The sequence below is a fragment of the Fringilla coelebs genome (genome assembly GCF_963513975.1).
Source record: "Fringilla coelebs genome assembly, chromosome: Z".
Taxonomy (NCBI): domain Eukaryota; kingdom Metazoa; phylum Chordata; class Aves; order Passeriformes; family Fringillidae; genus Fringilla; species Fringilla coelebs.
Window position 1 is genome coordinate 67,067,044 of NC_140031.1, and position 144,179 is coordinate 67,211,222.

Genomic DNA, 144,179 nt, shown 5'->3' on the forward strand with positions numbered 1-144,179 from the left:
CAGAACCCTGCCCTGGCCACTGCAATCCTCAGTGCTCTGTTATTGCTCCTTTTCCCCTCTATTATTGCTTCCTTCAGCCATGACACATCCTAAAACAGCTGCTCAAGAGAAAATTACTTTCAGAAAAAAGGACTGAATTCCTCAATTCTGGCATGTTTCCTCGGATTAGCTCTCGGGTCACACACACTGTGCCACACATAATGAAGTGGAGGCATGGCATTGTTCCAGGCACTTGCCAGGGAGATCCTGCCCGCAGCAACCAAGGTGTAACGAGTGCTGAAACGTGCTTGGAAGGTGTACGGCTGTACTGAAAGTTTACCACAGCTGGCAGATGTGGTATGAAACCACCTAGAGCACAAGTAGAGCATTTTTGTACTCTGGCTCACAGGACAGGTCAGTCACGCAGCCTTCGCACAATGCGGGTCATATTGCTCTCAGAAATGCATTCATGCTCCCGTGATTATCGACAGTTCGATGTGAAAATTACCGAAAATTCTGCTGCGAACGTTGTTTTGGAAAGAAGTCTGGGAAGGGCAGGGCGGGCAGCGGTTCCTGCGGGCCCTGGGCTCCCCGTGGATCCAGGCTGCCACCGTGCGACCGGCGCTCCGACAGAACTCCGGAACGACTCCCGCTGGAGACGAGCGCAGCAAAGCGAAGACCCTAAAAAAATTGTTTGCCGGTGTGACAGCGTAACTGTGCGCTCTGCTTTCCTTCTTCTTGGTCTTTATTCTATGGGAGTCCTGGAGGGGATGATGTTTCTGACTAGGTAAAGACTCAGAATCAATCTAGTGGGGAAGCACAGGTATTATTTACTGCATAGCACTGAAACGCTGCACTAAACAGAGCTCATTTTCTTAAGGGCTTTTCTACTGGGGCTTTTATCACTATGTCTGCCAGCTTTGTGAAGAGTAATGTGTATTTTTTGCAGTTTGTCTGGAACCTGATACGGTGTTACTCACTCTGTACAGAAGGGGGAAGTGAGGCATAAGGAAATTAAAGGCATCAATTACCAAGAATAATCAACTAATTTTAGGTACTGAATTTGTGAAATCTGATTTATTCCCTTTTTACCCACTTACTTGGATATCACTTTACATATTCAAGGTAACAATTCTTGCCACCAGCTGCAGCTCTGAATGCTCCAGTTCTGCTGATGAGTTTTGAAATGCTTCTCAAGCACCCAAAAAAGGGCTCACCCATGTGAGTAATGAGTAGTACGAGGTAAAACAGAATTACAGAAACTTGTATCCAAGTGATCTGCTCATTACTGCACTAGTAGTCTGTAACAGGGCAGCCCTGCCTGGCAGTGGGGACATGCTGTATTTCCTACAAGTTATTGTTTCCTGGCACATCTGCTTCTGCTACCAGTGCAGCCAGGTTGCTGCAGATCCCTTCGTCTACATACAAGCTGTAAGGAGAACTGACATGGGAATGCATCTCTCAGGATTAACTGCTCCAGAATCAAATCCTTTAAAATTCAGTTTACTGTCAAGTTACTTCTCTCTGGAAGAGCCTTTCTCTTCAAACTAAAGCTTTTGGTGTGCTGCTTTTCATTCAAAATTTCTACATAGTTTTGTTACCGAGATATAAACAGCAAGCCAGCAGGTCTTTTAACAGGTGCAGAAGAGTATAGTATCCATTTCTTGAAGACACTGCTGAATTCTTGCTTCCTTGTGTCAGTTTTGGCCAAACAGTGTTTCTTTTCCATTTTCCAGTGATGTTCTTCATGTCAATAGTTTGAAAACCCTGTATTTTATTTCAGTGAATCTCCCCAATCCACAGGAGGCCACGTTTCAGTGCACTGGTTATGTCACTAATGCCTGCTTGTTAATACAGTAGATCAAAATTTCCAGGAAGCCTGAGCAATCAGCAATATTTTAAATGTACACAGCATGTTAAATGTTTCTGTGTTTTCCCTATTACTCTCTCACTGCAGCATTTTCTTTCTTTTCAGTGCAGCTGTAACAACTCTACAGCACTTGGGCTACCCCAGGGCTACTGCAGAAAACAGCTCTGCTGTAATGTGCACAATTCAGGAACTTGGAGTAAGAAAAAAATAAGAGAGGCTCTTTTGCAGCTACCAAAGCAGAAATGAGTCTTACAAATAATGCCTTACTCTCCAGTTTTATCCCTGACAGTAATATTTTCTTCAAAAGGATGATATATAAAAATAAATATTTATTCCATGTGTGCATACACACAATGTACTCAGAAAGACTCTTTCTGAAGTCTTGGTGGAGAAAAACTGTATCTGTAGGACTGCATTTCAGAAGACACAAAATAGCTTGAGTATTAATTATTTTTCATTTGAAGTTTAGGATAGGATTCTGTCATGGAGCTCTTTTCTCACACAGAAGCATCCCATGATATTAAAGACATACTGTACTGTACATGTAGATACCTAATCAGCCTTGATGACCACATCTAATTGCCTAAAATTAACTGAAAACTCCTAATAAATTGTACTTTCCTCCACTTGTGTTAAGTCACATGACATTCAGGAGCAGAAATGAGAGGGATCACAAAAATTCAGACAGCAAGATAAGCAAATCTTCCACAGCATCATCCATAAGTTGCTGAATTCCTCAATTCAGTTTGCTGCTAGTTTTCTTCATGTCAATTCCCTACAAAAAACCCCAAACACAAACAAACAAAAAAACCTCACCAAAAACCAAATCAAAAACCAACCCCCCCCAAAAAAAACCCCAAAAGAAACCAACAAAACAAAAACAACGACAAAAATTTACTTCCACTCATCAGTTTTCCGTGTGAAAAAATTCTGGTGCTGCTGACTTTGATAAACAGTCTTCTCAGCAGGAACTCCAGACCAGTAACAACTTACTCAAGGAAATCAGAGAAAAAGTTAATACCACTGCTTCACCTTTCATAGCCCACTGTCCATGGAAAATCTCCCAACATGCCCACAGGCTCAGTGGAGAGATAACTGTAATGGAGAAACCAGATGTTTGTGGAAAAAACACATTAATATTAAATATTAAATGCTCTTAAGATTTTTTCACGTGCCTGAAATATTAAACTGCCTACACTAGTAGACTTTTGATGAGCAGGGAACAGCTGAAGCCCTCATTGTTTCATGCATAGAACACTACACGTGTTTGATTTTGGCAGTTTTATTGTTTAGTGAGATTTTAAATGGATTAGATTAGAAATTAAAAGTTGTACAAGTCAGATGATGCAGCTTCTGAAAATGAATAGAAAACTGTTATATAACAGGAAAAGGAAGACATGAGCTTCTCTGTAGTGGAGGAAAGATTTACACCAACTTGCTTAGATTTAATTCATCTCACAGTGCACATTAGGAATACATCATCTAAGGATTAAATGGAAAAGGTCGTTTCAGTGAAATTATGCATTGTGTCCTGAGAGGATAACAGTAAGGCATGGCCACATTGCCATTCTACCAACAAAATCTGGAATTTAAACACATGATCAGAATATGTGCTTTTACTAGTGCTTTTTCTTAACACCCAGACAAACTAGATACCTGAAGCACTCTTGGATTCATAAAGGAGTAAAGTGAATTGAGCTAGGGATTTTGAAGCTATTAAATTTTTTTTTTTCAGTTTGCTGCAGTAGATCCAAACTGCTTGGCAATGAAAAGTGAAAGAAGACTATGCTTAAGTATCCTCTGTCTTTGTCTGAAGGGTCCAACAAGGTGATGGCCATTGCTCAGGCTTTGCAGTGTCTGGTTCAATGCAAGGATCTTCTCTCAGCTCAGATTCATGTTTACCATCTGCTGATTCTTGGTCTTTGCAGGCTGCAGGTGGAATCTGTACAGCAGACATGACATCTCTTTTGTAGGCATTTATTTCTTTTTCAGCAACAGAGTCTGCTTGTCTTGAATTATTAGATCTTTCAGATAAGCCAATATAGTCATGGTCAAAAACTACTGCACCTTGTAGAATGTAATGGTTGCCTGTAAAAGGAAAGTAGCCATTAGTTCAGATCTCTGAAGCTGTACTTGAAATATTAGTGAGGTGCTAACTTACTTTTCAAAGCAATTTCCAAAAGAGGACAAGAATATTTGAGCGGCAGTAAACTGATTATGTGAATTTCCCAATTTCATTGAGGATCAATTATTTGTCATCTTGTTAGATCCACAAAATATTCCCTGGGATGATCCACATTTAGAGCTTTTCTTAGCTAAGTCAATGATTAGCTTGCTGTCTGTCTTAGTCACCTATGAACTAATGCTTTAATACAACTACTAGCTTGAATAAATGGCCATGTAGATTCTTTCATTTTGTGCATGCACATGAATAAATGTGGTTTCTTCACACTCTCACTGCGAAATCTTAGTTCAACACACAACAGGCTTCCTTAAACCATAAAAAGTTTAAAAAGTAAGTAAAGTAGGTAAGTAAAACAAACAAACAAACAAAAAACCCCCAAAATCTATCCCTGCCAAGACAACCACTTCCTGAAAAAGGGAATTCTATGTTTACACACTGCTTCTGCAGTACTCAGCAGTTAACATATTAGGCTCCTATACTACAAAGACCACTACTTTCAGCTTTTTTACAGTGACACAATTTACCAAAAGGTTTTGTAATAGCTGTTCATTATCTATATAATTTATATGCATGTGACTTCCTCCTTATGATCAGCAATTTAACAAGGAACAAGAAGGCACAGAGTGATCATCCAAAAAAAGTAGAGGCCTCGGTACATGACATGAAATCAGTATCCTATGACTGACATGTTACATGAATTTCCAGAATTAGTTTCAGCTTTGCAAATCTCTCAGCTTTAAGAGATGATGGAAGAAATTACCATCTCAATGTAGTTTATCTATTTACAAGAACCAAAGTTTGACCACATGTGCCAATAGTGCCAATTGTTCTTCAAGAACTCTGAAGTACAAAGCAGCTTGTTCTGTGACAGAAGTCTTCTGTATACCAAGTATTCAATTTTTTTGAAAATGCCTCTGATGACTCAAAGACAGCATGAGCAGAAAAGAAACAGCTGCCACTGTTTGATTTGCAAAAGGGCATGCTGAATATGTAAGACCAAGAGCAGAAGTTGGTTATGCAAATCTTTGGAAATTTCTAGCCATCCTACCACAGAGCATGACAATTCTATTTACTCTTGTAAGAGAAATGCTGACTTCTTTAATACAGAAAAATTTAAAATAAACTATTTCAAAATCAGTTCCCTGATGTAGTCTTTCTATTTTAAGGCTTTAGAAGACACTCCAATGTTGTTAAAAAAAAAAAGTTTCCATTGCATAAGTAAAATTAATGTGACTCCTGCCTACACCAAAACAGAGTGAGAAAATGCTCCTTGAATACAGGTCAGCCTCCTTACACTTTTAGCATGTTCTTATACTTCTGTCAGTCAGCACAAATAGATCCAAGAGAGCCAGTGATGAGAAGCAACTTTAATAGAGGCTATTTTTAAAAAGACTTTGAACATTATTCATGAGCTCTGTTCCATGCTCTGCACAGTTTGACGTCACTCACACTCACTATTTTCCTTACTTAGCTATTACACTATTGTGTGTGCTAATAAAACTCCCACTGGTTACTGAATGATACTTTTTCATTCTAATAACCCAACACCACAACAGAGAAGTTAAAAAACAAAACAAAAACCCTAACTCTTTTTACATACATAAAAATACAAACTTAAAAACAATTATATACACCTTTTTCACCGGATCCTCTTATATATGGCTTGAGGTGAGACATCTTGATGGGTCTTTTCAGCCTGGATCCTGTGGAATCTCTTAATATTGCACAGCCATTTTCTGTGATGTAATCTATGATGCAAGGACCAATCCATTCTGACTGGAAACGACCGTCTTTCCACCAGTTTTTCCTTTGCCTGAGGACTTCATGACCAACTTTAAGTTGAAGGGTATTTAAGTGTTTTGACTTCCTTTTAACTGTGATTTTGGTTCTGACTTTTTGTTCATCTGAAGTTTTTTTATCTGCCTACAGAAAGATAAATGTGAATTACTCTTTTTTTTTCATAAGTAATCATGCAATTCTGTAGCATTGGTTAACAGTGGTTAAGCATGACATTGAGTGGTTTTAGATGTGTGTAGTTTGTAATTATGTGGGACTGACAAGTGATGAAGAAATTGCTTTTATCTTCATAAATCACTACTCCATAGGCAGTAATTTTCTATTTCTCTGTTCTGCCCTCTAAGTCAGACATAGTAAACTTCTGACAATAGGTCTCTTATAAGGTTACTCCTTCCAAATACATATGTGTTACACCGAAATTAAGGGATCACAAGGTTAGGAAAACAAACTAAAAACCACCACTACACCCCCCACATTATTTTAAAAGGTTAGTTATACTTTATACCTCAGACCTTTTCATCTTTATTGTCAATCTTCTTACTAGTAAAATTCAAATACATAACATTTACCTGGCAATCTGAGGTTTTGTCTTCCTCCAGTGCTTGACATAGTTTTTTAGTTGCTTCAAATATTTTGGCAAAACTACTGTATTCTCCTTCCACACATATATTCATGGGCTCAACAACACGTGGATTACGGTTGAACATTTGGAAATATGGGGTGTTTTGATCTGGCTCCTATTTATATGGGGACCAAAAGCAAGGAAATTTAGCATACAGGTTTGCCAACATTTTGGAGGACTTCAGTCAAAAGAAGAAGAATCTTCACATACCAAATTTGTCAAATTGAAAGCATAGGCTATAGCAGATAAATGTTCATCCCAATCATTTGGATGATCTATGCAATACTTGTTAAGGAAAGTTTTGATTGTCTTGGACATTCTTTCATTTACATCATGTGTCTGAGGATAAGACAATACAATTTGCTTCATTCCAAACAGTGCAAACAATTCTTCATTTATCTTCAAAATAAGAAGAAAACAATTAGTGAACATTGCTCCTGTTTTGTATCCCATTTCAAGTTAAAAAACTCAGATTTCCACCCCTTTGATTGATATGATGGTGACTGGGAAAAATCTTGCATACATATTGGGACAGAACACACCAGGACTGTGAATGAGAGCTAAAGCATTAAGTAGGGCTTGGGAGCCAGTGATTGATGGTTCCTAACCACATTTTTGCCACTTAAATCAATCTGTCATTACCTCCATGTCACAATCTGATGACTTCATAATCTCTTAGAGGAACAAAGTGTGGTAAGTCCTTCATAATCACTATAACCCAACTTCAAAAATACCCTTAGCTATGGCTGTACTGGGCAAAATGGATGAAAGACATACACCAGAAAGCAGTGTACAAATTTATGCCAATTCAAGTGAGTGACAAAAACCGCACTGTGACTGGCAGGAAATAATTTTAGTGTGCTCTTTTTACAAAGAATAAAGTCCTAGGAAACATTGTGTAGCATTACAATTGCAAATAATTGGTTTGACATTTTTTGTATGGTGCAGACATCTTTACTTTTTCAATTAAAGAAAAAAAATACTGAAGTCTTTCTGAAAAAAAAAAAATCTAAAATTCTAATCTAATATAAGGGATTTTTTTTTTGAGGGAAAAAACAACAACAAAAATGTGATTAACTAGCCATGTAAATAATTACCTGATAAACAAGTTCCTTCCCCTGATCAATAGGCATCTTTTCAGGTGGCCCATATAAGAAAAACACATTTATGATTGCCTTAGCAATTTCAGCTGCCGAAGTGTCATGCAGTGGTAAGATAACAGTCCATCTTGTAAACAAATCTGTCATAATTATGATGTATTTGTGACTTCTGTCGGTATCACTGAAAGGTCCCATTAGTTCTATAGTGACTGCTGTCCATGGGTCCTCTGCTTTGATAGGGTGTATTTTGGGTACTCTGGTGGCTATGTTCTTTGCCACCTGGCAATGCTGGCAAGCATGCACCTAGAGAAGACATCAGGGAGGTGTTATCAAGGAAAAGTGACGGTGAGGTGATGACAACCATCAGAATCATAGATCTCCACTATTTCTCTGTAAATCAGGTCAGACCAGGCAACACAAATCAAACTGATCACTTTTCTTTCCATTTTTTACCCTCAGATTTTTCAGAAACAGCCTAAAACCAAAATAAACCCAAACAATACTGAAAGACAGGAAAAGGACATGTTAAAGAACTCATGGCTGAATTCTCTCCATTCTGTGAAATTGAGAGAATTTCACTTGAAAGCACTGCGCTCTTTGAAGTCCACGCTACAAATTTTAAAATCCATTACTGTCTGTAAATAATAAAGGAAGTAGGAAGCAACTGGGAGTGAAAGGAAGTCCTAACCATTCCCCTTTTGCCTCATCTATGTATGCTGTGGCTGAAAAACATTGGAAGTATACATTATCTTCCATGCACACCAACTCAGTCTATGGGACAGACAACCTTTGTCCAATCTAAATTGAAAGGAAAGACTCATTTTCATGCCATGTAACAATTGCACGACCTCAAAGTATTCACATGGCGCAGCAAGCTGATAGCAACAGTAATTTAGCCTGAACTATTTACATAGTTTCCTGAACAATCAAATTCTGCTAGGGGTTCCTGCTCCTGTATCTTTTGGTGGAGGAGAAAAAACTTTCCCAAGCTTTGACGCCTTTAACTACTTCCTGAACACAACTTATCGTAAAGCAGAGACACCATTTTCATATTCTTATCTGCTAGCAGCTACTCTGGTCACACATCCTTGTGATGGCACATTGCATCCTAACAGAGATATGTGAGAGTCCTTGCACAAGAAATCTCTCTCAGGGACTGGATGTACCCTGCCTATCAAAAGAGATTATGGCTCCCCACCATACCGTAGTGGTGTGCAAGCCAGTAGTAAAAGAATAAAAAGTAGTAAAAGAGTAAAAAGAAGCACCATGCATGCCAAGATGACCAGTTGCAGTGTGATTGCAAGTTTACATTTCCTCCTTGTGAAAGAGGCTGGGCACTTATTGTACCAAAGTTCACAGGATTACCAAACATTTGTAACAGACTGCATAAAGTATCTTGTAGCTATGAAGCCATACCCACTGCTTGACATCATTTGTTACAGAGGTCCAGTAGTAATTAGACTCCACTAAAGTCAGTGTCCTTGATATACCATGATGAGTGCCAGCAGCATTTTTGTGGCATTTCTCGAGGACTTTTTTCTTCTCTTCATCTGAAACAATTACCAGGCGCATTTGTTTTCTGTCTTTCCCAACATAGAACAACTTGTTTTCTGAAAGAAGTATCAGCAAATTATAAGCAAGTGCTTTGTCTTCTGTTTGGTTTACTAAACTACTGAGCATGACTCAGAAAAGAATTTATTACAATAAGTTCAGTTTTGTAAACGTAGCTTTTTGTTTATAAACATTTCAATTGTGTCCTCCAAAGTGCCATTAGTTCAGCCGTGTTTTTTATCTGGACGCAAGGAGTTACAAGTGCAAGTCAGAATGCAAACAGCATTCCCACAGAAAATCTGACTGAAACACAAACCAACACTGGGGTTGGAAAGGGGAGCTGGGAGTGTTGAAACTGTTGTTTGTGAAGCTGTTGAGTGACTGCCAGCAACCTGACACTGATAGAGATTTAACTCCTCCCTGCCATCTCTCTATACAGCACTGGCAGTTTTGATGGGATTGAGACAGTACAGCAGACTGCAATGGCTGACAGAGGCTCATCTATCTCCCAGGGCTGCAATAAAGCTGGGAAGGGCCTGCAGGCTCTCAGGTGACTGATGGCAAAATTGTCCTTGTACTTCTGCCAGCCATCCCCCACACTGGATGGAGCATTCCTTGTCTCTAGCTGCAGATCTATTTCCCTTTCTATAATCCTTTCAATTATGGATTGCAGTGGCTACATATTTCTACAGTATAAAAAAGATATAAAATGATGTTTGGCTTTTATACAGATAAATAAAGCTGTCCTGGAATGGACTAAAGCAGATTGAGCTTCCATTTCTACAAACATCCTGTTATATATTAACCAGGAATTTGCAGAGCATTTGTCTCATAGAGAATGCTTATTAAAATCACAGAAAGCTGCAGAGCAAGATCTCACTTTTTTTTTTCACATCAGCAAGTCTTCACCTAAATGTCTATTTTTAGCAGAATTTGAGAGAAAAGTTTTACCATTGAAAACAAATTTTTTGGCAGCTCTCCTGATTCCACTTCTTTCACTTGACAACGTTGTGGGATGATATTCCCCTGTTCTCTTGTAGTATGCAATCTGCTTCAAGTGAAGCCCACCACTTTTTCCACTACGAACCATCGCCAATCTGAACAAAATGGACAGAATCTATTAGATAAATTGTCAGAGAAGCACACTGTCAAGTCTTTACTGATTTCTTTGTAGCTCAGAGGCATCCTGGTTATGTAGCCTCTTAAGAAGAGGTTACACCATCCACTATGCACATCCACCATCAACTTTAACAACAAGGACCACTGCCTGAAACACTAATTTTGTTCTAAGCAGAGCTGGTTTTGTCAAACTATATTAAAATTTCCATACAATGGAGGCTTCTACTATGCTCATTGGACAGGGAAAGGAAATAGTATCAGAGAGAAAGAAATTGTTCTTCTCATTCTTGGATACCTCTCAAATTCTGTCATGCTTGAGATAGTGCAAAGATCCATCTTAGCTGAGAAAAATCTACATAGGTAAATAGGAAAAAAAACAACTTCCCAGAGAGAAACAAATGGAAATTCATTTTTTCACTAATTAATCAGACAATTAGACTTTGAAACTCCAAACTATGTTACCAATGTTACCTCTGCATGTGAGCTAACAATTCATTCCTTGACACAAGCTGACTTCCCTGATAACATTAATAAGCAATAATGTCATTAGTAAAATGGGCCACTGATATAGAACCTGTTTGGGTTGAGCAAGAATAGCATTAAAATAACTATGTGATAATGAAAATTGAAGCATTCACAGATAAGATTATTGATGCAGCCTCTACATCATTTGAGTGGTTTGCTTCTTTCCCAAATCTTTTCCAGCAGCACAGATGAGGCAGCAGTTTAATCCTGCTCACATCAATGTCTCCAGGAGCACTATCAAGCTTGGGGTGAGGCAGGTCAGAATTTCATAGTGAATACTGGTTACCCACAGCATTAAGTAAATTTATTTCTTATCCTGCCGCTGTTCCAATGCCAGACGCTGACATTATGTAGCCTGCTAAAAAGAGAAACTAGTTTGCCTGCCATATGTGCTAAGTGGCTTCCAATTATGGGGAAGTGACAGTGTCCAGCCACTCTGGAATGCACATCATCTCATCATGTGGTGATGCTATTTGAAAACAAAACGTGTAGGACAAGATGCCTATTTTTAAATTTATAGATTCTGACCTACCTTTACTATGCTGGTGGTGGGAAGGTGTAGGGGGATGCAGTATGGGCAAATGAAGGTGGTATAGAAGGTGAGCTTATCCCCCAGTGAGTTGCAGCTGGAGCAATTACTAAAGATTAGAAGAAGCAGGCCTGATTTTAGCAGGCCACACCTGTAGCCCATAAGAACAAGTGGTATAAAAGAGTGGATTGGTGGGGTCTGGAGGAAGAGGAGTTGGATGATTGCTGTAAGGACCAGGCAGTGCACAGAGGAGCTGCTTGTGAGAAACACTGAGGAGGTGTGAAGCTCTGGTGATACGAAATCCTTGTGCTATAATGATGTTAGAACTCGTGCTATCTAAGATGTCGGGAAGGAGGTAAAGACCTCTTAAGCGTGATTATGCCTTTCATTTCATCCTTTCCTCCCAAAAAATAAAATGCTGTATGTAATTTTTGGAACCTGCACCTGGAGATAAGCACTGCTGTTAGCAATGGCAAATGCATTACAGGAACTTCCCATTCAAAATGGGACAAGGCTTTTGCCTCACTGAATATTTCATTTCATACAACCAAGAGCTAGTTTTCAAAACAAGCCAAGTCTCTTGTCATACAGCATTAGTGTTTAAAGTAAGATGTTCATACCTGCCAGAACTAACACAGATGTATGTCTCAACACCACGATCCCACCTGTGAACAAAGATGGTGTTTCAGAACAGGGAAGGAGAGGAGCCAGAACACAGGACTTCCTGACACTGCAGTAAATTTATATCTGACAGCACATGCTAAATGAGCCCACCAAGCTGGTAAATTGGATAACTAACAGCAGAAAAGGAGCTGAGGCTGCCATGAAGCAAATTAATGTTTCTGTTGTTTTAAAAAAGTCAATTAACTAGTATTTCTGACAGCAAGAGAACATTGGTGAAGGGCAGTTAAAACATCCCATCTCGAGGGATGCACACATTGGAGTTTTACTCAGGGGCTTCCTCAAGGCCAGTCCTGCACGTAAGTACCTGAAGTCAGAACTAGCCCAGTATGAACTGCCACTTAACCAAAGGGATGATGGATTCTTCTGGCTTGACTTTCACCCATGGGAAGAAAAGATCTGACAGAACAATCTTTATGCTTCCAGTACTTTTGAAACTTGCCTGAAGCAGCGAATACCCTCCATGGATTCCAAAACTGCCCATTTTAATAAAATGAAGTTGCACAGCAACCAAACACTTCTCAGCAGGACCACAGCGTGCACGTCTGATAAGCAGACGTGCTGTCCACATTTCTGCAAGGGCAGTTTCTGTCACAAGCATTTTGAAGAGCTTAGGTAAGCCAATGAAGAAAGAATGCACTATGCAGCACCCACATACGTTAATTTAGTATTTGCTGGATCCTGATTAAGTACGTAATTCTGCTGGATTGCTGCCTAATATGAGCTTCCTTCCTGAATATTTAATTTCCTATCCCCCTACTAATCTTTTCCCCCACTACCTAATTTACTTTGTTTGGCATACTCCTAAATAGTACCAAATAAAACAGCCCTGAAAAGAACAATTTATAAAATCTTCTGGTTTTCTTACTTATTGAGATAATTCATATGCTATTTCTCAGTAATCATAACGCATCTGGTAGTCTAAGAATCAAAGACATAAAATCAGCTATCCATTTTTTAGTACCTTAGAAGCTCAAAAAGTATACACTAGAAAGTATTTTAGCGAAGAGAATGAAACTTCCATATAAGCAGTGGTCTCTCAGCTTTAGTGGCTTAGCCAAAATAGTCACCCCTGCTAAAACTAAGCTATTTCATCCTTTAATGCTCATTTTCTCCTACAGACAAACACAATCCCGACTGAAAAACTATTCTTTTACTCCAGCTTTTGACCAATTCCCCTAATTCTGAAACAGGAATTGCCCTGAATCACAGTCACAGAAGGGTTTGGGTTGGCGTGGACTTTAAAGATCATCAACTTCCAAACTGCTGCCAGGTTCAGGGACACCCCCGCTGGATGAGATTCCTTAGCGCCCCAAACCCACTTACAGGAATGGGACAGACAGAGCTTTTCTGGGCCACCTGTTCTAGTGCCTCACCATCCTCTCGGTAAAGACTGTTTTCCTAATATCTGGTCTAAACACGTTCTCTTTCTTTGAGTGCGCTCCCCCTTGTCGTATCAGTACATGTTCGTGTAAGAAGTCCCGCTCCTGTTCCCTTACAGGCTGTCACAGTACACAGCTTCAAAACACCTCTTTTCTAGCCCAGGTGCTTCCAAAAATGTGTAAATCAAACTGGCAGACTCGCCTACGCTCCTCCCTGGTTTTGCAAGGTGCGACAGAGGGCTGGGGAGTGCGCCTATGAGGCTGAGTGGATAGACTGCCATCCAGAATTCCACGGCTTCCTCCCGGGAAGACGCCTCCGCATCCCTCGGGCCCACAGCACTACACATCCCAGCGTGCATCGCGCCCGCGCAGGGCGTGCCGGGAACAGCGGGCGCGAGTGATCGTCCCCTGGGCCTCGCACCCCGCGCATGCACCAAGCGACGCCAACGCGAACTTTTTGCTTCCCGCCACCGCCCCCCGCCGCCCTCTCGGCCCGGCGGGCACACCCGTGAACATCCGCCTCGCCGCGGGCACACACCTGCTCCGGCAGAGGTACCGGCAAGGCCCGTCGCGGGGGCCACAGTTTCCTGGCCAGACCAACCACAGCCACGGCCCCGGCGGCGCCCCGAGACTTTTGTGGCGCTCCCGGAAGTGGCGGGAAGGAGCGGAGGGGGCGGGGCAGCGGCGGTGCCGCCTCCTGGGGGGACTGCGGGGCCGCCGCGGGCAGGTGAGGCAGCCGTTCCCTTCTTTCCTTCCTGCCTTTCCCGCCTTTCCTTCCTTCCCATTCCTGGCCCGGCCGAGGCGCAGGTAGGCAGCGCGGTGGCTGAGGCGGGCGGGAGTTGCCGTGAGCAGCGGTGTCGCAGTGGGCGGGCAGCGCGGGCGGTGCGGCGGGCGGCGGCCCCGCACCGGAGCGTGCGGTGGGCAGAGCCCCGCGGGCTCCCCCGCCTGCTCCTCGGGCACGCCCGAGGCTGCTGCGGCGGGCACGGCCCGCGTGTGCGGTCAGCGCTGTGCCTCTGGGTCGTTCAGCCCTCGGACAGGGCTTGGCTGGAGCAGCGGCGGCGCCGCACACCGGATGTGTGAGGTTGCAGTGTGCGGCGCTGTCAGTGTCAGGTGAAGCGTTTTGGTGCAGATGAACGCGGGGTGGAAGGCGGTGTGTGCCTAAATGGGGATGGGGAGGGAGGTGGTAGAGCACCTCTTGGAGTTACCATCCCAGAAACTGATGATAAATTCAGTATAAAATAAGTTGGAGCAAGGGAGATGGCTGTCTGTAATCAAAATGGGAAGTGGGGGGTAGGGTGGGAAGCAGCGGCAGAAGCCTCCAAGGTGAGAATTGATTACATGTCAGGAGCGGGGAAGAAAGACTGTACGTCCTGTGCTACGTTTATCTTTGTTTTCGTGGTGTTTTCCAGAATGTGGGAACTTTATAGAGTATGGCTTAAGTTTGAAGATGCTGGGGGTTTGGCACTTCGATTGTTTCCCTGTAGTTAGTCACAAGCAGGAAGATTGGGGGATATCTGTATCATAACCACGAGGAATTAAGTACTTTTCGTTCTCATACAAACTACTTCTGCTACCTTTACGTCTTTTTGTAACAGTGTTTCTGTATTGTTATATCGGTCTTTTTAAGCGCTGTTTCCCTCTGATCTGTTCAGCTTGTATCTTTCCAACTTTTCTGCACCCCTTCTGTATCATCTTTGTACTCAAAGTAACAAGCCAAGGTTGTTGTTTTTTTTCCTTGGAGTATCAAAATTCTTATTGAATACGTCTTTGTCTTGGTGAACAAGGTTTGATTCAATCAGTAACAAAACTATTCTTGCTATGTAAAACTTTTTTGTGGTATATGGGGATGTAATATGCCTCTTATGGTTCAATATGTGAGAAATTAGAATTTCCATACTTATTGGCTTGTCTTGATTGTTTTATTCTTTCTATGGAAGAAAGTTTCACCCTTCTGGCAGTTGTGATTAGAGATCAAGCCTCCAGAGGCTGAGCCAAATGAACTTGGGTACAGATTTTTTTTTTTGCAAAACCTTTCATTTCTACAAAGTTGAATTAAAGTTCTTTATGAGAATCTGGAGAAGCTGTTTTGACATCTGTGAATAGGATTTTTAAAATTTTGGAAGCCAGCCTTCCTGAAATATTCAAACTTGTCTCAAATATAAATTACTTTATGTGATATGTTTGACAGAGCATGATTTAGAAAGGAACTTGGAGCTTAATGAATGTGAAGGTTATCTATTCTGTGGCTGTGCAGGAGACACTTAAAACAAATGGCAGATACCAGTTTGTGTAGTTTGCCAGTTTAAAATAACACTGCCTTTCTGTGTGGAAGATAAGAGAATGATATTTACTAGATGGGTTTTTCTAGACTTCTAAGGCTGTTTTAACACTTCGGTTAAGGGATAGTAATTATTTTGCATTTTCAACCAGAGAGTTGAAATATGCATGTGATACTGCAATATTTGAAGATAAAACTCAGAGTTTTACTTGTGCTGAAAAGTTACTCTTCTGCTCATGAACTGCTAGGGAAAAATAAGTTCTACGAGCAAAAAACTTGGTCAGGAAAAGACCCATTGAAAAGTTATTTCACTTTAGGTTTGGTAATTCGTAATTGCTGAAAATACTTTGCCTGACTAACTATATAATTACTGGAAGAAGAGGTAGATGTGGGGAAATCAGCCAAGTAGTTTGAAAACTGGAACAGTTATGCTTTGAAATTAGAAATCTTATTTTTGAACATCCTAGAAGGCATGTATTTTCTTGCTGCAAAGCTTGCCTCTCAACAGACTCCTGGCTTACGTGGCTCTTCTCAGTTTTCTGCTGCTAAGATACTGTAATACAGAGGATCAGGCTGAATATTACTTTTGGTGCAACTATTTTTTTGGTACAAACATCCATTACTCTTGGAAAATAATAAGGGTCCCTAGAAAAAGACTTATGCAACTGAGGCTTATTAGCTAGCCTAGCTGTACAGAGTTTTGAGAAATGTTAGGTACTCCTGAGCAGAGTTGCTTCCAGTAGGAAATGCCAGTAAGGTGGGTATTTCTAGATTGCTGATGCTTGAGAGTGGTGTTTGAAAGTGTCTCATTGGTAAGATTTGGCAGACTAAGGACCTGTCTTCTGCTTGAAATGCTGAATCAGCAATACTGACTCCCTCTCCTGTAAAAAGCAATCCAGAGGCCGCCTTAAAAAAACAAACAAACAAAAAACCCAACAGCACAACAAGCAAACAAAACACAAAAATCCACTTAGCGGTGAAAAGAGAGATAGTGGAAGGATTATAATAGCCTAATGGTTAGAACAGTTGAATGGAACAGGACAAATGCTATCTCTGGTCTCTCCTGTATCAGAGGTTTTCTGTGTTTTCTGTTAATCAGAAGTGTATCCTAACCACCAAGCTGAAAAGTGTGTAGATAAAAACATCTGCGTGTATACATTACTGCTGAAGATGTAGTATGAGTAATAGTGTACAGTTTTTTTTTCCTCAGAAAACACATTCATTGGCCACCAGGTGCTTGCTAAGCAGAATCATGGAACAGATCCTCCTAGAGCATTTGGAAGATAAGAAGGTGATGGATGACAGCCAATGTGACTTCAGTAAGGCAAATTTGACAAATTTAGTGGCCTTCCAGCAAGTAAAAGGAGACTGACTACAAGAAAACTGGAGAATGACTTGTTTAGAAAGGTGTGTAGTGATAGGACCAGGGGAAATGACTTTCAGGATGAGGAATGAGAGATTTAGATTAAATATTTAGAAATTTTTTGCTGAGGGTACTGGCACAGTACCCTCAGCAAAAAGGTACTGGCACAGTTTTTCCAGAGAAATGGATGCCCCATCCCTAGATATCTTCAAGGCCGGGTTGGATCAAGCTTGGAGCAATTTGGTCTAGTGGAATTTTCCTTGCCCATGGGTAGGGGTTTGAAACAAGTGATCTTTGGGGACCCTTTGAACCAAAACCATTCAATGATGCTTTAATATACAATGACACTTTTTTTACATTACTTTTCTAATATATTAATTTATTCGTCTATAAAGAACCACTTGAGCACTTAATATGATCCCTGAAGTAAAAGAGGGCTCCATCCTGGAATAGCATTCCTGTCTGTTCCATGGGCCACACCTCCTGCAGGTTGCACAGACTCTCTGTGGGCTACATCTTCTTTCAGGGTACATCCGCTACCTCCAGTGTGGTTTTCCCCATGGGCTGCATGCAGGTGGATCTCTGCTCCACTGTGGGCCTCCATGGGCCTACAGGGGCACAGACTGCTTTACAGTGGGCTGTCGAGGGGTCTCTAAGTGCCTGGAGCACTTCCTGCATGTCGTTTCTGAATGACTTTGGGGTCTGCAGAGTCCTTTCTCTCAGTTATTGTCACCCCTCTCAGCTGTTGTGCAGTGCTCTTTACCCTTTCCTAAATGCCTTATAGCAGAGGCATCTCAGCATGGCCAAGAGGCTCAGCTTTGGGCAGCAGCAGGTCCATCTTGGAGCTGACTGGGACTGGCTCTGTCTGACATGGGGGCAGCTTCTGGTGTCTTTCACCCCTGCAGCCCACTCACCACCAGAACCTTACCAGGGAATCCCAATGCAGGCACTTACCTGGCAAGGAAGACTCCTTTTATTCTTGAGAAGATTTTTTCAGGTTTCAGTACAGTGAAACTGGAAGGTGGATAGTCTCTTTTGGAATGGGAACTGCTGTAATTTTTCTGGTGGAGTAATGCATAAACTGCTATATAGTAATGCTTCTGGAATATTGTAAAAAATACCTGCAGCGCTCCCACAGACAGAAAGAATTTAACATGTTTACAGTTTTCATTTGCATAGATCTATCTTTTTATCTTGTCATTTGCATAGATCTTTTCATGTGGCAGTCTGAGAGCTGTGCTTGGCTTGTAAGCAGTATCAGCATCTGGCTAAAAGCAACAAATAAAGGCTACTTTTAATCTTTTCTTGGGATTCTTGTCATGATTAGGGAATATGTTAGCATATTGTGAAATCTAGAGCTCAATGTTTCTTTGATGCAAGATTGGAGCAGGTGACTTAGTTCTTGTAAAGCTGTGTGATGTAGTCTTTATAATACTCTTTTTTTCTTTGTTACCTTTTTTAGCCTATTTCTTGTCTGTTATTTTGCACATCAATGGAGTTTCTTGCCTAATGTTACTGAGTTACTGGAGGTGATAAACTTTGTAAGGCTATTGAAGTTAGTGTTTGCTGAAGGGAGATGGAGCTTCATATACTCAGCGTCATATACTATACTTGGACTTTATAAATTCCAGTACTTATTTAAAGCCCTTATATCCCCTTGAATTTTCATTATTATTGTTTGATTATTTATTGTTTGATTTGTTTTTTTATGGGTTTTCTTTGTTGGGGTTTGGTTGTTTGGTTTGTTTAGATTGTTTGGGTTTGTGATTTTGTTATTGTGTAAAAATTATCAGGCAGTAACTATAACAATCTTTGTGTTTAAGAGATACTGGGATACAGCTGCTCAATAAATCTTTTTCAGATTTAGTCCATCACAGTAATGTGCTGACAGTTACTGCTCCGCACCTTACAGGATGCATGTGGGGAACAGAACAAGATCTGTATGTAAATGTTAGTTTTTTTATTATTGATTACATGACACAGGAGAATTTTTGTGTTTGAATTCTTTCCAGTTTTAAATTGGAGAGAATATGTATCTCTTGCTGTGTAAGGTACAGCAATAAACAAGTCACATATTTACTGGCAACATTGTCTTCAGCAGCTTCTGTGTTTGGCATCCTTTCCCTCTTTTTCTGCTTTTTGACTGTCCTGTCTCTTTTCTCTTCTTGGTTGTTTGTCAGACCTGAAAAAATGCTGTTGTTGAGTATGGGTTCTTGTTAGTAGTTCTAAAGTCTCACATTTAAGTTTGAAGTATTATCAACTTCTTTTGAATCATCTGTAGAAAGGTGTCACACATGTATGAAGAACTCTTACGATTGCAGTCTCGATGCTCTCAGCTATCAGACTCCACTGGTCCTGTCTTCTTCCTGTCTGTCCTCTGCTTTCATCTTATTTCCTCTTCATGCTTTTTTTCTTGCGTCACCAGCAACCCAACAAACTGTCTTTGGTGGTTTCTTGCACCATAAATCATATTGCAGAATTTGAGTTTTGAAACAGGTAAAATGCCTCAGCAGGAGTCAGGCAAACATTTTTGCTGTTAAATGTACTGTTAATGAAAATATTAGCTATAGTGGTTCTAGCAGGAAGATATTGAAAACCTTTTGTAAACTTGAGACTATCTGAAAAATTGCTATTAACATTATTTGTGTTTTAATGATGTATTTAAATTGCTGGAAGCTGATAAGGGATGCAGTTGGAATATGCCTACAACACGAAAAAGTGAAACTTATTTAAAAATGTCCTGGGATGACTTTATGATGCTCATATCCCCTTTAGTCTGTTCAGCCAGGAATAAGTTTTGCACCTTTAACATTGGTTCTGAGAGCAAAGTGGCGGAGAGAAGTGCGCAGTTTTTTTTCACTCCTCCACATTCCTGCTCCTGGACTGTGTTGTCTGTGAATGTACAGACAGCAGGACTGAGCTCTCCTTTGCTTTTTAGTTATTTTTAGCTAGCTGAGGCAGAGAGGTTCCCTGGACTGTGGGTTTTTTTTTTTCTTGGAGCTGTTTAAACCTGTTCTGGACTGAGCACCCAGCAGAGCACCAGGAACTCCCACCTGTGGCCCACCAGGCTGGGACTGGGCTGTGGCATTTCCAGTGTCAGAGGGTCTGATAAGAGACTGAGTGAGCTGAGCTACAGCCCACCAAGGGGACTTTCTGAGTTTGTCATCTCTTCAGGGCAGCGAGAGGTTTTACTGTTTAATATTGTTCTTTTTTTTTTGTGTGCTGGTGAATGCTTTGCCTGGTAAATAAACAGTTTTTTCTACTTTTCTCCAAAGAAATCTTTTCCCGAAACAGTTTGGGGAAGGCCCACTCGAGTTTGCTTTCTAGAAGAACCCCTTTGGAGGTTTTTCTCCCAAATTTGCCCTAAATCGGACAAAAAGGAGCAGTATGGAGGTAGAGGACAGGGCAGTGGTCTGTTTTGTTACTATTAGGAATATATATGTGCAGAATGCATGTAACAGAGGAGCACTACATATGATTCTTTGTTACTTGTTTGTAAATTCCACAATGTAAACTGTTTTGGTATAATGGCATTTTAAAAAGTTGTCTTCCTGAGTGGCTGGTAATTTAAAAATATTTTGTAACTATTTAATGCATGATGTGTTTTGTTTTTTTCTTTAGATAACAGATAAGAAGCACTTTTACTATAGTTTCGTTCAATTAGTGTGCAGTATAGTAAGTGTATATGTGTTCTTCTGATGGCTGCAGAGACACAGAAGACAATCTAGTGAAATGCTTCTGTTTGTACAGGAGTTGTATATGTTCTTATTAGTATTCAAAATATGAGTGTTAAAACTTTGAGCCCCTTTTTCATGACTGCTCAGACCACTGCTGCTGCATTGAGCTGATTTGTTGCTGAAGGTTACTGGAATAATAATATTCATCATGGCCAAAGTAAATATGAGAAACACCAGGGCTGGATTCCTGAGCTCCTGAAACAGTGTGGGATGGGGTCAGGAAAACTGTGGATGTATCTTTTAACTCAGTGAGAACTAGATTCTGGCTTATTCTTTCAGAATATTCTGTGGACTTCCTTTGACAAGAATATTCATATAGACATTGAGAGATGTTCCATTTGAAGAAAAATTTGTAGAGCACCACTGGAGTAAACACAGAACTTGGAATGCAGGGCACAGGCTATCAAATTCTCTGATTTTTTTTTCCTTTTTGGGATTTAATTTTCTGGGGGTTTTTTTGTGCTTTTGGCCAAGACATATCATGTTGCAGACAGGCCACACATTTGGTTGAAAGTCTTTTTAAGAACTCCAGTACATTTCTCCAAAAATGAACATTTTTTAATCTATAAGCTGTGAAAGAGAAGCCTTGTGTAACAGGTGAGATTTAAACAGAACATAGTGTAGTTAATTTTACCTGCAGATGTCATAGCACAGTGGTAGATGGTTGTCTGGATGTTATTGATGCTATCTCTTTGGAAATAGGTCAATGTATGTTCCAACACAAAGTTTTGGGTTTTGTCTTGTTTACAGTGCAGTTGTTCATGGCTGAGATAATTACATAATGGTCTAGCATTCACTGTCTAATGCGGCTAATGAAGATCTAACATAAAGTATCTCTGCCCCTTATATTACAGCTGCTGCTCACTTCTTAATATAGGAAAATGTTGCTGGGAAGACTCTTACATGCTCAAGGGGCAGCAAGATGGAATTCTGCATAGGGCACCATGTACTTGAAGCTTCTTCAGTCAGCACTAATAGGATTTCTGAAGCAGGAAGACAGCTCCATCTTCTTGCTTTGCTATTTATTATTTTTTCTTGTCATACAGCTAGAGAACCATGTGTTAAGTAAAGTGTTATCTTACTGCATTTTTGATGTCAGATAACTGTAGATGGTGTTTGGGAGACTTGTGTGAGTTGTTCACTATAGTTGCAGTCACTTAGTAGTTCTCTTTGCTTGTCTCTTTTCTTGATTTATTTTTATTTCAAATACCACAAGAAAGAAGGGGATATCTCAATTTTTATTGTAGGATATGGGGGGAAAGAATTTTAATTTCAATCTCTGGAAGCATTAGTTTTTTAAAAATAGATAATTTATTAAATATATCCTGACACAAGTTTATGGTAATGACAGTAGATTACAGTATCTGCTCTCAGGGAGCTAAACTGGCAACCATCAGTTTGCCCGTTTATATGCAATTCAGTGAGTTCATGCAATAGTTTATAAGCCTGAAAAATGTCAGTATCCTTTTCTGATCTGTAGTCTTCAGTGTTACTTTTACAAACAGCATGAAAAGTCTGGGGCCTAGTGACCACAGCATGGAGTGGCAATCGAGTTATTCATTTGCATTCAAATGGGTGAACAATGTTAATCTTGGAGAAAATAATCTGTTCATTCCAAGAGAACTAAGTGGCTGTTCAAAGTCTGTTTTCTGCTCATGAAGCCCTACTGCAATGTACTTTCCACTCGTAAAACCAACAGTCTCCAGATTTTTGAATGAGGAAGGTAGCAGAACAAAGAGTTTCCAGATAGAACTGTTGGGGAAGTCAGTGTTTCAGGTGTTATCTTTGTAGACAAATATGTTGCTTTTTCCCTTCAGTCTGTTTGTATCAGTTTTACTTGCTTTGAAAAGTAATCCTTTTGGGCTAGAAAGACTTGATTAGTGTCAGATATCCCCATGAAATAACCAGTCACCAATTGTACACAAACTTTGTAACTTCTGTGGCTCTCACAAAGTGTACTACAGGAATAGGTAGGGGAAAGAAGGCCTAAAAATCTTAAGACCTTCAACTTACTTGTTTCAAGTCATTGTTCTTTCCTCTTTTTCCTAAGTTTTAGAAAGCTGTTAAGAAACTGGTAACCAATCTAGAGATTTTGGGTAGTCGGATGGAAGGTGATACAAGAGGAACTTCATTTTTTGGCTTCATCAGTGGTTTTTGAGGAGTGTCTTTTTTGGTTTAATACCTTTATAAAATTCTGTGTTAGCTGCCAGTTGTCACCACATGTTGGCAATAACCTCTGCCTTCCTGAAGCTTGCTAGAAATAGGATTTGGAAATAGGATTTGAAAAGCTCTCTTTCTTTACCATGTCATAAAAAGGATTAATTTACCTGAACACCCAATTTCTAACTCTTGTGACAGTCAGATGAATTAGGGGTTTGAAATTCTTCTTGTTCTTATTGTCTGAAAGGCAAACAGCTACAGTTCCACATTCTAAGGGAAAGTAATTTTTTGTTAGCAGAATTGAAGAATAACAGATACATAGCAAATGCATTTAAGAAATAAATCTTTTTAATCCTCTTCTTTGAGGCCAGCTTCCTTATGCTCAGAGCTCAGTTTCAACTTCTGGGTCTGAAGTTTTTGTATTTGTCTTGGGGTGATTTTATGATGACGCTATTCCCTGGTCATCTTCTTTATGGCCAGAAATGTCTGCAGTATCTTTAAGATGAACCAGGGGGCAGGACCAGAACCTGGGAACACTGGGCGTGGGCTGTGTTCAGTTTCTCTCTGTGTTTGCTCTCCAGTGTGTTCTGGACAGTGTGGACTGGGGACATTGCTTTTCTGATTGTTCTTTTGTTGGATTAGGTTTTTAGGGTTTTTTGCTCATTTGAAACAAGAAGCTCCCCTTCCCCTTGCCCATCCCCTTTCCAGAACTTCTCTTCCCGGAACTTCCCTTCCCGTAGCTGGGAAGCTGTACCGGGAATCCTCTTAGCGGCTTTTTGGTTTTTTTTCCCTTGGGCTGTTTTTTGGCTTGGCTGATTTTTCCTTTTGGCCTGTCTGGGGATCCAGCTGGACCATCCTGAACCTGAGAGCTCCGAGGAGCTGAACCAAAAGGAGAAAGGGCATTAAAATCCACCAACTTTGGCTACTGCAAGGAGGAGACCCATGCCAGAAATTCAACAGCTTTCCCAACAGTTCTGCTTTGGGCTGCTGTGTGATCTCCTCTTCCCCTTCCACAGACAAAAGAGACCAACTGCCATTTTATTCTGGGGCACACGATCAGCCTCTGTGTTTTTTCCCCTGGGCATTTTTCTGAGCGTTTTTGGTTAAGCTGTTGGTGGGTGTCTGGGTCTGTGGAGGGTAGGTTTCTGGGAATTTGTATCTAGCATTTATTCAATCTTTTTCTATGCCTTAGGGCACCCCATGCCTTTTTGTTTGTTTGTTTTTATTTTGGTTCTTTTTTTGTTGCTGTTGTTATTAATAAGCAGGTCTTTTGAGGTTTTTTCCACTTTCACTCGCTGGTATCAATTTCTCTCATTGGCAGAAGAAAAAGGAGTTATTGAAGGGCTTTTTCTCTTTAGAGGAAATGCTCGTTCCAGGGCATAACTTGTCTCCAAAACCAAGACAGCATTGTTCACCCACACCTAGCCTCTGAATTAGGAGAGATTCTTTCTGGGTAACTTTTGCTTTTCTTGCCATCCCCCTTCATGGTTGACCACTAGTAGGAATTTAGTATTGCTTCACTTAGTTCATAGGACAGCCAAAGTAATTTTCACTGATATTTAAAAACAAATTCAGTTCTGCTGAGGCATCACTGTTGAATGGCACTTGCGTAATGCTGCACAAGTGAACAACCTAACCCGTTGGATCAGATAAACTTCTAAACTGCTTGCAAAGTAACTGCTTACTAATTTTGTAAGTAGTAGTGATGCATTATAAATAACCTTATAAAGCCATATACGTCTCACAGCATCAGTTACCTTGTTAAAATAACAGATGCCTAATCTGTGGGTCTTTTTCTGTGTACAAATTATTTTGCCAATATTTTCTTTTCACATGACAAGTTAAAAGGTGTAATATGTGTTCACTTCACTGCTACATTAGTGATTAGAAGTCCTTTTGAAAGCAGGCAGTGCTAGTGTCCATCTCTGTAATTTTTAATTTTTTACCGTGAAAATAAGGCAACACTTTGTTGCAAGCTGTCACATTCTGTTTTCATAGAAAAGATTTGCTTGAGCTTTAAGACTAGGGGTTTATTTAATACTCCTAATGGTGGCTTTGTGTTTTTCACTAGCACAGACAGCAGCAAACAGACAGTAGTCTGTTTGCAACTGTCATTTGATCATAAAATTTCTGTGGAAAAAGAGCCAATGCCATGGATAGTGAGTTAAATGTTGTAAATATTGGAGAATATTTTTGTTGTGTATTTTGTGTAAAATACATATACTCTCCATTTAAGCCTTCTGAATTTAGGAAAAAAATGCATTTACTAGCTTCTACTTCTATGAGTTATATTTTCTGTTTCTAAAATTTATACATCAGTAGTTTGATAGTAATTTTAAAACTGTGCCCCATTCCCTAAACATACATCTAAAAGTGTAGACTGTGTGTAGTGCAGACTGTTTTATTTCTGATGCTTTGCTCAGAAGTACATAATTTTCCAAACACTTTTTCTAAGTAAAAAGAGTTTATTTTAGAGCTCTTTATCAAGTGTGTCTTTTTTTTTTTTGTCTAGCACTGTGGGTTTCTTGGAGCAGCAACTCTGATCAGTAATGATCCGATGATAACGAGTTAAACAGTGCCTGGTAAACAACGCAATCACAGAGGCAGCAGTGCACAAGCAACCTCAAAGAGCAGGGGACTTTGGTGTTCCCGTGTCAGTAGGAAACATGCCCAGGATCTCAGCTGCCAGAGCGCCTGCAATTTTTAAATAGAGATCTTTAGATCTTGTAATCATGTCTGTTAATGCGACAGAGAATGATCCTCCCAGGTTCTTTGTGGGTGGAGAAGATGGAGAAGGATTATTGGATTCAGCCAGATCTACAGATTATGAACACTTCTATGACCACGGGGAAGAAGAGGAGGAAGAGTATGATTCTGTAAGTACTGTAGGAGCACTTGTTTACTATTCTTTGTTCTCAAGCACTATTTTTGATTTCCAAATTTTTTTCAAAAATGGTTTATAAAATATCTTTTTTCAAAATATTTTTCAGTATTTAATTATTTTTCAAAAATGGGATTAGCGCACATAAATCTAGTATTGAAATGGTGTTCTAAATTGAGAAATTGTTCATATTCAGATAATGATGTGTCAGTAATGTCTGGAAAAGAATAATACCGGAAAATTAAGTATATCTTGAACAGTGAAGTAGACGTGCTTAATTTTAGAGAGTTTCAGGGCAACTGAGGTTGATGTGCTTGATTTGGAGACTTAGTTTGGATTCTGGGAATGAAGTTAATGATGGTATAAGCTTCTGTTTTATTTATTTGGATAGTTGGAAGTAAAAAAATTACTGGGAATTTTTCTTTTGTGTGCTGTCAACTGCTTCAGAGTTAACTTTCGATTTTTTTTTTCTTTCCTTGTCTTGGTATATTGAAAGTGCATGTTAAGTTCATCTTAATTATAACTTAGTTTATTATATCTATAAAGTGTTCTGAATTGTATTTTGTGCACTGTGCTCACCAATTTTTAGCTTGCTTAAGACAAACTCTTAATGGTATTATGCATGAGTCATCATATCATTTTTTTAACTCTTTGTTGTTTGTTCTTTTTGCAACGTTGCATTTTATGGAATAGATTAAATTTTCACTAATTGGGAATTTGTCTAAAAGATTTAATGCAAGACACCATTACTAAAGCACTTCCCATGATTAAAAGTAACTTGGAAACGCAGAGTAGCAGTGCAAAATTAGCAGCTCAGGTAGCTCAATTCAGTGAGCCTGTTTTGGCAAGGGAGCTGGCTAGGTTTTTAAAAAGCAATTAGTTGAATTAAAGGATTGCTCTGTGGGTTTTTTGTTTGTTTCCTTTGTAGAGCAGAGTACGTTGGTTGTTGCCTTTAGAAATATCACTGACAGAAAAAATTATTGAAAGTTTAACGTGAAAGTAAATATAGAGTATGCAAAAAAAGTGAAACTGTTTATGCACTAAAGAGTTCAGAAATCTAAAAAAGTAGTTTCTTGTTTTCTAATTTTCCTTTTCATAATTCACTTGTAATATCAGGTGATGAGAGGCCTTGTGACTGTTAATTAAACATTAAAAATGACATAATTGAAAAATCAATTACTAGTTAATTTCAGAGTAAGCCATAGGTATGATTTTGTTCAGATCCGACACTCTTGACTGAGCCTTTGATCATGTCTGTTTGTTCCTGGTAACAATATTAAAAAAAAGTAATATAGAGCTGTTAAACAGTTTCACTCTTGAGTCGTTTTTTGTGAGGATTTAGTATTATATGCTGTTAAGCTTCATTTTGTTGTCTGATAGCAATTTACCTGATTAAAAACTAAATTAATGGTAGCATATGAATTTTAAAAGAAAATACCTGCTCTAGTATTGTTCTGCTAAAACCCTGTTGTGTTTTGAGAACACATAAAAATTTCTTTTCCCTTCCCTCTGCCTCCTTTCCAGCCACCAGAAAGACAAATTGCAGTTGGTATTTGTTCAATGGCTAAGAAATCAAAGTCCAAACCAATGAAAGAAATACTTGAACGCCTCTCCATGTTTAAGTATATAACTGTGGTGATATTTGAAGAGGATGTTATTTTGAACGAGCCAGTAGAAAATTGGCCTTTATGTGACTGTCTCATTTCTTTTCACTCTAAAGGTAAATCTTGTAATAATACCATAAACACCTGTGACATCTAAATTATTTAAGCTCTTTGAAAGTCCTTTTAGGTTTTTTGTCTCGCAGTTTTATTGAATTTTCCTAGGAAGTGTTCTTTTCTTTTCTTTACTATAATACAACTGACTTCTGAAGTGCAAGTTTTTTAAACGATACTGTTTACATTGCTTGAGAAATTCTTGTCTGACACAATATAAGAATAGATGTCCCACTGGTAAATAAGTTTGAAGCCATTGGAAATAGCGATGTAATGTAAAGGTTCAAACTATTTACTGGTAATGTTCTTGTAATTTTAATTTGTTTTTCTTAATAAACATTTTAGGGTTTCCACTGGACAAAGCAGTAGCTTATGCAAAACTCAGGAATCCATTCATAATCAATGACTTGAATATGCAGTATCACATACAAGACAGGTAAATAACACTAATCACCTTTTAAAGCAAGCCATTTTTGTCACAGACTATAAAAATTGTTGTTATTGCATAGCAATAATTCCAGTGTATTGTCCCTGCCTATGGTGGAGGGTTTGGAATTAGATGATTTTAAACATCTCTTCTAATTCAAACCATGATTCCATGATTGTACATTAGTTTAAATAAAATTACAGTGACTGTTACACTATATTCTTGTATGCATAGTTTTCTAGAATGTCTCTTCAGGTGTGTTTTTTTCTTTTGCTGTTTTTACATTGATGTATCTGAAGATTTACCAAGTTAGAAAAATGTACCAGCAAATTTCTAAAACTTAGCAAATAAAAAAAGTTTAAACTCTTAAAATATACGTGGGAGGTATGTATAGCAGCTGTACAAGCTCAGATAATTGTAGAATTCATGTGATTTATAGTATTTTTTTCTGTAAAGATGATACTTAACAGAAGTTGTTTGTACTCAAAGGTCATGTGGTTATTGAAAGCAAATTTTCTTTTGGAGCTGAGGTCATGCATAGCAAACATTAATAAAACAACAGTAAGCAAAATACATGAACACCGAAACCTTCTGAACAGTGAGCAGACTTGCTGTTTTGGATGCCTTCAGTTACTGTTCTGTATCAAGTTGAACAGTTGAAAATCTCCTTTAACAAGACAATTGTTTTGTGCAAATGTCTCTTGCACTGCCAGATAGGAAAGGACAGGCATTGCAAAGTGCATTTTTATTGATGTTGAAGAGATCACTGCAAAATCAAAGAAGTCATTGCAAAGTGCATTTCTGTTGATGTTGAAGAGATCACTGTCCAGCTGCGTCAGTGACCTTTAAAGCATTATATTAGTAAGTAGAGTATTCTATATGTAACTTTACCCAATGTGATTTGAAAAAAAAATTGTGTTTATTTTTCTCCTCCTTTACTCATAGATTGTAAAATGCAAATATTTGCAGGATTTGCTGGCTCATTTCTTTATGTTCTTTTCTTCTAGAAGAGAAGTTTATGGTATTCTTAAAGCTGAAGGAATTTTACTTCCTCGCTATGCAGTTCTGAACCGTGATCCAAACAATCCCCAAGGTAAAAAGAACAGAGAAAAAATATCAACCATTAGCATCTCACTATTTCCACTCGAAAACAGTATGGACATAGTGGAAAGCTAAATTTCACTGCCTAGACAATTCAATTTTGCGGTTTGATTTCTATGCCAACATTTAAAGTGTTGTGGATTGACCTTTACTGGCTGTGGGGTGCAGTATGTGAAAAAAAAAAGAGGTTGAGGTTGTGTAAGCGCTGTTCAGCATTAACAAAAACATCAAGACTTTTTTGTCACGAGTTCAAAACATAGCACCATACCAGTTGCTGTCAAGAAAATGAACTCCATCCCAGCCAAAGGCAGTACAAGTATGCAGCTGAGAAGTATGATTCTGACGCCACACATCTTACAGACATCATAGAATAACTAGAATATAAAGTCCTCCTTACTCAAACTGAGCTTCTAATATGTCACTAAGCAGAGCAGCATTCAGGATATTATATTAACCTAATTTTCCTTTGGAAAGTAATATTGACAGAAGTAAGTCAGGCTGTTGAATTCTTCTTCCTCTTCTGAGTATAAGCAGCCATATATTTGAAATCTGTTCTAGATATATCTGCAGATGCTGTGCTATGAATATAAATTGGAATTAATCTTTTGTGCACCTGCAAAAAATATCTGAACTTTTTCTACTAAAATGAAGACTTTGAGCAACAGTAAGACTTTGCAATGACAGGTCAAGAGAATTTTGCATTAAAGTGTCTGTGTGATTATGGAAAAAAAGACACATTTATGCTTCAAAAGTGAAATTAAAGCTGCTGCTTGCAGTTAACCAGTATTGAATACTAGATTTCTGATTGCTGATACCAGAGGACCTAATTTTACGTTCAGGCTGCATCTATCACACAGTATGAGATAGTTCTAACCCTATGGAAGGTGGCTGTGGCATCTGACACCACACTGTGTGTACAGTTCACCTGCCAACTCCCTGATATTTCAGAGAAAGCACTGAAAAAAAAAAGACAAATAGCACTTCCCTCTCTGCAAAACACTTGAAATATACCATCTTATGCACCTTATGCAGCTGCAGGAGACAGTTCCCTATCTGACACTGAGGAAATCAATAGTAATTCCAGAACATAGTATTTAAATAACATAATATAGACATGGTACAGCAAAAATACACTGCATGTGATCATCAGTCATTGTGCAGTCAGTAAAAATGAGAGAAACAAAGATGTAATAGAATATTATTATTTTGAACTGCAAATTAATGTAGATCTCCTAATAATTGTATGCCATTAGTATACTGTTACAGCTCTGTTCTTTACACTGTTCTTCAGAATGCAACTTGATTGAAGGAGAAGATCATGTGGAAGTGAATGGAGAAATTTTCCAGAAGCCCTTTGTAGAAAAGCCAGTTAGTGCTGAGGACCACAATGTTTACATTTATTATCCAACATCTGCTGGGGGTGGAAGCCAGAGGCTCTTTCGAAAGGTGAGGTTATGGTACTAAAGCTATTGAAAAGCTTTAGGTGTCTAACAGAATTGCAGAGTAATTCTGTCCTACTTGCTTAGGAATAGTGGCAGATCAGATAAATTTCAGGAGAACATATAGATTGAATGAAGGCCTATGTTTCTTGCAGTAGATGGTTAGCTACTGCAGATTCTTAGCACACATCATGAATGTACTTCTAGAATCTTATAAAAATCTTTTGGCAATGGTTGAAAGTTTGCTTCATTTGGTACATGAAGTGTTTTCTTAGTACAAGTGTGTTATTTTAGGTCATTTCAAAGCTTCTCAAGCAGTATTCTTTGAGTTTTTAAATGAAAAAATACATCTTTCAGATTGGCAGCAGAAGCAGTGTTTATTCTCCTGAAAGCAGTGTGAGGAAAACAGGCTCCTATATTTATGAGGAATTCATGCCTACGGATGGAACCGATGTGAAGGTATGACAACTGCGCATTCTTATATATATTTAGAACAATCAAGTGCTCAAAGCGCTTGTCAGTTTTAAATCTTGGTCAAGGATTAATTTTAGTTGAGTTTTACTACAGTTCATAAGTAAAAAAGGCAATCCTGATTCTAGCTAAACATAGTACTTGTAAATGTAGAGCAGCTGTGCTTTTATTGTTAGAGTCAAGTGCTGGAGGCTTGCTACCTAATATATTGTCTTTCTTTTTTTGTATTGTATGAACAGCATCTTCTTTCCCATGCTAACTGGTGCTGCCTAGATATTTTATCTGAAGGTTAGAGATTACAAAGTAATCTAACTGAAGTAGATCTTAGTATGCTAATTAATAAGCAAAAAAAAAAAAAGTTACTTGCTGTATTTTATGGAGTCAAAGAAAATACCCTTTGTGGACTTTATCTGTATTAATTTTCACTCTTTCATTTAGGTTCTTAACAGAGGCATTAGGTACCATAAGAGAATGCAATAAAACAGAGCAATAACAAAGTAGGTGTTAAACCAGCCTTGTGTGAAGATTACTTCTTTTCCCTTTGTGTTCATTTTGGCTATTTTAAGCCCATTTCAAAACATGTGGAACCAATGTTTTACAATATACTAAAGTGATCACCATACTTAGACAAAAAAGTGTGACTGTAGAGAGTGTGAGGTCTAATCCAAAAAGCCATTTTATTAACTGCAGTCAGTTTCTTGGTATCACTTGGTGGTGCATGAGGGGAATACTCTTTCCATGTTCTCAGAAGAAAGCCCTGGTGTATCTTCTGAAGGTTATTCTGTGCAACACTTTGCACAGAAGTTAATATGTGTTTACAGATGTTTGTGTAAGAGCTTTACAAACTTTCTGCAAAGATTCTTGCAACAAGAAGAGATGCAAATGGCTTGAGGATTAGGGACTATTTTGGCTAGTTGCAGTGTAGCCATCAAGCAGCAACGGGCTTTTAATACTCCAAATAAGTAATGGATTTTTTAACAAGACTATCAATGTTATAGTAGGCAGTTTCACTAAACTTACCCTCTAGCCTGAATTCACTGAATTGGCAGTATTGGCACTCATCTGCTTTAGCTGAATACTTTTTAAATCAATGCTTGGAGTTTGTTTTTTAATTAAAGAAACTGTAGCCTATTTTTGCGAGTTGCTGACAAATCTCTTCCAGCATATGCCCCAAACCCTTCAGTGAGCATCAAAACTGCAGTAGAGAGATAACACAATTTTTCTGTCAAGCTCTTGCCGGGAGTTATTATCTTAATTTAAAAAGTATGTTTACATTTTAGACAGGAGGAGACAAAGCAAGGGTCTGCTCAGCTTTAAGATTGCCATCTTAAGATTGTCATCTTAAAGCTGGGAAGATCCTTACTTTGTTTTGTCCTGTCTCAAATGTAAACATACTTTTAAAATTAATAGAATAACTTAATCCTGCAGCCAGATTTCCATAAGTAAACTGAAATAACTTTCAAATTAACCGGTTCTCCAGGTTCTGCAGACGTTTTGGAGAAGAAAACATTTACATGTCTGTGCCATCATAACTGAGAAATTAATTTTTATTAATTGAGTTTTTATAATTACTCTTTTCTTTTTTTATCCCAGGCTGTCAGTAAATGATGTGTGTTCTCTGAAGGCAGAGAATGCCACTGAGGAAGATACTTTAGAGTGACCTTTTCAATGACAGAAACAGCTAGTATCTTTTGATGCTATTGTCACATTTGAGTTATATGCATACATTTTGCAAATTTATGCAACATCATTTAAATACACTGGATCAAGAGCTCCTGTTTTTCAATACAGGTGTACACAGTAGGTCCAGACTATGCTCATGCTGAGGCCCGGAAGTCTCCAGCTCTGGATGGCAAAGTAGAACGAGACAGTGAAGGAAAAGAAGTGAGATACCCAGTCATCCTGAATGCAAGAGAGAAGTTAATTGCTTGGAAAGTATGCCTTGCCTTTAAGGTAAGCTGATTGCTTTCCTATCTGATCAAACATTTAGTGTTAATTAATTGTTTGTTACGTGAAACTTCTGTAGGGTTTTAGTGCATGAGCTGGCAGTGATAATCAGTGGAGAACTCCTAGGAAGGTGGAAAGTTGACATCTTTTTTTAATCAAGAAGGATTTTTCCTTAAATGTATTGAAAATCTATTGAAAAGTTCTGGATAAGTTTCTTGTGTTGCAGTAGTTCCCTGAATTTACATGTTGCTATTGTGCTTTGCTACCCCACAGTGTATCTATTTCGTGTATCATATTTTCACATGTATTGATAATAGTTTCTAAATTAGCAAAACACACTTTCAATAAAGTTTTTGTAACTTCTGTAACTCATCAGGTACGGATTCATTGTTAATTTGGTACTTAGATGATTAAGTAAGTACTTATTTGGATAAATTGATATTAATTTGATAGTTTCGATTTTTGTATAATTTTAAGATTGCTGTGTAGTTACAAGGTTTCTTTTGTTCAAAACATCATTTAGTCTCTTACCCTCCTTTCACCTGTTTTATAAGAAAGTTTTCAGTCTATCTCCTTTACCTGTGATGGCATTCTGTAGGGTGTGGGCCCCTATCAGTGAAGTGGGCTTTGAGATCTTAAAAAGTAATCTGTTGAAATAGCTTCTAGTATTCTCTACGAATGATGTCAATAGTATGTTAATGTCAAAACTATCTTGTAAAATTTTAACAAAAATGGTTTTTCAATTTTTTTTTGTAATATCTTGCCTGCCATCCTTAAAAACCATATGTAGTGAGAAACCACTATCAGAAAGGGGGACTTGTAGGCCCATGTCTGCTGTGAGTCTTGAAGTTTTTGCTCTTGTGAACTTGACCTTCAATACTAATACTGCTAGGAATATGCAGGAAGCATAAAATCAAGTTGGGGATAAAAAGTTAAAAACAGGAAGAAGTTTGCATGATGTGGGTGAACCTAACATGGAACTCACATAAGGTAGTAAGTATAAAGTGTGACATGTTTTGGTCATGTTTTCAGATGAATACCTGGTTAAAATATAAAATTTGTTTAGAATAAGCAATCCTAAATCACTTGAACTTTTATTCTTTAAAACAGCAAACAGTTTGTGGCTTTGATTTGCTACGTGCTAATGGACAGTCTTATGTATGTGATGTGAATGGCTTCAGTTTTGTGAAAAACTCCATGAAATACTATGATGATTGTGCTAAAATACTGGGGTAAGAGTTTTCTGATTATTTCAGATTTGCTTATTAACTCCCTTTCATATTATTGTAGTTTATGTACTGCCAAATTTCTTCTTCTTCTTACTTATTACTATGAATTATTTCTTATTACTATTAATATTGTTTCCTATTACTATTAATTATGAACTATTTATTAAAAAATAAATCTCACATTACAAGTCATTAGCTTAAACAATTAAAAAAATCCTTGAAGAGAATCCTAAGTCAATAAAAAAATACTGACTAAATTCCTTATTCCTAAAATTATCCCAAACGTCAGTTTTTTAAAGTGCTTGTAGATAACTGAATAAGTATTTTGAAATCAAGTTTAAGTTCTTAAAGGTAGCTGAGATCTTTTCAAGTAGTGAAGTGCCATTGGATGGTTGTAACTGCTGCTGTTTCATGTGTCCAAATTGCTGTACGTTGTCCTTGATCTGAAGCTGGTATATACTTGTATATTTGTGGATTTCATACTTGTAAAATCAAACTGAAATAGAATCATGGCGTCTTCTGTCATACCATCTTGTCTCTGCCACTGGAGGCAAAAAAAAGTATAATGTTCTATACCCAGAATTGGGTATAGAACACTATGCCAAGGAAATTTTGCCCTCAAAGCAGGCTATGAACACTGTGACTAGCTTTACAGTAAGATTGCACTGATGAGATACAGCATGAATTTTGCATGATCTAATCGTCTGGAATCTTATTATATGAAGGATTTTGCAAGTTTTTAAAAGATTTTTAGCAATTATATTTTGGCTTATTCTAATTTAAGATGGACCTTTTTTTCTGTCTGTTACTGCTTCTCATGTAGCTATTAGTATGAAGTTGAGTGTATTTTGACAAAATATCTGTGAAACAGAACATTATATGTACCATCCTTCTAGAGGTAGAGACTGCATTGTCATTTTATAGATGCAACGAGAGACTGTACCTATTTTTCCAGTTTTATCACAGAAACATTTGAGAAACTACTGGTAAAAGATAGCAGTTAACTCTTTGATGAATGGCTTGGTGATTATTAGGCACTTTTAGTTAGGCAGCAAAGCCAATTGTCTGCATATATAAATGAACAAGAATAATTCCTATCTGAGGAACTCTCTTAGGAACTGGAGTTGAAAAGCTAAAGTTCATTACAAATACAGGGCCAGTAGTCTAATGCCCCTGTAGCAGTTGTAATAGCTCTAAATTATTAAGTGGTCTTTATTATGCAATTAAAAGAAAAATATGTGATATACATTCATGGTTGCTAGTACTCTAAAACTACATTAATAAAAATGCATATATATAATCTGTTTGGAGTTTGCATGTGTTGTATAAGCTTTGCTTTAAACTTACTTGATTTGTTCTTTTATTTTTAACTCCTGTTTTAGAAATATCATAATGAGAGAACTTGCTCCCCAGTTTCAAATACCATGGTCAATTCCTTTGGAAGCTGAAGACATTCCTATTGTGCCAACCACCTCTGGAACAATGTAAGAAAATAGTAGCTACACCTAAATTGTGCAAACTTCCAATGTAACTTTTGTGTGAATCTTTTTTTCTCTTTGCAAGGTGTGCCCGCATTGGTCTGTGAATGCTTGTTTTGTGTGCTGAAAACAAGGAAGGAAACACAATTGCTATATCAGCAGTCAGAGTTTCTCACCCTTAGTCAAGCTGAGTACAGAACAGCAGATTTTATAGTTTATAGTGTCTTTTATACATAACTTCCACTGCTAATCACTGTTCCAGCACCAACTTAATATGTGCTTCTAATAAACATGCTCTCTCATTTAATGTTCCTCAAAATTGTTGCTTTAAACACTACTTGAAATAGATATTCTATAGTTACTTAAGTCTTAAAATCAGTATTTATACTTTATACCTTACATCATTTTCAGTTAACCTTATATTCTTGCATATACTTCCATCACTTTTGTAGTTATATCAGATGACTACAACTTTGTCAGTTGTCTTGATTGCAGTTGGTTTAATATTAAATAAGAGACCCTTGTGTACAGACTTCTGAAATACAACCCTTGAAATTTCAGGATGGAGCTTAGATGTGTTATAGCTGTAATACGCCATGGGGATCGAACACCAAAGCAAAAAATGAAAATGGAAGTAAAACATCAGAGGTAAGTAGAATCTTGGTAAAAGTTATTTCCCATATTTTAGAGTATAGGATTTTAGGGCTAAGCAAGCAGTGAATTAACCAGGAATTGCACAATTGCAAGTTGCTTTTTGTTTTGTTTTCCTCTAAATCTAAGTGTTTCAGACACTGCAAATAATTGTGAGTATGCACCACTCTTTCTGACAGGACTGTCAACTTACTTGCACAGATTTCCTTCAACACATGCTGTGCCTTGTGAACTGTCCTGTTTGATTTTATGGAAAATGCATTTGTGTCTCTAAATATGTTTATTAAAAATAATGCAGCAGAGAATATTTCTGGTTCTCCATTAGACCATGGCTTCTGCCTTCTCCTTTTTATCATAACTATTCTTGTATGCAATGTCATATTACTTTTTCTAGTCGTTTTTGTCAAAGTTTAATGACTCTGAATTTCTAGTAGATACTACCTTTATGTGGAATTCATAAGACAACATAATTGACCTGGAACTAGGTGCAGTTTCCGTAAAACGGAATTATTTATTTTGGGACTAGATTCTTGCATTCAGAACATGCTGAAGAAGAGTAGGACTGCTCACTTGCTGTTTTTGGTTTCTACTTCTGTTCAGGATCATTCTTGAAGATCAGGAATTGATATAGCTGCATATTCAAATAAGATATCATTCAAATATATAGAATATATTTTTTTTTTTTAGTACTTAGCAAGTCAGTAAGAGACTGACTAAGTCACTTTCGGTGCTCTTATTTCCCAATGCATTGAAAACTTTCTGGGGAGATGGGATTTGAATAAAACTTGCTTTGACCTCTGTACTGCAGGTTTTAACATGACTTTCAAATACAGTAAAGGTACTAATTTTAGATCACTGTAAGATCCTCCCATTCAAGTAGTAGTAATTTAATTTATTAACAGTATTTTAAAATTATTTTTCTTTATCTTAAAGATTTTTTGATCTCTTTGAAAAATGTGATGGATATAAATCTGGAAAACTGAAACTGAAAAAACCAAAACAGTTGCAGGCAAGTTTCTTTATTTTTTTACTGTAATATTTTGTAAGAAATCTATTTATTTAATTAAATCCTATGTTTCCTTCCTTTAGGAAGTACTTGATATAGCAAGGCAGCTCCTTGTAGAACTTGGGCAAAACAATGATTCTGAAATTGAAGAAAGTAAAGCAAAACTTGAGCAGCTAAAGACTGTGTTAGAAATGTAAGTGTCTAATTTTCAGGCTTAATAAGAATGAAGTTATATCTGCTGTATTGACTTGTTCTACCAGTTACTGTGTGGATTACAATGTTATCAAATACATAATAATTTAAAGATTCAAGCACAATGTTTTTGAAGAGAAGGGATATCATGTTTAAAATGGGCCATCACTCTGGTTTTTTCTTCTGGATTTTTTCATTTAACTTATTGCTGTATCTAGTGTCTCAGTATGCATTCAGAAAGAGAAGGTTACTTTTGTTGATGTCAGATTTTGTCTTCTTGCATGTTTTTAAAATGAAAATACTTGTAAGCAGGGTCTGCTTCTTGTAGTGTGACACAATGACATCTGATAAAACCAGTAAGAACTATCGCCATGCTTACTTGTTTACTTACAGCAAACTTTGAGGATTGAAGATAAATAAGTCTTTGTATTCTAAGTCTGAAATATTTAGTAACAAAAAAAAAAAAAAAACTTTAAAAGCCCAACAAAACAAAAAAAACAACAGAAAAAAAAGGCTTCAAGATTTATTAAAGATCTGGGATCTTAGACTGTGAAATGCTAATAGGAATTTTTAATTAAAAAAATATCAGGGAACAGACAATTATTATTGAATTTTGTAATAATTTTTTTAAATATAGAGTTTTGCTTGAGAACTTAATGGGCTATAAAACCAGTAGACATCTATGCAGGGAGATCAGCTTCTGGATACTGATAGCCACTGTAGTTTTGGATCTGAATAGATAAATTACTTGTGCCATGTCCAATACTGCTTGTTGTTGGCAGGGGGGAAGGGGGGACAGGTGGTTCCAGTTTTATGCTCAAGTTTGTAAAAGGTAGAATTAGATAGTATTTTAAGATGTTTCATTATAGCATAGTTGTTATTTCTGCTAATTCTGTGCTTGTTGAGTTAATGTTTATTCTGAGGATTGCTTCAATAATGTTGGTCAAATACACAAATCATTGACCAACAGAGATTTATTATATCCTGTTACAGGATTTGAGCAGTTTTGGAGGAAAATATTTAAAATGTTTCTCTGCCTCTTCCCTTCTCATTTTTCCCTGTTCCTGCTTAAGGTATGGGCATTTTTCAGGCATAAATCGCAAAGTTCAGTTAACATATCTTCCTCATGGCTGCCCTAAGACTTCGAGTGAAGAGGAAGGTACTGTATTACTTTTGTACCTAACCACTTAATATTATGTGTATATAAATAGTCATGGACTACTGGTATAACATGTCTTGATGTTAAAAAGAGGGAATATTCTGTTTTGAAAGAATGTATAGTTAGCAGATATTCATAGTATTTTAATCTGCTGAATCTGTAGTAAACTTGTCTTCTAACCCTGCTCTTGTGCAACAGAAGAGTAACATGAAAAGAAACTTCTGTGGTTCACCAAAGTGGTGTTTTGAGCCAGTATAAGAAAATCTCACTCAACAATTACTGTCTTTAAAATATTTACAAATTGTAGGGTGTTTAGCATCCAATTTGTTTTAATTTTTCTGTCTTGATTTACTTTTTGCTAAATTCATGCTAAATATTTTTAACGTATATGCTCTTTATAGTTTTATTATTTCAGTTTTCTCTGCCCAAAGTGCCCATTTAGTTCACCAGGTCAATATGTCCTTAATGTTAGAATACTATTAAAGATTCATAATGTTGAAGAGGTCCTTTGATGAAGCTTCTCATAGACCAAATACTTTTTGTTCAGGAAAAAAAATATTAATAATATACTTAAGTACTAAGCTTTTCTCCCTGTGTAAAATTAGATAATAGAAGAAATGAGCCATCCCTGCTTCTGGTTCTAAAATGGGGAGGAGAGTTGACCCCTGCTGGCAGGGTTCAAGCAGAGGAGCTTGGAAGAGCTTTCAGGTGTATGTATCCAGGCGGACAAGGTAAAAACAAAATTATCCTAATAATCTTGAAAAAAATCAATTGAGTGTCATAAATCACTTTTGAAGATAATCAAGTGCAAGATGAGAGTTTGAGCAAAATATTTATTTGGTAGGAGATTATGCTGGATTTCCTGGATGTGGATTACTTAGATTACATAGCACTTACCGACATGATCTCAAAATCTATGCTTCTGATGAGGGACGAGTTCAGATGACTGCAGCAGCTTTTGCAAAGGTACAATGTGAAACGGTATTTTCATTTCTAAAATTCTGATATTCTCCGGTTTGTGTTTTCTTCTGAAGTCTGGGAGGGATTTACAGTTTATAAGAAAAAGGTATTTTCAAGGAGTAGTTCAGTGTGAAAAAGTATCCAAATAATGTGCCAAACATTTGAGTTCTTTGAGCAGATGAAGACAGTTTTTAATTAAACAGCCCTGTCTGAGGCACTTTTGTCCTCTTCTCGATAAGATTCTGAGAACAAGCTGCTCACAAACAGATGAACTGTCTGCTCACTTGAAATCCTGGGCTCTAATGCAAATATTTGTCTTTACTTCTCCGTGGATCTGTTATAACATCAGATTTCAATTACCAAGACTGCCATCTACCTTTACTTTCCTGACACTTGTGAATAACAAGTCCAGGGCAATGCCTGTGCTCAGTAGGTCATTAGTGACCTCTGTGAAAGAATTGTTCTAGGAGTTTTTCCAGAAATCTTGGTACCTTGTCCCCTGCAATATTGCCCTAGAGGTATCCAGGGCCAAGAGTACTCAGGTAGCAAGGCCTGCAATTAGGTGGCTTTCTCCACTTGTGTTAAGAAGGTTTCATCCATTTCCCATTTTAAATTTAGGGATCTGTAATAGAGGCCTACCATGATACTGTGATGTCTACCTGGCCTCCAAGAGGTCCTATATCTAGTTACAGCAAAAGTCCATTCATGCAAACTATTCTACAATATCTCTCTAATGTGAATTAACTTAAAGCTCTTCAAGTCTTCAGACTTCCTGTTTCTCCTATTTGTTTCTATGCTGCATGTGTTTGTACAGAAATATTTCAGCCATCTGACCTACTTTCCCTTGGTCAGCTGGCTTGAAGAGACACCACACCATTTCCTTCTTATTCCAGAGCCCTTCCATTGCCAGAAAAGTCACAAAAGTTTCCAGCCTTCTTCATTTTGGAATTCTCCATTCACCTCTTGTTCAAGGCCTTTGATTGTCCTGTGACTCACATGACTTGGGATTTTGCCTCTTTAGAGTCTCTCTAAGACCCTACCTATCTGCTGTTTATCCTGCCAGATGCTATTTGGTTTGCAAACCCTTCCCATAGCTCCTCTCTGGTAACACAAGTCCTTGAGCAAAGCATGTCACCAACAAGTCAGGCAGTTGTTGCTTCCAGCCTCAGGGAGAGGGAACCTGCACTCCCCACAGTCCAAGACCTGAACAGCTGGTGTTGGGGAACATTCTCTGTGGCACGTCACCATCACTGTTGCACCATCTGTATCAATCCTGCAGACTAGCAATGTATAGGGACCCATTTCTCTGTAAGTATAGGCATTGTGCCCCTGTTTATCTAACCTATAGCCAAGTGATAGCATCTTGAATTTAAATTTGTGTTTGGGGCATTTTTTTTTTTTAAGATACTCATTTTTTCATCTTCATCTGTTTGCCTGAATAATGGTATTGTTTGCTTCAGGGACTACTGGCCTTAGAAGGAGAGCTGACTCCTATTCTTGTCCAGATGGTAAAAAGTGCTAATATGAATGGTCTGTTGGACAGTGACAGTGATTCTTTAAGCAGCTGTCAACATCGTGTCAAAGCAAGGCTCCATGAAATTCTCCAGAGAGACAGAGAATTTACTGCTGATGACTATGATAAGGTTAGCATATTATTAGTTTCCCATTAAATAAAATAACTAACTATGAAATTCATGTGCAAAAGTACTGAGCAGTGATTTTATGTATCTGTTTTGCAAAATTATTTGTGTACTTGCAAATAGTTTGAACTGCAAAGGTGGCTGTACCAGTTGTGGCTGTAGATATTTCATTCTGCAATTGTGGTAATCAGAATAGCTACAAATTTTGAAGTAGGAGTGGACAGGGATCTCATTTGTAAACCTTTTTCACTGTTCCATTAAAATATTTTTATTATTCAAGAAATTACATTATATTGTTTGAATTTTTTGAAATATTTACTTTGACAGTGTGTGGTGTAACAAAATGCTTTCCTACCTACTGCAATTGTTTCAATCATTAAGCTGCTGCGAGGTCTTTTTTCTTGACTTAGAATACTAAGATACTGAAAACCAGTAGAATACTTTCAATGAAATGAAATATCTCATTAACATGCTAAATTAGCATGTAGTAATATAGTTTACGTTGACTCAGTACAGACCATGTCATTGTTTGTGGTTTTAAATGTATTGTTTGTTATAGTTAAGAAACTTCTTTATCTTTTAATTGCTCGTCTCTATAGTCTTGTCTCATATAACAACTAAATACAAGTCCTCAAATCAGGTTTAAGCTTAAGCTGCTATTTTTGAAAAAGTATCGAGAGCAAATTAATTAAGAACAATATACCCTGCATGTATGTACCCTGTGTGGATTCATTTAAATATATAAAGGTATCGTGCAAACCACTCCTAGCAGTGGATTCAACAGTAATTGGAAAATGCAAGGATTTTATTTCTGTTTTTTATATAGACATAATAAGGTTTGCAATTGGCTAGAACTAATAGAGTGCTTTTTGATCACCGAGTTACTAACCTTTGGGATTATAAGGCAATAAAAACTTTGGGGGTTCATTTATTTTTAATTTACTTGTGATTTGGGAAAATTGTATGGGGTTTATTCCTGTGCCTTCCTCCCTGTTATGTATAAGTAATCAATTTCTTGATTTTCATCATAATAGGGAGATAGGAACTGCTTAGTGTTAGGTAGAGAGCAGAAGTTTTCCACATCCAAATTACTCTATCCATTTCAGGAAACTGAGGAAAGGGCAAGTAAGTGTGTGTATTGTGTATAAATTACTGTTTCATATCATTTGTCACTTGAATTCTTCAGACTTTTCTAAAAAAAATGAGGCTAAGTCTCACATATTCATTGACTGTGTTGTTTAAATGGCACCTCGATGGTGATTTTACCATTTCTATAATTTATTCAGTTCTGAGGAACATTTCATATGTGGTTGCTATATGTGCATTTAAAGGCTTTCTTTTTGTGTTTGTGTCCTGCAGTCCTGTAGAAACAAAAACCTATGACAGGAACAGGCAAACTTTTTTTAAGGTACCAGTTACTATTTCAAATCTGGTTCCTATAGAACAAAAATATTTTGTGAGGCATGTAGCTTAATAACAACATTTCTGACAGAATTTAATTTTGTAAGCTTTTGAATACAGAAGTTACCTGAAAGGAAGATATGGAAGCTTGCTAAGTATATACGAAGTTTTAAATATCTTCCCAATTTTTCTGTCTTGGAATAAAAGAAATGATTTATGAATTCTTGTAGTTACTCACATTTACTGTAGAAAATTAGTTGCTTTATTAATTTCTTACCTTTGAATCTCTAGTAAATGGTATATTTATATGTATTTTCTTAATGCCTCAAAGATAATAGATAGTTGATAAATTATTAAAAATGTTCATAGCAACCTGCTTGAGTTCTTTTTCTCCAGTACTTTGACATGTTCTTTGACAGTATCTTTGCCATGTTCCTTCTTATCTCACCAGGTCTTTCAGATCTAGTCTGTTCAGTAATTTTGTGTTTATCTCAAATTGCAGCTCACTCCATCTGGAAGTATCTCACTGATAAAATCAATGCAGGTTATTAAAAATCCTGTAAAGACATGTGACAAGGTCTATTACTTGATACAGAGTTTGACTTCTCAGATCAGGCAGAGAATGGAAGACCCAAAGTCTGCAGGTACTGAAACGTTTTTGTACTTTTATTTAGTTTTGCTAGTTAACATACAAGAAAGAGAATTTTAATGTAACTTCTTCGCTAAACTCACTTTTAGCAGAACATCAGTCAACCAATGATTAAGTATTTTCCCTGTCTGATTTCATATGCATAGTTTTGAAGTAAAAAGCATGAGGAACATGTGGTTGTATTGCAGGTAAGGGTTCTTTGGTGATCAGAAATTCCAATGTTTGCAGAAATTCTTGTCTTAGTTATTTGAAACTCAGCATTCCACAAAAGTAATAGGAAATATTGATGGTACTGAAGCTAATTTATATAGGTACTACTTATATGTAAGGGCCAGTAGTGCATTTCTGCAGCAATTTGTTTTACTATCATAGTGAAGCTATGTAATTTTGATGCTTTCAGCACTAAAATTAATTTTATGCCCTGCTGTCCCTTCTTCTTAATAGTAACTGTTTTTGATCCCTCTATGATTCAGTTATGTAATTAAAATGTCCTTTTGTTACTTGAATGGCCTTAATTACTTATAAGAAATACATGTCTATCCAGATATTCAGCTGTACCACAGTGAAACTCTAGAACTGATGTTGCGCAGATGGGCCAAGCTGGAAAAAGACTTCAAAACAAAAAATGGAAGATATGATATTAGCAAAATTCCTGATATTTATGACTGTATAAAATATGATGTACAACACAATGGATCCTTAAAATTAGAAAACACAATGGAATTATATAGGCTTTCAAAGGCTTTAGCTGACATTGTGATTCCTCAGGTAAGCATTTTCATTTATTAAATAGAAGAAAGTGTAGAATAAATGCTTTTTAAAATTTTTGTGAAAATGTCTACATTGCATTTTTTTTTGAAGCTCCAACATTTTGCAACAATAGAAACCTTTAACATTATCTCTTATTTTTCAGTAACAAGCTGAGTGGGATTTTTTTTGGAAAAATTTGATTCATAATTAATTAAGCTGTGTTCAGGGTGAATTTTTCTAGAAATTTAGGGTGTGGACATGCCTCCTTCCTTATGGCAGTGTATTAAAAGAAAATGGTTCATCTTCACCATTCATTCTAGATTTAACAGTTGTCTTTCTGAATAACTGTGTTTTCTTAAATTGCTTTTAATTTTATTTCTCCAGCTTATAGAAATTTCATTTTTAAGCTCTTTCCAAATGACAATGTTAATCCAATCTATGCAATTTAACTAATTTTAAACAATTTTAATTTAAAAAGGTCTTTCTGCTTTTTCAAAATTATGAAAATTTCAGGCCAGAAATGGACAAGTTAAACTTACGTGCTCTGTAGGCTGTTAAACTTTGTTTAGCTCTAAAATCTTGGAGGTGGCAGGTCATGAAATTGATTTGTGATAACAGGAAGAACAGACTAAAGCTTTCCCCAACGTCCCTGCAGTTACAGAACAGTGTTGTAACAGAGGTGTTTACCCATATTGTATGCAGCATTTGAAGGAAGTTCTCTCCCCATCTCTCAAACTCCTTGACATGAAGGACAGAAATAGTAGTGATGCTTAGAATGCATTGTTGTGTGTGGGTCTGTTAAGCCGAAATTTTGAACAGAAAGTTAGAGAAGAGCAGGTAAAAATGAGGACACATACTGAAGGAAGAAGAAGAAAGCAAACTTGATAGCCTGCATAATGCAAAGGACGACTGCTTGTGTTGCTCTAGGGTAACAATTTCATACCATGTGTAGCACAGAGTATGAAGCTCCTGGAAGAACATACTTTTAAATATTGATGATATTACAACATTTAATATCACCAGTAATTTCCCAGTTGCACATAAATACCATTTGTGTTATTATTTGACATAAATGGAAGTGTCTGGGGTGGCTTACTCCAAACTAAGGCAGACATACCAAATACATCTCTTTAGTGACTGTTAGAAGAAAGGAAAAAAAAAAAAGAAACAAAAACCTACAACATTTTGGGGGCAGGCTACGAGATGGAGATGGTGACAAGAAGGCAGAATGACTCCGTAGATATTATGATTAAGAGCTGTATCATACCACAAGGTAAGTCCACTTCTTTGGTTTAACTAATGAAGGAAAAACTTTTTGTCTGTATTAAGTCAAACAGCAAAAAGGCAAACTGCTTGTTAGTTGAAGCCACATCACTAATCATATGTAGTAAAAATGTTTAAAAAATGGTTTGTAGTAAGAGCAAACTAATAGATGACTAATTTGCTTTAAAATAGAAGCTTTGAATTAGAAGGCATATTAATCTTTAACTGAATTTTAAAAGTCAATTTGTTTTTACACAGGAATATGGTATTTCTAAAGCTGAGAAACTGGAGATTGCCAAAGGTTACTGCACTCCTCTAGTCAGAAAAATTCGTTCTGATCTTCAGAGAACTCAAGATGATGACACTGTAAATAAGCTTCACCCTCTGTAAGCCAGTTACTTTTTTACATGACTATTCTGTAGGTTTCAAATTTGAAGTATCTTCTTAGCTCATAGAAATTAGAAAATATAATTTATTTATTTATTAACAGCTATTTTAAAAATAAGGGCACATCTTATCATGGTCTAATAACATTTTGGTTTTTTTTTAAGCTACTCCAGAGGTGTTATGTCCCCAGAACGCCATGTTCGTACCCGGCTGTATTTCACCAGTGAGAGTCACGTCCACTCCCTGTTATCCACCCTTCGTTACGGTGCCTTATGTGACGTAAGTTTCTTTGTTGAAGCCCTGATATTTTGAGAGGAACCTGAATCTTCCTCTCACTGTATCAATTGAAACGTTAAGTGTCTTTGAAATTTATCACATTTTTTCAAACACTTTATTTTCTATTACTTATGCAGAAACATATTGCAAATTGCACGTTAATCAGCATGTTAATTTCCATTAAAGTAATGCTGTGTTTTGTTGGCTGTATGTGTTAGAATCACAAATAGATGTGGAAAGGCCAGATATATTTGTCTTCTGTTGTAACCAATAATTCTTTCAACTTTTATTCTCAAGTTATGATTCAGGGTTCTCTTGAATTTACTTTTGCACTGGCTTACTATTTTTGAACCATTGTCATATTGTCAAGACATCCCTACCTAATTTCAAGACTGCTTATAGAGTACAAAGTTCCTCCTGTACAGTGAATTTTCTTACTTTCCTATACTGTTATAGAATACTACAAAGGTGGTGCATTATTTGCATCTGATAGTCTTTGACACTGAAAAAGACAAGGTCTCCAGATTCAGAAATTACGTAAACTTGAATTCTTCAAGTAAATATATGCAGCACCATGAAAATATCAGGTTGTAAGATACCATTTGACTTATACACTACTTTTCAAATTGTCATATTGACATGCTTGCTTCTGGTAATGGATGACTAAACTCAGTGATGGCAAAAGCATTTATAAATCTCTGTGACATGCTAAAACAGGTACCCTTCACGTTTAAGTCTGATAAACTCTTAATTTTTCTTTAAGGTGGATTAATAAATGGTTTCTTTGCTACAGCATGAAAAAGGTGACTATTCATTTAAGTAGTTTGGGATGTAACAGTTGTAACTCCTCTATATACCGGAAAGCTTCGTTTGCTCTGTTTGGCTAATATTTCCCTTAGTGTGATGTCTAAAAACATTTTTCACAATATACTAGCTGAAATGAATTTACTGCAATATTAGCAATTCTCATCAGGAGAATTGAAAATAGTGCCTCTGTCTACATGTCATCATTGGCGAAAAAACATGAAAGACACACTGAAATAACAGGAAAAGTTTGCTCTTCGCTTTTCAGTCATTTGATAAGCAATTTTAAGTCACTTATGGAGGTTCATAATTAGTTTTTTTAATTGTACCTCTGCATTTTCCTTAACTGTGATGAGCTTTGCACTTCTACTATGAAAATCTGTGTAAATGTGGGAAAAGTGAAATCATCAGTCTTTTTAAAGAAAATAGCTGAGTTTTGCTTGTTGATTTTTTTTTTTCTCCATAAGGAATCAAAAGATGAACAATGGAAACGAGCTATGGATTACTTAAATGTGGTCAATGAACTCAATTACATGACACAGATTGTTATCATGCTTTATGAGGATCCAAACAAGGTATTTAAAAATGGATAAATATCTTCAGAAATTAGTAGTGCTGAGGTATTTATTAAAGTATAAACCTATTATTTTACTTCAGGAACTTTCTTCAGAAGAACGTTTTCATGTAGAGCTGCATTTCAGTCCAGGAGCTAAAGGCTGTGAGGAAGATAAAAATTTACCATCTGGATATGGATACAGACCTGCCTCCAGAGAGGTAATAATTATGCCTTTCTATGAAGCAAAACTTAGGTTTTTGATATTGACGCACCTAAAATAAGCACTTTAAATTTGTTAGGTAAAAAATACAAGTGTGGTTTTTCTTTTGGTAGAAAAACATGCAGTAAAAGCAGTCCCAATATTTTCTATTTTGAATGGGCACTGAGGTGAAGGACACAGACAATTTGGATGCTTTAAAGCTTTGTCAGAATTTTTACTATACATGCAAAATACTCTAAGTGATATCAACATCAGAGTGTCACATCAATAATATTCTGGGAACTGGAAGACATATTGTATACCTAACTACTTTCTTAATATGTATTGTTGAGGAAGAATTGATATTTTCCAAGATACATGGTCAGGTAAGCAGAGTTATGACTGCTTTTTGAGAAAGGAATGCGAGCAAAGCTAGGAATTCTTCTAAATAGAAGAAAAAAGAAGAAACAGAGTATTATGTAGATTATTAAAGTTTAGAACTGTTTTTTCAGTAATATGTGATTTACATCTTGTATTTTTAAAATCAGCTTGCTTTATCTTCATGCAGAATATTTATTTAAGAGCCACTTCTGTCTACATGTTTGAATGTGTGCAGAGAAATTGAGAATGAATTATGTTTTTTCTGTAGAATGAAGGCTCAAAGAAAGCCTCTCATAGAAATGATAGTGATGAGGAGGTACACACTCCTAAACGAGATGAAACGGATCGATCAGTCGTGATGTTCAAGCCAATGGTATCAGACCCAATTCACATACACAGAAAGTCACCCCTTCCAAGATCCAGGAAGATTGGTTCTGTTGAAGTAAGTGTTTGTGTTCCAGATAATTTCTGTCGAAGATGTTAACTTTTGCTTGCTTTTAAGAAAACAAAACCAAATGTAATTCTGCTTTTCATTATACAGAACCAGCATGATACATCTCACAGGTTTGCCCTTACTCAGTGGGAAATCCTCCCACTGGCAATAATTTATGTGAAGGGATACTTTTTTTCATTATTACTATTCTGTGATAAGACTTACTTCCTTTTTTTAAGCTATTTTAGAAAATTTGATATTTGAAAATGAAGACTCTTTCAGTCTAAACATCTACATCTACAAGCTAACGTACATTGCTTTTCTATTCATCCTTACAAGAGAGCTACTACTGGGAATTAAGCAAACTTTCAGGGTGATTGTGCTGAAAGGGAACAGAGGGATTAGGGTGGATGGGGAGGTGCAGGATGTGAGACATCTTCTGCTGTATTTGCTTTCATGTGGAGTGAAAGTGACTCCACTTGTCAAGCTTGTGAAGGTAAGAAAGATAAAGCGGAAGCTTTCTTTTTAAGTGGCTGGTGTTTGTTCATGAATTCTGTAGGTAACATCTTGAACAATCTAGTTTGCTGTCTTGAAAGCCATGACATCTAGGTGTGCTTCACAGATATGGCTTAATGTCACAGAGGTGGGGGGGATGCACAGCTGTATCATTGATACCATTGGGATGGCTGAGTGGAAATTCAGATGGTGCATAGAAGCACTTCTGTGATATTAATGCTAGAAGCAGACTAACAGCATCTTATTGCCTCATTTTCAGTTGCTTAAAACCATCAGTAATGAAGATTCACACCAAAAGCTTTTTCTTTCATGTTTGTGTTGGGAATGAGTTGTCTGTATGCAGTAGAAGTATTACAGATTTGGAAATCACTTGGTTATTGGCAATATGGAGAGAAAAAGATGCATGATTCCCTTCTGTAAGGATATTTGTATAACTTCACATGACTTCCATAAATTAACGGACATAATAAATGTTAATGTCTTACATTTTCTATTTCCAAGTTTTTTTCATAAACAAATGCTCACAACATCAATATTTTTGATTTTTAAAAGCTGTTTTTGCGATGATCATGCAAACTCCCCTCCTAGCTATGAGTTCACTTATGCACAGCTTAAAAGTCTATTACTTCAGACTTTCAACCATTTTCATAAACTATATGGAAGTTAACTTTCACAAGATATCAGAAGCACAAATTGCTAAATTTTGACTGTGCAGATAAAATATGTTAAAATGGGTTGTGTTTCAGCATTCAGAGCTTGCTTATTTGCTGGAAGGAAATACCCAATTTAGAGAAAACATACACTGTAGAACATATTTTTGTTATAAGTAAAAGAGGAAGTTCCATCTGGCCTACTGAAATCTGCAAAACTAGTATTTGGAATATTTAAACTAAACAATATTTTGCAGCAATTTTAAAAAGTCACTGCAACTTAAACTGCAACTGCCTTGAACTTTTTTCTTTTTTTTTTCTTTTTTTTTTTCTTTTTTTTTTTCTTTTTTTCTTTTCCCCTGCTCCCTCCCCACCCCTCCCCTGCCCTTTTTTTTACCTCCTGTAAGGTAATTCTGTTTTCACCTATGTCCATTAATTTGAAAGGACACTGTCAGGTGTGAGATTATATGTAAATTTTAATCTGGGTTATAGTCAGCAATATTTACAGAAGGAACGCAACTGTGACTGAGTCATGAAAAGAAAAAAAAAACTTGAGTTGTAGTGGTAAAACAAGAATATAAAGCTCGTTGACATTGGGAAGCAAACTGTATTACAAAGAATGTTATTGTTAATGATATGTAATGATGAAGATATGGGGGGGTGCTTAGCCTGACACTCCCTTGCAGTCCTGATACGGTGTCCAGCATCAGATAACTTTTAGGACATTTTTAAGTTTGGAAAACTACTACCAATCAATTTGGTGCTACTATCAGTGAGTCAGCTGTAAAGTCTCAAAGGAAATTTTAAAATTTAAAAATGAGCATTCAGATAAGCTTATAGACTAGAAATGGAAACTATAAGTAATAAATAGGAAAGTTTAATGTACTTAGGAGGGGAAAAACTATTAAACAGTATGTTAAGGGTAACAGAAGTTCTGTTTCCAACATTTGAAAAATTCTTAAAGTTATGAATCAATTATTGTAACAATGATAACGAATGTTTTCTCTCATATCTAATATTAGTCTACTAGAAATTTGATTGAAGTGTTGTAATAAAAGGTGTAGTTGGATCAAGATATAAAACTTGAACTGTTAACTTTCTAATATAGGATTATTACTCTTCTCTCTTTGCTGTTTAATAGTTTTAAAGGTAGTATGTAAAAGGGTGCAAGCAGATTGGGTTTTTTTCTTTTCTGTTCATTTGGCTCTGTTGAATCTAACTTTGCATGCTTTGCTGTTTTTTGCCCCCTTTCTCACTTCCAGGAAGAGAGCCCCCTGAGTGTGTCTAGCCCAGAGTGTATTGGTACCTGGCTGCATTACACCAGTGGTGTGGGTACTGGGCGTCGAAGACGCAGATCAGGGGAACAAATCACTTCTTCCCCTGTCTCCCCTAAATCACTGGCTTTCACATCCAGTATTTTTGGCTCATGGCAACAGGTTTTTAAACTTTACTTCATTAAACATTTTATGCATTCCAAGCAACAACTGTCTTTAAGGACATCTAATCCCTTGTTACGGATTATGTTTCAAGCAATACCTTCCACTTTTTAAAATTATGTGCCAAGAATGTTTGGGGGAAAAAGACCAAGTGCATGTTTTTCCACTGAATGTGTTACACTCTTTCATCAACATTTGGTTTCTTTATAGGAATTGCAAATGTTACCACAGTAAAAAAGACTTAGTGTACTTCCTAATGAAAGAGAATTTTGCTTTGGTTTAGTTGTCCTTTAAGACTTTGAAACCAGCATTGCTTAATTTGGTGGTAGGTAAATTAAAAAAAAATAATAATTGCAACCAATTCAAGTTAAAATAATTTATTTGGTACTTCATGTTGCTATTCAAAACTTGTTTTGCATATATCATATTTTCAGTGGCCTGGTATTAACTATTGCAGGGAAAAAACTCTAGCACTAATAATTCTTGCCATCTATATCCGGAGGTATCTGAAACTCCCACACAGTACATCATCCATTGACTCATACAATATTTTGAAGATTGCTCCTTGTAATGGGGGGTGAGGGAAAAGCAGGGAATAAAAGAAACAGTAAATGTTTTGGAAGTACCAGTGAAGATCTGAAGATATTCGGAATGTCAAGATATTGTTTACATGTAAGACAATGGATGGTGTTCTGTAACCATATCCTTTTAATTTGAAAATTTTCATAATTTATTGTAGAAAATTCTGAAATGATATACATTGGAAAAGTTTATATCAGCAAAGGCTGTGAGCATATGAAGATTATAATGATTGAGCCTGTGCATGGTCAGTGATTGTATGGTGTCCTCAATAGCTTGTCTGTCTTTCCTTCCCTCCCCTCCTTTTTTCAATACAGGCGCAGTTTAGGAAAGTGCATTTGGTAAAATGAAATAAAATGTCTCAAACGTTTGTTCGCATATCAGTCTTGGTCTGTGTCCTTTCTCATTCTGAATGCTTGCTTTGCACCACTTCATTGCAAGGAACTCATATGTGAAATGGACTCCCTTCAGAAGGGGATATTGCATGATCTCTCATGTTTCCTTTACATATTTTTACTAACACTTATCATACAGCTTATTAACACCTGTCTGTCTGAAACAGGCTGCTGTATCAAGTTAAATGGATGTTTCATGCTGCTGTTCTACTTTCCCTTATTTTTCTGTCTCTTACATCCAGGTTCTATCAGAAAGCAATAGTAACTTACGAACACCAAGAACTATTCTGGAACAAAAGCAGAGTGGTTTAGGTATGTGCCTACAGTTGAAATTTTGTTTGATGTTATCAGCTTTTCCTCTGCCTGCTGTTCTCTATAGTTGTATATTCTTTGAATAGCTTTTTTGTTAACAGGATCCAATAGTACTTGTTATTAATAACATATGCTGAGTGTCTGCCTATAGACTGGACAATTTTTTTTGCAAAGAAATTTTAAAATAATTTATAACTGAAAAGAGCAAATTGTTTGGGACCCTTCATACTACTGATTTTGTACTGCTGACAACAGGTACACAGGATTGTTTTTAACATAAAGCAGATTTTTAATATAATGTAGTTTCTGATTGAGCTTTTGGATTTTGCAACAATATTATGGATTAAAACGGCCTACTCTGGAAACAGTTAAAACACTTTTTTTTAAAATTTCTGTTTCCTATTGTGGACACTTGATGAAAATAAAGATGTTTTTCTGGAGGGAGGGCCATGGGGAACAAACATAAAGTTTCTTGATAGTATTGGGGGTTTTGCACATACTCCTCTCCTAAAATCAAGTTCTTCTTTTCAGCATTAGCATGAATCATGCTATAATTCAAAGGCTTCTTTAAAATTCTCTTAATTCAAGTGGTGCTTTTCTATTGCTTTATTAAAACAGGCATAGATAGGATTCACATGTAAAAAAAAAAATGCACTCCTGTAAATCAATATTGCTTTTTTTTCTGTGTGTCTTTTCATGGGAAATAAGTATAAATAACTGCATCACCTAGATGCATAATCTTAGAAGTAGCTTTTCCTTTATTTGCAAAGATACATGGTTTTTGTATGTCTAATCTTTCTGTGATACTTTTCTTCCCGTTATATTTTTCCCATAGCAAAATGCATACAATCAGGTGCTCTTGTTTACTGAAGTCCTGGATTTTATTATGTGCTTGCTAAAGTTAAATGAATATTCTTTTGTGTGACACAATATGCCTTGTGGAAATTGATGTATTTCCATGTAGATTAAGGTATTATATTTGTTGTGAAAGGCTTTTCCCACAGACCAGGCACCAATTTATTTTGGCTGATTGGTCACATGTGCTAGTAATGTTTCCCCTCATTGGACTGTTATAAGTAATGAAAGGAAGTATTGCTGGTTTTCAAAAAAGAATCTGCCATTACTTATCTAAAATGTAAAAGATAAGTTCTGAGTGAAAAATCGCTTCTCCTTTCAACTAGTAGTAAAATGTAAAGGAAAAAACTTGCAACATTTTTTCCCATTTTGTTCATTGTTGTATGTAAGTTTCATTAATGGTTGATGATTACAAACGTTACTTTTATATTTTTATCTGTGGCTGTCAGTGATTTGTTTAAATTCCCACTCTAGTGGCAGGAATGCATGATTTGTAACAAAGTACTGTCACTTGCATGGAGCTGTGCAAAAGTCTTCTCAGGAAAGGGAGTTAAACTAGATGAAACTTTCAGGTTTTTTCAGTTTGTAACATTGTTAGTAATGGTAGCTGAAATCTGAATAGAGTATTTCCAATTTGTTTAAGATTTTGTTGGGATTAGAATTACTTCCACATACTAAATCTGTGGAACTGCATGAGTACTTCATAGCAGCCTGTCATCTCAAGGGTTGATTTGGATGAAAGCAATGAGCAGCATTTTTCCAGTTTATATTTATTTCAGGAATACAGGTATTCAAAGACACAACTTTCACATCATCAATCATCATCATCATCATCAATCATTATCATCATCATCTTCATTTTGTTTTGTTGTTTTGTTTATGTTTGCATTGATGCTAACTGGTAACTTTTTTTTACCAAAAGTGAAAACAGGACAAGAACTCACTTTGTTAAAGCCAGTCCTCTCTTTGCACATATAACAGAGTGTGCTGTTTCATGAGTAGAAGCACAATAAATTATGATAGTTTCAGCCTACAAGTCCCACTGACATTACAAGCATATTGTGAACCTGTCCAAGGCACTGCCAAAAGCTGCCTTTTGTGTGGTAAGAGCCATGTGCTTGCATGCTGCATGCATCCCCAATGTGAATGGACGAACACCTGGTTGTTGTATGTATTTTCTCTAACTCCCATCAGGGTCTCACTGTGCGGGCCTGTTTAGCACCTCAGTGCTCGGGGGTTCTTCAAGTGCACCTAACCTACAGGATTATGCTCGTACGCATCGTAAAAAGCTGACTTCTTCTGGCTTCATAGATGGTATGTGCACACTCTAGCACATGCACGCACAATCCATGTGCCACATTGAACTTCTAAAGATTTTAATGGAATCCTAGAATCTTTGGCCTTAGTATTAATTTTATGAGTTTCTATTGCTTCTTTATTGCCCACAGGTTACTTATGTTTAAGTTAATAGCATAGTTAATTCTTGTTTGTCTTGAATTGAACATCAGATCACAGACTTGTAATATGCACAAGGAGATTCCAGCAAGTGCATTTTTTAAGTAAACTGAAAGTTTTGTTTTTAAATTCTTTAATCATTTTAAACTCTGGTTTTTATCGCTGCTAATTGATCTTGAAATTAAATTATTTGGATCATATACAAAGAATGAAATTATAAAGTAATAAGTTAAATACTGATGGTGAAAATTTTAGGATTCCTGACCTTTTTTTTTCGTGGGGTTTGGATTACAAAGGAGCAGGAGATTCTCAGTTTTGGATAATCTGGCATAGAGAAGAAACTCACTCACTAGATTACAGAATGTAAAGATACCAAAGCACACCTTCATAACTCTGAGGTGAAACAGTATTCATGCTGTTTTCCCCCCCACTTCACTTCTCAGTATTCAACTCTAACCTGAATAACCTTGTATGCCGGAATCACCAGCTCATTCTGCTTGTTTTCATACACGTCATTACACATCTTGTAGTTACCAACAATCCAAATTTTCTTCTTTTTAACATCTACTTAGATTTTAGCCCTTTTCCTTGGTCCCTTCTGCATGCCACTCACTTCTAATACCTTCTCATCTTTTCTTTTTTCCTTTCTTCTTCCTTTTCTATTTTAAAATCTTCCACTTTTGGTAGCTGTTACAAATTTCAGGTACCTGTTTTTCTCTTTCTCAGACACCACACGCGGTTCTGCTGTTAAAAGGTTTTCTATCTCATTTGCTCGACACCCAACCAATGGTACGTTTTGCTTTTATTTTAAAAACAAAATCAAAAACAAAAGGTTTCTTGCTTCATCCCTTTTATTTTTATTTCAAATACGGGGTGTACAGTATTATCCAGCCGTCTGTCATTCCTAACTTCAAGCACAATTCCAAATATATTTGTAATCATTAGATATCCTAAATACTTTCTTTACCATTCATTAGTATAAATACAACATCAAAATTCATTACTTAGAAAAATCTGTGAAAAAAAATTAAGTACTATTGTTAATCATGATCTCTCTAATAAATTATTCTCCTGAAGTTCTTGTGTGATCAGACTGTACGGTACAAGATACAGACAATGAAATCTGATCTTATTAGACATACACTTCTTGATAGCTGCTGTTTCTTCTTTGTCTTTCTCTTGCTGAGCTGAATCTCTGAGCCTGCCCATTCTGAAATAAATCACTGAATTGACAGCTGGAGTTTATAACTATCTTCTTGAAGTGATGCTAAATTACAAAAACTAAAGCAGAAGCTTTGGTTCTATTCCTGCTAAATTGCTATATTTTTTATGGGACAAAAATTTATTTTACCTTGTCATACTTCTCTGTTCATCAGATGTGCAAATTACTTAAATATTGCACTAAAAATCACAGCAAGAGAGCTGTGACTTCTTGAGCATCATTGACCTCTTGAGCTTCAAGAGTGAGAGTTAACTGTCTTCAGTTTGCAAAATTTCTCGTTTAACACACAGGACAGAGGTATGTCTTTTTCTTCCTCAGCAAAATATTTTGCACCTCCCTTTCTACATTATTGAATAGGCCCCAGATATATTCAGGACCAACTGGACCTGAATGTAGATTTTCCAGATTTCTTCACTGCAGTTTTAAAATGTGCATGACTGCTGGCTGAGTTCAGTGATAGTGATATTGAAATTGCAGTGGAAATCATCAGTATTTTCATGTTAGATTCAAAATATATTTGCTTAGGAAAAAAGTTTAAAAAAAAAGACTTGAGTTTCTGTTTAGCCTTGCTTAGAAGCAGAGTAGTATTTTAGTAATAGTTACATTCATTTTAAATCGATAATGGCTTTTTTGCACTGCAGTGCTTTATGAAGGAAAACTGTAGTAAGGCTAAATTTATTTTTAAGACTGTGTTTAATCTAAAATGCCAAATCAAATGTTTTATCTCAAACAGAAAAGTCAGGAGCCCATTTTTTCTACGACTCAAACCAAACAATATTCCCAAAACATACAAGGTCAGAAAGTAAGAACTGCATTTGAGAATCTGTGGCTAATAATAGAATTACTTTTTGTTCCATTTAGTCACTTTTTGTGATTCCATTCTTTTAAAAAAAGGATCTAAATAGCTTTTATCAATCACACTTATTGTTCTGATTCATTTAATGCAGCAGTTTTGCCATACATCTTTGACAAGATTAATGCATGCCGTATGAGCTCCTATGAACCCTAAGTATATTGCAGTTTCCAGGGGTTCTCTACTAACATAACGCCCTATTGATGTTGTTTTGTCTGTCCTCTGGACTATCATTTTAATTATCTTTGTCCCTTTCACTCTTTTCTTTCTTACTTTTGTGTTGTTATCACTGTTATCACACCCTCTTAACTCATTTCAGACTACACCCCCCACCCCCCCCCCACCCCCCTCCCCCCAATCTTTAGTTCAAGGAACATGGTGAAACAAGTATCTTCTGAAAGTGCTATACCTTATTTTCTGGGCCTCTGCAGAACATCCACACCTCTTTAGGTGCTGGTCCATTTCCTCTGTGGAATTTCTAGGCTCCAGTGGTATGTCTCTATAGCTTTTGAATCTTAAGACAGCAGGGTGGCTTTTTGAGATTCTGCGTTAACCCTTTCATTGGCTTCCCTTTTGATACTTTAAGAATAAATACAGGCAAAAATCAAAGGCTGTTAGTGTACAGGGAATTGCTTTCTTAAAGGGATACTGTTGGGCTTCTTCACCATAAAATTGAAAATTTATTTCTTATACCATCAGATAATATTTCTCAGAAAACATTCAAATAAAACACTACACTTAGATTTCTTGATTATGTTTTAAGCCATATTCCTTACAAATAAAGATACTACAATGACATTCTGGGATATGACTAGCTGACAGCAGAACTGTCAAAACTCAACAAAAAAATTTAGAGGGGAAATTCCTAAAACAAGAAATTTTATTTCTTCTCTTTTTTTTTTTTCAAGTGCATTTTGGAATTCCTCTCTGGTTCTCTGTAACATGCACTATAACAATATTAGTTACTAAAAAGTTAATCTGACATTGTCCCACTTCATTAATTGCAAAATTAGAAAAAATAATTTTTATTCAAGAGATAGGAACTTTTCTGTCAGGGAAAACTGTAAGGCAACGAAAGGGTTTGCGCTTTACATGCATGCATATAGTTATTTAGGATATTAATATGTATGGTAAGCATCTTAGTGCTTACACTGAAGGCTAGCTACTGGCTTTATAGAAGAATAGAAATTAATAGTATGGTGGTGTTTCTTTGTACACAAAACTCGCGTTTTCATGAAATTCAACATTTTGTTTATAATTTAAGTGAAGCTGACATAAGTCTACCTCAGTTGGTTTTGATATTTATAGCAATGGTCCTCAAAATTTGAATATGGCCAAGGTGGGTCTAAGTATAAGTATAGACATTTGGTGGTTGAAATCTTGCTGAATTTCTTCTTTATGCAAAGTCCTGATGGGGAGTGAATGGACAACACTGGATATCACAGGAACATTGTTGCTTATTATTTCATGGGAAAGAACAGCTCCCAGTCATAATGCTATCTTTAATAAATGTACCTTGAACTGAAATTCTAAACATTATTTCATTCACTATTGCTTCTTCATGTAATTGTCTTAGAAGAAATTTATAGTATTAAATTGCAAAGTTGTAATGTTACAGCTGTATGTTGAAAACACTAATGGACATGTTTTCCTCTACTGAAATGCAACTGGATGAAACGCTGTTTATTGAGTTACCGACTTAAATCACTTTAGAGGACTGCAAATTTTTTTTTAGCCAAGATGTTTAAATGCTTTTTAATCTGTTAGTAATATGGATATGCATGGTTAGTGTATGATCAATACTAACATAGAAAAGCAAAGTCCAATAAATTTTTAAATTTTTGCTTTACTTACCTGTTCCAATATATGAAACTTCTAGTCTTTCAATACTGTTTTAAAATGCATTAAGGTAGGTGTATATCTGTCTCAGAAAGTAAAAGCATGTAACCTCAAGATATAAAAATGCTAACAGTGGTTTTCCTTTGATATTGAAGGCAACAGTTTGTTTTCACAGAATACTGAAGATGATAGAACATGAATTCTGCAAATTAATTTCTTGGAAGATACAGCATTTTTAGCTCTTGTCTGCTAACAAAATAGCTATCCTACTTTCATGCATGAATGAGTTATCTGTTTAGTCTTGTGCCAGGTATTGGAATGAGTAGGAGAAATACTACCTTTTCCTTAATTTTTTATTTTTTTTTTTAGTGATCTGCTAAGTTTGCCTTAAAGGGAAATTATCTTTCATTAACTGATTTGGGAGTAGGGCACAGTTCTCATGTTGGAATAATTTATGTGTACACAGGTACTTCATGTGTACACGGGACTTGTATCCCATGTATTGTATCTTTAACTGGAAACTGGCTCATCTTGTTCCAACTCCTGTAATATTTAATTTCCAAGACTTCAAGAGACTTATGCCTGCACGTGCTCATGCAAACTAAGCATTTTTTATCATACATTAATACAGTACCTTAAATCCTGTCTTATGTTTGGAAATCTCTTTTTTTATTATTTTTTTCTTTTAGGTTTTGAACTGTATTCTATGGTGCCTTCTATTTGCCCTTTGGAAACTCTACACAATTCCTTGTCTCTGAAGCAGGTGGATGAATTTCTTGCTTCTGTTGCTGCTCCATCAAGGGAAAATCTACAGGAGACATGTACTGTTACAGTTTGTAATTATGTTAATTTTAAATTCTTAACTGTTGTTTAGTTAATCTTTGCAGTGTTGCAGCTAACAAGTAAACTTGTTAAAAAAAAAAGGATACTGCTTTTGAAGAAAATGAAAATGTACATAAACCATCACTTTACATTTTGCACTATCCTTTTGTGGGTATGGATATATATAATTCATTGAAGTAGCATCTCTGTTGGCTTAAGTAGTAAATTAAGGATTTAATGAAATCATAGTTAGTTAATCTCCTTTATTATTATACTGACTTCTCTGTACTGTCCACACTCAACTGAATTACAGGTAATGCTTTTCAAGGAGCATGCAGAATTCCCAGCTTCATACTGTAATGTACTGTCAGTAACCTCAGCAGAATAGTGTTGCATTTACATTTAAAACTTCATTATTTTCTGTTTCTATCAATATTACTTGGGGTTTCACCTGTAGAGTGCTTTGCAGTTACTTAGCTTTTTAGCAGATTGTGCTGCGTGTTTAAAGTTTAGGTGATCTTGAAAGGAAATACAGCTGAATTCTATCCATGTGCATGTGTCTGGGGAAGTTATTTCCCGTTGTGATTCTAGTTCTGTGTCTTTGGAAATGGTTTAAGTTACATCAGATTTACCACATAATAGGATGTGTCAGGTGATTGAAAATCATTCTTCCTAAGGAAGTGTCTAAAGAGTTATGCTTTGATCAAGAAACTTGAACTGTTTCCTGTCAAAGTACTGATACAACAGTATTCTACCTGTTTGGACTTATCCCTTTTTTCTACTACAGGATTTTTCATTTTTCCCCCCCTTATTTTATAGAGTTTAGATTTTAATCAGCAGCTTATTTGATAGGGTAGGCCTCCTGTATTTGAGAAGGAGTATAAGCAATTTAAGAAAATTGATGTTACTGAAAAAGAGCTCAGAGAGGTTTGTAAGGATATGAAAATTTTCAGCTACTTAAAATGTCTTTTTATACTTATTAGGAAGTTTGCATGTCTTCAAAATCAGTTCAGAATTGAGAGTATACAAGATGAAGAAATATTGAAAAACAAAATATGTCATACTCCTAGGATTTGGTTGTCACCTTTCTACCAAGGAGTGATTGGAAAATAGACCTGATACAATTAAAGTCATAGATGTTTAGTTCTCCTGCTTTCCTGTACTATTTGGAGGTTGTCTAGAGATTAATGAATTGTGTGCACTTTTTGTACACATATTGGACTTGAAGCCTATTCAGGTGCAATCTTCATAACCTATGAGAAATAGCACGAATGATTTTGCCAGTCTTCTGGCAAGGCACCTATTACTGAAATTCTGCCTTAACAGCATGAACTTACTGTGTTGCTTTCTGTTGTAAAAAGAGATTTTAAGACTTGTCTTTTATATTCTAATGGTTTGACACTAGAGTCAAAAATTGGTAGCTGACAGCTGGTTGTATAAATGTGGTCTCTATTTTGCTGGATGGATACACAGTCCTGTGGCCACAGTTTTTGACATCTGGTTTAGGTCAGAATATTTTTATTATTAAAGATTTTTTTTCCCTCATCATTTCAGCTACTCCAACTTACATGATGCCCCTTTCAGGAAGAAAAATTTCTTTAAATACATTTACCCCTGCAAAAATTCAACCAACTCCACTTGAAACTTTGCCTGAAAGTCTAGTGGTGGAGAAACTAACCTTATGTAAGTAAATTCTGTCAAAGGCAGAATGACTAACTTGATTATTTCCAGCAGTATAATTCTTCCTTACATATTACATTATTTCATTGGACAGCTTTTTCTTAACATTCCCTACATAAATAGAATCATTTTGTGGGTCAGTGAGAACTCAATAGCATTGCACAAATAACTTGTGCAATTTTTAGTTACTTTTATTTTAGTTACTTTTCTCTTTGAACTGTTTCATTTTCTCTGGCCTGAAGTTCATGAGCTTTTCTTTTGAAGTATGACAGCTATCTCCAAGTAAGACAAAGTAAATTTATTTCTTCAAATGCCTAAATTTCTAAGAAGCTTTCTGAAGACATAATGTAGAGCTCTGTGACCCTGTTCTGACTAAAGCTGCCAACGACATGATGATGCATTCAATCATTAATATGTTCAGTCTGAACTGTTGGCCTGCTACACTGGCTGCCCTTGGATGGTTGTGCTGCTTAGAGACAAAATTTCACTTGGATTTCTGATTTCATTAGATAGTGTAGCTTATTTATTTCTGTGCTAGATAAAATGCATTTTTCTTGCCTTTGTGCTTTTTAGCACGGATATTAATGTAAAACCTAATACACCTTTTCTCTCTATCTGTACAGCTACCCTTGGATGTCCTGTTAATGTATCTAATATTAAACCATCTCTTGAAGAGACCTCAGTAGATGCAGAACTTTGTGGTGAAACTCTTTCAGAGAAGAAATGATCAGACAAAACTGGAAACAACTTCTCAAATGGTTCTTTAGTGTGCATTCAAGCAAGTTACAGAGCTGTCAAAAGCCATTCATGTCTGCATCTGCAATTCATAGTGCACTTATAAATCTTCGTACATGGTTAACTAGTGTTCACAGTATTTAGGTCAAGTGTCTTTTCTCATTTTCTAAAACACAGTATACTTATAAATTTGATGAACACCACAGCTTTTAATGGAAAAGCTGCACATGAACCTTTTCTGTGTCTTCAAATATCCACCGTAAACATGTACAAAAACAAGATGGTATGTATTACAGTGGCTCTGTTGTTGTCACTGTAATGAAAGCATTGTCTGTTGTCATCATAAACTTCTATTTTCAGGAGTTTATAATCTCCCTGTAAATTTTTTCTGTGTGCTGAAACAGAACATGCATCTTGACTTTTTTTTCATTTAACTACATTTCCAAAGAGATGTCTTTTCCCTGGTTTGGAGATGAGCAGATATTTTCTGCATTTTAATTATATTATATATGCTGCAATAATTAGGCATGATGGAGTGAGTTCATGTATCAGCACTTTTGACTCTCTTTTTCTTTTTCCTATGTTTACATCAGACCTGTAACATTCAAATCTACCTTCTCATTTATTGTTTAGTACACATGCTTGTATACAGATACCTGTATATCATCCAGCACATAAAACTGTCTTTTATATGTTTTTATCAAAACCTTCTTTTGCTTACTAAAAAAGACAGTTTTATTTTCCTTGCCATGTGTTTCTAGAAAAAGGGGATATTAAAAAGCAGATTTTATAGAATGAGAAATGGTTACAGCTGGTCTGCTACTAGGTTTATTCCAAAAATTGTAAATATTCCACCTATGCTTTATTGTCATTCTTTCAGCACAGAGAGAGACTGTGGACTGTCAGAACTCAGTGCATACTGTTGCAGAATACTCAGGATTTGTCATGGCCTGGGAATTTTCATACCTCCCTCCTTCCAATCTACTGGTTGACAGCAATTCTCAAAAAAAACCCCCACAAAACAAAAAAATCCCCCACAAACCAAACAAAAAACCACCACCAAACAAACAAAAAATCAACCAAAAAAAAAACTAATAAAAAAAAACCCACCCAAAAAAAAAAACCCATAAAAAACCCCACAAAACAAACAAAAAAAAATAATAAAAAAAAAAGAAAAATAATAAAAAAAAACATTTTATGAGATGTGTAAGAAGCATTTCTCAATTGGTGGAACATGGAGTTATGGTGTTATTTAGAATAATTATCCAATCTAAGCAATTTTTGTAATTTTTTTCTGAGGCATGAAAAATTACTGGGTTATGAGTACCCCAAATTAACTTCTTTAAGTTCAAGTGGCTGAGTAGTAAGAATGGATTTCATAACTACAAGTTAGGTAATTCCTTTCATGTTTAAGCTGCAGAAGACAGCTTATGAGTAAAATGTGTAAGTAGGGCTCTTACTTGTCTCCAGAGCCAGTGCAAGTTGCACTAGTTACATTCACTTGTTACCATTTACATTCACAGGGGTCTTTGCATACATGTCACAGGGTCTTTTTTCATGTTTACCATATATGAAATGGCTTCAGCCGATGATTTCTAACAATGCTAAACAATGATTCAATACCAAAAATATTAAGTGTTTCACAGCTATATACTTCAAGCATTTCATTTTATGTATTGTAATTGTGTTATTTACAATGTTGGTCTTGCATACAACTGAAGGTACCCTTGTTTACCATTTAAAAATAAAACCTAAAAATTTAAGTATATGTATCATTCCAGTCAACCAAAGCTGTGGCATAAATTTTTTTATGTGCTTCTAAATAAAATCAAGGTCACTGCCAACCTCTCTCTATTGTATTTTCTTTTAAAAACACTGTGAAGTATAGTGAGTAGCTAACAAAGTCATCTCATTGGAAAATAATCTACATATATGCCAATAATTTACAAATAAGCCAAAATTACTCTTGGTGGTAAGGATGTGGCCTAAAAGAAATGACAGTATCATTTTATACTGAAATCACTTCTCCAAAAGATAAGTGCCACATTCTGCAGTGCTTTGTCATGCTCCAGAATGATAACATCAAATACAGGACCACTGTGAGTGCTCTTCTATTTGCTGTTGAGACTGACAATAGGACACAATGAGGACTATACAGGTTTGAACCTATTTTTAATTCCATTTTTTAATGCAATAGCCCTCTCTCTCACATTAACTTTTTTGAACTATACATTCTATTCCAACCAGATTTGGCAGAGCTCAAAAAATATGTTTACAAAAAATCAGTGGTCAAAATATGACAGTGACTCCCAAAATATTATCACCCTGCAATGTAGTTTAAGTAAATATTTAGCTTAGCATTTCTTCAAAAATGAAGGATCTTTACAAGACAGACCAAACCACAAAAATGTGTGTGAAAACTCCTAAAATTAATTTAAATCCTGTTTTATGATTCTTTACTGTAAATTTCAGGTATTAATTATCCAAGCATGCAGAGGCTGTTAAGGGAAAGCAGATGTGCTTCCAAAGTTCAGTTTTGTAGAAATCTATACAAACAAGCCTAGGGAGGTACGCATACAAGAAATAATTATACATATTATCATATTTCAAAAATAATGATCATATATGGAACAACAGCATCAAAAACAGTTTAAAGGATAACAGCAGAAGACATGTAACAAAGATTTTTAAAAGCCATTTCAGTGCAATAGGCAAGTGGCAGAGTGTAGGGATTTAAGACTACTTTCTGTCATCTAACACAGAAAGAAGCATAATGTTCCTTTATTTTTCCTGCAATTTTTTCCTAATCAATTTACAGCAACTGTATTTTTGACAATCTCATATGTAACTTGCTGAAGAAAAAATAGCAAAAACTTTTCCAGAAAACCAATTCTGCAAGAAGCAGTATAAGAAAAGAAGTAGTAGTTCTAGTAGTAGTTCATATTTCTTTTATTTTTCTTTCTAAATAATGGTTTTCATTTTGCTTGCTTTTGTAAGGACAAATTTCATTGAGTATTTTTAAATGCTAATTTTTTTATTCCCTTACTTAGCCTTCAAAACAACCACCTTGTGCTCTGAAATACAGAAACTGGTGTAACACCAAAGCAGTACAGAGTGTATTACTGTGAAAAAAAGATGTTGAATAAAAAAATAGGCCAAATATTTTATCTATAAAAAAGAGAATGTGTGAGTGTGTGAATGGCATCAAATGTGGGCCTAGGAGGAGGAGAATGCACTAAATACAGAGAACATCCGCATCATAAAAGGTAGAAGCTAGTGTAGAAAAGATCTTACAGGAAGCTTAAATTCTGCATTGATACAAAACCAGTTCTAAAGTGGACTTGCTTTATAAAAAATAAAACCAGACTGGATTGAAAAGTTGTCAGTGTGCCACACAATGTATGAATATAGTATATAGAAATAGACTTCTAATCCAGAGTTCTGAAAAGTCGAATTTCAGAAAATATCTCCATCCTCTTCAGTCAAAGAGATAAGTCACTTCAAATAGAAAACAAGGTAATTGGGTGACATGCATTTTGCAACAGATCCAGAACACTTCTAATATAATGGCAGTATCTTTTCTTCTTACAAAGCTTGTTTGGTCTGAGTGCACCTGTCTTACCAGATCTCCTATTTCATCTCTCCAGAAGAAGGAATAACTGCTCCTTTATTAAATAAGATTATTATTTGTTGTGTACTAATATAAATACTAAAAATTTGTGAACCTTTTAAAATCTGAGTGTAAGTCCATTCAGACTTCCTGTCTTATTTGTTTTCAGACTCCTGGCTTTTTAATTTTTCTTTTGGGTGATGGCTGGGATTACATTTAGACTTAAATTATTATATGTAAAACTTCCATAAATTATTTCAAAAGGCTACTCTGGAAAGCATTTTGAACTCTATGAATTTAAACTAAGTCTGTAGACATTTTTATAGAGCACTCACACAGAACATTTAAAGTTACAAATACTGAAAAGTAGAAATGAAAATAAAGCACAAAATCCAACCGAGAGAATTCAAAAGATTGAAATGACATTGGATTTGAAATAGAATAGAATTTAAAAAGAAAAAAACCTGGAGGTTCCTGCCTTTTCTAGCTTCAATATTAGTTATGAGTAAGTAAACATGGACTAAAACTATGTGCAGTTCTAGGCCACAAAAATTAAGAACAATGCTAAGGCACCTAAATACATCCAGAAGAAGACAACCAAGCAGGCAGAAGGGCTGGAAGTTCTGTCCTGCAAGGAGTGGTGGGGTTTGGAGAGAAGCAGGCTGAGGGGCAACGTCACTGCCGTGTTCAGCTGCCAGAGGAGGGGAAGTGGGGAAGTACGTGCTGAGCTCTTCTCCTTGCAATTCAACAAAAGGGTGAGTGGGAATGGTTCAAAGCTGCATCAGGGGAGGTTCTGACTGGACAGTAGGAAGGACATTTTTTTTCTGAGAGGATGGTCAAACCCTGGCACAGGCTTTCTAGAGAGGTGGGTGATACCCTGAGCCTATTGGTGCCTCAAAAATAGGTATCTGGATAATGTCCTTTGTTGCAGTGTGGCAGGGTGGTAGAAATGCTGGAGCCTTCTTTGAAATGTCTCCTCCAGAAGCCGCTCAGAGTAAGACCACAGGAACAGCCATTTCAAGTCCATGCACACACACACACCCCCCACAGATAGCTCAGCAGAGGAAAGACAGGAAGGGTCTTTGTATGATATATTCCAGCGAGTGTTTATTGCATCCACCATGCCAAAGGAACCAGAGACAAAAGACAAAACTATGTGGTCTGCACAACTCAAGAATGGGGTCAGTGACCAATGACCTGAGGGTACAGGGGCGGACAAAGGGCAGGGCAAAGGGCAGCACCTGTAGGGGGAATGAGGGATGAATAATTGGGGTGGGCAGTGCCAACTGGCCAATGAGGGAGTAAGCAATCTAAGGTAGATTGGCAGAACATCATGGGTTAAGTCTTCTCTATATCAGCCTAGGTGGGGAAAACTCTATGCTATAGTCTTCCAAGGCAAGGCTTTGAGGATTTCCCTGAGGGAGAGGAGTCAAGAGGATTCCACAGTCTTTCATAATGGGCTTTAAATTTAGTCAGCCCTGAAGTGGTCAGGCAGTTAAACCAGATGATCACTGTAGGTCCCGTCCAAATGTTCTGTTCTGTTCTATTCTATTCTATTCTATTCTATTCTATTCTATTCTATTCTATTCTATTCTATTCTATTCTATTCTATTCTATTCTATTCTACTCTACTCTACTCTACTCTACTCTACTCTACTCTATTCTATTCTATTCTTTCTGTTATTAATTGCCATACATTTTAAACTCAACATAGGCTATGCATTCAATCCAAAAGCAATAAGGTTAAACAGGGATCATGGGAACACACAGTAACTCAGGATGGAAATGGCTTCAGGAAGAGTGTGGTCAAATGTCTTCTTCAAATCAGGGTCATCTGTGGGACCAAACAATGTCACTAAATACAGCTTGACTTGAGAGCCTTGAAGGATGGAGAATGCACCAACTCTGTGCAGAACTAGATCCACTTGTAGACATGTCTTCATCACTTCTCATGCTCCTTAACAATGCACAGTTTGATTTTGATAAACTTACTTATGTTCAATTAACAGCCTACAGCAACATTGGCAAGTATATTCTGTTGCCTCTCGCTATATATGTGCACAGTAAGTGCAAATTTTTCTAAAGATTGGTCCAAAATTTTGCTTCCCTTTCCCATTAACTTTTAGATCTCAAGGTGTAGGACAGAGTGTGTTTTTTCATGTTGAATAGTTTTATTTATAGCTTTGAGATTCTCTGAATCAGAGCTGGTATTAACTGAAGGTCTGAAAAATGCACAAAGCTCTAAACCCACTACTTTTTTCATATTCTTTCCTGCGTTTGTGTCCATTGGATAAAATTCACATTGCTTAAGTAGCTGTTATTCCAGCAGAAATCAGCTTAATTAGGCAAAAAGTCAATTTGGCCAATAAATAAACCAAGGGATGCTGTACACATGTATTAAACTTATTTTTTTAAATGTTATATAAAAATTAAGATTGTATTTTAATAAATGATGTGCTTTAAAAATTTTGTTTAGGTTTTAAGTTGATTTTCACTGTATTCACTGGTCTGCTAAATTTTTAACTTAGCCAAATAATCCTTTAAGAAATTACTAAACTTTTGAATTTGGATGGCAAAAGTTGCAAGTTATATGGCAATATGTATATGTAATATTTCTTTCTTTGTGTTTTAATATAAAAATACTCCTTCCATGCCACCACCCCCGCCCCCTCCTGCACCCCCCAGTATAATGCTCTTCTGCCACACCCTCCTCAGAGGTGCTTTTCTCTTCCCTGCCCCCTCTCAAATTAGTGGCTTGGTTTTTATCCTAAATGTGGTTCTGGACTTCCAGCAAAAAATGTGTTTTCAAAATAATGACTACAATCCTTCAAAAGCAAAAGGAAAGTGAGTATTTAGTAAAAAATGTTTGTCTCATTAGGCTTGGTGATTAAATCCATGTACAGAGATCCAAAGAAACACAATGAGTAAATATTCTATAAATTGCTCAGCTTTCAGCTGTTGTATTTTTTAACTTCACCAAGGCTCAAAACACTACAGCAGTTTCCAATGTACAAACATGGAATACAGGAATAGCAAGAAAAATAAGCCTTTTGACAAAAGGACTCTAGGGATAATAAATAAAGAAGAGCTTGAAGAGGACAATAGAAATTGAGCAGTTTTCAGTGTTATTTTACCTTTAGTATTGTGTTTACTTACAAATTGTCATTCTAATTGACAGTCATTGATGTGGGAAGCTACTGATGAGCACAGAGAGTGTAAGATGTTGGTATTTCACGTTCTGGCCGGAATGATGCAGAGAAAATGGCTTCTAATGGTCTCTTCCTGTCTGTGTTGCAGTAGAATGACAGAGTGTTTGTCAGTGATAGAGGGGATGGGGAGACTGACTGGGTGCTCAGAATCCGATTTTATTGCGGGACACAAGCACTTATATACTATTTCAGGGAGACTAGTAATGTGTACTACAATGATTAGGTTAAAATCACAGGTGTTGTTATATGCATAAAGGTTATGCATACAACAACATCTCTTGCTTGCAGAGTTTAATGGGATTTTCTTTTTCCAGTAAACCCGTTACATTTAATCTTCTTGCTATCAAGGTCTAATTTTCAAAGTTCCATTTGCTTTTGCCAAGGCATCCTGTTATCAAATCTCCTATGTTAACCAGGTCCAAAGTCCATCATCTGTCTTGTATCCCCCAACATTCCAACAAGTGTTAATCAGATCTTATGTGGGAAAACAAAGCCCAGGTTTTCTAAAGTATCTTTATTTTTCATGTAAAATCTTAGATCCCTTCATAAACATTGCAAAAAAGCAATGAAATACAGTAGCTTATCTTAAGAAAATCTTAACAGCATGATTGCACTGAAAACACAAAATTTTGAAAATTATGGGGATTAAGGAAACTAGGTTCATTTTTAAATATTTGGTTTGGAATTTGAATACTAGCTTTAAGAGATGTCTTCAGGATCTGCCTTTCTTTTGGTGCCTAGTGTGGTAAATAGGTATGATTCGTGCTGATAAAATTGAAACAGTAATCAATATTTGGAAATAACAAAACAGTTAAAGGAGTAATGCTGAGAAAGAAAGAGAGAGGAGGGGTTCCACCCCCTCTTTCTTCCGGCAGATGTTCAAGGCAGGAAGAAGCAAGAGATAACGCTACTAAAAATTATCAGAAGAGAAGGAAAAACTGGTTAGGTTTCAAGGATATTTTAATTATATGAGATTTATTGCTTTGATGCTTGGAACATGGTATTATGTTAGTTTTGGCTTACGTTATACTAGCTTGGCTCACATTACACTGGCTTGGTGCGCATGTGTAACCCAAAGGTGAAATAAAGGGCAGTGATGAAGAGGAGAGGCCTTCGTCACTGGCGACCCCCAAAGCAGCTGTGACCGCCCAAATGAGTGGCGGGGCAGGCGCGCTAAAAGGTGGTGACAGGGCGGAGACAGACGTGGGGTGAAGCGAAAATGGGAGGAGATGGAAAATGGGAGGAGATGGAAAATGGGAGGAGATGGAAAATGGGAGGAGATGGAAAACGGGAGGAGATGGAAAATGGGAGGAGATGGAAAATGGGAGGAGATGGAAAACGGGAGGAGATGGCTTCGACAGATAAATCAAAGGAGGAGTTTTGGTTTGGCACGCTGTGCGTCCAGCGCTGAAGGTCCCGGACCTTCGGCCTGCGTACCCTGCGGTGAGATATTTGCTTGTGCGCTGCTATTGGAACCAAATTATCTCTCATTTTAAAGTACCTCATATTTTAACCCAATTATATTGTTAATGTATCAAGTTGAATATATTTTTGTATCAATTGAATATATTTTTTAAGCTATCCAATTAAAATTGCTGCTACTTTAAATCCTGTTTGGCTTCTGCTTGATGGGATAATTGGGCGAATATAACACTAGAAATGTTAAAGTTTTGCACCATGTTAATTCTGTCAGTGTGATATATGTTAATAAATTTTACAGCTAATTAAATACTAAAATATCCTACTGCTGCCTGCCCTCTCCTTCTTGGAACTCCATTTCAGAGTCTGACACTGAAAACTCAGTTGACAGAGAGCAGGATGCTGTTGGGAGGAAGTTTGTTGGAAAAAGTTGTGATATACTAACTCACAAGATCTTACAGCCTCATTTATACTCGGGACAACACAGGAAGATGGGATTTCCCAGTCAGGTCAGTATTGCAGGTGTTGACATGAGCCAAAGGAGTTTATGTACTGTGATCAACATGGAGCATCATAATGCCCTGAACTACACTCCAGGTTCCTTCTCTTAGACTGCTGCTTGCCAAATACATTCCCCATGTTCTGTGCAAAATTTACTAATTTAGTTTTTAGAGCGCTTCTGTGATCTTGCAAACCCTATGACTCTCAAGGACTTGCAGAGCTTGTAATTAAAATTCCTTATAAAAACATTGGTGTTTATTTCTCTGTTGTTTGTTCTAGCTGAGAATTCCAAGGAACACAAATTCCAGGAGCATTTGGGTGCACAGTGGTTAGGCTGGATGCGTATGGAATGCCAACACCCTTCAGTGCAATTCAAGAGCAGAGCATGTGCAACTTTTTTGGCAGGACCGTTTGGACCAGAGGGAGAACAGAACGCAGCCTTGGTACGGGGGTCATCTATGCCTTCCCAATCAGACTAATAAACTTTAGCTGTGTGTTTAAGAATGAGTCTTTAAAGAATCATTTTCAGAAACAAAACCTAGCTTAAGTCCACCCCCAGGGGTTTAAGAGCTGTGTGGTAGAGTTCATAACTATTATTAAATGAGAAAAACAGGACTACGGCATCAAACTTTTTCTTCCCCATCCCTTTTATTTTACTTGCAAAACCAAGTTAAGAAATTGTTTACTAGGTTTGCTGCACCAATAGTATCTTTGCTCGCACAGCAAAATGCAATAGGGATGTGATCTAATTGGTTGCTGGCAAAACCCTTTACTAAAGGTTTGTTATCTAGTCGGCGTTCAAACTTTGTAGGCTGCTTGGAAATACTACAGAAGTGGGCGGTATTCTCGTGATGAGAAAGTCACCAAGAGATGGTTGCTGGATCCTTTCTTACAGCTATATACAACGGGAAATGGTACGGAGGACTTACGCTTGTTGAACCACACCGAGGGCAGCTGAACGGCACGCAGGGGAGGAGGCGGAGCTCGGACCGGCCTGGATGCGCTGCACAGAGCCGCCGCCGCCGCCGCGCTCCGCCCTCAGCCCGGCCGGGCGGGCCCGGCGAACCGGAGCCCCCCACACACCGCCCCTGGCAGCCGCTGCTGCGCGGGCCCCGCCGCGCTGGGCCGCAGGTAAGAGTCAGCGGGGTCTGAGCCCAGGCTCCGCAGCCTCTGGCCCTGCCCTCGGTTCCCGGAGCTGGGTGGGCCCAGGGAAGGGCCGTAAGGCGGGAGCCTTTCGGGGTGGGCGGTAGTGGCGCCGGCGGGGAGGCCTAGGGAGCCGCGCCGTGCGGACCGCGCCTCCCGAGGGCGCCGGCTCCTCTGCCCGCTCCCGGCGGCGGTGGGGCACGCGGGCTGGAAGCCGGGTGAGCCGTGCCCGGGCAGCGCCAGACCGCGAGGTGCGGGCGGCGGCCCTGCGCCCTTGCAGGCCCCGGAGCCCGCCCTGCGGCCCCGACTGTGGCAGGGCTGAGCCGGTAGTGGGGAGCAAGGCAGGAGCTGCCCGGCAGCCCGAGGAGAGCAGGACGCTTGGTGGTGGTTCCCGTGTGTACAGGGAAGCCGGGGAGCTGCCATGCGGGGCCTGCAGCCTGCGCTGAGGCTGCTCCTGTGCCTTCTCCGTGCCACCCCGATGGGTGACGGTGTAAGTGGTGGAAAAGCCCAGAACATAATTGTTAGCAGCTATATGTAGTATTAGTGTAGTATGCATTTAGTACACATAACCGTCTCCTCAGTTGCATTTAAAGCACACTGGCAGCCCCATACTCAGACAAGTGATAAACTTGAATATGACCTTACTATTGAATATGACAATGACAACGTGCACTAGTGCACAGCCTTCTGTGGGTAACTTTTGTATTGCTTTGTAATAAATTTTGCTTAGTGAAGAGTAGACAGACTCAGAGTTTTGTCTTTAATATTTACTGTATGGCCTGTGGAGCTCATGGACTGCCCTTGCACACTCAAAGATGTATTAAAGTGTTACTTCAGTGTATTAAACTTGCTAAGCTGCAGGCATTAGCAGGCATGTTTTTCCAGTTCTGTCTCTGCACATTACTGGAAAAGTGTCATTGAACAGCTGCAGTGCTGTTTTGAGTGCAGAATGTAGGAAATCAATCTTAATTCTCTGTATATATTACTTATATGCTGGTTTATATTTATTTTTCCTAGCATAAATGTATTCTTTATTACAAAGCAAAACAGAAACACTAACAAATGCTTCTTATGAACATGTCTTTGTTACTGTATTCTCTAGAGTGGGCCAGGATGTCATACAGGTGTGCTTGCATAGCTGCATGCAGAAATGAATTGATGTCAGAAAGCTGCTCCTCCCACCACCCTCCTGCAGTTGGTATATCTTGAACCATATTCCAGCTAATGAGATGTGCTTGCTTCAGTTGTCTCTTTTCTCCCTGGAGGGAGAACATTTGTTAGGATGATGAAGATTGAGGAGCGTGGTTCTTACAGTGGCTTTGAAGGGGAGGGAAACGAGGCAGTGGCAATGCAACTGCTGAAATTAAGCTCTTGCGTAAGAGTACTGACATTATAGTGTAGTTTTCTGTGCTGTCTCTTTTTTGATCGGCCTTATGCTGCTGGCTTGGCCACCAGCAGAGTATAATCATATGCAAATGTGGTATGGTATTGCAAAGTCAGATGAGTCAGAACTGGCTGTTCTGGGAGGAAGATTTCTGTTCACACTAGTTGTCACTTTAATAGAAATTTACTGTGACTGCATGTACTGTTGGGCTTTTATTAATTATAACTCTATACTTGCATTATACTTGTTTTAAAGCAGCATTTAAGTTAGGGAAGGAGCATTTGAGAAGCAGGCAAACAACGAAACTTTGAAGCCTTTATGTACATTACTCTAGTGAGCTTGAGAAAGTGACCTTTATCAATGTGGATGGTATAAGTGAACATGAAACTGATACCTTAAGTTTTAAGTTTCATATTTTCCAGATTTTGTACTGCATTAGTATATAACTCTGAACTTCGTGTAAAGTGTTTGCAAATTCTCTTCACAGTTTAGTTAGACAAAACAATCCTTTTCCGGCCTGAGAATCATGGACACAGTTGCAGCTTCAGGCCCAAAAAGTATAAAAAACAGCAAATTGAGGAAAGCAAACTGGGAGGATGGTACTTAATTACTGAGGCTGTAATGGGACAATTAACCCCAATATGTTAATTGAACAAAACTTATAAAAGTGTGAAACCTCGTGACCAGGTGCTCATCTTGGGTGTAGTCACACCCAGGCTCTTGTACTGTCCAAGGTGTATCTTTTGATGGCTTTTTTAAGAAATACCTACTTTATTCCTTTAACACTGTCTAGCCTCTTCAAGGCATCAAAACCTTTCCAAATATCCAAATACCTCCTGCAGATTGTAGCAAGGTAAGATGAAGTACAAGTGACTTAGAGCACTTCCATTAAAAAAACTGAAAAAACTAAACTGCATTGGTTGAATATATTTTTCTTAGTATTTATGAGTAGGTCTGTTATTAAAGTTTCCTTCCTGGGATAGCTGTTCCTAGTCAAAGGCTGAATATTATATGGTTTAGGCTGATCATTTCAAAATAATGTCACCAGAGCTGCAGTAACTTTTAAGTATAGAATACTACCTGAATTTCTTTTCTAACACAGAAACATTGGAGAACCATAGTCCCTTTGGTTTTTAAAGAAAAGAAATCAGTATTTATTTGGTGAAAACTGGAATACTTTAAGTGCTCTCCTTTTGTTTGTTTGTTTCTGTCTCTTATTTTTAAAAGGTGATTTCGTTTTTTGTTGACAGCTCAGGTTGTTTGGTGTCTTCCCAAGTGGGCTAACCTGAAAATAAGAACTTTGAAAATTAAACTTAGATTTTAGTTGATGAAAAGATGGAAGATCAAAAATACAGAGAAGTAAAAATTAAATTATAAGGGAAACATTATTTTACTTGCTATTCCAATAAAGAAAAAAAATTGTGTTGCAACATGCATTAGCTAATTTGCATGTATCCCGCTGTTTCATTCTTTTGATGAGTCAGCATAGTGAACAACCACCTTTATGCTGACCAAGAGCATAAAGGTGGTTGTTTTACAGACCAGTTGAAGGGGAAGTGTTTGTCTGTGATTCAATCCAACATGGGAGTCTTATTGTCTGTGTGGAAGGCTCTAAATATTTTGGAGAAGTTATTGTCTGTTAAACACTTCTGTCTAGTATTGCTTGGCAGAGAGATGTTAAATGGCCTTCTTTTCCACCGTTTTATTTCACTTCCTCTGCTTGCTAAGTGCTCATACAAAATTCATTAGTCTGGTCAAACTCTTTACATTCCATGTGTCTCCTTGTAAATAGTATGCTCTGTCATGCTGATCTGGTCTGAGGTAGTCAGTTTTGTTGCTAGCTGTAGTTTCTCAGTAGTGCACTTATGATGGTCTTCAATTTTAAAAGGTAGTTTTCTGGTTAAAACTGTTAATAACAAGAATTTTAAAAACTGGTTCCTGCTACTTGGAGTAGGAGCATATTAGTAGAAATTGATGTAATCATCTTTTCAAAAAGAACACTTCATAAATCCTAGTTTTTTGTAAGCCTTATGGTAATTATTGCCTGGTATACTGGGTAGCTGAATGGCCTGATTTTTTACCTGTTGACAAGAGCAACCACCCCCCCCCCCCCCAATACACACACACTTGGCTAGCTGTTTTGTAGGCTGTTGTTTTACATTACATTCTGAAGTTACTGCATTGGCTTTATTAATTCAGTAATATCAATTCATGCTTTCTTAAGATCTGTAGGATTATAGTCTATGTCTTATGCATAATTTCGTTTTCTTGCACGTAATTTTGAGGAAATAAATCTGTGCTACACTTAGTTGTTACTCCATCTGATTGTTATGTGGTGCAACAATTTCATGTTGCCCCCATTCTCTTTAGCTTAGAGAATGGAATTTCTTGTAAGGAACAGCAAACATTTTTTTTCCCCTTCAGACTGCAAGGGGAATGATGTAGACCTTATCTTTCACTCTTCACAAAGAGACAATTGAAATAATTAAAGGTGTCCTGGCTTCACACATGCTGGGCTATTTCACTTAGGCCTGATGTCCAACAGATAAACATTTTGTCTTCTAAGTGCATTGTATATATCAAGTAATGGCAGCACAGAGAAGGCAAAGTGTCAAAACTGGCTTGATATCTCTACTCAGTGTGTTTGACTCTTTTACAGTTAGTATCACCACTGCCATCTCCATTCTGCTTTTTCTTGTTGCAATTACTATCATTTTATCAATGTGACATATCTTAGTCATTCTTAACTAAAAGTATTGCCTACAGGCTTGTAGGAGGAAGAATCAGTTCTGAAGAAGAAAACATTTACTGAATAGAAATTTAATGCTTATCTAAAAGGAAAAAAAAGGCATGTTGTAAAATCACTTCACATTCTAGCTGAAGAGATAAGTAACAATAGAAATGCCAAATTACAGAGAACCAGTTGTTTTGTTAAGAGTAACTTAACAGAAGTTCAAAAATAATGTGGATTTTCTACAAAGTGTAAGAGTTATCAAGAAAAAATGCTCTTCATCTTTCTTTTTTTTTCCAAATACTCAGTAATTAAAGTTTGTATTTTGTAAGTCACAGTTCTGTCCTCAGAAAGAAGTAAGTAATGCATGTAACAGAAGAAATAACACTTTGTTGGAGAAAAAAAACAAACACAAGATTTTGAGTGCAGTGAAGCAGATGGCAAGAAGTAATTTCAACAGTAAATGATTTACAGTGCATATATTGTGATATCAGGCCCTAGTGTGTCATGCATGTCTGTTTTTCATTTGTCCTATGTTATGAAAAGGATATGAATGGTATCTGACAACTTGTGGAAGATTCAATAACCAGAAAATACCTATATTTGCAAAATGTGGAAATGTTGATGGTTTTACATTGAAAAAACTATCTCAAGAATATTAATGTATTCTTTGAGGTCATACAGTGATTTTTAATAGTTAATCTAGTATTTATCTTCATTATTTCTCTGCTCTGTGTTTTAGACAATTTTCTCAGTATTTATCTGGATTGGGTCTGGTCACTTTATATGCAGAGCTTGCTTTAAATATAGAGAGAATTGATAAAATCTTGTAAAATCTCATGAATTCTATTCTGAAGGCCATTCTGGTAGGTATTGGTCAAATTAATTCTCTTGGTAACTGCTACTTTCAGTTACTTAGCATATGTTTTTAAAATGTAGACCAGCGGCAAAGGATATGCCATCTTGTTATTAGTCTCCTTGCTTAGATTCAATAATATCTTCAATTATGAATTGTCTTGAATTGGCATCACTCTGCTATCATTCTGCTTGAGAGGCAAGAAGACAAGCCAGCAGTGATCTGAAGAAGTAATCTTTTTAAACTGAAGTACTGTTTTTTCCAGTGTTTTTACTGATGAGCTTATTCTTGTAAACAGCAGTGAACATAACAGAAGTTATCAAATGCTTTATAACCATAGAAATGTCCTAAAAATACTGTCAAAAAGTTTTAAATATCTGTTTATAGGTGATGGTACGGACACTCACTGTGAATCTCAAATTATTTTCTGGTTTTTTAATAGGAGTTTTCTAAGTAATGTCCTTATGTCTTTTTTTGCTTTTTTTCCCAGATAAGGATACAAATAATTTTGAAGCCATATGGCAGCTTGAATAACTGGCATTAAAAGTCTTGGGAAAGAAGAGCTGAACACATACATGCTGAGTTTTGGTCCTTTGTTTATGGAGCTGACTAGTCATTCCTGTCACTGGCTAGCAGTCTCTAGCTCAGTCCCTTTAGTTGATGTTTGTGGCACCAGCTTCTGATGCTGCTGTTCCTTTCAAATGTTTGACAGAATTCTTGGCTTTGATACTGTTCTTCACTCTGCAGGACAGAATGGGAGTTCTGCAGTTTCAGAACCTTAAGGACTCAGGCTGGACCTTGCTGTCTTGAAGACTTTCTGCTCTGAGCTTCCTTTTTACTAATTTACAGTGAGGGTAATTGTTGTGCAGTGAACTGCTGACCCCTTCTGCATGGTTACTTTTCCAAGTCGATTGCTCTTGGTTACCAGAGCACATGCCCATGTTTCAAACAAAATAAATTAATTTTAAAAGTTGTGTTCTGAGAAGAGCAGCCTTTGTGTTACTTTCAGATTTTAAACATCAAAAGTGCATGAAGATATCTTCCTCCCTCCTCTTCTTTAAGGCACATACTGCTGTGGCAAGTGATTTGTTTGTTCTGGGCTTGTTTGTTTATTTGTTTGTTTTGTTGGTTTTGCTCTTTAAACGTGACTAGGTAACATTATTCATTTCCAACTTTGCAGTGTGTCCATTTTATTTATACATTTTCTAGCATCATTTCAGTTTCTTTTAACAGAACAAATTGAGTTTTTCTGAAAGGTTCCAGGAGAGATTTCCAAACTGCAGGATAAAACTTGGGAATTAAGAGCAAGAACAGATACTTGGGTTTCTTGCCTAAGATCACAGAGTAGCTGAAAGTTGTAATGGAGAATTTCTGTGTGCTGTGCCTCCAGTAATCGTGTTCCTGGTGGTACATAATTTCAACTTCAGACATTGTCATTGATACCTTTGTCTCAGCAGCTGAAGCCTCATCAGATTTACTGTTTCACTGCTTGATTATGGTGTTAAAGTAGGAAACAACTGCTTCTGCTACTCCAAAACTGGTAATTGGTGGCTTAAATGTATATTGAATTCAATTAAATATCATGGGAAACATTATTTAGTTGTGTGGACTTTCTGCAGTGAAAAATTTTGGTGTCTGCTTTGCTTCAGTATTTTATTTCTTTATTTAACTCTTTTACCTGTTTTGATTGATTCACAGAATTGTTAGGGTTGGAAGGGATTTCTGGAGATCATTTAGTCCAACCCCAGACCATCTAGTCCAACCCCAGAATGTTTAAAAGCTCATTGAATGAAGTATATCTGCAAAAGTTTTTGTACACAAAACTGGTAATGAAGAATCCTAAGTATACCACAGCTGAGAATGAAAAGAGACCATTTAAGACTAAAGGAACATTAAAAATAGTCTCTCTATAATATAAGTGTTTTAATGGCAAATAAAATCCTCTTTAGCAGAACTGTGGGCATTTTGTTTACTCCTGATTTATTAGCATAGGGAGCAGCAGGTTGACTGAGGACTAAGCAGGGAAGGAGAGGTAGGAACGTCAGACCAGTCACTTATATCCAGGGTTAAAACAAGATTCTTTTGGTCTGGGTAGGTGCAGAGGAGAAATACCAATCAGATATCTTAAAGAGGTTAGAAATCACAAAGTTTACTAGCGAATTATAGAAGATGAGGAACTTTGTCAAATGATTTAGTACATCATGAAATACCACAGCACAGACAGAGCCCACTGAACATAGAAAACCTTTAAACCCATTTGACGTTATCTTCTGTGAAAGGAAAGTCAGAAGGAGAAAGGGAGAAAGACAAGAAAGATGTAGAAAATCAGACAGCTACTTCCTCCAGGGTTCCATTGATGCAAAGCTGCAAGATGAAAGTAGAGTTAAAGAGCAGCATGCTTGCATCAAGGTCAGTCGTCTTAAAAACCCTTCCTACCAGGTGGGTCCTTCTGTTGGTCAGCCATTTAGGGGGCTGGGTTTGGCAACGCTGGGGGCCTGCCTCCCTAGTGCTGTGAGTGACAGACACTGTGGGGCTGGGGTGGGGCACCACCTCACCAGAGCAAGGCCTCACCCACCCCCTACCACATATTCCAAGTCCTCAGGGTGTCTTAAAACAGATTTCCACTCTCTGACAGAACATTATTTGAACTACTCCTTCCCAATCCCTTCACAGAAGCAAGGTAATCTTACATTTTGCATAAGGCTAGTATTTTCTTTTGCCAAGTGATAATTGCACACAGCTCCCTCTCTTATTTAAAACAAATTAATGGAGATAGGGGATTTTGGGGGGTGTCTAATTGCAGAAGATGGAATAAAGTACTTCCTTGTTTGTTGTGTTGTTGCTGTTAGGCCTGTGATGTTCCAAGCCTCAAAAGGGCAGCAAGCTTCAAAAGTTTGTAAACTCCTGGAAGTGTGTTTTAAGTTAGCCTTATTTGTGAAATATTATTGAGATTTTCAAAGTAGTTTATGATCACATATAATGAATTTTAGTATTCTTTCAGCTTAACACTTGGATGCTAACTTTCCTTCCTTTGTTGCCTTTAAATGTGACATAGTTATGCTTATTTTTTTTGGTGAAGTATATTGACTACACTAGCTGACCTTTAAAGCAAAGGTGAGTCTGACAATGAAGAAAACGTGGATTTGCAGGAAATGTGACCTCTTTTGTGAAGTAGTCACATGACTGAAATGGTTCAGATGATGCTGAAAATAGAAATGAAAAGGAGGCTTTCTGGTGTTCCAGCATCTACTGGTGTATACTTGCTGCAATGGTGACCATATCTTTCCATGTTAGAGGTGATAATACCTTGCAGTGAGCACTTTTGTTTGTAAAGGCACCAAATAATGCATTTGGAATAGTTGTGAGGGAAGGGTAAAATGTTTCCAAGAGCTATAGGAAAAAAACAAATAAATATTGCTTATTCTTAATATGCTTATAAGAATCTAATGCTATGTTCATTAAACACACTATACAGAATACGGACAGATACCAATAGAATCCTATTAGAATAAAAGAGTGTGTGTTTGATTAATTGTGAATAAGATGATAGGTGAATTTTCTAATCAGACCGGTGTGCAACAGCTAGGATGCCATTCCATGAATTTAAAGCAAGCTGTCTGCACATCTGGAAGATGGAAGCATTGCAGTACACTCAGATCAGATCTGATCCATGATCATATCTGAGTGAGCTTGTACTTTTTAGGCATGTTTTTTGAAAGCTTTGTTCAATAATATTGTCAGTAGATAAATTACTAAGTAAAGATGGGGGAAGGTGCTGTGGATCTGCTAATGGATGTAGATGCTCCAAGAGGTGAGGGCCTACAAACTATCAAATGAACCAAAAGGCTGAAAAAAACTATCCAGAAAGATGCTCCATTTTTGTGTATGATAGTACTCATATGTTTTTAGCTATTTAGACTTATCAGTATCTTTTACCAAAAAAACCCACTGAAGATAATTTTGAAAGACAGATGTTGGTGATAGGTCTGTTATGTGACACCATGCAGAGCTAAGACCATTCCGAATAGACTGGTTATGACTTCTGGGTGATACAAAATTCCTTTTCTTTGGTCCTTTCTCAGCACTTGTGTTGCATTTTCTGGTCAAGTTGTGTTTTGTTTTTAGGAGAAAAACTTTGTGTTTAAAATGGAAGTTGATGTGACTGGAGAGTCCAGGACTCCCCTCTCCACCCTCTCTGTGCCTCTTGCAGAGGTGAGTTCTGCAACCAGGATGGAAGCAGAAAAGCCACGCTGTTCCAGCACCCCCTGCTCACCATTGAGGCGTACAGTTGCAGGATATCAGATCCTTCACATGGATTCTAACTACCTGGTTGGCTTCACAACTGGAAAGGAACTGCTAAAATTAGCCCATAAGTATATTGGAAGTGAAGAGAATAAAGGAGAATCTGGTCCTAACTTGGGCTCCAAACATCTTGATTCAGGACTTTCACATTCCTCACGTTTGTACAAAACTAGAAGTCGGTACTACCAGCCCTATGAGGTCCCAGGAGTAAAAGGAAGGAGGAGGAGACGGATGCCCTGCTCAGGGGATAAATACAATAAAGCTTTACCATGTGAACCTTACAAAGCACTTCATGGTCCCCTGCCTCTCTGCCTTTTGAAAGGTAAAAGGGCTCATTCAAAATCCCTAGACTACCTCAATTTAGACAAAATGAGCATTAAGGAACCTGCTGACACAGAAGTGCTACAGTACCAGCTCCAACACCTTACTCTTAGAGGGGATCGTATGTTTGCAAGGAGTAGCACGTGAGCTATCATCTCCAATTTAGAAATAGTTTCTGATCTTTTGTCTGTTGCTGCAGAAATCCACTGTTGTACTGTGTACATGACTGTCCAATTGTAGGTGGTTTTATAACTCAGTCTTACGAGGTCGTAATTTATTTGAATTATCTTGGCAATGGAGTGTTCTACTAATATTTGGAGAGCGAAATCTTTCCTGATCCAGCAGCTTCTGATGCAGATTTGACTGCAACTAGTGGACATTTCTTTGATGAAGATGCAACTAGTGGGTATTTCTTTGGACACATTTTAACAAAAAAAAAAAGCTTTTGATTTTTGGTATTTTTTTTTCTGTACTGCTACATCTAGTGTTTACAGTAATTCAACACTGAAAAATCTGTGATGTCTGCTTGGTTGTTTCTAACTTTGGCTTGATATTAGAAACTGCTCTTGGATAAGTACCCAAGGAGTTTTTTGGGGTTTACTTTTTACTTCTGTAGTAAAATGTATGTGTTTTTCTGACAGCATGGACAGGAAAGTGAGCTTGACTGGATAAATCACTTGCGATTTAAACAATCCAATTCATACATTTTGAGAGTGTGCTTATACTGGTGATGTGGGTAAGATTTATTAATGAAAGAAATGTTTGCTACTTGAATCCTATTAAAACTATTTTTTTAGTTTTTGCATGGAAGTAATTGCTTTGTCCTTTTTATTTTATAAAACATGTTCAGAATAAATATTTTAAGTTATTTAAAGCAAATCTTTCAGGAAATAAAGTGGGGTTTTTGTTTTTTTGGTTTTTTTTTTTGTAGATTTTATTTTTACATTGTCTAGAGACAGAAAATGGAATGTCTGTACTGGTATGTTGGTAATGTTTTTGATTTTAATTTGTGATTTTCATTTCATCTGTAGTAGCAGAAGGTATCAGCTTCAGCATAGCTTTGGAAATTTTGTTGAAGCACTAAACATGAACTCTGGAGGGAAGATTTTTTTCTTGACAAGAGTGCAAGTGAAATATTTCTTGTCAGGGTTGAAGAGATGATCTTGAATTTTGCAGCAGAATAATGCACTGGTTTACTTTTGTTAATAAATTTTTATCCAAATACGACATCAAATGCAGTTTTGACAGCTGTATTTTTAGATGTGTTTAAAACATTTTGTTTAATTAGTTTTAATTTTACTTTAGTTTAAAAATGAAAAATAGTTTTCATACTGTTTTTTTCTTAGGTGCAGTCTTGTACTGAAGCAGTACACAACTTGATTTTGCCTGATAACCTCTGCAGAAATTGAAAATAATTTCATATTGCTTCGAAGCATAAATTATTTGGTCACTTATTTCTGATAGAATTAAGATTTGGGTTTTTTTTTTGTTTATCACACAGAATTACTAGAAAGCACTAGTTAGTGCACATGCTCTGAGAAATAAAGAGTTCTTGCACTGTAACTCCACAGTTTAAATGAAGGTAGTCCACTACTGAGCATTTTGTTGTTTGTTTATCTTTTTTAGGTTTATTAGAAAATACAAAAAAAAACCCCACTGTGTGCTTTGCAAAGTTAACTGCACTGGTGTAAATTTAATGTATTTAACATTGATCTTCAAAGTAAAGTCTTCCTATTAGTCTTCAGTTTTAAAAACAGAATACGGTCAGATGCCAAAGAGACAGTGGGTTTATTTAAGGAATAAACACTACTGTTTATTGAAATATCAAATTGATTTGTATTTCTGGCTGAAAAATAAAAAGAGTATTATAAACAACTTTTGTTGTGAATTCATTTGCTGTGTAGGAGAAAGAGAGGACATTTAAAAAAATACAACTGTAGACCAGGGAACATTTAAAAACCACTTGAAAGTCAGGGTCCTAGATTTCTGTGAAATAGACGCTTAGCTCTGTTCCTTTCTTTTGGGAAAAGGGCGACACTTAACTTATGTGCGTCTTTCTGATGTTGTCCAGTGCTATAATTGTATGGCTACACTGGTTGATGGCTATATAGCTGAGACTGGTTGATGGCTATATAGCTGAGTTCAGACTTAATAAATGTGTTGGTATTTTATCTTTGGTGATTTGTTTGTCAATGTGCTCAGACACAGTCATGGTGTTTGCTTAACTCACACACACTTGCAGCCCTCATAACATAGGAAGTACTATTTATACTACATGTAATACAGGCTGAGCAAGGAATTGTTAATAGATAATTTATGGGTTTTTTAAAGTTTTAATGGTACCAAGGAATCAGAAACAAATTCTCCAACATTAAGATTTTAAAAGTTCCTGTAGTGTGGTCTGGTTCAAGCTAGTTATTTTCACCTTTAAAGCACTACATGCTAAATGGACACAGTTGGAAGAGAACATCCTTAGTGAGAATATGGTCAGCAAAAACTAGAAAAAATGCTTTGAATAAGACTAATTTTATAGTGGAGCTGCAGTAGAGTAGAGAAGTATGAATAAATTATTAAGCTGTTATAGGAAAAATGTAGATTTATTGCAATGCTAATAGCTTTAAAGACAATGTCAAGCTTGGCAACCAACAGTAAAATCCCAGGTACCTTTGCATGTTGTTGGAGCTGGCAAGTGCAGGTTTTTTGATGAATCTGAGGATGACTTGTTGCATGAATGGTTTGCTATAATCTTGACTGGGACATCAGTTTCCGTAGTGGGTGATTACACTGAACACTGTAAGAGTGGCACAAACTCATGCCAGATACACAGATCCTTAGAAGAACACAATAATGTTTGATTTACTGATCTTTTTTCCTGTGTCTCACAGTACATTATTTTAGCCAGAAGGTAATGCCAACTTTCCAAGTCTTTGAAAACCTTCTGACGGATTATATGGGGTTTTTTCCAGTGATTTTGCTAGGGTAATTTTTTTTTTTTTATTTCCATCACAGAAGTACTTGGGAAAGATTGAACTACCTTCATGTCAACAGAATGTGGAAGGCTTCCTTTCCACATTGAAAAGGAATGTAGACCAAGGGAACATTGCCCTAATATTTGAAAGGAGCAAGGGAACATTACCCTAATATTTCAATACCCAGTCTGTCTCACACTGTTCTTAACTTATTCTTACGGATTTTGGCAGTAGAGAATGACATTGATGTAAACCTACAGCGACTACATTAGAAGAACTGGGGAAAGAAGACTATCACTTTTGGGGGAAAAAACCCAGAATCAGCTGTCTTGTGTTGAAAACAGAAGAGAAGGTAAGGAAATTAACTAACCACATTGCATCCATTTTTAGGAGACAAGTTGTTTCACGGTGCATATGCTTGGTATCACTTATCAAGAAATTGTCCTGGAGTAAAAAGAGTAGTTTCACTTTAAGAGGAGGAGGAGAGCCTTGCACAGTGCTTTAATTTCTGTGGAGAGTGGAAGGACAGAAAGAATTCACCATAATATTCAGGGAAAGGCTGGAGAAATATATCAAAAACCTCAGAGGAACAGCACAAATGTAGTTCCAGTATCAGAAAAAGAAAAGGCAGGAAAGAAGATGGTGTTCTGGCTCTCAAATAGAGATTTGGCTACGTAGCAATGGAGTGTGTTTCTGCTCGGCTAAGGAGGCTGGTGAGATGTCTTAGGAAAATGCTGTAATCAGTCTGGGCTGCAGTGAAGGTAGAAGCAGGAACTTGAGGCTCTGTGTCTAACACTTTCATACTCATAAGCTTAGATGAAATTCAGATGAGAGTGCTGAAAGAACAAGGTAGTAATCTTTATTCCAATTGAGCGTGGCCTGAATTCCAGTTCTGTGGTGTTTTATGATACTGAACAGCCCTACACAGCGTGAATAAGTAGATGGTGCAATTTTATAGTCTGAGAAGCTCTCTGAAAAAGCAAAACTTTTGTCTGTTAAGTTCCTTTATTATTTCAGTTTAAAAAAAATTAAAAATCTTTCAAGCTTTGTTATATATTATGGTGTAAATACCAACTAAAATGTCTGGTGGGATAATTGTTGCATTCCATTTTGGCATTTTGCTAGACTCTCCCTTGCTGAAGCTCCTCATGGGCTGTTCTTTCTGTGGTGAGGCAGAAGTGCTAAAATATGCAAGAACATTGAGAACAGCACTGACAGCCTGAACCCTATGAGAAAATGGAGCAAACCACAATTTGCTGTAGTGTTTTACATTAGCTGATTTTTCAGGAAGTCGAAAAATATTCAAAAAAAGCATGAGATGCTGGGATGCCTTTAGAAGTCTATTTCAGGTCAGGTATGTTGCAGGATAGAGTTTCACGGTGTGAACCATAGTCTGCAAATGGATAAAACGAGAAGGGGAGAGAGAATGTCATTGTGCACTGGAATATAGAGTAGTGGGACACCAACTTTTTAAGCTAAGTGGATGACAGTAGAAAAAAAGGATGTATTAAATGCAAATTAATTTGTTTCTGCCTTATCTCAGTGATTTTAAGTTTTAATGTTAATTGTGGTGAACATCTTCCAATTTTTATGAATAAAAATAGGAGGATATCCAGAATAGCTACAGCTCCAAGCGACTGACTGTGCAAGATTTTTACCTATCCATCTATAACAATGCTTTCTATAGAATTTAACTACTTTTATTTTTATGAGACTTTCAAAATTTAGCTGATTTTTTTTCAGAATTAGTCATGTGAAAGTGATAGTTGGGAAAAAATATTGAAGCAAGAAATACTGATGAGGGTCTCAGTAAAAATTGTAGATATATCTTCATGTAAATAATGGCCATCCTATCAGTTTAATAACTTTGAAGCAGAACTGCAAACCTAGAGAAAAAAGAGGATCATTCACCAATCCTAGGAGCAGAGGTGGGATACAATGATCTCTAAAGACTGCTCCAATCTGTATCCAAATTTGCTCCAATTAATCAAATTTTGAGACACGGTCATGTTTCAGAGATGATTAAATGCTTCACAGATAGTAGTTTTAACATTTCAGAGGGGCTTTTAGAAGGCTGGAGTACCCAGTTCTAGAAACACAGAGTCATTTAGGTCAAGATCATTGAGTCCAACCATTAAACCCCCCCCCCCGCCAAGTCCACACTTAACCATGTCCCTGAGTGCCACATATACAGGTCCTTAAATAGCTCCAGGGATAAGGTGGATGCCACCATAGCCCTAGGCAGCCTGTTCCAGTGCTTGACAGCCCTTAACAGGAAGAAATTTCCCCTAATATCCAAACTAAACCTCCCCTGGTGCAACTTGAGATTATTTCCTGTTGTCCTGTTGCTCGTTTTTTAGGAGAAGAGCCTGACCCCCCTCTGGCGGCGCCCTCCTCTCTGGTCATTGTAGAGAGCAACAAGGTTTTCCGTAAGCATTCTTTTCTCCAGGCTGAGCCCCCCCCAGCCCCTCAGATGCTCCTCATCAACTCCATTCACTTCTCTGGACTCACTCCAACACCTCAATGTCTTTCTTCTTGTGGGAGGCCTAGAATTGAACACTGGATTTGAGGTGCAGCTGTCTTTGAATATTTGAATGTTTTTATCTGCCTTCCATTTTCAGTAGGCTGGTGATGCATTTGAAATAACTTCTTCTGTCTCCTTGGATCTAGGTTCTAAGAAATGTGGAAGGAGAAAAATCTTTTTTACTCTTAAATTTTCTTGTCATATAATACATGCTTTAAATTATTAACTGCAGAGTCATCCAAGATTTTAATCAGTATTGAAATTGCTACTGCAGTAATTGATAACTTTTCTGTCTGGCCTCAAAAAGAGGTATATTTTTAAATTAATATAAATGTTGGCATTTTCTCCACTTACATGATTTAGGCATCCAGTTAATGGGAAGATTGCCCCTTTTAACATTAGAGGATCTAAACTTCAGTAAAATAAAGCTGTGACACTTTTTTGCTGTAAAACCTCAAATCAACTGCCTGCATTCCTATCTCCTGTGGAGTTCTTGTTGATTAATTTAGAACTTCAACCGGAAGGTAAGACCTTTTTGGAATGAAAAGATTGCCTCAGGTGGCAAATTTTCCAGGGAAAGAATCTTGAATTGTTTTGTCTGTTTGAAAAACATTATCAGTTGGGACTTGCTTATGTCACGAGAAATAATTTTGGGGGCACTATTTTTTGTACTTATTTAACATTGAGCTGGAGGAAGAAGGCAGAAACCTTATTACAGCGCCTAATGCTTAATACTAATTCATATAAATGTTGCCAGAAAAAAAAAGACAAAGTGTATGTGTCAATCAGAGGAGACATGACCATGGCTTCATTCAGTAATTGGAATCATCCAAGGTATCCTTTAAAGAGAACTTAAAAAACCAAACTCATAAGAGTAGATAGTAGGCAGTATTCTACTCACACATGAGAGGTTTTCTCATACCTTCGATCCAGAAGTTCATTTAGTACTCAAGTGGTGTGAAAACGTAGTAATCCTGACTGGTAAACTGGCAGAAATTTACATTTCTTGCAGAGGGAGGGTTAGTAATGCTGATTGCTGCGGCAATTTCTATACAGCAATAATCATTCTGATTAAGGCTCCCTTTTAGACTGAACATTTTCTCTGATTGGAAGACTAAATCTGTCTTTAATCATCCAGGTAAGATGACATCATTAGGATGCTATAAACTGGTTGAAGGATTAAATGCCCACTATCAAAATGCAAACCTAATTCTAAAGTTGGAAAAGGCTGCCATTTTTAATTCTTTGATCAGCATTAGTTAATATGAACCCTAACTACACACTATAGCTGAATAAAAAGATCTTTATTAGAATGTGTTATATATAGGGAGAATTTTTTTATTTATTTACCAGACAGCTGCTTTCTCAAAGAATTTCTCTTGGCCAATTTGAAGAAGTTTTCTGTGCTTTGTTCCAGCTGAACACTTACCTATGGATGAATTACTGGTATACCTCTGTAGTAACATTTACATTATAGTTAGATTTATAATTGCTATAGGAATGAGGAAGTCAGGTTACTCACAGAATTTATCCACAGAAATCCTACATGTTTGAATGATGTAGAAATGAGGCAGTCCAAAAAGCAAGACACCTCCAAGCAAAGCATTTCATTAAACCATATCTGACTCATAAGAACATTTTTGGTAGCTATTACAGGGTTGATGTTAAGAAAGACTGATGTTAATAATTTAAAAGCCTGCTTAAATGCACAGGACGAGGCAGACAGTGTATGATGGACTACATATCTGGGAAGAGGACTATAAGATGGTTGGAAAATTCATTTTTCTGTGGAAACAAAAGATGGTAGTGAAAAGTTCTCTAAATGCATCAAAAGCAGGAAATAATTTAGGGAACAAGTAAGGAGATGACGGAGGAAAGAATGTCAAAGAGATGCCCGAGTGATGAGACTGACAGACTTGGCAAATTCCTTGTTTCATTTTTGCTGAAAATTTGGGGGAAAGTCTCGTACACACAATAAATTATTTGTACCAGAAAAACTGCATGAAATCTCAGCTCAAGGATATTGGATTGATTTTTTTTCTTTTTTTTTCCCTTTTAACATTGAATTAACCAATTGGTGTAGAAAACAGATTATTAAGAGAGTTGTCATATTTTCAGACAAGGGCAAAGTCCCTTCTGAAAAAATGTGTCCCAACCAGGCAGGAATTACTGTGCTTGGAGCAGGGATACATCAGGCTGCCCTTTAAAACTGAGGTGATGCTAGGCTTGGTTAGCATGCGGTGTCCCTTTGACCTCTTGATTAGGAATGTCTTTAAGAATTCTACAGATGGAGTAACAACTGGTAAAGCACATCTGGACAGTGCAGAAATACCCATCTGCGGCCATCCCTGTTGTAGGAAATGTCTGTGCTGTGCTCTGTATCCTGACTCTCTTGACTAAGTCATCCAGCATCTTCTTGCTAACAGAGGGAACAAGGGTCAAGAGGAGCCAGCTTGATTTCAAGGAAACAGATAAAAGTGTTGAACCCCATGGAAGTACAAAGCAAATAAGCTACCTGGGCTGTGGCATCACTCAAGGAACCTGAGCACACATGAGAAGTGTGAGGTGTTGGGATAGCATGGCTTCTCTCTAAAGGGAAATCCCAGTGGACTAAACTTGGTATGTGTTCCCTGAGTGAGTCAGAAAGGGTACAGGTAAAACTGTCTAGAGACTGTTCAGAAAGCCTTTGATGAGGGTGTGCAGCTGAGATTATTAAAACATGAAAGTTACCACAGGGTTGGAGGCCAGTGCACAACAGGGAGAAGTGGACCTTGGAAAGGGAAGAAAGTTTTGGAAGCTGGTTGGGGTTTTGGTGGGTACTCTCAGGACAAAATGCAGAACAGAAACATTCTTCCTTTGTGTAGTGGACCATAAAAGGAAGTCCCATTTTTTCATAAGTGTTTCTTAAAACTAAAAAGAGACTTGTTATAAGATACCTGTAAGTAATCAGTAGCCTAGAGAAGCTATAGTTTGGCATTTCTCACATACTGAGACTTGTTACACTTTTGGATGTCTTGGTTTTAAATTTTTTTTTTTTTAACTTAAAAATTAATTTTTCTCATAAAATGCTATCATATTATTAATGTCAGGGCTAATCTTCTTTGGAGATTTTGATGGAACATGACAAATTAAACTAATTACACTGTATCTTTTGTCTTATGTCAGACTTAACAGCTCGAATTATTTGCAGCATCCTAAGGCTTCAGCAGTTACTGCCTTGACCTCTGGTAAAGGATGAAGATGCAGGAAATATTCTTGAGAGAGCAGTTAGTAATTATTATTACACACAGTGGATGAAACACTTTATTCAAACACCCACCCCTGTTGAAAATTGGTCCATAATTCATGATGGTTTGTAATGTTCTTGATTGCCTTTTAAGAGGTATTTGTGGGTTGAAATGTATTTCCTATTGGCTTGAACCTTGGACTGGTGAAACTGTGGGTTGAAATGTATTTCCTATTGGCCTGAACCTTGGACTGGTGAAACTCTCTTATTGGGGATTGAATTTCTATATTCCTTCCTTCCGCCACTTCCTTCCCTCAAGATGTAAGAGTTAAGACTGGGAGTGTCACATAATAGTGTTCAGTCTGATCTTAATATCCATGTGACATCCATATTTTAGTATTCAGTATATCCACATGACATCCATAATTTCTGGTTGGAGCTGCATGTCCACCTGAACTGCACCTTTAGCCATTATGCCCTTATGCCTTCTTATTTCACTTCATTTCACCAGATATATTACAACAGACATTTTGAAATTATTTTAATTTCCAATTGAAAACTCTGTTTTTATTTAAAATATTAGTTTGCTTTTTATAATAGAAAAATCTAAAATTCACAGTTGCCAGAGCTTCCCTAGACAGCAGTGAAGAGAGTTTAGAATTCCCTGAACAAAGATTGGTCTGCTTTAAAAGCTTTCATTCTTTTTCAAGTCCCAAGCTGCAGCTATCGGCTGAACAGGGTTGCACATGGTCTGGTTCACTTAAAAACTTCTCTTTGAGTTATTTTGCGTGTGTCTATGTAGAAAAGCAGGACGTAGCCACGTTTTCTACGGGAGCCCGAGCAAAGCAGAGAAGGACGCAGCCCTGGGGCTGGGGTTTTATCAGGTGTCCCATGGGAGGAGTCTCAGGATCAGGTTGCAGCCTCCTCAGAATGGAAAAGCTCCACAGTTCTGCCGAGAAAAGGGTAGAGGCAGGCTTCTGTATCACCCACGTTCAAAAACTCCCCGTTCCCATTATGTAAAAACTACTGTCACAGCGTAGTTAAAGTTCTGATCAATTCTCAGGTATTAATTACTTCCAGGCTCACATTTCCCTATTGTTGAGAAGCAGCTGTATTTTAATGAACATTTCTTTTATGAAATCGTTTCCTAGGCTATTCTGTGCTAATCTAAATTTGGACTGAATAACTGTTGGAATGCATGAAATGGAAGGCTCTCTGAGTCTCTCAGAGAAAAAAATGCAGAGTTTGAATTAGAACCTCTGGAGAAGCTGAAATATATTAAGCCACACAGACAGGAAATAGAAATGTAAATCTTAGTTTTAATAAGTAGAAATATATTTTAATTGCCTTAAGAGACTTTATTAGCTAGTAAAAGCCCTAAAGCCTAGTTTAACTTAGCTCCAGACATAACAAAAACATAGCAGAACATTGCTTGTGTTTCTTGATAGAATAGATAGAGCTACTCACGTAAATAGATAAAATTATATATGTAGATTTTAGGTAAGAAAATAGACAGTATATTTACGTGAATAGATAAAATCATGTATGTAAATTTTGGGTAAGAATTGAGACTGCTTTCCCAAATTAGAATTAAGATCAGGTTGGTGTAGAAAGAATGTTTTAGAATTGTACTTTTAGCTGATGGGATGATTTATGAATAAAAATCCCCCTGTACTGAGGTGCAAAAAAAAAGAAGAAAGAAGAAGAATAAAGAAGAAAGGTGGGAGCTGCTGCTGCTTCTGCTCTGGACTTTATGCCAGACAGCTTTTAGCACAGACTTTAATACTCTGAACTCCTTGCCTTCAAGACTTATGCATTCATACAATAAACAACTTTACTACAACCAACAACTGCTCTTGTCTCTTTGAGGCCCAAGACCCACAAAAACCTTGACAAATAACTACAGATGAAAGCCAACATCTGATATGTTGATTGTAATGATGCAAAAAGGTGTTTTTTATTAACATACATCTTCCTAAAAAAAAAAAAAAAAAAAAAAAAGGTAGAACACAAAAGTGGTGGTGTTCTATGCTGCTAAAAATCTGAAAATTGACAGTTTTTCTATTTATTTTGGCTTAGTATGTCTCATGAATTAAGATTTAAATCACTCGCCCTTCCATTATGTTCCCGCTCCTCACTTTGTGTTAATAGTCACAGTGCACCACCATCTTTGAGTTGCTTTATCTTGCTGGAATGATACAAAATAGATAAATTCTTCTGGAACAATTGACACACTCATATGTACCTGTGCTCTGCAATAACCCTGTGCATATTATCCACATCGTTTACTTTGAATTCTTGTTTTCCCCTTGCCCCAGTGGCCCCAATTAATTATTAGTTATTAGTTAAAATTAGCTATTTTTCTCTACATCACAAAGCTAACTTAATCTCAAATTCAGTGTTTAAAAATTATGCAATCAACTCTCCAACAGGGTTTCAGAACTAAGTAGTAAAATTTGGAAGTACACAAAGCATTACTAAGAAACATAAATGCATTCCTTGCTTGGGTATTAACCCTCTGGAGTGTACATGTGTCTGTGTTGTGTAAAAATGAACTATTTCTCAAGACCAAAACCTAATAAATTTCTTTTAGTATGCTGTGGAGCCTGGCGGCCTGAATCCCATGGGATGTGGTGGTTGCTGGGGTAATAAGCATTATTTGTGACTGATTATTTTAAGAACTGCTCTTTGTGAGGAGGCTTTTTCCTTCTTTCCTCCTTTTTTTATTCTCTTCTTCTTGCCTAAAAAAGGGATGGGATGTGGTATCTCATTTCCACACATTTTGTACAGCAAAACATGATGGGTTTTTGACCTTTACTTTAACTAATAGAAAGAGAAAAGCTTTCACAAATAGGGCCTCATTTATATCTGCAAGATATGTTGAATTTTAGAAGAGCACATTTGACTTTTCCAAGCTTTTCTGTGGCAATAAATTTTGCTGCTGCTGACAGCACAAATGCTTTAAGCAGAATAAAATGAGTTGGGAAATATTGACTGCTGTCGTCTTGCGTCTTATTGTAATTCAGTCTCAATTCATGGGAATCCAAAGCAAAGATAAAGCACTATTTGCAAAAAGAGAATGTTGGCTTAACGCAGCCTCACTTTTTGGTGGGGGCCGCAGAAGCGACAGAGGCAGCTTCTGAGAGAAGTTGCTTGAAGCTTCTGCTATGTCTGGAAGAGCCAATCCCTGATGGCGCTGAAGTTGGACGAATTAGAAAAGTTGGTCACTCCTCTGTGAAAACATATTTAAGAACAAAAGAAAATTGCCCACAGTCCTCCCTCCGAGGGATGGGAAGGCATGCAGGCAGGGCCGGCACTGTGAGTGGCCATGCAGCTGCTGCCCTCTCAGCACAGCCAGCACTGGGCTTTGCCTGCCTGGCTGCTTTTGGCCAGCTGTGCTGAGCACAGAAGGCAGGGGCGGTGGCAGCAGTTTCTCCTTTTCTGCACCCTACATGAAGAGAGGCACTGTGGCAGCTGGTGCCACCTGTGCTGTGCCACTGGGGACCCTGTGGCCAGCATGAGCGATTCCCTGATGCGGAGCCTGGACAGGATCAACCTCTCAGCACTGCTAAACCCTGCAAGAACTTTTCAGTTGATAGAACTTTAGAAGAAAAGAACCCATGGACGCCAGTTCTCTCCCTAGTTAGAGAAAAGGTGTCTTAGGTTGCAAATGCGAGGTGTCAGCCGTGGAGTGTATTCTATTGCCATCTGTTAAAACCAGGTGGGGCAGTTTTCTTTATCCCTTCCATGACCCATCCTCCCTCTTCTGTTAATGGGCCGTTGAGTCCCACTGCATGACTGATAAAATTACATCATCCCATTGTGAGATGCTGTGCCCAGGGGGAGGAGCCGAGCATTCCTACCCGGATATAACCTGAGATTTGGAACACCAGAGACAGCCTTTTCCCACTGGAATCCCAGAAAAGCAGCTTTCTTTTCCACTGGATTCCCAGAGGAAGTCCAGGCCCATCTATATCACCACAGGACCTTCAGAGGAAACCTACACCCTTCTACAGGATCACTGCTTCAACAGAACCACATCTGTCACTCCAGGAGGACTGCAGCCACCATTTAATGGGACTGCTACCAGCACCCTGAGCAACAGGGTGTCAGGTTGTATTCTGACTCTGTCAGTGCTGTTTTGTATTACTGCATTTTTTTTTAATTTTTTTTTTTCCTAATAAAGAACTAGTATTCCAACTCCCATATCTTTGCCCGAGTGCCCCTTAATTTCAAAATTATAATAATTCAGAGGGAGGGGGGTTTACATTTTCAATTTCAGGAGAGGCTCCTGAGTTCCTTAGCAGACACCTGTCTTTTCAAACTGAGACAAAAGGAAAAGGTGAGGACACCAGAGGAAAACAACACTAAGGCAACACTAAGGTCGATGAAAGTAGGGAGGGGCAGGAGGTGTTCTGAACATCAGAGCTGGGATCTGCAAGCCATGATGAGGACTATAATAAAACACTTTCCCTGTAACTCATTAAGTGCTGCCTGTGAGAAAAGGGGTTCACACTGGATGCTGAATGCATGGATGCTGAAAAGCTGTATTCTAGTGGAGAACTCAGAGAGAGAGATAGAAGACCCTTGCTTCCACAAATAGAGAAAGAGAGACATTGATTCCAAACTAGATTAGCTTATCCTTAAAAGACTACACCCCATGAACTAAATGTCCCACACCATGTTGTTTGAAAAGACTGTTTTGCCCATGGTAGGGACTCATGTTACAGCAGGTTGGACAGGACTGCTACTCATGAAAATTAGAACCACGCTGGAGAAGTTCACAGAGGACTGTCTCCCATGGGGAGGACCCAACAGCACGGCAGGAGAAATTCGTCTCCCTAAGCAAACTGAAGATTTTGAGTGAAAAACTGACCAAAACTCTCATGCCCTGTCTCCTTGCACTGTCAGTGGAAGGGAGAAAGGGGCTGGAGGGGGAAAAAGATGACCTAAAGGTTTATTTGAGTTTTCATTATTCTCTTTTAATTCTGTTAATAATTTCTTTTCTTTATACCTTTTCAGTTGTAGTCTGTTTTGCCTTAAATATCTTCTCCTCATCCTTAACTCATGAACCCTTCAACTTTTCCTTACTCCCTCCTCCACTCAGCTATATCAGAGAAGAATGAGTGAATGTTTGTTTGTATTTTTCATGGGTGCCTGGCTTTTAGCCAGTGTCAGATCATGACAAAGACATAAACATTTCATGGATTTATTTTTTTTTAATATTGGCAGTTATGGCAAAAATACATTGTTTTACCTATTCATGGCAAAAAGAAGAGAAGACTACAGGCAATGCAGTAAGTTGGGTTTTATATTTTTCTTCCATTTGACGTCTTGTTATTTATTTTAAAGACTTTTGCAAGTCTATTCTACTTAAAAGTGAAATATCTATTTCCAATGCTTTTCATAAAAATTGTGCTCTCTAAAGCAGTTTTTTTTTAAAAAAACAACAATAATATATTTTTTACTTTGAAACTGATAGAAATGAGCACAGCTGATATTACTTTCTTGCCAAATCATCTTTTTTTTTTTTTTTTTGTGTGTGTGTGTGTGTGTTTTGGATGAAAATAAATTTGGAGGAAAGTTGAAAAAGGTTACTATTTTCAGTGCAGCCTTAGCAACCAAACCTACTTGGTTTCAGAAGATACTGCAATTTGTAATATTTATATAAAAATTAAGTGTCACAGTGATTTCTTTAAATAATATGAAAAATAATTGCTTTGCTTTCAGTCATTTTCATCATATGCTATGGAAAAACAAAGCTGTTTGAAACTAAGTACCAGCACTTAAATGTCATTGAATTTAGCCATTACTTGTGAATGTGAATGATCTTTTATTATAGATGCTGCTCTTTTATTATTATTTGCTGCTCTTACTGAAACCAGCAAGTCTGAATGCAAAACATGGGTGCAAATTAGGGGATTTTAGGAATTCATGTCTGTAAATGGAAATTGACTTAAGCTGAAAAGATGGACCCAAACCTATTCACTGGAGGGATACTTTCTATTGCTTTTAGGCATGGTAGTTGATGCTTGTTAGAACACACAAAAAGTTTTTTTTCAGCGGTCTGAATAAAAGTGGTAACTTTTTTCAGCCATTCTCCAAACTATTTACAAGCTCATTCTGAATTTTCTAGAGTTTTTAATGAATCATAGAATAAAAAAATATGCTGAGTTGGAAGGGACCCACCAGGATCATGGAGAACAACTCCTGGGCCTGCACAGGACCCTCCCAAGAGTCACACCATGGGCCTAAGAGAATTGTCCAAACACCTTGAGCTCAGGCTTGGTGCTGTGAATACTTTCCTGGGGAGCCTGTTCCAGTGCTCAACCACCTTCTGGGGCAAGAACCTTTTTCTAATATTCAACCTAAACCACCCCTGATACAACTTCAGACCATCCCCTTTGGGTCCTGTCTCTGGTCACCATGAAGACATTGCTGAAAGTGATATCTTTACAAAAATGGAATGATAAGTTCTCTGTTTTCACCCAGGAACAAGTTCCTGAAGAGTGGCAGGGTTTGCAAGCACAGATTATCTTACGAGATCAGAGTGTGAACTTTTCATGACTGAACCTGATTCTCAATGCTAGATTTAAGTGGCACTGGTAATCCTGTAAATAAAAAAAACTGGTGTCACAGCACCAAACAGAATTGAAATGTGTATAAAAGGCACCTTGGGCTTTTTTTATGGTAGAGTTTACGAGAAAACATAGAGTTATAATGACATTTTCTTTCCTGGTTTTTGAATTCACAAACTAGAAAATTCTAGTTGCTTCAATAACTTTGTAAAGTAATTTGATATTAAGATCAAACAATGCCTAGAGATAACTACAAAAACTGTAATCTGATGCAAGTATGATTTTTGCTAATTGGAATATTGTTGGATAATTTTCCTGTTTTAATGGTAAGAAACTTGCCTTTCTTCTAGATGCTATCATCACTCCCTGTCATCTGCAATAATACAGGCCACATTACATTTTGTTGTGAAAGCTTCTTTTTCTGTGTCAAGATACTTCACAGCTTTTGTTAGGCTTATTAAGGCAGGCAAAAAGGTCTGTTGCTTTTAACTGATGTTTTCTTATGTATCCCCTAAATCACTGAGAAGTAGATGAGCAATTTTTGAAATGGGACTTAGAGAGATTCATTGCCAGCACAACAAAAAGAAAGCTTTCAATGAAGAAAGGTAATCATAAGTTTTCTTTAAGTGTTAAAATGGGACTCTTTGGATTTCTAGCAATAACTAGGAATGATTTTAGGAGACATAATGCAAAGGTTTTTGTACTTATGATTCTGTCACCTGCATAGTCTTGCAGAAATCATAAAACTTTGCAAGAGTTGTGAAGATGCATGGTGGAGAGATTACTACAGCATCTACAGTGAGGACAACCTAATTGCACTATTGCAGCTCAGGGCTTGAAATAACACGTCCTCCTAAGACAACTGCTTAAGCTTAATACAGGTAGGCTTTTGCTGTGGACGTGAGTGAGATCACACATAGTTATGTATTTATTGTTAATCTAGTCCATGCAAAACTGGGCTGAGAAAATTCACTTCCCTTGTCGCCTGCCAGCACAATCCCTGTCTTTGTTGCTCCTTTACTTTTTGTTGTTTTTCACTTAAGTTATAACTTCATTTCAGTTAAAGAGTTTATCTCTTTGGACAACATCTCTTCAGTTGCAGGCTTCTAGGTATTGTGACCCTTAGAGATGGTAATAATAGTATTTAGAATAAAAGAAGCATAGAACCATGGAATGGTGTGTGTTGGAAGGGAGCTTAAAGATCCTCTAGTTCCAACCTGCTGCCGTGGGCAGGGACACCGTCCACTGTCCCAGGATGCTCCAAGCCCCATCCAACACTTCCAGGGATGGGGCATCAACAGCTTCACTGGGCAATTTTTTCCTAATATAACTCCCACTCTCAGTCTGAAACCATTCCCCTTAGTTCTGTCATTACATGCTCCTATAATAGTCCCTTTCCATCTTTCTTGTGGATTCCCTTCAGGTAATGGAAGGCCACAATTAGGTTGTAGCTAATGGGAGTCATTCTCAGCTCATGCTGGTTCTAGGTTTTTCCAGGTGCATCTTATCTTCCACCTTGATGGCATTCTTTCTTTAAATTATTAGTACTCATATGGAAAGATTATTTTTAATTCTTGAATTCTAAAATAGGTTATTTGCTGAAAATGAAATGACAAATAACTACAGACAGGAGTTGTGCAATAGTGAAATTAACCTGAAATAAATTATACCAGTTGAGTGGAGTGAGAAAAAGGACTTTGAAATTTTACTGGTTTAATGCTAGGATTTTAAGAAATTTGTAAGAACTGTCCTTTCCTGTAGAAAGTGAACTTTATTTTTTTTAAGTAAACTCTTGCTTATTTTTCAGTAGTAGGAATTTTTTATTGTGGACTTAAAGAAAGCAGTGAGGTGGCCTTAAGTACAGTGAGGTATACCATTCACATCTGTACTTGAATTAAAGACGTTTTGGTGTCTGAATTTCTGCTCTAAATGTCAAAATGGCAATCAATGTCAAAATGGCAGAATAAAATACAAGGATAGAAATTTGTTAAAAAAACTGCAAAACCTTCTGTCAGAAATGTCTCTTGTAGTACTATTTAGCTTTATTAACAGACCATGTCAGAATAATTCACAGAATTCACAGAATGGGTAGGTTGAAAGAGGCCTTCAAGATCATTAAATCCTACCCATGCCCTAACACCTCAACTAAACCATGGCACTGAGTGCCACATCCAGTCTTTTCTTAAGCACATCCAGGGATGGTGAATTCACCACCTCCCCAGGCAGACCATTTCAGAACTTTATCACTCTTTCTGTAAAAAACTTCTTCCCAAAATCCAACCTATATTTCCCTTGATGCAGCTTGAGTCTGTGTCCCCTTGTTCTGTCAGTTTCTGCCTGGAGAAAGAGACCAACCCCCACCTGACTACAACCACCTGTCAGGAAGTTGTGGAGAGTGATAAGGTCACCTCTGAGTCTCCTTTTCTCCAGGCTAAACACCCCCAGCTCCCTCAGTCGTTCCTCACAGGGTTTGTGTTCCAAGCCCCTCTCCAGCCTCATTGCCCTCCTCTGGGTGCACTCAGGCATCTCAATGTCCTTCCCAAACTGAGGGGCCAGAACTGGGCACAGCACTCGAGGTACAGCCTCACCAGTGACAGTACAGGGGCAGAGTGACCTCCCTGCTCCTGCTGACCACACTGTTCTATTCCTGACACAGCCCAGGATGCCCTTGGCCTCCTTGTCCTCCAGGGCACACTGCTGGCTCATGTTCAGCCGGCTGTGGACCAGCACCCCCAGGTCCGTGTCCACCTGGGCACTGTCCAGCCACAGCATCCCCAGCCTGTAACACTGCAGGGGTCATTGTGGCCAAAGTGCAGGACTTTGCATTTGGACTTATTAAACTCCCTCCTATTGGACTCTGCCCATCCATCCAACCATTCCAAGTCTCTCTGCAGAGCCCTCCTGCTCTCCAACAGATCAACACACGGTTCCAGCTTAGTGTTGTCCACAAATTTACTGATGAAAGACTCAATCCCCTCATCCATGCCATCAATAAAAACATTGAACAGAACTGGCCCCAGCACAGAGCCCTGAGGGACATCACTGGTGCCTGGCCCCAGCTGGATGCAGCCCTGTTCACCCACACTCTCTGGCCCGGCCATCCAGCCAGTTCTGAGCCCAGCACAGAGTGCTCCTCTCCAAGCCATGGGCTGCAGCTTTTCCAGGAGTATGCTGTGGGAGACAGTGTCAAAGGCCTTGCTGAAGTCAAACAGACAACACCCACAGCCTTCCCTGCATCCACCAGGGGGTCACTTGGTTACAGAAGGAGACCAGGTGGGTCAAACATGACCGACCCCTCCTAAACCCATGATGGCTGGGTCTGATACCCTGGCCATCCTGTAAGTTCTGTGTGATGACACTCAGTATAAACTGTTCCATAACCTTACTGGGTACTGAGGTCAGAGGTTGTTTTCTTTCATCACTTAAATAGAATGAATTAAACTAATATGGGTTGTCATTTGCCTCATCAAAATAAACATCATGATTTTAAAAGGATGCTAACTGGAAATGAGTCTGTAATGTAATTATTTATTATGAACTCTGTGTGTTCTGGTTTGAAAGCAACATCAGTGAGACGCTCCAAGTCAGAAATACGATTTATTAGGAAAAGGGAAAAACCCAAATACATGCAATAATATAAAAGAAAAAAACCACTGACATTTTTACAGAGTTTTCAGGCCCTCTCAGGAAATGAGTTCAAACATTCCAGTCTCATGCTTTCTATCTTCATTTTCAGAGTTGAAACACCTTCTGGAGGTGTTGCACAGTGTGAAACCATGCTGGTGTTGTTTTAGGTGCGTGGTCTCTGTGTGTGAACAGTTCCACTCCCCTAGCATTTGTAGCTTCTTTAAATCCAGCCCAAGGAAGGTGAAGTTGGTTATTTGTTATGGTAGTGGTTTCTGCCTGTGTTACCCCAGCAGGAATCCCATGGCAGAAAGCAGTTATTCTTCTCTTTTCTTTAATTGTTGCTTCAAGTAAGATGAGGTAGTTTAAAATCACATTGCTTTAGAATATCTAAAATACAAGGGAAATTCAGTCACCACTTGGGAGCAATGAAATGTGAAGGAGTTGTCAGACATGAGCTGAAATGTTTTTCCTGGGAATTGAATACGGTGTAGACAAGGCTTAACAGTTCCTGATACAAATGTTTTTCTTTTCTTAAAACAAAGGAGCGATGGATGGGGAGCCAAATGCCATGGCCTGGCTGGGCAGTAGGAAGTCAACCATTGTGACATATTACTATCAGAGGTGAATACTCAGCGTTCTCTTTCATCTGTTCACACTAGAAAGCAGGAGCATTTGAGAAACATAGAAGCAAGATAAATTTTATTTTGATTGATAAGATGTGAAAAAAGTTGTTTTTGTAGTGGTGCTTAAATTATTTTGGCCTGCATATGAGAAATGGGATATTTTTTTAAACAATAATTGCTTCTCATCTCACTTTTAGCATCTCTCTTTTAATTTCTTTTTTGAGACAAGCAGAATTTACATGCAAAATAGAATTAAAATTTTCATATGGTAAGAATTGAGTTAAAATAAAAATTGGCAAAAGGAATTATTTCATCATATAAACCATGGCGCTCTACAATATCAAACTGAGTTTTTAGACTATTTCCCTGATAAATCATTATTTGACTGTTTTGTAATTATCTACTCACTGTGTTACAGTGCCTTTGTGGGTACATTACATAAAAGGGCGTATTCAAACTTACTCCTTCTTTCACAACCAATCATCTGCAAGACCCTGCTCATTTGGCTGCTTCAATCTAGCCTTTATTCCAGCCTAAATATCACCATTATATTTGGGCCAATTATGTCTCCAAAACTAGACTTCTCTGTACAACTTGCATTTCCTGCTAAATAACTAATACTTGCATCTTTCCTGAATAATAAATACTTTAGGATTAAGTCTGAAAGTTGAGGGAGTTTTTTGATCAGGATGTAGTTGTTCCTGATAACCAGGAAAAAGGTCATACTGAAAAACTGGTTTGCTGCAGGCCCCTGTAATAAAAAGAAAACACCTTATTATTATTATTCAATGACAATCTCATGAGCAGATCTCTACTATCTGCTAATGTTTAAAATATCAGCTTCCACATTCTGGTTTGTGGTCAAAGGCTGAGGGCCTACAGCACAGTCAGTTTGATGTCTTCTAGCTGTTTGTGAGTGTGCCATGTTGCAGGAGACTGGATGAGCCTGCAGATTTAGTCAGGAATCAGGAAACAGAACGGGTGTGCCTGATGAGCCCATGTGCTCCATCCCAGTTATGTCTGCAGGGCAGGGGAGTGTTGATACTGTCCTGGGAAGCTGGCACCACCACAGGTTTTGATTTCATCCATGTAGGAAAATGAAGTTTAAATAGGAAGCAGGAAATCTGCCAGAGGAAATTGTGTTTTCCTTGGACCAGGGAGTCCTCACTCAGGCAGGAGCCAAAACAATGGCAACAGCGAGGAAGGAGGTGTAGGAGAAAATTGCACTTTTGTGATGAAACCAAGGATATAAAGCAAGCACATCTAAAACATTTGTGTGAACAACAACAGGGACTGTTAGGAAGGGAAGGAGGGCAGAAGTGGGCAATGCCAAACAGGAGGAAGCATACAGAGTTCATGCCACCTGAATGAGTATTAAGTGGAGGAAAACAGAGCAAGCTGAGTCCCTGCTTTGAGCCCTGGCAGGGGCTTGCCATTTGGGAATAGCAGAGGATTTCTAAAAACAGAAGGAAGTGTTTGAAGAATTTACAGAAAATATGGGAGAGGGTAGAAAGGATAAAACATAAAAATATCTCCTCTGGGGATATTCGGTGAACCTGAGTTTGAGATGAGCACAGAGCACACAGGTCCCTGGTTTGCATCACTGCTGGACAAGGGAGATGTGGGTGTGAGCTGCAGGCAGAACCACAGTAAAATAAATAATAATGAATGCCATCTAAATAGCTAGGTTCAGATGTGCAGTGGCTTTAGGTGGAAAGCCTAAAAACTGCTTAAAATATTATCTTCATAAATTTTATGTGTTTGTATGAAAAAATCTTGAACATTTACTATGATTTGGGGTGAGCCATTGAACCAACACAAAGGTTTTTATTAGACTCTCCTTAATGCCTGTAAATGTTTAAATAGGGATTGTCTTGTTCCTTTAGGATTCTAACAACAGAAGTTTTCCTATCTGATTTAAATCAAAGTCCAGTGGAGCAGCTAATGAGATGAAGAGTTGAAATATAATCTTAAGGGCATATTCTCAGATTTTAAACAGAAAGCTGAGTGTGAGATTCATTGAGTACTGTGTACTCTGGATATAAATTGCTTCCTGTAGCATCCAGTTAGAGGGCTTATCTTTATTTCCTTATTGGAAACCACATATACCATGCCAAAACAGAAAATAACAGAAAATAACATACAATGATAGAAAATCACTTACAATGTAGTAGAAATTGTGATCCCTTTAGCTTGTTAAAGTAGTACTGTGAGAAAATTATTGACGTTCATAGATCTGCTTGTTAGAGAGCCAAATGCCTGCAGGTCCTTTGGTTCCTGCTGGGATGGATGTTCAGCACTCCTGTGAACCTGACTCTAAGTGCTTGCCACAGATATCTTTAAAACAGTCATTGCTTATTTGGCAAGAACATGAGTATGAGAAAAGTAGTGGTCATCAGCTCAGTATATTCCAGGAGCAAACAATCTGTTGGGAATTGTCCTCCTATGATTCTGCAAGAGCTGTTAATAAACAAACACTACTCCTTCCAAACCTCTGCTGTTATCACTGATGATGCTGTTGTACAAATATGTTCTGATGTGATAAGGAGATAAATAAATTGAAGATCTTTTTTTGAAACAGGAGGTGTTTAATAATTTCCTGTTTCAATTTTGTTTTTGTATATGCTATTCACCTCACTCATTAAAAAAAAAAAAATTAAGACAAACTTATTTAAATTATTTGTATATGGCTAGAAAAGCAAAGTTTTAAAGGAAATACTGCCTGAAAGTTTTAATCAGGATGTATTAAAAGTATGTCAATTCAAGTATATATTGTGTCTGATTTGAAGACCAAAAAATCTATTATATATTTCTGGGCTATGTATATAAGATATACTGCCTTATCTTACCCCTTGCTTAAATGGAAAGGAAATTTTAGATTTGCTATCACAATATTGATATTGGGAAACCTCCAGTGTTTTATATCTAACAAATGGATACAAATCCAAATCTAAGTTGAGCCCCCAGCTAAGCTAGGCAGAACTCATTACATTTGCTGGTAAAGAGGGTAACATTTGAAAAGGACATGTAACAGAAGCTTGATTTCAATACACTGTGGAAGAGGCTCACTGCTTTTCATTTTGGGTTATGATTACAGAGATTTTTCTTTTCCATGTTTCTGATAATTACATATGTGGTTGCCAGAATGGTAAGTGAAATCTACTCCCAAACTTTACTCTGGAAAGTGTACAGGAATATCATAGCTCTGTAGTATGAGGTCAGAGGCATGGGGCATGAATCTCGAGAAACATTCTGTGGCTAGGGAATGCTGTGTGCATTTTGAACTACACATGAAGGATAAGTGCTTTTGGCCTAGTTTCACTTTCACCTTCTTGTGACACCGACATTTCTCCTACATGACACCAACAAGGTCTCTTTTCTTTGACATTTGGGATTTTAGATCTGATTTATTTTGCAGAAGGCTGACTTGGGAGTGTTCCCTGATTGCAGTCAAGTTTTTCTGGTTGCAAGATGGAAAGTATCATGTTGCCTATCACCAAAGTGCATAGCATGGCTTTCGTGAAGTTCACTAACTTGGTTTTGTCTTCAATGTGAAGTTCAGATCTGCTGTTTTCTGTCGCTTCTCAGAAAAGGTATCTATCTACAAAAATACCTATAAAGGTATAGAAATAGCTGAATAGATAAAGCAACTGCTTTATCTATTCATTGGCTCTTTGGTGAAATGCATTTGGTATGAAATTTTAGAGAAGGCAAGAAAAGCTTTCTGGTCACATGACAGATGTAGAAACTGTTTTCACTTCTCTTTCTGTTTACTTCTATAAAGGAGGTTATTCTTGTGTTTAACCCTCAAAGAGAGAGACAGACAAACAAAAGCACAAAAGACAGACCACAAAAAACACAATACAAATTATTTGTTATGGGGCATTGATGTAGCACTACAGATAATCTGTAGATCTGAGGTATCACAGTTAAGCATTTGTTGGTGGTTGCTGTGGGTAAACATTGAGTGTACACATGAGAATGACTGGGATAATGCTTCTCTGCAGAGCAGGCTAGATGCTTTTACCAGGCTTGTTGACAACAGCTTTCTGCAACAAAAGGCTTGTTCTGTAACACGTAACCCGCTGTCATCTTCATAAATTCACAATGACACTCCAAGGGCATATGGAAGATGAAAGAAGAACTCAAATATTTGTTGACTGAGGTGCTATTCAGCTAACCCATTTAGGTTAAATAGGTTAGAGTTTTACTGGCTATTTTTCCAGACTTGCTTTACAGAGGAAGGTTTGAAGAGACTTTCTATGTTGCCAGTTTTTCAGGTTTTAATGGTGCCCACTATTAGACAAACATGACAAACATGACAAACAGGAACAATCTGTCAAAACACGATGTTCCTCTCCCCACAGCTGCCAAAACTTTTAAAGATGTCTGTGCTCTGCATACAGTTAGAATGAGTTATAATGTTATTTGTTTACTTTGCATTTCTGCCAGCCTTGCTCCCTCGGTCGTATGAAGTAGCAGCTTTGCTGAGGGACACTAGAGACTGTAGTTTAGCCAACACCACCCCTTTCTGGTGTGTCTTCATTGGCATCATACTTCACTGTCTTGCTGTACTCAAAAAATTCCCCATTTACTACTGTTTTCCTTCTCTTCCCTGGTTTGTTTCTGCTTGTCATGCTCCTTCTTTTTGTCTCCTTTCTTTGTCTCTCTACAGTCTCTGGCTGGTGCTTTTTCTTGTGCAGTCCCTTTGGCCTGGATGGCTGCCTGTATCTGTCAAATCCAAATCATCAATGAAACCCTTAAAATTAATTTTCTTCAAGGAACTATTCTGGTTTATTTGCTTTCCCTGTAATCTCTGTTCTTAGTTTGTTTGGGTTTCCTCTCTCTCCCTTTTCTATTGGATCTTATGTGCAGGGGCAACAGGAGGCACAGAAAATACATTAATCTGTTGTGCATTACTGAAGGCTGTAGCAGTGTCTAGTGCCTTTTCTACTCTTGCTACTCCAAAGATATAAAGCTTTTAAAACTCCAGTTCTTATTTTATGCTTTTGGTTCTGACAGTTCCATCAGCTGGACAGCAAAGCAGCTGCACAACATGTATTTGCAGCCCTCCTTTCAACGTCACCATTGGCTGTTTGATTAAAAAGAGATCAGGGAGGAATGTACAATTTTAAGCCTGGCTCTAATGAAGCTGATACATGAAGTCCACAAATGATTCCTTCCTTGTCACACTTTCTTGCTTGCTCTTACTGCTGACAGGGCCAGAGCAGTTTGCTGTTCTCTTACTGAGACACTGAAGGCAAAGGTGGTGGAGATGCTGCTGGAAACTTGAATCTGACTTGCTGAAAGACATCTTAGTGCATCAGAAAGATTTCTTTGCTTCTTTGCATAACCCCTAGCAAATCCATTGTACTCTTTGAAGCTGACAGATTGTTTGCTTTAATGGTTACAAAGCCTGAGTTGCAGTTTCACTCTCAAAGCTGAGTGTGAGGTTCTCTGTACACAGCATGTGTCCAGGTGTGTATAATCCCTTTGAAACTGTTTCTCTAGACCTGTTCACTTTGTGTATACCATCAGGAATTTTAGTTTTAGTTTGTAGCTGAGTTTTGCTGCTTTTGCTGCATGAAGTTATTTGTTCCTGTCTTACAATCTGCATTTACATTAGTGACACATAAGCATTTTCCATGCTTGCTCTCTGGCATATATTGTATAGGCACCATAATTGATTTGAAGGTTTTTTAATCTCTGAGGAATCCTTTTCCTGAATGCTTAAGAGAAGAATGTTAGAGGCTGCTGATTAAAATAAAAAAAAAAAATCGCATAGATGTGTTTTATTTGTTTAGGACTAAGTGATTTTACAGTATGATTTAGTGCTTAATGCTTTCCTTCCTAGTTTTCCCTTGCAAGAGAACCAGTAATAGGAAGAAAGCTTATGTGGAGGGGAAAGCAAAAGTAGTGTGTCTCTTTCCACAGTTAAAACAACAACAACAAACTATCCCAGAGGGTAGAGCAGAAAAATGGTGTGATTTTAGTGAATATCATGGGATCACAAACTGTATTTCTCTGTGTGATCTTGATTAATTGCAGTGCGTCACTTGTCACCATTGAATACTCCTTCAGTGACCATCCCCAGTGCCCCCTTTATTTTACCTCCTGCTATGCAAGAATTTTCTTTTTTCTCACAGTCCCCCTTGCAGATTTTAAGGTCAAGCAGCTACACACTGTGGATATGTAAAGATATTACTGCTGACTCGTTGTTCTTCTACTGATCCATCAACTAGACTGAAGCTGCCAAGGAACAAGAGAAGAAAAACTTCCCATATCCACTTCCATCTACCCATTTGCCCCTCTCTGAACCAAAATTTCTAGGGTTCAGTGCTTTTGTAATTTTGGCACTCTAAGCAAATAAATGAGGGGAGAAAAACTTGAAACAGAAAAAAAGTCATGCTTTTAATTAGGGGAGGCCTGGCTTTGTATTATAAATTTTTATCCTCAGCAGTATGGAGATCTTTAAACTGTCCCCTTAAGGGTTTCTTGGTAGAGACTTTCCATTTGGTCAAAAGGCTCTTTCTAGGAAGTTATCTCCAGAGAAAACCATGTCTAGCTTCTAGACAGTGAAAACCAGTTCAGTCCCACAGGGTCTAGGGTGATCTGGATAAAGTTAAAAGCAGTGACAAGCAGTGCAATCCTTCCACAGTGTCTGGGTACAAGTTCATGTATAATGCTGACTACGAATATTTTATTTAATCTTAGTGCAACCTCAAGCAAAACAACTTATGGGGTAAATTGGGATACAGATGCATCGGACTATGTCTTTATCAGTCCTTCCAAGATTTTAAATAATTTACTCTTTTCACCTATTCTCTCTTTGTCTTTTAGCACTCCATATGTTGTCACAGTGATGAGATAAGCTGTTTATTCAGAAATAAATTCTAAATATATATTTACTTTGGGTTGCTTTTCATCTCTTCTTCCTCCTAAGTATCCAAACAATAGGACAGTAATGCACATACTGTACATGCCCTAATGTGTGTTGACTGCTGAAGAAATTGTTTTTGCTAACAGGTTTTCTTTTTACTTTCTGTTGGCACTGCAATTCTCCAATAGCAGGTTTACTAACTGTGCTGTGCTCAATTTTTCTTCTGAAAGAGTTTTCCTTTCTTTTTTATTCTCTTTTATTATTTCTAGATGCAGCAACTCCAACTTTTAAAGGAAACCACATTCTTTCTGTTAACCAGGAGTATATTTTGCATACATAGTGACTATAATGCGCTGCACAGGGAAGTTTGCAGACTTTCATTTTATACCAACAGGAGCTTAGATATCCCAGACTGTTAAGCCTCAGCCAAGCTGGTGAAAATCCTGCATGTGCAACACACCACCACTGAGACATACCTGAATGAGCTTGTCACCTCATGGCCCAGCAGCAGCTGTGCACACCCAGTGAAGCTGCCCTGGAGGTCCAAGTCAGCTTGTCTGGAGCAGCCCCAGGGTCAGCATGGCAGCATGCTGTATGTCCACACATGGCAGAGTGGACCCAGAGGCTCGTTACCATGTTTAGCAGTTTTTGTATATTTATTTTTGCCACTAACGTTGAGGAATCACTACTTCTTTGGAGCTGTTACTTGGCTATTTTTCATGGATCACAGTCAGTTTATCTCTTTGGAGGCAGCTCTGAGCAGTAGTTACAGGCTATTATACTGCTGGGTAAGAACTTATATTTTGTGATTACTAGTATGATATACATAATAATATATAAGAAAAAAAATCACAGCTCAAGGCTGCGGCAGATAAAAATAGAAAAATATTTTATGTCATTGTTACGTGGACCTGAAAATAATATTGTTCTGTTAAAAAGTCTTACAATACAATATCTGCTTCATTGTAACAACTAAAACGCAAGAAATTAGGAGAAAGGCTAATGACATGGAAACATGACTTTTTAAATTCTGTTCTTTAGCCTTTGCCTCTGATCTGAAGCCTCTGAAGCTGGAGCTGTGCTTCCGAGAGGTCTCAGTTGCTGATAACAAGTATTGAGATTTCATCTCCAAACCTGATGTCACATAAGTTCCCTATGAAAGCTGCATAGCACCCTGTAACAAAGGATACATAGCTGCTATTAATCTATGCACTGCTCTGATCTGAATGTCAGAATATGCTTTTAAAAGTCTTCAAGAGTAGCCTTTTCTTCTCATTGATTTTAGCAACCAATTGTTAGCGAATCAGCACTTAGAGCTCTCTGTAAGAGAGTTCTTCAAGAGTTATTCTTCATTATATTATATAATGACCTCTTCTGTCATTCCTGCATATTTGTTTGTGTAACTGTGAGGAGGAGGGGGCCTTGCTGATCCCACTCCATCCACTTGTTGAAAACTCTTGATTGAAATCAAGATCCTTGATCCATCTTCCTGCTTGATGGAGAGAGATGACTGTTCTTACTCTTTTTTGAATATATCCTGTGGGATTGCCTTGCTTACACTGCCCTAATGTGGGTGGAACTCCTTCAAATCCATACTTGCAATCAGCTCAAAGGAAAGTGCTGTTCTATTTGCAGCCTACATTTCTTCCCACAGATTGCCCTTGGAATTATTTTTAAAAGCATCTGGCCATATTCTGTGCTCTGTTGCTACCACTTGTTGGTCATGTTGGGATTATGCTGTAGTTGTTTTTCAATCATACTGAAATTGGCAGTGACCTAGTGATGGAGCAGAGTAACTGCAGATGAACAAGCTTTTCAGCAGTGAACATACCCTGAATGCAGGGCACAGAGTGACTGCTGCAGGCATAGGTAAACTTTTGTTTTGTGCTACCTTGGTGCTACAGGTATTTACCATCATGAAGGCATAGCAGACTCAAACTCAATTTCACTGGGATTATGTGTATTTCTTCTTATTTCCAACCAGTGCCAGCTTGTATTGTGTCGAAGATACAAAGCTAGGATTAGATTTCCCTGCCCCTACTGTATCTACTGTGATTTATTCTGAGAATCCCCTTTTCCCATGGGATTGTCAGTCACTGTGTGTACTGCTGCTCTTCATTTAGTTACTGATGACTACTTATGTTAATTTTTTTCTTCTACCTGTGCACAATAGCTCTTACCAATATTATTTTAGCTTTCATCTTGTCTCCTTGACAGTGGATTATAATGAGTGTATTGTTGTCTAGGGCTGCTTCTTGAATTCTTGCAGACTGAGCTTGAACATTTACTTCCTGGTGGTTCTCACTGCTTCAATCATTTCCTTCATCAGATTACTTTGCTAATTATGTAGAGAGAAGTCTATTTTGTTGGTAAAATTTCACACTTGTTTGTGAATCATGACTTGAAGTTTCTCTGTCTCACACAGGAACACAGAGTACAGGCTGGTGTGCTGGCTCTTTCCTGGGGTGCTGCACAAGGGCACTCAAACAAACTGCACTGGGCCACCAGCCAATGGTCTGTTCACTCTGAGTGATGTGAGCAACACAGGCATGATGCCAAATTTCCTTACAGGGAAAAAATTCAAATAAATAATTTTAAAGGAGAAAATTTAGCTAAAGAGTTCATAGAGTTCCTAAATACTGCTTCATGTTGTCTTGTTTCAGAATGTGGAACAACGGTGTTATTTACAGAAAAATCCAGGCCAAAATGCAACAGAAGATTTAAAAAAAACCAAAAGCTGCAATTTATTGTATATTGTATATTGAGTATTGACTCAATATTAATAAGTTTACTTCTCAGTAATCGCATTTTGAATTTTGTTTTTCATTCTAACTGGGACAAATGAAAGTACATTTTCAATTCTTGCAGGATGTCTTTCTTCCTTCCAAGTATTTTAATTTAGAAATGTAGAAATTAATATATACATGAATATTTTATTATTTTTAAATGTCAAAACCTCTTGCCATTTATTTTTTATTGAAATATATAATCTACTATTTCAATTTTTTGAATGTTTTTCCTAATCATAGTAACTGCAGCTTGCTGTAATAAAAACAGTGGTTTTCAGATGGTGCTAGATAGCAGATGTTCTCAGTAATGTAAAATTAGGAAAATACTGTTAGAAATTATAAACATAGATATGATATTATACATTACTACAGCTAATCTAATCTAACATGCAAATGAACGCCCCCATGAAATATATTCTTCAAAACCTTTAGCTGTCTCACGGTATTAAGAAATTACTTTAGGTCATTTTGCTTGAGTATTTTCATTAACAGGACACTTTCTCCAAAATGATGAAGCCTTTAGATCAAAGCAGCACCTTTTCCCCAGAAAAATTAATGTCTTTCCTGACCCTGTCAGCATGTTTTTTGTTAGTAAATATCTGGCTTGGTTGGCATAAATTGCCCTTGAGAAGATCATCTTGAATAAGATTTGTCACATTCTACATGTTGCTAAAGTCCTTCCCCTTCATTTAGATAAAATTAGCATGTTGTCTTGTGAGGGGTTGTGGTGCTGACAGAGGAAATGGTCGTGTGCTCATGAATCAGCAAAGTCTGGGTATTAATCAGATTTCTGTCCCAGAGTGCTGCAGTGTTTCAGCTTTTGCTGATGTGTATCTCATAATTGCTGTGTTTGAAAAGTGGATTAACTGTGAAAAATTAAAAATAATTTCCTACTAAAATGACTTTCAGCTGTTAGTGGTTCAGGTTCCAGTGTCTGGTAGAAAGAAGGTGAAAAACTAACCCCAGTGCCTTTATCCTTCAAAAACCTGCTACAAAAGGGAGTTATGCACTTCCCCAAAAATATTTTAGTGGATTCAAACTCTTTCCAGCTAAATAACTCATCCCTTTGAAGAGTGCCTTGGTGACCCTCTGTGGCTTTCCTACTGAGAACCTTGTACATATTTTCTACTGAACAGAGCAGAAAAATAGCTCAATTTGGAGGCAGAAACCCATCTGAATAAACCATGTTTCAAGAACACGACCCCATTTCTTCTCAGTACAACACTCTGTTGGTGCAAGCATTCCAGTTTCAACACAGTTATCTTGTTCTGGTAGTGGAAAGAAAACCCTGAAAGCAGATAAAACTCATCATAATTTAAAGTCTTCTTTGCAAACAAACGAGCAATAAGTGGGATACTGACAATGCAGTGATTGCACAGTTTTGCTGACCCCTGAGAAAGCAGTGAAGTAACTCACCTCAGTTTCACTTATTATTTTGAAGGAATTGCAACAAAAGCTTAGAAGGGAACCAGAACTTAAATTCCAAAAGAGAGCTTTAAATAAAGTTATAAATCCAAATTTCCATGGCCTTTGGAGAAATCTGGATTTGGAGTGATTATTGTTTCTTTGGTGGCAAACTCAGAATTCTATTCTGTCTCATAGAAAAATATATACCACTGGTGAGGTTTTATTATGTTGTTGGTTTTTTTTTTTTCTGGTTGGTTGGTTTGGATTTTTTTTTGGTCTTTTTGTTTTGTTTCATTTTGTTTCTTAAATTGTATTATCTAAGATGTGTCTAATTTCTGGGGGCTTTCTCTTCCTGGTTCTTCAAAAAGATTTCCAATCTACTTTCCTGAGTTTCTGTTCAAAGCATTGTAAGCGTTAAGACAATAGAAATCTGTTGACAATACTGAAATAACTGGAAAAATTAGTGTTCATGTTCTTTCAGACCAGGAGTGTATTTCTTTCTCAGTTCAGTGGGAAGGCCTAAAAAGACTTCATTTCCCCAGGATGGAGGCAGGGTTTTTGCTGTGATCAGATTTTTCTCACTGTTTTCCAACATTTTTTCATATATAGGTAAAGCTGTCAGTGGTCATTTAAACTCTTCCAGGTGATATTTCATTAGAGAAAATGAGGAATTATTGCACAATTCTTATGGCTCATAAAATGTAGCATTTTAATGTGTATCTCTCCCTCAGGTGAGGATGGTAACAAACACCTGAGGGTAAAAACAGCTCAGCAGTTTTTGCCATTTATTGCTGCAACTGAAGATAGAGTGCATAAATAACAAACTGTGACTCGTGATGCAAGACCAGTGTGTGGACATTTTTTATTAACAAAACACTGATGCTCTTTAAGTTCACAAGTTCACATGTGTTCTGTTTGTGCTATAGGTATTACTGAAAGTGTTTCAGGTTTTTGGCTTTTTTATAACAACCAAGCACTTTTGTGTATGATTTTAGTGTTATTAAGGTGATAAAAGATTTATTACAGGATAACTGCTATATATATAATAAAATGGAGAGCTTTGATGCTGACAAATAACTGAAAATGAGAATTTCTTAAAATATATTTTATAAACTACAGATCAAATAATGAGGAAACTATTTTATTTGCATCCAGGATAATTTCTAACCCATTTTAAACTCAAACATTTTTATTATTAGTTTCAACTCCTAATTAATTGTGCTCTAGCTTAGTGTGGATTAAAGTAACAGATGTAATCAACAGGATGTAAACTGCAGCCACAGATATGGGACTTTAAAGTGCTAAGTACCATAGGCATGCTCCTAACTTGTAATCACATGTTTAATTTTAAACAGAGAGAGGAATGAAACCATCTATTTGACTGACAGGATTGGATTTGGAGTATTTTGCAGATTTCATATCTCAGCCCTCAGATTGCATGCATTAGGTTGTAAAAACTAGAGGAAAAGTATTTTTTCTGTTAAAATGTGCCCATTGCAGTGTGCTTTATGCTGTGGCACAGTTACCCAGGAAGGGAATGGATGTGACAGTTCTGCTTATGGCTTTACCCTATCTTGGCAATAAAGACACGTTGTTTATTTATTTGGCCTTGAAACTTTCCATTATAAAGATCTCAAATAACTAAATACAGACTGCATAGTACTGAAATCATGCATGTTGAAGCTTACTTGTGTAATACTTATCAAACCTGTCAGAAGAATTAGAAATTAATTCTACATTCCACCACACATGTCATCCAGTAACTTTAGTTCTGGTTATAGGTACCATGTTTGCCCTTGAATAAGTGGAAAGGTCTTTTTTGCTATTGAACTGCTGCAATTTCTCCATCAAACTACCTCATCCAATCCCTCAGCTTTTCACTGCCTAAGAGATCCAGGTTTTTGTGGTTTTTAACTTTCTTCAACTTACCCATAACTTCTTCATGATTTCTATTTTTACTTAGAGCACAGTAGTAACATATCCTCTGATATGAAATGTATTTGGATTAAATGTTTAGGCTAGTGAAGGGTAAAGTGATCAGTCTGGGTACTCTTTTGCTACTGTCTTTCCTACCTTAAAGAGACATTCTTGGGAAGGGCTATTCACTGGCAACATGAGATGCATGCATTACTGTTTCATTATAATAAGTAACATCTGGCTGTGTTATGGAAAGGATGCAGAAATAACCTCCCACTTTCGTTTTTTTTTAAAAAGCATGGCTGACTTGATGACCATGACTAACATTTGTCCTGAGTTCATATGTAAGCCAAGCTAAGTGAGCTGTAATTCATGCTAGAAATATTGCCCAAAAAGGGGTGTGAATACCTGGTGAAAATCACAGTAAAATCAGCCATGGTCACTAAGCTTGAGAATTTGCAAATTTCCCCAGTGATAATTTTCATGTTATTGATACATGTTGGGAAAAGTTTCAGTATACTTTTCAGAATGCCTTTGGCTCTTCTACCAAGAAAAGGAGATGAATTGGTACAAGAAGGAGCAGATGGTAGCCCAACTCCTGCAGCAACTTCCCAGGAAAAAACAACTGCCATGGGCAACTCTGATCTCTTGTCAAGTGGACAGAAAGGAACAAGCCTTGACTCAAAGAAATGTGGAAAGCTTGGGTTGGCTCCTCCTCAAATTCCCTGGGTTAAAAACGAAATGCTCTAAAGCTTGATAGTTTTGGTTTTCTTTTCAATATTTTTTCCAAGTTTATAGTCATTTGAGAAATCCTAAGTTTACTCACTACACTGAATTTTTAAAATCACAGACTCATTAATGTCTCCCTAACCCTCCTTTTCTCCAGGCTAAACACCCCCCCAGCTCCCTCAGCTGCTCTTTATAGGATTTGAGCTCCATACCCTTCTCTAGTTACATTGCTCTTCTCAGGACTCACTACTGTTTCTAACGGAAGAGACATTTGCTGTGTTTAATTTTGTTTGCATTTGTTTTATATATTGGTTTTTTTGTTTGCTTTTCTGCTTCCCAGCTCTGAACTGTCACTCTGAAATGGATAGCTATTCCCCAGGGAAAGTTATTAGTCTCAAGTAAACAGCATTTGTTCTTGACCCATAACTGTTATTTTCTTCATCATGGAAATGAGTAAGAAAAAGAAGTAATTCATAGCTACTTCATTGTTTATTCTTGGAGTTGTAGCAGAAATGCAAATTGCATTTCTGAACACAAAATTTTAAAAATACTGTAGAATGTAGAATACGGCTGTGATGACTGCTTTTTTTCAAATGCAGTAGTGCATTTTACCTCAGAACGCGGATTTATACAAAGCAAACATGGTAACATATCTAGGGTTGGGTGCCTGTTTTCAAAAAATTTCTTACACTGTTTAACTGACCATTCTTATTTCTGAAAAAAATCACTCAAGTCACTGTAGCAAAAAATTTGAACAGTTTAGCAGCATTCTTTGAAGTACTATTGCTTCAAGCATGTAAAGCCAGTGAATCTGTCTCCTAAAAAAACCCATTTGTTGTGGCTGGAGGAGCACCACTTGCTTTTTTTAAACTTTTTTCTGCATTCCAATTGATATTTTCCAGGTAATTGTACCAGCAAGTGAGTAGCTGAGTTTCTCGTGTGTTCAAACAATCTTAAGGTCTAAAGATCATATGGAAAGCAAGTATCCCAGCTTTTAGACTTACAATTTCACAGATGGGAATTTTTTTTTGTTTGTATTGGGTGCATCTTTGAACTAAACTTTATAATTTTACTTGAATTAGTGTTTTGATAAGCTTGGAAACTGAATATCCAGATTTACTCATAGGAAGAGTTATGCTGCTGTCTTTTACTGCTAACTTTGGAGGAAACAGCATCCTTTGATTCTTGAATTGATTTCTGTTCACAAATGTGCTGTGATGTGATGGCAGATGACCAAATCAAATCATCATAAAATTAAGACAGAATGTACAATAGTACAACAAAAATGTGCAGATTTATTCCATATAATAGTAGGTAGCTGCTAACCCTTCAGTAAACCCAGCTGGTCTCAAGCACCACAACACCCAGAAACTTATAGGCAAACCTACATATGAATCATCTGGATGAAAAAGCAGAAAACTTTGCAAAGACTGCATTTGCAAAAAATCCACCAAACCCCCAAAAAACCAACAAACCCACCAAAAAAAATCCCAGCAGGGAGTATAAAATGTATGTGGAATGTATGTCACATCACAGCTGTGAAGTAGACTCTATATGTGGTCTGAGTTGAAGTAGAAACACAAAATACAGTGACAAAGAAGGCAACATTGCTTTGCATTTATTTTTTTAATGCTTGCAAAAGTTCTGAATGTATGGCAATGCTAAAGATTAGCTGCTCCTAGAGTGTCTCTTGAGGTGACTCAAAAGATACAGCATGGAATTTTAAATGCAAAACAGAAATGGGGGAAAACCTGAGCTTTCTTCTCACATCCTTGTCTCCTCCAGTGGTCTGTTCATGAAATCTTGGACTGCCTGGTGTAGGGGTAACCATTTATTAATTGAAGCTTTCAAAGCTGTAATCCACCTAGAAGAAATAAAAGACCAACAATTGTCTCTGATCAAGTGTCTCATTTGCATTTCTCTGCCCTTTAAGACACGTTTAATAAGTGGAATTCAATTCTGTTACTATGTGTACAGATAACTAGTGGATTGGAGAGATGCAGAAGGTGGAGGGGTTGGCTACAAAAGCAATATAGCTTAACAGCAATTTTCCAACACATTGAAAAGCTTTGTCTTCTGTTCATTAAATTAAAGCCTAGGTAGTGTAATTAATAGGCTTTAGGTAAAAACTCCCACAGATGTGGGAATTTGACTGGATTATGGTGAGAGAATTTACCTTCAGAATGTGTTTCCACTGTCCAATTTGCTTAAATTAATTAAATTACAATGGTCATTGATCAAAGTCAATAATTCTTGGGAATGAGAAGGATATACAATCTACTTTCACTAATGAGAAGTGCCATAGCTTTTGTGTTCAGTATAATCACACACACATAATTGTGAAAGACACCTTATCCAGGTTTATTTCCAAACCTCTTCAAGCCAGCCTTGCTGTTTTTCCAGGATTGAAAAGAACAGAACTGATGACTCACATGTTACAGGATATGTTTTACTGCAGTTTGACTAAGGCTACTGCTAAAGGGAAATCTAGGGGGAAAAGTAAAAACAGACTGAAAAGTTGTTCTAGATCTTCCCAAGCTACAGAGTTCCTGGTCTCCTAAAGTCTGGTAAATAAACTGGAAAAAAAGGACAAGTTAAAAATATTTGGTTTACCTTTTGTTTTCATTTACATTCTCTGCACATAAGTAAAAAGTTTTAAATTCTTCAGATGGAGGTTTTAGTTCAATGACAGATCTCTTGGAGCCCAGGGACTGTTCACTTACAATATAGCCCTGCAGGTAAAGGCCACCTGGATAGAATAAAATAGGATGCATTATGTATATTGCAGATATCGTTTATAGAATTACTGCCAATTACAAGCATACCAACAAATCTGGCAAATTGGATTTTCAGATTGGTGTCTTCACAGAGTTTTATATACTTTATATTTAAAAATCTGAAAGTTCTGTTTCTTTTATGAAAATTGATTTCAACAATGTTAAACAGGCTTCCTATCTATCAAACGATGAGCAATAAAGATTTATTTAGCTTTTCATTAAATAAGACATGGCAAAATATTTTTCCTAGCTTTTGACTACCATTAGTGAGGCTGCCTCTAGCTACAGTAAAGTTCTTTGGAAGGGGGGCTCTTGTCACTGATACTTTCTTTTTCATTCCTTTAAAAACTAAAGGGATATGAATTTAAACATGAAAAAAAAAAAAAAGCCTAAAATCAGGTCTGGTTACTGCTGCTGCCATTAGTAACTGAGGTGTCATTGCAGGCCACCTTACCCAGCAGTGAAGGAGAGCCATTAGACAGAAATTGATCTTCTGGACATTTTCATTTAAACTGGTTTTTGTTTAGTTCATTTTATTTATTTTTTTCCTTCAGACTTTACTTCAGTGCAACTTAAAGCGTAAGTTCACTTTATACATACATGGTGAATAGTCAGAAAGATCTGCAGAACACGGTCTTTATTTTTGGGGAGTCTCAGATTTAGGCACAACAGCACCAAATTAATGTTCTAGCATTGAGAATGATAGAATGACAATATGTGGTGAAAATGGAAAAGAAATGCACTAACAAGAAAAAAATACTACTGTATAGAAGAATTTTTGTGTGGTAGGATATTTAAACACTGAAAGAAAATATTTGGCAGTAGGAACCTAAACTTCAGGGTCATAAATGCATAAAACTTAATGTCTAGATTTCTGATAATTCATTGTTTTTCTCTGTGAAAACCTTCGCTTTGGTTTAATGTAAAGAGGAAATCCTTAGTCATTTTGTAAGTATGGCCTTGGGCAGATGAAGAGTGTTATGCAAATGACATACCTTCTGCCAGATCATAATAGCATGAGTGCTAAGAAAAGTTTTTCCCTTTTGGTCTGAAGACTGGCTAGCAAGTAAAAAGAAAAGTATTTTCTTTCTGGTTCTTCTGACTGGCAGCTCCCTTAGTACAGGGAGGAAGCACTTACAGGTCCTCACCCATCCCCTCTCAGTGTGTGAAGTAAACTCTGCTTGCAATTGACCCCAGGAGCATCATTTTGCTGCTTTGAGAGTGGGCAGTCACCCTCTCCTGCTGTGACAGGAGAGATGGCAGCTTTAGCTGCAAATAACTGTGGCCACATCCTGGGGTACAGTAGGAAACTTCTGCATATGGAGGGATGGAATTGCTTTAACAAGGTCATGTGAAAACCTGGTAGTTTCAGGGCAATCAGTCAGAGTTCATGATATCCACAGATACTTCCTATTATGCAGGATTTGACAGCTTTCAGGAGAGTGCCATCAGTGGGACTGCCTCAACCCATCATAAAGTGCTTTAGAAGGGTGATTCTTGTTTCTGATAACTGCTTCTAAGGTAATTTGTGCAGAATAACTCCATTTCAGAAAGAAAAATGAAAATGTGGGAGGAAAAGTTAAAAATACTAGGGTCTGGAATTACGTGGCTAGTAAATAAATAGAGATTGAGTCTGGTTTTCCTTCATTCACCTTCAGCAGCATGGAGCAGCATGAATTTCCTGATATGAAACTCCCATTAATGGTAAAAGTTCTACTTGGAAACTGCAGTGAAACATTTCTACTTCAATAATAAATTAAAATCTAGCAGCCATCCCTACCTTGGGCAGGTGTAGACCGGAGAGTGGCATAAAAGTACAAACAACCATCCTTCAGAATGCAGTAGTGCTGAATCCAGACGTCTTTGCTCCTGTCCAGCTGGTGGAGAAGCCCCAAGCACTCAGGGTTCTTGATAGCCAATGGTGGGAGTGTAGTGTTGTGCAGTGTGACATCTACCCACACATGGTTCTGTAAAGTAAGTATGTAATAAAATGTTCTGGTAAAAAATTAAGGAGGACATGCCAGTATGAAAAGACACAAGGTCTAGTCTTCTGCTAAGAAATTATCTTTTGTTGTGAAAATCTTCTGAAAAGTTGTGCTGGCTTTAGAATAGAGTTAATTTCCTTCCCAGTAGATAGAATGGGCTGTGTTTGGGTTTTGTGCTGAAAACAGTGTTGACAACACAGGGATGTTTTAGTTATTGCTGAGGAGGGCTTGAACTGAGCCAAGGGCTTTCTGCCCTTCACCTCACCAGTGAGGAGGCTGGGGATGCACAAGGAGTTGGGAGGGAACTCAGCTAGGAGGAGTGACCCTAACCAACCACAAGGATATCCCAGAACATGCAACATGCTCAGCGTATGAAACTTGGGGAAGAAGAAGAAGGAGGTGGGGGGCAGTTTGGAGTGGTGCTGTTTCTCTTCCTGAGTACCCATTACATGTGATGAGGCCCTCCTCTTCTGGGAATGGCTGAATACCTGTCCAGCCATGAGAAGGGGTGAATTAATCCCTTGGTTTGCTCTTCCTCTGTGTGTAGGTTTTGCTTTACCTATTAAAATGCCCTTATCTCAACCCACTACTCTTCTCACTTCTAGTCTTCTGATTCTTCCCCCCCCTCACACTCGGAGCTGGTGAGTGGGCAGCTGTGTGGGGCTGAGCTGCTACTGAAGTGAGAGGACTAGTTAATTACAACAAAATTCAATGCTGAAAATGAAATTACATGACTGTGTCTGTGGTAGAAAATATCCAAATGTCTACTTTCTTCTTAAAATAATGATTTGTCTTTTCTGCACCTATATTATTTTTCAGTACATGCTTTTTGTAAGTACAAACAGGACTACTTCACGCTGTATGAAGTTTTTTTAAAAAAACTGTTGTGTTGATTGTTTGACCTTAGTAGTCTTTATATAATCTGGCAAGAGAAAACTCACCATCTGCTCTCTGGGTTCAGAGAAAATGTCATGGTGTCTGTCAGTAGGATACTGCATTCAGACTTGGATGGAAGCACTACCACACAAAATGTTTTCCCTTCCCTTCCCTTCCCTTCCCTTCCCTTCCCTTCCCTTCCCTTCCCTTCCCTTCCCTTCCCTTCCCTTCCCTTCCCTTCCCTTCCCTTCCCTTCCCTTCCCTTCCCTTCCCTTCCCTTCCCTTCCCTTCCCTTCCCTTCCCTTCCCTTCCCTTCCCTTCCCTTCCCTTCCCTTCCCTTCCCTTCCCTTCCCTTCCCTTCCCTTCCCTTCCCTTCCCTGGAACTTCCCTGGAACTTCCCTGGAACTTCCCTGGAACTTCCCTGGAACTTCCCTTTCCTGGAACTTCCCTGGAACTTCCCTGGAACTTCCCTTCCCTTCCCTGGAACTTCCCTGGAACTTCCCTTCCCTGGAACTTCCTTTCCCTGGAACTTCCCTGGAACTTCCCTGGAACTTCCCTTCCCTGGAACTTCCTTTCCCTGGAACTTCCCTGGAACTTCCCTTCCCTGGAACTTCCCTCCCCTGGAACTTCCCTTCCCTTCCCTGGAACTTCCCTGGAACTTCCCTGGAACTTCCCTTCCATGGAACTTCCCTGGAACTTCCCGGGAACTTCCCTGGAACTTCCCGGGAACTTCTCTTCCCTGGAACTTCCCTGGAACTTCCCTGGAACTTCCCTGGAACTTCCCTTCCCCTGGAACTTCCCTGGAACTTCCCTTCCCTTCCCTGGAACTTCCCTGGATCTTCCCTTCCCTGGAACTTCCCTTCCCTGGAACTTCCCTTCGCTTCCCTGGAACTTCCCTGGAACTTCCCTTCCCTTCCCTGGAACTTCCCTGGAACTTCCCTTCCCTGGAACTTCCCTGGAACTTCCCTGGAACTTCCCTGGAACTTCCCTTCCCTGGAACTTCCTTTCCCTGGAACTTCCCTGGAACTTCCCTTCCCTGGAACTTCCCTCCCCTGGAACTTCCCTTCCCTGGAACTTCCCTTCCCTGGAACTTCCCTGGAACTTCCCTGGAACTTCCCTTCCCTGGAACTTCCCTGGAACTTCCCTGGAACTTCCCTTCCATGGAACTTCCCTGGAACTTCCCGGGAACTTCCCTGGAACTTCCCGGGAACTTCCCTTCCCTGGAACTTCCCTGGAACTTCCCTGGAACTTCCCTGGAACTTCCCTTCCCCTGGAACTTCCCTGGAACTTCCCTTCCCTTCCCTGGAACTTCCCTGGATCTTCCCTTCCCTGGAACTTCCCTTCCCTGGAACTTCCCTGGAACTTCCCTGGAACTTCCCTTCCCTGGAACTTCCCTTCCCTGGAACTTCCCTTCCCTTCCCTGGAACTTCCCTTCCCTGGAACTTCCCTTCCCAGAATGTCCCTTTTATTTTACTCTATTGTTAATGGATGAATGCATGAATGATCCTTCTGTATGTCTAATGTTGCAAATTTTAGATAAGGTTTATGCATGCTACACTAATGATTGACTCTTTTGATGTGTTTTGTCTATGTAAGCCTTTATTCTCCTTTTTGGCTCAGGCTGTTTTAATGTTTCTTTAGGTTAGGACACACACTTTCAATTATTTGATCTATTTTTGCTGTTTTCAAGTGTGTGGATTCCTTCATATTGAGAAATGTTGAGGAAGAATATACTTGGAAACAAGTTTTGCACTTATAACTTCATGTGAAAGCTAAAGCCAAAAGAAATATATGTTTGATCAATTTTACTTCAGTGCAAAAGGTATTAAAACATCAAGAAACACCATTCACTGTTTTTAAACCTATCATGAATCACTGCTGAAGGAATCACTCATATAATTATTTTTCATTCATTAATACAGGTTTTAATTTGTACCTTGCAATTTTCATATTTTTATAAAGGTGGTCTGTCTATAGCAGGAGAGTGGGACTCACAGGGCCAGGAAGGGGCAGACTAAAATGTCTTTGACCTCTATGGTTCAAAGTCTGGAAATACTAAAATTAGCTTTTCAATTCCCAGTTCAGGGGTCAGCCAGACCATTGATACTGAATTATGCTGGGCTGAGTAAGGTCTCCAAGTAGCAGCTCAAGATCAATTATGGCTGTATTTTTCCCAGCCACAAGGGCCAGCAAAGAACATAACAGCCTAAAAAGATGGCCAAGTCAATTTTTATCAACTTATCTTTCTTTATCTCTGAAAACACAGAAAATAAGAACTCAGCAATCATGTCTCATTGTCACCCAATATTCTGTTGGAAAAAGTGGGTTGCCTGCAATCAAGGCAGAACTGTGGGGAATACTTAGGGAGATGTGGCCCCTCTCTTCTTTTACACCGAACAGTATTACCTAAGGCTTGACAGGAGCTTGGGAGAGTCATCTCTACCCTTGCTTGCTACACTAATTTCATGTCATGTTTCCAAACCAGCCTAAAGCTGCTCCTATCTGGAGAGGGAGCATTTTGATTAATTCCACCATATCCCAGCAAAGCATATAAGCGAAGTCATAATTCTGTATATGGCTCTTAGGTTGGGAGTGGTTCACGCCCAACAGAACAAAAGTGTGCAGCTTCTGTGTTGTTGTCTGCATCTGACCATGTACAAACACAGCTACTCTCTCTCTCAGTCTTCTGCACAATCTGCTGTACACATGCTTCTCACCTAAATGCAGCATTACCTGATGGATGGGATGCACTGCTTTATCCATAGCCTCCAGCCACCTGTAATATGATAAAAAGTGAGAATAAATTTGTTTGGTAGATCAGAACAAATATGTTTCACTGCCTCTTCTAATTCTTGCTGACGTATGCAGCATCTAAAGGGATGTGCAATTTTCAGAACATATTTAAGGCTTTAAGTCAGAAAACTAATGGATTAAATCTAAATAAACATTGCTGGCTCTCAAAAATTTAAGTCTCAAAGCTTGCTGTATAACACATTATAATAAATAAAGGCAGTATTGCAGACAAGGGAATCTATATATCAAAGTGTGTAGCTCAAATATAGATCAGCTTGTCAGGCTAAATGATTACTCTCCTGGTCTTTGTTATAATGCAGACGATGAATGAGTGGGAAACGTAAAAACCCCTTAAACTGGACACTACAGAATAAAGCAAGCTATTTGTTGGCAAAGTTATTCTGTTGTGCTATAGATGATATAAAATTTGGCAATGGAAAATGCTCTGCTATTACAATGGTGGGTTATGTTTAGTAGTAAGATGATATTAAAAAATGGATGTATGAATATGAAAATATCAACTTAATGCACAGCTTTATTTTCCTGACAATTCACAATCAAACAAAGAGGAAAATAAAACTTGATTTTAGTACTTTTTGAAAGTTATTACTCCATTGCTCATATTATGGGTGATTTTAATGTCTTTGTTTTGTCACCTGTTATCTTTGGGAAATGCAAAACATTATTTTTAAATTCTAACTCTGTGTCAAACCTAAAGACATTGTCTCTTATCAGAACGAACATGTTTTTGTGGCACGTTTGCATTTTAAAATTCTAAAATGAAAATGTGACAGAAAGAAAAGGAGATGAAGATGGGATTGTATTTATTACTAGTGCTATCCTTGTTGGGCAGAAGACAGACTGATAAGCAAGTTTACATCCACAGGAAAATTTACATTTCCATTTGATATAAAAGTGGGAGAGAAGGCATGAGAATAGGGGTGAAGTTTTTGTTCTCAGGATAAATCAAGAAATCAGGGGTAATGAAATGTGAATGTTAAAGATTTTATTTAAAGAATAAAAGCTATGAAACTGGAAAATAATTCTTGAAACTTCTGCAATTGAGAAAAAGAAACATAATCTTCCCTTGAGTGGCTGATAGATTTTTGATTTTTTCCCTAATGATCAAGGTAGGAATTGTGAACATCCTCCAAAGATTCAACCTCCTTCCCACACTGGAGTAACAAAACAGAAACCATTAAAATGAAAGATTACTTACCTCTTCATTTCTTGATTGGAAGTTGCACAAAAGTAGAAAATCCTGTTTCCAGCTTGAGGTATACACTTAAAAACAAATGGTTTACCCAGACTGGTGTCAACACCAATTTCTGCTCCTTCCAGCTTTGTTACTTCCAGGGGTCTGCACTTCCCTTCATCCTGCAATTAGAAAGAAAGAATGCCCAAAGTTCAGAGCTAATATGAAACTAACCAAATACCTTCTAAACTTCCATCTCTGTTTTTGCTCTCTTAATTGTTTTTGGTTCATTAGAAGCCATATCTGCATGCAAAAAAGCATTCTAGGTATGTGTATATATTCCAAACATTGAGGGTGCGTCTGAGTGATACCAGAATTTTCAAAGTGCACTGAAGAATTTAGGATCCTGGGTCTCTCTGATAATCAATGCAGTGATTGCAGTTTGGTTGATGCAGAAACACTCACCTTACAGGCAAGATACAGGCAAAAACCCCTTATATTTGAAAATAGTGAGCATAATTTCAGTTCCTTTGCAAAGTTGCTGTAAATATCATTATGCTCATAAACCTCCTCACACAATTCAGACAACCTTCAATGCAGAGCACTTCAAAACCCTTTTGCTTGTTTCTGATTGTATCAAAGCTCTTCGAGACTGAAGGGCACTGCAAATGTCTTTCCCTGTGGTTAGTGATAAAGAGCCATTAAGCTCCTTTATGCACATGGGTAGGTGAAGCAGTTTATTCCCACAATTTCCCAGTCCATCTCTCCTTAAATACATGTCATAACTCAAAACAAAGGTGCACACATCTGGACAGCAAACTCTGGCTGTGTTTTAAAAAATATTCTCCGCTCCTTTTCCTTGACAATCAGTGACGGGAGCTCTAACAATTGCATCAAATTTTTTGAGAATAAAATGAAAAAAGAAAGTTAATGCTGGGGCCTCTGAAGAGCATGAGTGCAATCTGCAAAATACACAGATGGTGGAGTCTCATAGAATAAAATTTGTTGATTGCTGGGAATTAATTAAATTTAGTCAGAAGGAGCTACTGACTAAATTAGAGAATAGTAGAACTGTAATTGCCTGATATAATTTTTTCTTAGCCTAAAAATAAACATAAAGAGCTTTCCATGAAAAAAATGCTCTTTTGGGAATTAAATAGTTAAATGATTGATTGTATTCTCACTGCCACATGTAATTACCACTTTGTTACACATAATTCTTCTGTAGGAACAAAATAGTCCTAATAATGACAACAGTATAAATAAATATTCAAGAATACATTTCTTCGATTTCTACACTTACTTGCTTTCCTATTTTTTTTAATGCCAAACTAAAGTTTAATGTAAAATTGAAGAAGATGAAGGCAGTCCTGCAAGTTGTCAGTACTGTATGATTACTTTACTTATAATGCCTTCAGACAAGAAATAACATTGCAAAGACAGCATAACCAAAATGCGTATCCAGGTCCAAATCCCGTTCTTACAGTGAAGCACAGCTTGTGCTGTGCCAAGGAGGTCTTATTCAGTGGGATCCTGTCCATGGTCCTGCAGGCAATGGTCACTTTAGATACTGAAATGATTGATCACTATTACTGCACATCCCTATAAACCTATTTTGTAAACACTCTCTGTGGTGTCTAAAATGAATGTAAGGAGAAGTTCTGTGGCACCAAGAATTATTTATGTCCACTGTGTTTCAAATACATCAAGGAATGGAATAAGATGGATTGGAGGCATTTAAAGGGAGACCAAATGCCCTTCCCTGAATGACTGAGAGCCATGCTCCCCTAATTCTGATAGTCTAGACCAGAGAATCATAGAATTGTTAAGCTTGGAAAAGACCTCCATAATGATCATGTCAAACCATTAGCCCAGCACCACCTTGTTCACTGCTAACACCATGGCCTATGTGTCACATCCACATGTTTGTAAGGGGTGTTTTTTCACTCGTGGCTTTCATGAATAAGAGATCCTTCCTTTGGAAAGTATCTCTTTGCTACAAGAAGTGCCAAAGGTATATTGCCAAAAATAAAAAATTATAGAAGTAATTTCTTATGCCTGAGACTGAAGTTCAACCCATTGATGATACTGCAGTTATGGAACCTAATATACCCATGTGATGCTCCCTGAGCTGATCATATGTTTTGTACAGATTTTAAATGAACTAACTCAGATTTTAGCTACTACTGTTCCATTCTGTGCTAAGCTATTTTTTTTTCTTTTTCAAGGTTGTGATCATCTAGTTTATGAATTCTAGGCGGTCTTCAGTATCAAACATGGATGAAGTTTTCTAGGTAGAAGGCAGGAAGCAGGTGTTTCTCTGGTACATGCTATTCTATGAATAGGATAAACATCTGAAGAAACCATTCTTAGACTGCTGGTTTTCCTAAGATGATTTGAGTTTTAGGTTAAATGTTTCTGCAAAAAAAATTAGAGTGTAATGTATAATGACGAGAAACTGAAATCAGAAAGAAATAAAAATAGAAAGTTAGATGTCTCCTTCCTATATTGTATCAAATGCTCATTAAGGTAGTGCATGTAATCCTATTTAATTTGGTACAAGTAATTCCAGAATGCCAGTTAATGCCATTCATAGTATTTCCTGAGTGATTCATTGCACTCAAATTTTGTTCAAGCACAGTTCTGTTTGCTATACAAATTAAATTTCTTCATGTATCATTAAGGAGCAGCTGAGAAAATATAAGCCCATTTCATGCTATTAGCAGTAAAAAAATATAAAAAATAATGACACAAGTAACTATGAAATGAACTTGAAAGTGATATACAAAATAGTTTGCAACTACTAGTAAGAGGGAATGAAAGTAACTACAGAAAACAATATCAAATCCTAGAAGGAATCTAAAAGACAATGTGAAAACTGAGCAGGGCTAGAAAGCAGAAAAGGACGTCTTGGCTAGCTTGGGAGATTGGCTGTAGGAAATGTGAGGCAGTTGCCCTGAGGTCACTGGTTCAGATTGGTTTTAGGTCAGTAGTAGCAAGACCAAATTTTGACTGTCTTTCAAAAATATCTTCCTGGATGTCTCTCAGTGTTCTTAAAATAGACATCTCTTAACTGAGACAGGAAACTCAACTTCTTTTTCTTTTTGCTTATTTCTTAATTGCCTAGCTTTCTCCATCATAGCTGATGTGTCCACAACCCTCCCTGGAATTTTCACCATCTATTATTTTCTGATTTTCTCTGACCAGCTTCTCCTTGAGGTCTGGTGCTGCTTGCTTAGTATATCACTAAAATTTTCTTCTCCCTGTGTCTTTTTTTCTAATCACTGTATTTGTGGTAGGCTCATTTCTTGGTTCTTTAAGGAAATTACAGTTGAAGCCTTTTTACATTTACTCCTTCTTTGAGCTGGGCACATCAATGCAGAGAAAAGATGAATGCTTTTTGTGTCTTTTTTCCTTACATCTGTTTCCTTTGCCCTTGAAGAAAGGGCTTGCATATGTCAGTGAACAGGGAGCTCTAGACTGCAGAAGAATTTTTATGGCATTTTTTGCCAGTAGAGATGAATTTACTTAGTTTTAAATTTTGTTTTGCTTTAAATAATTTACATATAAACTGGAGAGAAGAGAAATACACTGAAGAACAAAACAATATGGAAAAACATTTAAAAGCTTCTCTGATTTGAAGAACCTAATTATCCTACACCAAACAGTACTGGCTGTCAGATGAAGTACAAACAAACAGTCTCATGGAATGGTTAATCTTCACATTCCAGCTGGTCCAACTGGTTCTTTCTAATTTGTTGCAAATAATTCCACAAAAGGCAATGAACAGTTTGCAAGACCAAGTCTCACAGAAATATATATTCAGTTAAAATTTTGAACAACTTGAACGAGATCAAATAATGTATCTGTGTATGACTTTCTCTGGGTCAGGGTATGCAATCTTTTAAGCCAAAATGAACATGTATATCATCAGCTAGCACTATTTCTCATTTCTCAATAGAAATAATACAGAGGATGTATTGGAGACAATGGATTCAGCAGGTTCTTAAATGTCAACTGAAAAATATATTCAAGAGCCATGGGAATCATGGTAAACATTAAGAAATCAGATTATACACAGGCTCTATATAAACTGGCTGCTTCCAGACTATGGTGATACAGCTGCAAGCAAGAATAAAGAACAAATAGAAGTGATACCTCTACGAGCAATGGCTTAGACCTAAATCTATTTCTAGCTAAGCCATTTATATAAAGTGATTAGGCTTAGCAATGAACACACAGGCTTGTTCAAGAGAACAAAGGACTGAGTATTTGTCATAGATTGAAATGCTCTGAAAGCTCTGGACATGGCAGGCAGGGGATTTCTTTCTTGGTGTAATAATTGGACTCCATAGACCATAGAAATGAAAATAATTTAAAAGCATTTTTTTCCCTTCTCTATTCTATTCAAATGGAAACAGGGATATGACCTAACATCTAATGATTTAAGTGATGTAATAGCTGTTTACCAGGTTGGGGTGTAATTGTTTTGGATGATAAGAAATGCATGTCTTTGTTCTCACTGAACTCCCCTCAGCTTTGAGATACTTTGTCTTAGTCACTCACCCTAAGGTGCCTAATGCCTAAGGACTTCCTAGAGGCATTAAACTTGGGAGCTTAAGAAATGCAAATCATAGTTCTCTTTTTAAAAGTGACATTATTAAATATGATTATAAAAAAACACATTCCTGTGCTGCAGTGTTGCCACAGGAAGAGTGCTTTTCAAGAGTATATGCTGTAGTTTTTTTATAACATGTTTCAGAGCATTACCAGCATGAGCTATCATGAAGGCCATTTCTCTGAGACTTGGGGCTACACAGGAAAGTCGATTTTATTCACAGTTCAGTCTCTCACTAGAGCTGAATCTCTAAAGCATGCTATTTTCTATTGCCAGGCAAGAGTTTCCAACTTGACTATTCCTTCCAACGTGACTGCTCCTACTTCCTTCCTGTTACAGCTTCTTCTTTTGACTTTCCTACTTGGAGTCCATACAAAATGCTGGCAGCAAACCCATACTCTTTAAATCTTTATTTCTAACTACTATAGTTGTAGATCATTCTTTGCTGCGGGAATTGGACAGTGAAATGGAATAAATTACAAAAGTAATAAAGGGCCTGATAGAGCTGGTTTGACTACAGTTAATCAATCTCTGACATCTGGAAAGGAATTCTGCATGGAGATACATTGATAATACTTTCCTGTTGGAGACAGACCTCCTTAGAGTTTCTCCTAGATGATAACCACAATGATATTTATTTCTTCATTATCTTTCAGGAGCTAGATTAGTTGTCTGTCTCGCTATCCTCTTTACCAGGGTCTACTTATGTCCAAAGGGCTGAAAACAATTCCTAGAAACACTGCTAGATAAACATCAGATAAGAGCTTGTTATAAATGTTTTTTAGGAAATCCTGGCTTTCACAGGCACTTTTAGTGGTTTTGTAAAAGCCAGTATTAAATTTGTTGGACTCCTTACATGATGGATATTTGTAACGAGGAATTTTAGGAAACAAGTTTTTGACTATAATGCCTTCTTAATCCTTGTGTTTTCCTATTAAGCCTCAAACCCTGTTAGCACTCTAGCATGATAAATGAATGCATGCTCCACAGTCCTTAATGGCCCATTTGTTCCTGGGTCCTGGAAATTATATTCCTTTTCTTTAATGAAGTCACAAAACCAGTATTTTTTTGTCTGAAGACTGCAACCAATTTTAAGCTTTTCAAGTTAGCTGTGATATTCTAAAAGTGACTTGCTGATGACAGCTCAGAGATTTAACATGTTGAAGTGATGCTCTGCAGCTGTGAGGTAGATTGTTTTTTCTATCTTATTGGTTTCATGTAAAACTGATTAAGACTTATTTGTCCTATACTAAAGTCCACTGCAAACATTTTGTGGTGACTTTGCAGCCCCTTTACTGTGATGAGCAGTAAATGGTACTTTTAGAGGAGAAAATGTTCCTATCTGTAAAGAAAGGATCAGTGTGTGACTATGTTGATTTGTTTTCAGCTTTCCCTGAAAAAATGTGTTAAGTTTAAGCACAAGAAACTTGTCTGCTTATACTTGCCTTAGGGAAGGATTTAAGTGTACATTCATGTCTGTCTCCTCATAATTTCCAGACATCTTTCCTTTAAGAGAAAACTGGGCATGTTGAAAAATAAGGATTTAGCATGTTTGAGAAGATCCAGTGTTCTGAACAACAGGGGATCAGACCTGTAGAATATATAGTGGAACTCCACAGTTGCCAAATATAGGCAAAAGTATTATAAATAATTTATTTCTGCTGATCTCAGTAATTTACCAAAACCAAGGCTCTAACACAAAAATATCTCTGTTCTGAGGTGGCAAACACAGTTATAACCACTGAGGTGAAAAATATGTTTTAGCTACTGATATGGATTGTAGAGTCAAGGATATCTGTTGGCAGCATCTGTTGGAGGGAAAAGAAAGTAACCTTGCATGGGAAGCGACTGAATATTTTCCAATAGCTATCACTTCACCACTGTGTGACTGGCTAGAGATGACTCAAAAAGAGCAGAAATTACATGGGAGAGTCAAATGTAAAAAACTCTAGGAATTTTATTTTTAAGGTAGGCGGGAAGAGAAAAATTCAGGATGGATGACTCCTGGTTGTAGATTACAATGACGAGGAAATCTAGCTCCCTGTGTTTTTTTATATGGTCTGAAGCAGAGATGAATCACCCTCTCCTTTCTCCACTACAAAACATTACATGCTGCATTTCAGGCTTAAATAAAAAGCCAAGTTGTCTTCTTACACAACTGGAAACCTGGCGTGGCCTTGCTGGAGCCACTGGAAATGCATCAATGTAAGCTGATGTTCTTAACAACAGAATGAAGATGAGTAAATTGATTATCCTGGCTATTTTGCTGGATAGTGACAGCTTTTCCTGTAGTTTTTTTAATTCCTGAATGATTTTTGCCTGTAATTAACTCTTTCAAAAAACTTCCTAGATACAGTAAGTGAATTTTTTTTCCTCCAGAATGAGGCAAGATCAAGAACATAATATTGCCAATTTAATCATGCAGCTGGCATAAAGCATAAAAAGTTGTGTTAAACGAAAAATATTATTTGTAATTCCTGTAGAAAAAAAAGTGGGATAAGCAGTCCTCTTTTTACATCCTAAGAGAAATCATACCAAAAGAAAAAAGTGCCAATGAATACAAATACACTTGAGATCCCTCTTATTTTATTGGGTATTAGATCTCTCAGTAGTGAAGAACTGTATTTGTTTTAAGTATCTCGCTCTCTCTCTCTCTTACAAAATGATTCTTCAGAGTACTCTGTAAGCACAAGGCAGTAAAGAAAATTCTTGCATTTTCATCTGCTAAAATAGCAGCTCAATATTTCAGTATTTTGAAATGCATTCTTTGGAGTCCAAGGACAGAGAGCAAAAAACCAGCATGAAATAATTTAAGAAGTAATTGAAGGGCACTAGTCTTGGATAACGAAGAAAATAAGCAGTAGTTAGCTATTTCTATAAAATATTTATGCAATGCCTTAAATGTATTTACTCTTTTTAAGAAAAAGCAAATGCACATAGTTTGCTTGATTGAAATATTTATTTTCTTAGTGCAACAAATAAGGTAGTTGAGGAACAAATGGATGAAAAGAAACCTACTAGTTGAAAGGAAGAAATAAAAATTTAATTAAATCTCAATGAACGTAAGATTATGGGGCACCTTCTAATCCCCACTCCAATTTATCTAACACTCTGTGATATTTAATTGATCAAAAACTGGAAAGTGTTCAAAAGTATAACTAGATATGCATTTTTACGTTTCAAGAGTTTGATGATGGATCTGGTTATGATAAAATGAAATCTCTTGAAAAGAATGTTTCTGACATGTTTGCATCTTTTTAGTGTGAAGTTTCTTACTTGATTTTGTTTTGACACCAGAATAGCTAGTGCTGAAATAAAGCACTGGCCAGACTGTTTTGTTGCAACCCAGCAGTTCTGCAGCATATTCCTGATGAGGTGGCTCATGTGTCTATCATGACAGATGCAGAGACACAAGACTACCAGCTATTCTGCTGGAAATGCAAGGTGCATAGAGAACTGTAGAACACTCAACAAGCCTCCTTTATACACTTCATGCAAAACCCTGTAGCACTGATGTTATGCTGTAAATACCATAAGTCGAGATAATGATCTGTAAATTTGAGTACAGAACTGCTACGCCTCATAATACAGGACACCCTCCCGAATTATTGACTCCTCACCAGCCACTCTCCTTACCTTCTTGTGTTTATAATAGTGTAGGTAACCATTGTGTTTCAGCACAAACCACCTCTTTCTCCAGCCCTTCAGAATTGCTGATTGTGTTCGTTTGTGCAGGTATCCTCGGCAGGTAGGTTTGGGCGTGTTGGGGTAACGGCTGATGTCTGATCCCACTATCATAGTCAGGATATCAGGACCTAAAATATCACATGTGAAAACATTAGTCAAAACTATAAATATGTCAGTATTTCTGAATACCCAGGCAGGTAGGGAGAAGGAAGGCGGTATTCTATACCATGCCCAAGTCCTTCCAGTGCAGCTTCTAGAAGTAAAAAGAATCAGAGCAGCCAAGGAAGCATATTAAATCAAGTGATATTTGGCCTTCTTTTAACACAAATTCAGCAGTGAAACTAATTTTCTGTTGAGAACTAGTAATGCAGCCAGCTATCTGAAGTCACATCTAAAAAAATTTTGTGACCTATCTTTGCAAGCAGCATCTTTGGCACTTGTCTATTTTATCAGTTAGGAGAAGTAATTAAATTTTATTGCTCAAATGGGTGTACATAAATTGAGGTTTAAGGAAAAATTGCTGAAAATGCTCTTAGGGGCACCTTCAGGCTCGGTCATTTTACATATGCTCTTGAGAATTCTTTATTTTCCATGCCTTGGAGTCTGGCAACTTTTTCTGTGCCCCTCACTGAGGAGGGTAGCTGTTGGAAACTAGCCTGTGCTAAAGCATCTAGTTATCATTTGCAAAAGGTATGATAGGTTGCAAGATTAAAGAAACAATATCTTCATCATCAATGAGACGCAACATCACAATATTTGCTGACAGTATCAATATATCTATGATTTTGACCCTAAAGACCTGAAATTCTGATTATATCAACACTAAAGAGTAGGTGGTAATGCCTGAAGGCAGAATGAGAAATGTGACTGTGACACAATTTCATCTGCAAAACATTTGCTGGGTTTCTTTTTGGGGGACACTGGGAATGCTGTTGGTATGCCAAGATTCAGTCCAGGGGGTGTTCTGTGAGGAGTTGAAAATATCAGTAATCAGCAATCTATCTGCTAAAACACTCAACATTCTCTTAAATACAACAGTGTGAATGACAGCTCCCTAATTAAATAACAAATTTGTCACTGCCTTGTAAAAGTATTTTACTTTATTGAATTTCCCATGATCCTTTGTCAAAACTTTATCTGGGATAAATAAGGGAATAGCAGTAAACTAATTTTCAGCATGTAAACATGGCTGTCTTTGGGTTTTAGTCATCACAATTCTAGGAAGGATATACTGGACTAATATCCCTGACTGTTTCTGTGGTGGTACAAATGAATGCCTCATAAAATAAACTCTCTAATCTCCTGACTAGACTTCAGATCTTGGCAACAGAGAAACAGAAGGATGATGTGAAGTTTCTCCCTGAGGAACTATAAGGCATAAATAAGGCATTTGTGTCTCTCTAGTAACTTTCAGGGTTTTCTCAGTCACTTTCTTGGTAAGTGAGAACAACAGGAGAGCCAAAACCATTACAGTTACATGCTCTTTGGGAATAATTTTCTAAAGTGTCTAAAAAGCAAGGTCTAGATCAAAAAGTTACCTCGTCAATACTACTGTATGGAATAGTAAAGCATTAAACTATTAATTGAGATTTCTGTCGCATACATCACCCCATTTCTCTGGATGTACTTGGAGCATTCAACAGAAAACCTGACCCATTCATTTAATCTATTGTGATTTCAGAATTACCTTTCCTTGCCAGATTTGCAGCTTCTGAATGTGGCATGCTGGTGACATCAGTTCCATTTACTGCTATCAGAATATCCCCAACCTGAAGCCCTGCTTCTTCTGCGGCACTATCTAGAAGAAAAAGAAAAACAAAAGAGAAAAGAGAAAAAGAAAAGAGAAAAGAAAAAGAAAAAAGTGAAAAAGAGAAAAAGAAAAAGAAAAAAAGAGAGAAAAAGAGAGAAAAAGAGAAAGAAACAAAACAAAAAACAAACAAAAGAAAACCACCAAAACCAAAAAACAAACACAAAAATTTATTTAGTGCTAAGATATCAAGAGTGTCTATATGATCACGCCTTTCTAGCAAAACAAGTATCTGTTCAACTAATCAAGGATTAGGTTTTATGGCCTTCATAATGTTGACTTGAAGGTGGGAAAAATTTTACTGACCAGCCTGTTACTCATCTGTTAATGAAGCTTCAGGATTTGGATATGGGTGCAATCCTAGATAATCACTGGCAATTGAGAAATTCTATTTCAAATGCCATTACGATTTAAATGCTTTAAGATTCAAATAGACATTTCAGTATCTGAGAGTTTTTTGGCCTCAAGTGCAAAGAAAGATCTGAAGCAAAGATTAGTAGAGTCAGTAGGAAAAAATATCTATTATTCTGATAAACTTTGAATTTAACCCCAAAAGAGTAACTTCTGTACTGATATTTATCTTTGCTGGTTAATAGAATTTGGATATAGGATTTTGAAGATTTTTGGTTTTAGGAAGGTACTACCTGATAAGCTGAAAAGGTCCAGTGAAGGAAGAACTGAATCAGATTTTTAAGGCATCACCTTTTGTTTATTTGTTAACCATTGCAAAGCACATGCATTCCTAATAAAACACTGCTCGGACACATGCCAGCCAGGAATGGAAACAAACTAGGGAGGTGATAAATATGCTCTATTCATGGGCACAAATACACTTAAATCCCAGTTACAAATGTCTCAGATGCAGTATTTATCATCTCATTTATAAAAAAGCATTCCTAATGTGCTGTGAAATACTAGTTTTGGAAAATATTATTTCATGTCCTTAACATTTATTGTATGCTTTTAAAGATTTTGCACCCTCTGATGCTGTAAATGTGATCCTTCAGTGTATTTCTGAGAATGCTTAGAAGGATAAGATTAGTAAAAGATTGATAATAAACAGGCACAATAAAGCCCTGGTCCACCCTCATGTGTATTAAAAATAATTTGTAAATGTCAGAACATCTTGGGTTGTGCTGGACTTGACTTTATGACCATAAGTGGACTGTAAAAATATTATTAAAATATTCATTATAGAATCATAGAATGATTTCAGCTGAAAGGGACCATAAAGATCATCTAGTTCCAATCCTCTTCTACTAGACTAGGTTCCTCAAAGTCCCATTTAACCTTGCCTTGAACTTTCGAAGGGATGGGGCATCCACAGCCTCTCTGGGCAATCTGTGTAAGTGCCTCACCACTCTCACAGGGAAGAATTTCTTCCCAATGAAATGAGCTATATTTTGAAAAAAACATAATTTTACTACAAGCTTGTCTGAAAAAAACCTATTTTTTAATGTTGTCACTGTTTTAAAGCAACTGCGTTTGAAAGAAACATACAAATAAAAGAGTGATAAAAAATGAGTTGCTATACTTAATTTTAATTAGTAGGGATAAATTGGTAAGTGTCAGAGCTATTGTATGCATGATGTATGATTTTATTGGTACTTAGGTAAAGAATTTATGAACTCACAGGCTCCTGAATTCCCAGGCTTTCTCAGTGTTGTCAGGATGATGGACAATCTCATACATAAGGCTGGCAATAGTGACAGAGCTATTCTCAGATGCCATGCCAGAAGGCATGCACTAGGCTTCTCTGTACGGGATGACATTTTGCATAGTATCTGCTATTTTTAGTAAGAATCTATAATAGTCTTCTGTACCTTCTTCTCTTTTCCTAATTCTACTGTGCCTGTCCTGAGATGCAGAGCAGTACAGCAAGCAGCGCTCTAGATTTGGATGAGCCAAGGTCTTAGGCAGCAGTAAAATGACAAACTGCCTGTGTCTCTTTCTCTCTGCTGTAACTGACTGAGTCAACTTTTAGCCAGATTTCTTAGTTGAAATTATGCACAGAGCCAATGATTTCAGTGACCTTTCAGTGGTGACTCCCAAGATCTCATTCCTGAGCGAAAGTGCCAACACCGTTATTAAGGCATGGTACAGCTAGCTCATTCTTCTCTAGAGGCAGTATGTTACATTTCATCTTTGCTGAAAAATATCTGCCATTCCTTGCTCACTCCTTGGATTTTGGAGTTTCTTCTGGGATTTCTTACAATCATCATAATTCCCAGAAGAAGTTAACAGTCCACCTGTCAAGACTGACCGATGGCTCGATGGTTCCAAGCAGAAGTGTCCCTAGCCAATAAGATTTTTGGAAATATTAGAAGGATCACTGCATCCTCATTTGAATTTTTAATGGCTTATTGTCCTTCATTGATGTCAGCCCACAAAAGTTTTAGACTTTACATCTCAAGGGAAGCAAAATGCAGGCACTTGCACAAGATATGAACTGACATGGAAGAAGAGAGGGCAGTGGAGTCTGATTTACTGCTAGGGATAGTGGAGCTATAAGATGGTTGCTCATGAGCAGTTCTTGCTCTCAAACACCTTGCACCCACACATCAATATTATAAATTAATAAAAAACAGATGTTCTATACTATGTAGATTATATTATATCATGTAGATATATATCATATCATTATATCAGTGTAAAAATATTTTGTATTTATTTTTTATATATTTCCGCAGGAGAAATTCACCAGTACAAACACAACTTACTTGTGTCAACTTCAGTCACAAGGATAGGCTTTGAGAACTGGATCCTGAAACCCCAAGGGTAATTGCCAGTTCCTTTAGCAATCTTCACTGTTCTTTCTCGAACTGGAAATAGGAAGAAAGATACTTTTTTTCTTTACATATTTAATTTAACAAGCAGGAGTCTGTTTTTAAAACTTTTTGTAGTTACTGAGCATTACTGATTTTACAAATATTTGGGGTGCTTTCACTATCACTCCTGGTTGTTTAGTGCTGGTCCTCAAGCGGTGACACCCCTCACACTGGAACAAATCAAATATCATTCACGTTAGGGCACAGGCAGACAGCAATTTAAATTAAATGCCTGGACTTTGTAATGAAGGGCTGAAGTATTCAGGTATTCCACTCTACTGATGGTGTTTTGGGAGAGAAAAACACTCATGCCCTCTGTGTTAAACCTCTATGCTGCAAAAACAAAATGCACTCTAATTTCTCAAATGAGTTTAAATCTGTTGCTTCTAGTTTCATTCTTTTTCTACTTCAGAGGGCCTCTATCTTTTGGATAGTTGCTTCTTCTCCTTTTGTTTTTCCTTCCACTTCATATTCTCAGAATGCCTTCCAGTTCTGTAATCCAACCTCCCCAGCCACAGTGGCATCTTCTGCCAATAGGGGCTGAAATATCTTTCAGCTCATCAGAATTTAACACTTAAATGGATCAGCTTCCATGAAAAGGAAGATTAGGGTCTAATTGCCTACTTCCAACTTTTTCTCAGGGTCTATTTGCATTATTATTCTGACTTAAATGGCTGGTTCCTTAGCAAATAAGAATATGCAAATATGATTTCAGTGTAAATTTGATTTCTTGGAGTGTCTGGTTTTGGTCATTTGACTGTGTTTTTTTTCTTAATGGAGGCCAATTCAATAGTAATTTATGACAGCTGTTTTGTCTTAAAATTGTGTACTATTTGGAGGAGAGAAATTGCTTTCAAGGTTACTTTAATTAGCAGGCCAATTATGTTTTCTGTCCAAAATAGATACTTCAATACTGACTTTAACGATCATGCTGAAGTTCTGAGCTCTCCCCTGGGAGAAGAAGCAACCAAAATGGTTTTCCAGAATATTCTCATCTGTTTAAGGGAAATGTTTCATATCAGAAGATTTATAGTGGACATTTGTTTTCTCTCATATTCTGAATGATTTATGAGCTCCAACAAAGTACAATTTCCCGGAAAGCTATAGGGGTGTTTCAGCTTGTCTTACTTCTTTGAACTGTGTTACTTTTGAGTAACTTAACATCTGAGAAGTGAAGGAAAACCTCCCCTCTCACAGAAAAAGTTGTTCACTACATCTGTTCTCACAGATTTAAACTACGAATAGAACAATCCTTCATACTCCTAGCAAATGACTATTTTCTTTCTGGATCAACTATGCCTGAAAATTTGATGTGAAACAGATTTTATGTCTATTATAATACTTTATGACCATAGATATCTATATGATTTTACCATGCTTGAAGAAGTCATGGAATTACATTGCCTCTACCCTCATCTCATAAAGTTTAGTTTTGAACTTTAACCAGTTTATCAAGTAATGATGATATTTTGCAAGAAAATAGTTAAATAAGAATTATTTATTTTTTAAATAAGCTTTTAGATTCTTGGGTTGCTCCTTTTCCTTTCTTTAGCATAAGAGACCAGCATCTACTCCAAAATGGCATTCCCCTGAAATGCTCAGTGCCCAAAATTAATTAGTTTTTATGACATTTATTACCTGTTGCTCTAGCCAACTTACTTGCCACTGGTCTAGGTCTTTTGCTGAGACATCTAGGACTGTTATCTGGAGAGACATCATCTCCTCTGAAAACCCAGGAAGCAGAATGAAAGTTTTCTGTATAAAAACCTCTGTCCTCATTTTCAGAATATAGTCCCAGATCTACTGATCGAGCATCCTCCGAATTTACTGTCATGATGATAAAACAAGTAAAAGTTATGTCAGGAGAGAAAATGTATGAAGAATAAGAGACGTCAGCCACTCAGCAAGAAGTGCCACAAACTTCTTAATTAACTGTTTGTAATGTTTGTACTGAATTCCTCAATTTTGTTGCTGTTAAAGGAGAAGTCTGCAAGGATTTCCAAATATAAGATCACAATAATGGAGGGTAATGAACGTTGGAATTGAGTAAGAAGTCAAGTCTTAATGTAAGTGGTCAAAACAGGAGTTGTAACTCTTTAAGACAAATCTGACTTTAGCTAGTTCTTGAGCTATCTAATGTGACCCATTTGACGAGGAAAGCAATCTAATCTTCTAGAAATTTAGTATGATTTCAGTTCATATCAAAAGACAAAGGAGAAGATGAAAAATATCTTCCATGACAGGGGCATTGATGACCATATTTTCTGTTTGCTTAATCTTAGCTCTTGCAGACATGAAGTTTTTTAAAAAGGAGGTGAGGAAATAAGTTTGGTGGAGGTTTTTTTTTTCTTTTACCGTAGAATTCCTGGCTAGTACCTTCATTGGCTGTTGAATATGTGTATGATGTGTTATCTTGAGGATTTTCAGATTCATACTTTATAATATTTTACATTCACAATATCATGCAATGAGTTCACATGGAGATGGAGGAGAGCTTTAGTTCTCTGCTAAAGTTGAGACTCTCAAGGCAATAGGATGTTAGGCAGCTGGCTATGACAGGTTATAAACAGCAAGTTGAATGTAAATAAATAGTCTAACAATATCCCAAGCAGACCAGGAGCTGGAACTTCAGAGTGGATGGTGAAAATCTTATATAAGTATACATTATCGGATGCTGTGCTAACAGATAGACTGAAAATATAAATTTTCTGAGAGGTAAAAACCATCACATAACTTTCAGTATGAAATGCCTGCTATAATGCAGATTTAATGCAGCTGGAGGAAGGATCTGTTTGATTTGTTTATCCTGTGTTTGATGTAAAATGATTCCCAGTTTAAAAACAGAGAAGATAAAAATATGCCTTTATTTAAAGTTGTATTTGTTCAGGAATTCACTTCCTGAATACATCTAAGTGGCAGTCCTTTTGTCTCCTAGAAAATGTGCTCAGTTGTGTCTATCTAGACAAATACTCCAGGTCCACTGGCTCCTCCCTTATTATGCAGAAAGCATGAGATTACATGCTTAACTGTTTAAGAAGCTACTAGCAAACAGACAAATAAATAGATATTACTGTGCTGGTATGTTTAAAGCTCATTTTACCTCGAATGCATAAATTAAAACCTAGACTAGCACCAAGCAACTCAGTACGGCACAGTATTTTGCCAGTTTAATGCTGAATTTTTATAATTTTAGCAGAGTTAGAGTAGGTTAAAATGTGACAAATAGGCAAAACTATATACACTGCCATGCTGACAGTATGGAATTATGCCAAAATATTTTCTTCCTCTTCTTCTTGAGTTTTTGGAACAGATGTCAAATTGGAAAGTCACAAAGAAGCACACTTAAATTATTCCCAGATGCTGGAAGTAAGAATGTAAGGAGCTGCTGCTTCCATATGTCCATCAGAGTTGCCTGCCAACAGAGGGTAACAGTCAAGCTACCAAACCAAAAGGGACAGAAGTCTCAGGCCTGTGGCATACTATCCAAAATGATTAGATGTGAGAATCTGTGACAGAATTGTCTGCCCAGTCACCTGTTCCAGAGACCACTCTGGGTCTATGCCATATGTTACCCAAGGAAAGTAATTCTAGCTCCTCCAGCTTGCTCTTTTTTGACTTGTTTCATTTCTTAAAGATATATATTTGCTTTTTCTATTAAACCAACACATGTCTAACTTAGTAAAATTTATGATCCAACTTTATATTGAAGGGACATCACTGTTGGAAACAAGGCATAGTTTAGCCTGGTGTGTATAGCTCCTGGTAAGTTTTTTTAAGCGCAGGTGATTTGAGAGGGTAACTTTCTAGTCTTAATGTGATGGCATAGAACCTATTTTAAGGGCAAGCAATGAAAATTGCTACCAATAAAGAGCCTCTTTATTTCCTTGTGAAATGTTAGTCATGCCTTCTCCTTTGTTAACAGGCATTAAAAGCTTAGGGATTGGCTCAGTTACCTGAACAGAGGTGGCCTGTACCATATTAGATACCTCAGGGTTCCTGCTTGCTCTTCAATTACTACTTGAAAAAGGCTTGGGTTCCCTCCTAGTTCACATATCTCAGGGGGTAACCCAGCTGGCAACTGAAATCTATGTATAAGCAGTGAATTAATGTAGGATTTACCTCTTTATACAGGCATGGAACATATTTATACTTTATCATCTATTGGACTTGCACCAAAGACTCAGCGTTCAGAGTCTTCTATACATTCATATTTTCCCTTCTTCAAAGAGGAGGCTATACACCTACAAACAAAATTTCCTGTACCAAAAGTACTTGTAGCACAAAATATTTCCACAGGAAAGTGCACATTTCTTCATCCCCACAAAGTATTTTTTATGTTACTAAAATAGCAAAACAGGAGGTAAGGCAGTGTAAAGTAAGTACCACATACCCACATATCCACATATGTTCTCCCTAGACTGTGCAATCCTTGTTTGTTGGCTCCAACTGCATGCAATGTAAAGTCACGAATCAGTTCATCTTAAAAATTCCTTCCCATGAAGTTTAAGCTGATGAATTTGTGTGTGGCAGGGTGACAGATTTCTTAAAGAGACAGTTATGAGTCACAGTGAATAACAATCTAGGCAACAAGCACAGATTAAAGTTGGAGCAGGTGGTTACCTTTGTGAGAAGGAAAGACTCTCAGCTCAGCATGCTTTGACATAAGTAGATATCAGGATTATGATTTTTGTTATAACCTCAAACCTGCTGCCTCATAATTACATGTTTGTGCCTAAAGTTTGTCTTAATATCATTTGAGCATGTCATTTGAACATGCATGGTAGAATCAACTTTTTTTTAGTCAGATTTTGCTTAACCAAGGAGAAAGGATGTTTTGTGCTATTCATGATAATGACTAACATAGACATTCAGATAGTGAACTGGAGATCAATTTTCTTTTCTGAAAAGCCTGTCATATTACCAATTACACATACAGGAAAGATGCCAAGTGTAATACTGAAGTACTCACTTGATCCCTCAGTGATTGTGCTGTTTATGGAGCTTCCTCCAGTTGAACTGCACTTTTTGCTGTCTTTGAACTGTTTCCGCCTTCTGGCCCATTGGTCTATTGCATCTTCCTGGGAACTGTCACTTGCTCTGGCGTCTTTCTTCAAAGGCAATTTTCTGGTTTTATTCATTTCTGATTTCAGGTCTAAGTTATAACCAGATGTTGTTTGTGAGAAATACGTGTCACAACGTACAAACAACTGAACAAATAATTTTTCTGTGTAATATTTCCACATTCTAAATACAAGAATAATCTAACCAATATATAAATGAAAATACCAAATAATGCTGAAAATATTCTGAAAATATACATTTTAGACTAACTGAGTAGAAGTATCTCTAGTTAAATACCTACATAGCATAGTACATCACTATTTTAATGCAGAAACTTGTAAATTGCTCATGGATCCTGTCTAACATCATACATTTCTGAAGCGGCCAATAGGTAGATATATTAACTCCTATTTGAATACTAATAATCTTGCAAGATATGCATGAAGATTTTCCTGGTTTAGACTTCTTTCTAGTTAAGGCAGAATGAACTTAATTGTTGCATTATTGTTTCAGATAAAACAACAATGGTAAAACAGATCTTGTATTATATTTGGTATTGAAAATGTGATTGTAGCCACTGGCAAGGACAGATATAGGGAGAAAGTCCAACCTTCACAGACTCCCTGGAGGACTGTATAGATACACTCGTGGCTGTACAGCCTTTTTGTGGCTTCAGCCAGATGTTCATCACATGTAACTCAGCAAGGGCATTCCAGGGCACCATTCCAGACCATTGCTGAGACTCAGGAATCCTATCTCTTGCAATGCCCTTCTAGCGCCCTTTGCAGGAGTCTTTTCTTCTATGACACAATCACCAAGTCCCCAGAACACTAGAGACTTCTAGACTGCCTTTCCCCCATCCTGTTTACCACAGTGGCATCTCCTCTCCTCTGTTGTAGATGTTCTCATACTTTGCTGAAAAATGATACATTTATTTTCCATTGTCACTGGATTACTAAACTCCCTAAGTCCCACACTGCCCAATGTCTTGGCAAAGTAGGCTGTAAAATTTATTCTGGATGTATACATTTATTAATTTAAGGGAGGACCTCCACAGCATTGCTGGAAATGAAGGAAAATCCAAATATGACCCTGGACCAAAAGAGGGACAAAGCAAGATGACAAGTATGAGAAAGAACACACGTAGATAATTCTTAGCAAGGAGCAAAAGGGAAGAGAGAATAAAAGAAGAGAAAAGAAAAATGAAAAACATAGCTATATCCCTCTTCTGTGCTGTGTCCTTAACCACTTAGGTCTAATGTCTGAGAAGTCAAGGATTTGGCATACAGTTTACTTTAGTATCTTAATTCTATACCTTGTTCTATAGAGATTTCCATTTCATCAATTCTCTAGATTACAAATTGATACTGAGATTTTGGTATTGAGATACTTATGTTGAGACACTGGTCTATATAGCAATATGAATCTATGTAGTATATCTATATGGTGTATAAAATACTCCAGGTATTTTTTAAAATTTCCATTACCAATGCCAAACAAGATGACCATGGAGGTCATACCAGTCTTTCTGTGGGTATGGTGAACTAAAAGATTTTTTAAAAACTTCAGCTGCTTTGAACAAGGATTATATAAGACATTTTCCATAATAAAATGTATATTTTTCAATTATATAAACCTCTTAACCTCCAAATCTGCTGGAAACATCGACTTCTGGAGAGGTAACTCTGAGATATATTTGCATATAACCTGATTAATATTAAAAAAATAAAATTAAAGTGTTTGGAGTGATATTTTAACAACACATACACATATATGTGTGTACATATTCACAATGTAAAAGGCTCACATTGTAGTGTGCAAAATCCCAGGATGGCTTAAAATTTATATACTTAAAAACACTCTTTTAAAAAGACAAGTTATGGATATCAGTAGATGAATTATAAAAAGGAAGACAAGAAATTTTGAAAAGTATTAGCTATTAAAAATAAGCCTTTTTCATATGCAGTTTCTTCAAACATATAAAAGAGAGGAGAAAAGTAGGTTAAAGGATCCCTTATGGTCATTCCATGAAAATGTTCAGCCAGAATTAAGACTGATATGTATTCATATATATTCAGTATTCATGTCAATCACATAGACTAGAAAGCCAGATTTATGTGATTTTAAACACAGAATTGCGCTCTGAGTTCATATCACATGGCAACTGCTTTTACTATTACTTTCT

General features: G+C 37.4%; 3 protein-coding genes across 18 annotated transcripts; 2 read left to right on the top strand and 1 right to left on the bottom strand.

The window, feature by feature from the left end:
• Positions 1–3,152: 3,152 nt before the first annotated feature.
• On the bottom strand, positions 3,153–13,939 carry GIN1 (gypsy retrotransposon integrase 1). 3 transcript variants are annotated; one of them, XM_084225731.1, is made up of 9 exons: positions 13,879–13,939; positions 11,898–11,942; positions 10,056–10,201; positions 8,970–9,163; positions 7,551–7,856; positions 6,664–6,792; positions 6,401–6,568; positions 5,669–5,957; positions 3,153–3,937 (listed from the first exon to the last, which is right to left on the bottom strand). In XM_084225731.1, the coding sequence occupies exons 3-9, from the start codon at positions 10,192–10,194 to the stop codon at positions 3,639–3,641; spliced, it is 1,524 nt and encodes a 507-aa protein (XP_084081857.1). In that variant the 5' UTR covers positions 10,195–10,201; positions 11,898–11,942; positions 13,879–13,939; the 3' UTR covers positions 3,153–3,638. The 3 variants fall into 3 exon arrangements, with proteins under 3 accessions (XP_084081857.1, XP_084081855.1, XP_084081856.1); XM_084225729.1 differs by having other exon boundaries at positions 6,664–6,852; XM_084225730.1 differs by lacking the exon at positions 11,898–11,942 and having other exon boundaries at positions 6,664–6,852; positions 13,879–13,927.
• Positions 13,940–13,964: 25 nt separating this feature from the next.
• Positions 13,965–63,459, top strand: PPIP5K2 (diphosphoinositol pentakisphosphate kinase 2). 14 transcript variants are annotated; one of them, XM_084225738.1, is made up of 31 exons: positions 14,037–14,067; positions 24,200–24,331; positions 25,391–25,754; positions 27,284–27,479; positions 27,820–27,910; positions 28,909–28,994; positions 30,294–30,448; positions 30,799–30,900; positions 32,704–32,865; positions 33,970–34,091; positions 35,471–35,572; positions 36,128–36,214; positions 37,151–37,230; positions 37,311–37,416; positions 38,489–38,574; positions 39,180–39,305; positions 39,419–39,540; positions 40,995–41,177; positions 43,078–43,219; positions 43,769–43,992; positions 45,496–45,623; positions 45,789–45,903; positions 47,172–47,279; positions 47,362–47,478; positions 48,109–48,282; positions 52,092–52,161; positions 54,211–54,330; positions 55,198–55,260; positions 59,075–59,206; positions 60,762–60,890; positions 61,511–63,459. In XM_084225738.1, exons 3-31 carry the CDS (start codon positions 25,611–25,613, stop codon positions 61,612–61,614), a joined length of 3,576 nt encoding a protein of 1,191 aa, XP_084081864.1. In that variant the 5' UTR covers positions 14,037–14,067; positions 24,200–24,331; positions 25,391–25,610; the 3' UTR covers positions 61,615–63,459. The 14 variants fall into 14 exon arrangements, 11 of the variants coding, with proteins under 11 accessions (XP_084081863.1, XP_084081862.1, XP_084081864.1 ...); XM_084225735.1 differs by lacking the exon at positions 14,037–14,067 and adding an exon at positions 50,702–50,875 and having other exon boundaries at positions 24,015–24,331; XM_084225737.1 differs by lacking the exon at positions 24,200–24,331 and having other exon boundaries at positions 13,965–14,147.
• A 7,908-nt stretch (positions 63,460–71,367) lies between these two features.
• Positions 71,368–82,865, top strand: MACIR (macrophage immunometabolism regulator). Its single transcript, XM_084225126.1, has 2 exons — positions 71,368–71,492; positions 80,601–82,865. The coding sequence occupies exon 2, from the start codon at positions 80,622–80,624 to the stop codon at positions 81,243–81,245; it is 624 nt and encodes a 207-aa protein (XP_084081252.1). The 5' UTR covers positions 71,368–71,492; positions 80,601–80,621; the 3' UTR covers positions 81,246–82,865.
• The last annotated feature ends 61,314 nt before the right edge of the window (positions 82,866–144,179 follow it).

Coding starts and splice junctions, on each gene's coding strand:
- GIN1 (XM_084225729.1), bottom strand. CDS start 10,194: ATGGTTCGTAGTGGAAAAAGTGGTGGGCTTCACTTGAAGCAGATTGCA. Junction 9,164..10,055: donor CAAAAAATTTGTTTTCAATG/GTAAAACTTTTC, acceptor TACTTCTTTCAG/AAAACAAGTTGTTCTATGTT. Junction 3,938..5,668: donor AAGAGGATCCGGTGAAAAAG/GTGTATATAATT, acceptor TTCCTTTTACAG/GCAACCATTACATTCTACAA.
- PPIP5K2 (XM_084225735.1), top strand. CDS start 25,611: ATGTCTGTTAATGCGACAGAGAATGATCCTCCCAGGTTCTTTGTGGGT. Junction 47,479..48,108: donor ACAGACCTGCCTCCAGAGAG/GTAATAATTATG, acceptor TTTTTTCTGTAG/AATGAAGGCTCAAAGAAAGC. Junction 48,283..50,701: donor GGAAGATTGGTTCTGTTGAA/GTAAGTGTTTGT, acceptor TCTCACTTCCAG/GAAGAGAGCCCCCTGAGTGT.
- MACIR (XM_084225126.1), top strand. CDS start 80,622: ATGGAAGTTGATGTGACTGGAGAGTCCAGGACTCCCCTCTCCACCCTC.